Source organism: Zea mays, chromosome 3 (assembly GCF_902167145.1).
Source record: "Zea mays cultivar B73 chromosome 3, Zm-B73-REFERENCE-NAM-5.0, whole genome shotgun sequence".
Classification (NCBI taxonomy): Eukaryota; Viridiplantae; Streptophyta; class Magnoliopsida; order Poales; family Poaceae; genus Zea; species Zea mays.
In genome coordinates this window covers 130,503,313-130,646,210 of record NC_050098.1, presented here as the reverse complement: position 1 = coordinate 130,646,210, position 142,898 = coordinate 130,503,313, and the positions used below count along the sequence as shown (strand labels likewise).

The following is a 142,898-nucleotide window of genomic DNA, read 5'->3' as shown; positions in this document are numbered from 1 at the left end:
CCCGCATGCTCCATGACGACGGTGGCTCTCAGCCCCCTTACGGAAGCAAGGAGACGTCAGCAAGGACTCGACAGCCCCGACAGCTGTCCTTCTGCCAGGCTCCAGTGCTCCTCCGACGGCCACGACATCTCATGAACAGGGTGCCAAAACCTCTCCGGCTGCCACGACGGCATGTACTTAGGGCGCTAGCTCCTCTCTGCTAGACACGTTAGCACACTGCTACACCTCCCATTGTACACCTGGGCCCTCGCCTTACGCCTATAAAAGAAAGGGCCAGGGCACTCGTACGAAGGGTTGGCCGGGCGGAGGAGGACGGGACGACGCGTGCACGCCTCTCGCTCCCTCCCGCGCGGACGCTTGTAACCCCCTACTGCAAGCGCACCCGACCTGGGCGCGGGACAAACACGAAGGCCGCGGGTTTCCCCTTTTACGCATGTCTCCCTCTGGCTTTCCCCCCTTTGCGCTCCGTCTCGCGCTGACCCATCTAGGCTGGGGCACGCGGCGACAATTTACTCGTCGGTCCAGGGACCCCCCGGGGTCGAAACGCCGACAGTTGGCGCGCCAGGTAGGGGCCTGCTGCGTGTTGACGAACAGCTTCCCATCAAGCTCCAGATGGGTAGTCTCCAGCAACCTTTCTAGCCCGGAACGGTGCTCCGTTTCGGGAGTCTTGAGTTCATGTCCCTTGACGGCGGCTACGACATGATACTCCTTCCCCCGCCGCGCGATAGCGACAATGGCGGCCGACAACCCGCCCACCAGCGGCGGAATCGATGACGTCTTCCCCACGTGGCGGAAGAACAACATTCGGGTTTGTCCCGTCGCCTCCCCCACCGACGGAGGAGGAGGCGGGGCAACCAAGGCCAAGCAGGAGGCGGCACCTCGTCGGCTGTCGAGCGAGTCGACGGCACCGGCGCCCCAACGGGGGACACGTCGGGCATCGACCTCGCGTCTGAGACGAAGACGAGCGTCGTTTCCCCGCAACACGCCAACTCCAAGCAGATGGACGACGCCAGCACGCTCGCAAAGGACTTACTGGGCGTCACCCTCGTACCTGAGACGACGGTGCAGTCTGCCCCTGACGTGACTTTGTCACCGCCCGTCGACCAAGAGGTACCGACCGATTCCCATCTCGTGCCTTTTGGATTCAGCCTCGACCCACCAAGCGACTTCGCTTCGGTGGACGCTTTCATAGAGGCGAGTCCAAACCCTCTGGGGTACGGTATGCGGTCACCCTGGGACCGGCTGACAGCCGTCTCGACCAACGGGCCCTCGGGTTCCGAGGAAGATGACGAGCCCGACTTTTGTTGGGATTTCTCTGGACTTGACAACCCCAGTGCCATGCGGGACTTCATGACCGCATGCGACTACTGCCTTTCCGATTGTTCCGACGGTAGCCACAGCTTCGGCGACGAGGACTGCGGCCCAAGTCGTGAATGTTTCCACGTCGATCTAGGGGGTCCCGGCGAAGGCAACCATCTTGGTATACCGGAAAACGGTGATCCCCCTAGGCCTGCGCCTCGCGTTGACATCCTTCGGGAGCTAGTTGTGGTCCCAGTCCCTGCGGGGGGTCAGGACTCATAGCTCGAGCAAATCCGCGAGATGCAGGCCAGGCTCGACGAGGGAGCAGGAACACTTGAGCCGTTCCGCCGGGACATCGGGCGGGAATGGGCAGGCCAAGTTCCAGCCGGAGAAGCGCGTCCTCTACCCCAGGGCATCCAGCACCACATCGCCGATGACGTCAGGGCAAGGCCGCCACCGGCTTCTAGTGGGGTCGGCCAGAACCTGGCAGCAGCAGCGATACTTCTCCGCGCGATGTCGGAGCCATCAACCACCGAAGGGCGGCGTATCTAGGGAGAGCTCAAGAATCTCTTGGAGGATGCTGCGGTCCGACGGGCCGAAAGCTCTGCCTCCCGAAGGCAGGGGTACCCCTCGGAGCATCACGCCGCGACTTCCCGATTCATGCGGGAAGCCTCGGTCCACACCGGGCGCACGCGCAACACAGCGCCTGCGGCCCCGGGTCGCCTCGGCAACGAGCACCATCACCGCAACCGTCGAGCCCACCTCGACGAGAAGGTGCGCCGAGGCTACCACCCCAGGCGTGGGGGACGCTACGACAGCGGGGAGGATCGGAGTCCCTCGCCCAAACCACCCGGTTCGCAGGCTTTCAGCCGGGCCATACGACGGGCGCCGACCCGGTTCCGAACCCCGACTACTATCACAAAGTACTCGGGGGAGACGAGGCCGGAACTGTGGCTCACGGACTACCGGCTGGCCTGCCACCTGGGTGGAACGGACGATGACAACCTCATCATCCGCAACCTCCCCCTGTTCCTCTCCGACACCGCTCGAGCCTGGCTGGAGCACCTGCCTCTGGGGCAGATCTCCAACTGGGACGACCTGGTCCAAGCCTTCGCCGGCAACTTCCAGGGCACGTACGTGCGCCCTGGGAACTCCTAGGATCTCCGAAGCTGCCGCCAGCAGCCGGGAGAGTCTCTCCGGGACTACATCCGGCGATTCTCGAAGAAGCGTACCGAGCTGCCCAACGTCACCAACTCGGATGTCATCGGCGCGCTCCTCGCCGGCACCACCTGCTGCGACCTGGTGAGCAAGCTGGGTCGCAAGACCCCCACCAGGGCGAGCGAGCTGATGGACATTGCCACCAAGTTTGCCTCTGGCCAGGAGGCGGTTGAGGCCATCTTCCGGAAGGACAAGCAGCCCCAGGGCCGCCCGCCGGAAGATGTCCCCGAGGCGTCTACTTAGCGCGGCGCTAAGAAGAAAGGCAAGAAGAAGTCGCAAGCGAAACGCGACGCCGCCGACGCGGACCTTGTCGCCGCCGCTGAGTACAAGAACCCTCGAAAACCTCCCGGAGGTGCCAACCTCTTCGTCAAAATGCTCAAGGAGCCGTGCCCCTATCATCAGGGACCCGTCAAGCACACCCTTGAGGAGTGCGCCATGCTTCGGCGCCACTTTCACAAGGCCGGGCCACCTGCAGAAGGTGGTAGGGCCCACAACAACGACAAGAGGGAGGATCACAAGGCAGAGGAGTTCCCCGAGGTCCACGACTGCTTCATGATCTACGGTGGGCAAGTGGCGAACGCCTCGGCTCGGCACTGCAAGCAAGAGCGTTGGGAGGTCTGCTCGGTAAAGGTGGTGGCGCCAGTCTACCTAGACTGGTCCAACAAGCCCATCACCTTCGACCAGGGAGACCACCCCGACCGCGTGCCGAGCCCGGGGAAATACCCGCTCGTTGTCGACCCCGTCATCGGCAACGTCAGGCTCACCAAGGTCCTCATGGACGGAGGCAGCAGCCTCAACATCATCTACGCCAAGACCCTCGGGCTCCTGTGGATCGATCTGTCCTCGGTCCGGGCAGGCGCGACGCCTTTTCATGGGATCACTCCCGGGAAGCGCGTCCAGCCCCTCGGACAAATCGATCTGCCCGTCTGCTTCGAGACTCCCTCCAACTTCAGAAGGGAAACCCTCACGTTCGAGGTGGTTGGGTTCCGAGGAACCTACCACGCAGTGATGGGGAGGTCATGCTACGCCAAGTTCATGGCCGTCCCCAACTACACCTACCTCAAGCTCAAGATGTCGGGCCCCGACGGGGTCATCACCGTCGGCCCCACGTACCGACACGCGTACGAATGCGACATGGAGTACGCCGAGGCCCTCGCCGAATCCGAGGCCCTCATCGCCGACCTGGAGAGCCTCTCCAAGGAGGCGTCAGACATGAAGCGCCACGCCGGCAACTTCGAGCCAGCGGAGATGGTTAAGTCCGTCCCTCTCGACCCCAGCAACGACGCCTCCAAGCAGATCCGGATCGGCTCCGAGCTCGACCCCAAATAGGAAGCAGTGCTCGTCGACTTTCTCCGCGCAAACGCCGACGTTTTCGCGTGGAGTCCCTCGGACATGCCCGGCATACCGATGGATGTCACCGAGCACTCGTTGGATATCCGAGCTGGAGCCCGACCCGTGAAGCAGCCTCTGCGCCAATTCGACGAAGAAAAGCGCAGAGTCATAGGCGAGGAGATCCACAAGCTAATGGCGGCAGGGTTCATCAAAGAGATATTCCATCCCGAATGGCTTGCCAACCCTGTGCTTGTGAGAAAGAAAGGAGGGAAATTGCGGATGTGTGTAGACTACACTGGTCTAAACAAAGCATGTCCAAAAGTTCCCTACCCTCTGCCTCACATCGATCAAATCGTGGATTCCACTGCTGGGTGTGAAACCCTGTCATTCCTCGATGCCTACTTAGGGTATCATCAAATCAGGATGAAAGAGTCCGACCAGCTCGTGACTTCTTTCATCACACCTTTTGGCATGTATTGCTATGTTACTATGCCATTTGGTCTGAGGAATGCGTGTGCAACGTACCAAAGGTGCATGAACCACGTGTTCGGCGAACACATTGGTCGAACGGTCGAGGCTTACGTCGATGACATCGTAGTCAAGACGAGGAAAGCCTCCGACCTCCTTTCCGACCTTGAAGTGACATTCCGGTGTCTCAAGGCGAAAGGCGTAAAACTCAATCCTGAGAAGTGTGTCTTCGGGTTCCCCCGAGGCATGCTCTTGGAATTCATCGTTTCCGAACGAGGCATTGAGGCCAACCCGGAGAAAATCGCGGCCATCACCAACATGGGGCCCATCAAGGACTTGAAAGGCATATAGAGGGTCATGGGATGCCTTGCGGCGCTGAGCCGCTTCATCTCGCGCCTCGGTGAAAGAGGCCTACCTCTGTACCACCTCTTAAGGAAGGTCGAGTGCTTCACTTGGACCCCTGAGGCCGAGGAAGCCCTCGGGAACCTGAAGGCGCTCCTCACGAACGCGCCCATCTTGGTGCCCCCCGCTGCCGGAGAAGCCCTCTTGATCTACGTCGCCGCTACCACTCAGGTGGTCAGCGCCGCGATCGTGGTTGAGAGACGAGAAGAGGGGCATGCATTGCCCGTCCAGAGGCCAGTCTACTTCATCAGTGAGGTACTGTCCGAGACCAAGATCCGCTACCCACAAATTTAGAAGCTGCTGTACACGGTGATCCTGACGCGGCGGAAGTTGCGACACTACTTCGAGTCTCATCCGGTGACTGTGGTGTCATCCTTCCCCCTGGGGAGATCATCCAATGCCAAGAGGCCTCGGGTAGAATTGCAAAGTGGGCAGTGGAAATCATGGGCGAGACAATCTCGTTCGCCCCTCGGAAGGCCATCAAGTCTCAAGTCTTGGCGGACTTTGTGGCTGAATGGGTCGATACCCAGCTCCCGATAGCTCTGATCCAACCGGAACTCTGGACCATGTTTTTCAACGGGTCGCTGATGAAGACAGGGGCAGGCGCGGGCTTGCTCTTCATCTCGCCCCTCGGGAAGCTCCTACGCTACGTGCTATGCCTCCACTTTCCGGCGTCCAACAATGTGGCCGAGTACGAGGCTCTGGTCAACGGGTTGCACATCGCCATCGAGCTAGGGGTCCGACGCCTCAACGCTTGTGGTGACTCACAGCTCGTCATTGACCAAGTCATGAAGAACTCCCACTACCGCGACCCGAAGATGGAAGCCTACTGTGATGAGGTTCGGCGCCTGGAGGACAAGTTCTACGGGCTCGAGCTCAACCACATCGCCCGACGATACAATGAGACTGCGGACGAGCTGGCTAAGATAGCCTCGGGGCGGACAACGGTTCCCCCAGACGTCTTCTCCCGAGACCTGCATCAACCCTCCATCAAGACCGACGACGCGCCCGAGCCCGAGAAGGCCTCGGCCCAGCCCGAGGCACCCTCGGCCCCCGAGGGTGAGGCACTGCGCGTCGAGGAGGAGCGGAGCGGGGTCACGCCTAATCGAAACTGGCAGACCCCGTACCTGCAATATCTCCACCGAGGAGAGCTATCCCTCGACCGAGCCGAAGCTCGGCGGTTGGCGCGGCGCGCCAAGTCGTTCGTCTTGCTGGGGACAGGAAGGAGCTCTACCACCGCAGCCCCTCAGGCATCCTCCAGCGATGCATATCCATCACCGGAGGCTAGGAGCTCTTACAAGAAATACACTCGGGGGCTTGCGGTCATCACGCAGCGCCCCGAGCCCTTGTTGGAAACGCCTTCCGACAAGGTTTCTACTGGCTGACCGCGGTGGCCGACGCCACTAGAATTGTCCGCACCTGCCAGGGGTGTCAATTCTACGCAAGGCAGACCCACCTACCCGCTCAGGCTCTGCAGACCATACCCATCACCTGGCCATTTGTTGTGTGAGGTCTGGACCTCGTCGGCCCCTTGCAGAAGGCACCCGGGGGCTACACGCACCTGCTGGTCGCCATCGACAAATTCTCCAAGTGGATCGAGGTCTGGCCCCTAAACAACATCAGATCCGAACAAGCGGTGGCGTTCTTCACCAACATCATCCATCACTTTGGGGTCCCGAACTCCATCATCACCGACAACGGCACCCAGTTCACCGGCAGAAAGTTCCTGGACTTCTGCGAGGATCACCACATCCGGGTGGACTGGGCCGCCGTGGCTCACCCCATGACGAATGGGCAAGTAGAGCGTGCCAACGGCATGATCCTGCAAGGACTCAAGCCACGGATCTACAACGACCTCAACAAGTTCGGCAAGCGATGGATGAAGGAGCTCCCCTCGGTGGTCTGGAGCCTGAGACAACACCGAGCCGAGCCACGGGCTTCACACCGTTCTTTCTAGTCTATGGGGCCGAGGCCATCTTGCCCACAGACTTAGAATACGGTTCCCCGAGGACGAGGGCCTACGACGACCAAAGCAATCGAGCTAACCGAGAAGACTCATTGGACCAGCTGGAAGAGGCTCGGGACATGGCCTTACTACACTCGGCGCGGTATCAGCAGTCCCTGCGACGCTACCACGCCCGAGGGGTTCGGTCCCGAGACCTCCAGATGGGCGACTTGGTGCTTCGGCTGCGACAAGACGCCCGAGGGCGGCACAAGCTCACGCCTCCCTGGGAAGGACCGTTCGTCATCGTCAAGGTTCTGAAGCCCGAGACGTACAAGCTGGCCAACAGTCAAGGCGAGGTCTACAGCAATGCTTGGAACATCCGACAGCTATGTCGCCTCTACCCTTAAGATGTTTTCAAGTCATTCATATACCTTGCTTACATACAAAGTCTAACCATCAAGGAAGGGTCAGCCTTGCCTCGGCAAAGCCCGACCCTCCCTCGGGGGCTAGAAGGGGGGAACCACCTCCGCGTCAAAATTTTCCTCGGAAAAGATCTTTTCTGCTAGAATGTCTTTCGTGCTTTTCGACTACTTCGAAAGTGGGATCCTGAAAACGACGGAGTACACGTAAGCAGCCAAGGCTGACCGAGCCGAGGGACTCCTACGCCTCCGGGATACGGATACCTCACTCATCACCTTCTACGATAAGTAACTCACACTCGGATAAGTGATTCCGCGGACCGAACAAGTCTTCACGCTCGAAAACTCTTCTGCCAAAACGATTTTTCGGGCCTTCTCGACTATATCGATAGCAGAATCCTACGGACGAGTAAGAGTACACGTAAGCGGCAAGGCCGACCGAGCCGAGGGACTCCTACGCCTCCGGGATACGGATACCTCACTCATCACCTTCCGTGAAAAGTAACTCTCGCTCGGACAAACAATTCTGTTACCGACACATAAGTCTTGATATCTGAAACAAGAGGAAAAGAAAGCAGCTTTACAACACAAACGACAGTATGTTTGGGCCTCGGCGGCCGCAGTAAACATACACACACTACAAGATAAACCGATCCTGCAGGCTCGGACCTTGACGGAGGGGGAGCAGTAGCACCCTCGGCGTCAACTACACCTTCGGCGAAGTCCGACCGAGCCTCGGACGGCAACACGGTTGGAGGATCTCTGCCCCGAAGGACGACATCAGCACCGCGCCCGGGCCATCGCCGCCAGGGTCTTCTCCAGGAATCCGGCCCGAGCAGACAGCTCGGCCGGCCACCCTGAAGCCTCAGCCAGCTGTCCCCTGAGGACATCAGCCCGGCTCGTGGCCTCGGCAACTCAACTCCGGCGTCGGTCCCACCAGTGGACGTCCCGGCCAGGCTCCGGCCGACGAAGTCTTCTTTTCGAGCCAACTCTGCCTCTATCCATGCTGACACCGCTGCCTCCAGCTTCGGCTCATCGAAGAGCGGCCAAGGGTTCCTTTAACTAAGCAAGAGAAGCCTCGGGCGGCAAGGTCGACCGAGCCGAGGGACTCCTACGCCTCCGGGATACGGATACCTCACTCGTCACCTTCGCACGAGGCAACTCACACTTGGTTAAGCGGTTCAGTTAGCCGACAGGCGAGTCCTAGTGCTCAGAAGGGGGAAAAACACGGCTCCGTGCCGAGAATACATACATGTCCAGGCCCCGACAGCCACAATGAACAAGACACCGACACTCAAGGTTCCATTACAAACGGAACTCCGGTTCCGTCCCCGCGGGTATGAACAACCTCCTCACCGAAGGGCCTGCGGGGCGACAAGCTCCGGGCGACTCGCCAGTGACCTCTGCAGCAGCAGCCATGGTCCCAGGATGGACGCAGCCACTAGAAGGCTCTCGTTCGCGTCCCCACTCAAGGGACGCGAACCGGATATTAAAGCCAAAGAGTCGGGGGTCGGTCCGTAGGCGGCGCTGACGGCCTCGACGGTGGGGAAGCTTTCTCCAGCTACCACCACGTCAGCACCGACGGCGGCGTCCGCCTGTCCACCAACGCTGCACCAGCGAGCGCGGGCCGCTCCAAAGCGCACCGGCAGGTCCTCGCTCCCGTCCTCGCCACGAAAGCGAGGACAGAGGACGGAATGTTGCATCCTAGCTGGGCAGCAACAGTTCGCCTTCCCCGACATGGCTGGAGGATGCCTCCTCCGCAGAGCTGGAGGATGGTTTCCACCACCAGAAGCTGGAAGAAGAGGTGCCTGCCGACCCGTGCGGGAGGTAGAGCCCCGGCTCACCTCACTCTCCGCCCCAGCAAGGATGATGAAGATCCTTGAAGCTGAGGGGGGGGGCAGAGATCGCAGCCCGGCTTGCTTCTCCCCACCTAGGAGCTGGTGGTCACCGTCTTGGGTGACCACCGGTGAGGGGATGCGGCCGGGCTGCCTGATGAAAATCCTTGAAGCCGAATGATGGCTAAAAGGTACCAACCTCCACGAAGTTGCGTTCCTTCAAGGACAAGGCGGAAGGACTGCGAGTGTTCCCCATCCGGGGGCTCGGAAGGTGGAAAGACGCGACGCATGAGGGGAGCGCAAAGACATGGTTGCCTTTCAAGGGGGTCACCCTCCTTTTAAAGGCAACTCTCCCCACTTGCGTCCTCAGCCATCACGGGCTGAGACTTCTCCAACACGCTCCAAGGTCCTCCCCCTATGACACGGGGGTTGGGTCCCACGCGACATGCAAGCTGGCCCATTGCAGAAGAAGCCAAACCGCCGCACGCGGTGCGCGCAACCGCCCAGCGGTTACGAGCATTCCTCCACTTTCGCCCAGACCAGCGGGTGAAAGGGCGGACCGCCATGCAGGCGGCATGCAACCGCACCAAGGGGGCGCACCTTTTCGACTTCGACGCGTCCAGCATGGAGGCCCAGGCCCACACGTCATGTAACCGTCGCGCCGGTTGCTACGTGCAAGAAACTGCACCGCCACTCGTGCCACTACTGTGCCTCCTCGACTGCGGAACCAGTACCGCGACTCGAGGCAACCCTGCGCATGACCCAACAGTGCCAACCAGGCACATCGGTCACGGGTCAGTCAGCCGCGGGAGAAGGCGCGACGGTCGATATGGCCAGAAATGGGCCAGCAGTAATGGCAGTGGCAGGCGGGCGGAAGCAGCGGTCAAGTCGTCAGCCAAGCTCACGTCCCCTCCTGGGACAGCGAGAGAGCCCTCTCCCACGGCGTGAAGACGGTGTGCCCGTGTTTCGTTCCTCGAACGGCTCGCGCACGCGCAACGGCTGCCCCGCGAACCACTCGTCCCGTCGCATTAACTCTGCGGCAGGACAGGCGGCACCTTTGGCAAGCGAAGCAGGCGACGCTTCGCTTCCACCATAATGACCGCGTCAAAAAAGGTGTGCCACGTCATTCGATTTCGTACCCTTTTCCTTTTCCTCTTTCTCTCTCTTACAACAGGGACCGGGAAAGGGGATACCCTGAAAGGGATCCTTCTCCGCGAAGGAAACGGGCCCCGAGCCCCCCTACTGATAAGAGGTTCGAAGGCTGGCCCCTCAGAGGTGTTCAACAGCCGCCTCAGAGCGCTCGGGCTCCGCGCCCACTACTGGTCAGAGGTTCGAAGGCCGGCCCCTCGGAAGGGTTCAACGGCCGCCTCAGGCCACTCGGGCTCCGCGCCCATTACTGATCAGGGGTTCGTAGGCTGGCCCCCGAAGGGTTCGACAGCCGCCTCAGACGCAGAGCGAGGGATGACCCTGGGTACGTTCGATACATAACCAAGGTCGGGCTACGCTCCCGAGGTACCCTAGGACATTTCCGATTCCTACGTGAACGATCTTGTAACGGAATCCCACCTGAGGGAGGCATTGAGCCCTCGGACCCGTCAAAAGGGGACCGGGTCCGACAAATCACCCGCAGGTACTTTTGGAGCGCGCCTCCGGGCCACTAGCCGACCCCTAATAAATGGGGCACGGGCGTCCACTCGGATTACCCGTTAGCAGCTCGCTGGAGACACCATGTTCGGCGCCCTCCAAGGGCAACATGGCGCTTCCCCCCCCCCCCCTCCTCCTTGCGGAAAGGCGACGCAGGGACGTATGTAAAAAAAGTCGAGTCTGTCCTTGACCGTCCTCTCGCTCTGTGCGGAGGCTCGGGGGCTGCTCTCGCAAACCCGGCTCTGGCCAAACCGTTGACAGCGTCAACATACCAGCCCGAGAACTTGGGACCCGACCGTGCACCCGGGCTACGGCCAGCTCGCATGAGGGAACAACCAGACCGGCAGAAGCATCACGAAACGCATTAAGACCTCGAAGGAGTCAAACCACTCCTCCGAGGCCTCGGGGGCTACACCCGGCGGGTGCGCTCGCGCGCACCCACCGGAACAAAACGCAACCAAGAAAGGCCGGTCCCCTTGCAAAAAAGTGCGACAAAAGCCTCCAAGCGAGTATTAACACTCCCTTCGAGGCTCGGGGGCTACTGTCGGGGACCATAATTAGGGGTACCCCCAAGACTCCTAATCTCAGCTGGTAACCCCCATCAGCACAAAGCTGCAAAGGCCTGATGGGTGCGATTAAGTCAAGGCTCGGTCCACTCAAGGGACACGATCTCGCCTCGCCCGAGCCCAGCCTCGGGCAAGGGCAGCCGACCCCGGAGGATTTACGTCTCGCCCGAGGGCCCCCTCAAGCAACGGACACACCTTCGGCTCGCCCGAGGCCCAGTCTTCGCCAAGAAGCAACCTTGGCCAAATCTCCATGATGACCGACCGTATCGCAGGAGCATTTAATGCAAGGATGGCCTGACACCTTATCCTGACGCGTGCCCTTCAGTCGATAGAGCCGAAGTGACCGCAGTCACTTCGCCGCTCCACTGACCGGCCTGACAAGGGGATAGCGCCGCCTGCACCGCTCCGACTGTTATGCCACTCGACAGTGTGAGGCTGACAGCAGCCAAGTCCGGCCTCGGGCGCCATAGGAAGCTCTGCCTCGCCCGACCCCAGGGCTTGGACTCGGCCTCAGCCCCGAAAGACGACGAACTCCACCTCGCCCGACCCCAGGGCTCGGACTCGGCCTCGGCCCCGGAAGACGACGAACTCCGCCTCGCCCGACCCCAGGGCTCGGACTCGGCCTCGGCCCCGGAAGACGACGAACTCCGCCTCGCCCGACCCCAGGGCTCGGACTCGGCCTCGGACCCGGAAGACGACGAACTCCGCCTCGCCCGACCCCAGGGCTCGGACTCAGCCCTGGCCTCAGCCGACGGTCTCCGCCTCGCCCGACCCAGGGGCTTGGACTCGACCTCGGCCTCGGAAGACAGACTCAACCTCGACCTCGGAGGAGCCTCCGCCTCGCCCAACCCAGGGCTCGGACCGACCACGTCACAGGAGGGGCCATCATTACCCTACCCCTAGCTAGCTCAGGCTACGTGGAACAAGACCGGCGTCCCATCTGGCTCGCCTCGGTAAACAAATAATGATGGCGCCCCGCGTGCTCCATGACGACGGCGGCTCTCAGCCCCCTTACGGAAGCAAGGAGACGTCAGCAAGGACTCGACAGCCCCGACAACTGTCCTTCCGCCAGGCTCCAGCGCTCCTCCGACGGCCACGACATTTCATGAACAGGGTGCCAAAACCTCTCCGGCTGCCACGACGGCATGTACTTAGGGCGCTAGCTCCTCTCTGCTAGACACGTTAGCACACTGCTACACCTCCCATTGTACACCTGGGCCCTCTCCTTATGCCTATAAAAGGAAGGGCCAGGGCACTCGTACGGAGGGTTGGCCGGGCGGAGGAGGACGGGACGGCGCGTGCACGCCTCTCGCTCCCTCCCGCGCGGACGCTTGTAACCCCCTACTGCAAGCGCACCCGACCTGGGCGCGGGACAAACACGAAGGCCACGGGTTTCCCCTTTTACGCCTGTCTCCCTCTGGCTTTTCCCCCCTTCGCGCTCCGTCTCGCACCGACCCATCTGGGTTGGGGCACGCGGCGACAATTTACTCGTCGGTCCAGGGACCCCCCGGGGTCGAAACGCCAACATTAACGATAAGGGAATTTTAAACTGCATCAAGAGTAGCTATTTAGAAAACAAAGATTACAATCCATATGAATGAGATACAAATTTACCATTTTGGATTATCTTAGTATAGCTTACTCAAGGGAAACTTATTCTCTATGACACAAGATATATATAATGTGCTCCCACTACATATGTGCATCAAGTATTTGAATGACTTGCCAAATGCACTTTCAATTCAGTTAAGAGACTCATGAGGAGTACATTACATATATTGGTCAAGGCATGACAAATTTGCAATGAATTAACTTATGCCTAAGAATACTTACCAACATATAGAATGTACCATTTGTTATATCAATTGAAAGATCTTACTATACGAGATGGTGTCATCTAAGTATTCTTCTTTTCTTCATTTGTGGAGACTTCCTTCTTTAGCTTGTTATCTCTTTACCTTTTAAAACTAGTCGAAAAAGCACTTAAAAAAGAGATATTAGTGGTACAAGGAAGTATTTAATGAATGATGATATTTATATATGAATGGCAGACAAATCATCATTTATGAGGCATAAAGGCATAAATTAAATTCCTTTTAAGTTAATGCACATGGAGGAGTGAATTAACAATATGCACCAATTTACAAATGTAAGCCAAAGGAATTTAACCTTCATATTGTCATTACTTTCCATAGAATAGATTATTACCAATTGAAAGAATGTCACTTGAAAGGAACTATTATTGGTCACATACCAAATGAAACAACTAGTTCCATACCTTTGCCTTGAGCATTCCTAATCTTTATTTTAGGTGAAGATTAACCTTTAATGCTTGTGATTTTACCAAATGAAAGAGCACAATCTCTACTTATGAATTTTCATGAAATAGCTTAAAAGAGAAGGGTGCACTTTGAGTCTCATCTCCGAGATTGCATTAGAAACAAAAGCAATAATTTCCTATTTAGGAGCCTTTAGTATATGAATGACAATAAGCTTACTAAAATAAGGAAACCTCATGATATGAACTGAGTTACCCTTACAAGCATCATGCATAACACTGATTTAAACAAGGTGAAAATAGCATAATTATTTAATTAAGTTTACATGGCAAGTTTAATTCATAGCATGGTGAGTGATTAATGTAGAAGACTCAAAACCAATTTAAACAAGAAGGAATACATCACATTGTATTGGATTGATCTTCTTTGAATGTTAAATGACACGTTCCATGTGAGAAACACATTCTCATGTTGTGAGACTACATAAACACTTAGATAAAAACATTAGTCTCACAACTCTAGTCATATAGAGAATTCCCCTTTTGATAAGTGCTTTAAGAATTTGAATTTCTTACTTAGCACTCTATTCATTTAAGAACATGGGATAATCCTCTTTATGTCTAGGTCATGGCAATAATACGATAATTCATTTGAAATATGCCACGAATTAATTATCATCAATTAAAGTATGTAGATTGCCACAATATAAAAATATGAACTTGCAATCTACCATATAATTAGATCTTTTCCAAAGCAAGGTAAAATATTTTAAGTTCATTCTCAAGTGCTTCATTTTTCCTTTGTGGCTACAAAAGACACAAAGGAATATACTAATTAAAAGCAATGTGCACTTAAGAATTAATTATTACCATCCTTTGGATATCACTTGGTTGTAGGCCTTTTGCTTGATTCCCACAAAAATTAATCCTTATTCCCTACAACACAAGTTCTTGCTAGAGATGAATATGAAGTTAGTGATATAACAACTCAATTCATCTTTGGGCCAATCTTAAAAGAATAGTCAATGTAAGATTGATAGCTTGAGATAAGAATTGAGTTAAACCGCTCAAGCACCCCAAAGCTTCATATAATCTCTAGGTACCTGCAAAAAATATTAAGTACATTTTGGTACCCATCTCATGATGGGTCCATCAAGGTTAGCCAATAAGGACTTAGGCACCCAAATAGCCTTGGTCCTAGAATGTGGTGAACTCATCACCTTTCTAGCACAAGAGTCAAATTTGGGTCTCCTAAGCATATTTGAATGTATTGCCAAGTTAGGCTTAGGAGTTTTACCCTTTGGACAAACCTTGAATAGATGACCCTTTTCACGGAAATTGTAACAAATGCGGTGCTTGTCCTTGCAATGCATTTGCCTTTTGCTTTCATCCTTTTTGATGGTCATCTTTCTTGATTGTGCAAGGTTTTGATTCTTCATGTGGGGGCATGAATCAATTTCATGACCCTTCTCCTTGCATCCATAGCACCTTCTATCGCTTCTCTTTGATCTTTCTTTGTTGAAGCACATAGGTACATTGTTAGAGCAAATAATATGAGCATTAATTTTCTTACCATGAATTTTGCTCATGCCCTTCTTGGAAAGCTTGGTATTCTTTTGAAGGGGTTTTGTGCATGCTACGGTTGTCCCCTTCTCAAGCTTTTTCACCATATTATCACAGTTATCTTGAGAAGGTTGAGCATGACACTTTCCCTTCAAAAGAGTTAAGCTCCTTCTTAGCCTTCCAACTTCTTCCTTGAGCTCTTTATTTTCTTGTGTGATAAAAATATCACTAATTCCTGAAATTTCTAGCTCAATGGAAGATTGGCTTTCTTGAGAGCAATATTTGTTAGCACATGATAATATAGTTTCTACTTGAGTACATGTACATATGTGAGGTTGATATGATTTCAAATTAGTTAACACAACCTCATGAGCCATTTCTAACATGATATGTCAATCCATAAATTTATTATGAGAGCACACAAGCATATCATGTTTTTCTTGCAAAGCTAGATTTTCAATATTTAGCCTTTCTATCGTGTTCTTGAACATAGCATTTTTATTTTCTAATTGAGCAACATATGATGAATGATTAACAGCTTTAATTTGCTCAATTGAAATGTCTTCATACCTTTGGACCAAATCATCATGAGAGCACTTTAGCTTCTCATGCTCTTTGGTCAACTTCTCTAAGTCTTCGATTTTTCTGATGAGGAAGTCTTCTTGCTTATGAAGCATTTCTTTTTGCTCTTCCGCTCTTTTCATGAGTTTGAGCAAGCTCATTCGATGTTTCTTGCTTAGCTGAGCGAAGAATTGTTGAAGATCATCCTCATCTTCACTATCACTTTCTTGATCCTCCTCATCCTCACTTTTGCTTTCACTGTCACTCCCATTAGCAATAAAGCACATATGAGAAGTGGATTTGAAAGACGAACCTTGTGAAGAGGCGGATTCGTCGTTTGGTCTCCATCGATCATTTTCTTCTTCAATTTTGTTCTTCGCCTCATCTTCCTTCATTTTGAGGAACATCCTTTCGGCGATTCTCATGGCAAGATCTATTGCCCTAGGATCAACATCTGCAACAAAAGATGAAGTCGAGGCAACCTCAACTTTTTCAATCTTAGAAGCACTTTCGTTTCTTAGTCCCCCCGACATGATCTTTCCTCACGCGGTTAAGCGTTAGAACGAGGATTAGGCTCTGATACCAATTGAAAGTTGCCTAGAGGGGGGTGAATAGGCAAGTGGAAACTTTTTCAACAAAAACTAGAAACGAACTGGGTAAAACCGGTTCAACCGGTGTCAAAACCGGTTCAACCGGTTTGCACGAGCTCAACTAAAGAATGAGATATAAAACTGAATTGATCTCGAAATCCACCCAGTTAACTTTGGAAATGAGATGTTCTAGTTGATTCACAGGGTTCAAAGTAGTAGATCTGAGAAGGGCACTTCTCAAAATCCACACACCAAAAAGATATAAACAAATCTTCCACGAAATGGTGAGAGAACGAAGAACACAAACACACAATGAGCAAGAACACAAGAGACACAAGATTTATCCCAAGGTTCGGTCACACCACCAAGGTGCCCTACTTCCTCGTTGAGGCGCCCACAAAGAGTTGGGTCTCTTTCAACCCTAATCCTCCCTTTGCCGACCACAAAGGTCAAGCCCACACAATAATCTCTGCTCAAACGAGCGGGTAATACAAACTTTCTTGTGGTCTTCCACAAGATTTGGAGACTCACAAGAGACACCTAGTCGTCTAGGAGCTAGAAGCTCCAAGAGTAATGAATCCACAAAGAACTCGATGTAGTACCAAAGCTCGAATCAAGAAGAGCAAGAGAGATTTGGAGATGAAGCACAAAAACTGCAGCTCTCAAACTCACTCAAAGATTTCTCTCCAAATATTTGAAATGGGAGAGGCAAGAGGTGTGTGTGAGAGAGTGGGAGGTGTTTCTCAGGTTAGGAATGGAGTCCAAGTCGTGCTCTCCTGTGGGGGAGAGAGGTACGAGTGAGTATATATAGGTGGGGCTCCAAAACTAGCCGTTTTTGACTTTTCTGCCCAAAAACCGGTTGAACCGGTCCCAAAACCGGTTGAACCGGTTTTCCAAAAAGCTGCGCACAGCTTTTTGGCTGACACAGCAGACTGGCAGAAAAAAGTGAACAGTGCAAAAACCGGTTGAACCTGTTTTAAAACCGGTTGAACCTATTTCCACCAGACAAAAACCGGTTGAGTGTCCAGCTGAACCAGTATTTTCAAAAAGGTGAACAGTGCAAAAACCGGTTGAACCTGTTTTAAAACCGATTGAACCTGTATTTTCCAAAAAGTAATTTTGGCCAATATAGACTTAAAAAGGTTGTACTACATACTTTCACTAAGGATTAACAAGGGTAAAATGGAAGTTTTAGATCAAGGATTTTAAGCTTTAGTACCAACACCAACCTTCTTTATGGATCCCCCTTGATAGTACGACGATTCCTATACTCAAGTCAAATAAAATATAATTAAGTAAACTCCTTGAGTCATTGGTGTCTCAAGTGTGATTTCTCCATGATGTTGCTTCATAAGGATCACAGACATCTTTGTCTCACCTTTTAAAGCAAACACAAATCGAGCCTGTGACTTGTGCCATTTCACCATATATGAGTTCAAATCATGGCTTCAAGTCACCTTACTGATGCATCAACATGTTGTAACTCTTCATAGCTGATTAGTTCATCGACTTAGTGCAAGTACTCTCTTCTTCACCTTAGCCATGGTACCTCGGTCTACAAGCCGTCGCTTGGCCTTCACCTTCGCTTAGTTCCTTGAAGCCCTTTCCTTGCTATCTTCACCCTATCAAGCCATTCTTGAGTCACGTTCTATTGAGCATCCATTGAGAGAATCATTTCTTCAATATTATGAACCTTGCCTGAATGTCATCTAGATATAACTGCTAAGATCAATCAAGCTCTAGTTTGATTCTCATATATTCATATATGGACTAAAAGTAATATGGTCAAGCCAATTCACGATTCCTCATATCTTATTCACTTTGGCTTGACCAATCCTCTTAATCACTTCAACCTCTATTATGATCATATTTATGCATAGTGATTTCTCAGGACTTGTCCATATATTCAAACCAATATAGAGACCATATTATATCCATTTGCATTGTCTCACTGGTTATTTGACCTTGTGTTGAACCTTGTTCACTGATCATTATACACTATTCAAGTATGTTCATCATACTGAATTTCTTGTTCAACACTTAGCAAACTTGTTAGACCTTTAAATGTGTTGTTATCCAAATCACCAAAACTCACAAAAGGGATGAATGCACTTTCACTATTCTTGATCTATCTATTGGTAGAAGCAAGCTTCATCGGCATAGTGCCGATTCAAGAATTTGAAGGCAAGTAAAGGGTGGTTTTCTACCTCAACAGGTGTCTCCTCAATGCCAAACTATGTACATAGAGTTGGAGAGACTGTGCTTACTGAAAGGGAAATACGCCCTTGGGCCATTTCTAGTTGTTTTGTTGATTAGATGCTCAACACATTACTATGGACTAACAACTCCACATATGAGCATAAGCACATGTATTTGAAAGGCAAATTGAGAGACATAGGAAAAGTGCATTTTGGTGTATATTGCAAATCCTATTGCATTGAAGGAACAAAGGTATGATTCTAGCACTTAGTAAATTATTTTAGTTGTTAACAATGTTCATTTAAGTGTTAGGAAATTTATCAAGTCAAACCAATTTGGAGAAATTATGTTTGGCTAAGTTTAGCCAAACTTGAGCCAATCTGGGGAGCACCAGACAGTGTCCGGTGCCCAGACTATCAACCGACGAACAAGCTGATCTTAGGAATCGGCCAGGGCGCCATGGCTATAAATCACCGGACTGTCCGGTGTGCACCAGATTTTCTGGTGTGCCAGCCGCGCGCCTGCCCAACGGTCAGCCGCATAATCTGCGCGAGCCACGTCCGCCTAGCTAACAGTCAACAGGTTGCACCGGATTGTCCGGTGTGCCAAGTGACCAACGGCTGGTAACAGTTGGCTCAGTTGATTAAGGAAAGGAATCGGTGACTGTGCAATGTCTGGTGTGCAACGGATTGTCCGGTTCACCCGTGGACATAAGGCAACCAGGGCCTTCCAAATGAAGATCAAACGACTCTTTGGTCCCTTGGGGCTTTAAAAGGACCCCTAGGCACATGGAGCTGAAAAAACAAGCACTCTTTGAGCACACTACAAGACCACACTATTGTTTTGCTAGAGAGATATTTGAGTGCATTCTTGAGCTGTAACTCAATCGTTGTGTTTTGTGTGCTCTCTCTTTTCACTTGTGTGTGTGTTGTTGCTGCATTGTACTCTTGTGTGTGTTTCTACTCCCATCCTTACTCAGATTTTGTTTATAATCAATTGTGTAAGCCGTGAGAGACTCCAATTTATGGAGATTCCTCACAATGGGATTTTGATATAAGGAAGATATCTGTGGCACTGAAGTTTGATCTTTGGATCACTTGAGAGGGGTTGAGTGCAACCCTTGACCAAAGAAGGTCACCACAACGTGGAGTAGGCATTGGCCAAACCACGGTAAAAATTGTTATGTCACTTGTCTATAATACTTATTGTGATTACTATCTTCTTGAGTTATCTACTCTGTCGGCGTTTCGAGACCGGGGGGTCCCTGGACCGACGAGTGAAATGTCGCTGCGTGCCCCAGCCCAGATGGGTCGGCGCGAGATGGAGCGCGAAGGGGGGAGGAGACAGGCGTGAGAGGTGGAAATCCCGCGGCCTTCGTGTTTGTCCCGCGCCCAGGTCGGGTGCGCTTGCAGTAGGCGGTTACAAGCGTCCACGCGGGAGGGAGCGAGCGGCCTCACGCGAGCGCCTGTACCGTCCTCTTCCCCGCGTGGCCAACCTTCTATAAGAGGGCCCTGGTCCTTCCTTTTATAGGTGTAAGGAGAGGATCCAGGTGTACAATGGGGGGTGTAGCAAAGTGCAAACGTGTCTAGCGGAGGGGAGCTAGCGCCCTAAGTACATGCCATCGTGGCAGCCGGAGAGGTTTTGGCACCCGGTTCGTGTGGTGTCGTGGCCGTCGGAGGAGCGCTAGAGCCTGGCGGAAGGACAGCTATCGGAGCTGTCGAGTCCTTGCTGACGTCCTCTTGCTTCCGTAAAGGGGCTGAGAGCCGTCGTCGTCATAGAGCGTGCGGGACGCCATCATTGCATGTCTGGCGGAGCGAGCCAGATGGGACGCCGGTCTTGTTTCCCGTAGCCTGAGTCAGCTTGGGGTAGGGTAATGATGGCGCCCCCTGTTGACGTGGTCGGTCCGTGCCCTAGGTTGGGCGATGTGGAGGCTCCTCCGAGGTCGAGGTCGAGTCTGTCTTCCGAGGCCAAGGTCGAGTCCGAGCCCCTAGGTCGGGCGAGGCGGAGACCGTCGGCTGAGGCCAGGGCTGAGTCCGAGCCTTGGGGTCGGGAGGAACGGAGTTCGTCGTCTTCCGGGGTTGAGCCTGAGTCCGAGCCCTGGGTCGGGCGGAGCGGAGTTCGCCGTCTTCCGGGGCTGAGCCCGAGTCCAAGCCCTGGGTCGGGCGGAGCGGAGTTCGCCGTCTTCTGGGGCTGAGCCCGAGTCCGAGCCCTGGGTCGGGCGGAGCGGAGTTTGCCATCTTCCGGGGCTGAGCCCGAGTCCGAGCCCTGGGTCGGGCGGAGTGGAGTTCACCGTCTTCCAGGGCTGAGCCCGAGTCCGAGCCCTGGGTCGGGCGGAGCGGAGTTCGCCGTCTTCCGGGGCTGAGCCCGAGTCCGAGCCCTGGGTCGGGCGAAGCAGAGTTTCCTACGGTGCCTGAGGCCGGGCCTGGCTACATGTTAGCCTCACTCTGTCGAGTGGCACAGCAGTCGGAGCGGCGCAGGCGGCGCTGTCCTTCTGTCAGGTCGGTCAGTGGAGCGGTGAAGTGACTGCGGTCACTTCGGCTCTGTCGACTGGAGGACGTGCGTTAGGATAAAGGTGTCAGGCCACCTTTGCATTAAATGCCCTTGCGATTTGGTCGGTTGGCGTGGCGATTTGGCCAGGGTTGCTTCTTGGTGAAGACTGGGCCTCGGGCAAGCCGGAAGTATGTTCGTCGCTGGAGGGGGGCCTCGGGCGAGACATTGATCCTTCGGGGTCGGTTGCCCTTGCCCGAGGCTGGGCTCGGGCAAGGCGTGATCGAGTCCCTCGAATGGACCGATCTCTGACTTAGTCGCACCCATCAGGCCTTTGCAGCTTTGTGCTGATGGGGGTTACCAGCTGAGAATTAGGAGTCTTGAGGGTACCCCTATTTATGGTCCCCGACAGTAGCCCCCGAGCCTCGAAGGGAGTGTTAACACTCGCTTGGAGGCTTTTGTCGCACTTTTTTGCAAGGGGACCAGCCTTTCTTGGTTGCGTTTTGTTCCGGTGGGTGCGCGCGAGCGCACCCGCCGGGTGTAGCCCCCGAGGCCTCGGAGGAGTGGTTTGACTCCTCCGAGGTCTTAATGCCTCGCGCAATGCTTCGGCTGGTCTGGTCGTTCCCTCATGCGAGCTGGTCGTAGCCCGGGTGCACGGTCGGGTCCCAAGTTCTCGGGCTGGTATGTTGACGCTGTCAACGGTTTGGCCGGAGCCGGGTTTGCGAGAGCAGCCCCCGAGCATCTGCACAGGGCGAGAGGACGGTCAAGGACAGACTCGACTTTTTTACATACGCCCCTGTGTCGCCTTTCTGCAAGGAGGAGGGGGAAAGCGCCATGTTGCCCTCGGAGGGCGCCGAACATGGTGTCTCCGGTGAGCTGCTGGCGGGTAATCCGAGTGGGCGCCCGTGCCCCATTTGTTAGGGGTCGGCTAGAGGCCCGGAGGCGCGCTCAAAAGTACCTGCGGGTGATCTGCCGGACCCGGTCCCCTGTCGACGGGGTCCGAGGGCTCGATGCCTCCCTCTGATGGGATTCCGTTACAAGATCCTTCCCGCTGGTCTCGGAAATGTCCTAGGGTACCTTGGGAGCGTAGCCCGAGCCTTGGTTATGTATCGAACGTACCCAGGGTCATCCCTCGCTCTATGTCTGAGGCGGATGTGAACCCTTCGAGGGCCAGCCTACGAACCCCTGATCAGTAGTGGGCGCAGAGCCCGAGTGGCCTGAGGCGGCCGTTGAACCCTTCCGAGGGGCCGGCCTTCAAACCTCTGACCAGTAGTGGGTGTGGAGCCCACGCGCTCTGAGGCGGCTGTTAAACCCCTCCGAGGGGCCAGCCTTTGAACCTCTGATCAGTAGGGAGGCTCGGAGCCTGTTTCCTTCACAGAGAAGGATCCTTTTCGGGGTATCCCCCTTTCCCGGTCCCTGTTGTAAGAGAGAGAAAGAGGAAAAGGAAAAGGATACGAAATCGAATGACGTGGTGTACCTTTTTTGACGCAGTCATTATGGCGAAGGCGAAGCGTCGCTCGCTTCCCCTGCCAGAGGCGCCGCCTGTCCCGCCGCGGAGTTAATGCGACGGGGCGAGTGGTTCGCGGGGCGGCCATTGCGCGTGCGCGAGCCGTTCGAGGAACGGAACACGGGCGCGCCTTCTTCACGCCGTGAGAGAGGTTTCTCTCGCTGTCCCTGGATGGGACGTAAGCTTGGCTGACGACGTGACCGCTGCTCCTGCCCGCCTGCCACCGCCATTACTGCCGGCCCATTTTTGGCCGTATTGACCGTCGCGCCAAGCTGGCACTGTTGGGTCGTACGCAGGGTCACCTCGAGTCGTGGTACTGGTTCCGCGGTTGAGGAGGCGTGGTAGTGGTGCAAGTGGCGGTGCAGTTGCTTGCACGTAGCGACCGGTGCGCTGGTTGCATGACGCGTGGGTGCGGGCCCCCATGCTGGGTGCGTTGGAAGTCGGAGGGGCGCGCCCACTTGGCGCGGTTGCATGCCGCCTGCATGGCTGCCCGCCCTTTCGCCTGCTGGACTGGGCGAAAGTGGAGGAATGCTCGTAACCACTGGGCGGTTACATGCACCGCGCGCGACGGTTTGGTTTATTCTGCTCTGGGCCAGCTTGCATGACGCGTGGGACCCAGTCCCCGCGTCGTAGGGGGAGGGCCTTGGAGCGTGTTGGAGAAGACTCAGCCCACGACGGCTGGGGACGCAAGTAGGGAGAGTCGCCTTTAAAAGGTGGGTGACCCCCTTGAAAGGCGACCATGTCTTCGCGCTCCCTTATGCATCGTGTCTTTTATTCATTGTGGCTGTCGGGGCCTGAACATGTATGTATTTTTGGCGCGGAGCCGTGTTTTTTCCTCATTTTCGAGCACTAAGACTCGCCTGTTGGTTGTCTGAACCGCTTCACCAAGCGTGAGTTGCCCCGTGCAAAGGTGACGAGTGAGGTATCTGTATCCCGGAGACGTAGGAGTCCCTTGGCTCGGTCGGCCTTGCTGTCCGAGGCTTCTCTTGCTTAGTTAAAGGAACCCCTCGGCCGCTCTTCGATGAGCCGAAGCCAGGGGTAGCGGTGTCAGCACGGACAGAGGCAGAGTTGGCTCGAAAAGAAGACTTGGTCGGCCGGAGCCTGGCCGGGTCATCCGTTAGCGAGACCGACGCCGGAGTTGATCTGCCGAGGCCTCGGGTCGGGCTGATGTCTTCGGGGGACAGCTGGCCGAGGCCTCGGGGTGACCAGCCGAGCCGCCTGCTCGAGCCGGATTCTTGGAGAAGACCCTGGCGGCGATGGCCCGGGCGTGATGATGACGTCGTCCTTCAGGGTGGAGATCCTCGGACCGCGTCGCCGTCCGAGGCTAGGTCGGACCTCGCCGAAGGTGTAGTCGACGCCGAGGGTGCTGCTGCTCCCTTCAACTATCAAGATCCGAGCCTGCAGGATCGGATTATCTTGTAGCGTGTGTTTTCTGCGGCCGCCGAGGCCCAAACACGCCATCGTCGTGTTGTAAAGCTGCGCTTCTTTTCCTCTTGTTTCGAGTATCTGGACTTTTTCGTCGGTAACAGAATAGTTTGTGCGAGCGAGAGTTGCTTTTCACAGAAGGTGATGAGTGAGGTATCCGTATCCCGGAGGCGTAGGAATCCCTCGACTCGGTCGGCCTTGCCGCTTACGCGCACTCTTGCCCGTCCATAGGGTTCTGTCACCGACGCAGTCGAGAAGGCCCGAAGAATCGCTTCGGCAGAGGAGCTTTCGAGCGTGAAGACTTGTTCGGTCCGCAGAATCACTTATCCGAACGCGAGTTACTTATCGCAGAAGGTGATGAGTGAGGTATCTGTATCCCGGAGGCGTAGGAGTCCCTCGACTCAGTCAGCCTTGGCTGCTTACGTGTACTCCGCCGTTTTCAGGATCCACTTTCGAAGCAGTCGAAAAGCACGAAAGACATTCCGGCAGAAAGGATCTTTTTTCGAGGAAAATTTCGACGCAGAGGGGGTTCCCCCCTTTTAGCCCCCGAGGGAGGGTCGGGCTTTGCCGAAGCAAGGCTGACCCTTCCTTGATGACTAAACTTTGCATGGGAACGAGGTATATGAACAACTTGAAAGCATCTTAAGGGTAGAAGCGACGTAGTTGTTGGATGTTCCAAGCGTTGCCGTAGACCTCGCCTTGACTGTTGGCCAGCTTGTACGTTCTGGGCTTCAGAACTTTGGCGATGACGAACGGCCCTTCCCAAAGAGGTGTGAGCTTGTGCCGCCCTCGGGCGTCCTGTCGCAGCCGAAGCACCAGGTCGCCCACCTGGAGGTCTCGGGACCGGACCCCTCGGGCGTGGTAGCGTCGCAGGGACTGCTGGTACCACGCCGAGTGTAGTAAGGCCATGTCCCGAGCCTCTTCCAGCTGGTCCAGCGAGTCTTCTCGACTAGCTTGGTTGCTTTGGTCGGCGTAGGCCCTCGTCCTCGGGGAACTGTATTCTAAGTCTGTGGGCAAGATGGCCTCGGCCCCATAGACTAGAAAGAACGGCGTGAAGCCCGTGGCTCGGCTCGGCGTTGTCCTCAGACTCCAGACCACCGAGGGGAGTTCCTTCATCCATCGCTTGCCGAACTTGTTGAGGTCGTTGTAGATCCGAGGCTTGAGTCCTTGTAGAATCATGCCGTTGGCACGCTCTACTTGCCCATTCGTCATGGGGTGAGCCACGGCGGCCCAGTCCACCCAGATGTGGTGATCCTCGTAGAAGTCCAGGAACTTTCTGCCGATGAACTGGGTGTCGTTGTCGGTGATGATGGAGTTCGGGACCCCAAAACGATGGATGATGTTGGTGAAGAACGTCACCGCCTGTTCGGACCTGATGCTGTTTAGGGGTCGGACCTCGATCCACTTGGAGAATTTGTCGATGGCGACCAACAGGTGTGTGTAGCCCCCGGGTGCCTTCCGCAAGGGGCCGACGAGGTCCAGACCCCACACAGCAAAAGGCCAGGTGATGGGTATCGTCTGCAGGGCCTGAGCAGGCAGGTGGGTCTGCCTTGCGTAGAACTGACACCCTTCGCAGGTGCGGACAATTCTAGTGGCGTCGGTCACCGCTGTCGGCCAGTAGAAACCTTGTCGGAAGGCGTTTCCAACAAGGTCTCGAGGTGCTGCGTGATGGCCGCAAGCCCCCGAGTGTATCTCTTGTAGGAGCTCCTGACCTTCGGCGATGGAAATGCATCGCTGGAGGATGCCTGAGGGGCTGCGGTGGTAGAGCTCCTTCCCATCTCCCAGCAAGACGAATGACTTGGCGCGCCGCGCCAACCGCGAGCTTCGGCTCGGTCGAGGGGTAGCTCTCCTCGGTGGAGATATTGCAGGTACGGGGTCTGCCAGTTTTGATTAGGCGCGACCCCGCTTCGCTCCTCCTCGACGCGCAGTGCCTCACCCTCGGGGGCCGAGGGTACCTCGGGCTGAGCTGAGGGTGCCTCGGGTTGAGCCGAGGGTGCCTCGGGCTGAGCCGAGGGTACCTCAGACTGTGTTGAGGCCTTCTCGGGCTCGGGCGTTCGTCGGTCTTGACGGAGGGTTGATGCAGGTCTCGGGAGAAGACGTCCGGGGGAACCGTTGTTCGCCCCGAGGCTATTTTAGCCAGCTCGTCCGCAGTCTCGTTGTAGCGTCGGGCGATGTGGTTGAGCTCGAGCCCGTAGAACTTGTCTTCCAGGCGCCGAACCTCATCGCAGTAGGCTTCCATCTTCGGGTCGCGGCAGTGGGAGTTCTTCATGACTTGGTCGATGACGAGTTGCGAGTCACCGCGAGCGTCGAGGCGTCGGACCCCTAGCTCGATGGCGATGCGCAACCCATTGACCAGAGCCTCGTACTCGGCCACATTGTTGGACGCCAGGAAGTGGAGGCGTAGCACGTAGCGTAGATGCTTTCCGAGGGGCGAGATGAAGAGCAGGCCTGCGCCTGCTCCTGTCTTCATCAGCGACCCGTCGAAGAACATGGTCCAGAGTTCTGGTTGGATCGGAACTATTGGGAGCTGGGTGTCGACCCATTCAGCCACGAAATCCGCTAAGACCTGGGACTTGATGGCCTTCCGAGGGGCGAACAAGATCATTTCGCCCATAATTTCCACCGCCCACTTTGCGATTCTACCCGAGGCCTCTCGGCACTGGATGATCTCCCCCAGGGGGAAGGATGATACCACGGTTACCGGATGAGACTCGAAGTAGTGTCGCAACTTCCGCCGCGTCAGGATCACCGTGTACAGCAGCTTCTGAATTTGTGGGTAGCGGATCTTGGTTTCGGACAGTACCTCACTGATGAAGTAGACTGGCCTCTGGACGGGCAATGCATGCCCCTCTTCTCGTCTCTCAACCGCGATCGCGGCGCTAACCACCTGAGTGGTCGCGGCGACGTAGATCAACAGGGCTTCTCCGGCAGCGGGAGGCACCAAGATGGGCGCGTTGGTGAGGAGCGCCTTCAGGTTCCCGAGGGCTTCCTCGGCCTCAGGGGTCCAAGTGAAACACTCGGCCTTCCTTAAGAGGTGGTACAGAGGCAGGCCTCTTTCGTCGAGGCGTGAGATGAAGCGGCTCAGAGCCGCAAGACATCCCATGACTCTCTGTACGCCTTTCAAGTCCTTGATGGGCCCCATGCTGGTGATGGCCGCGATCTTCTCTGGGTTGGCCTCGATGCCCCGCTCGGAGACGATGAACCCCAAGAGCATGCCTCGGGGAACCCCGAAGACACACTTCTCGGGATTAAGCTTCACGCCTTTCGCCTTGAGACATCGGAATGTCACTTCAAGGTCGAAAAGGAGGTCGGAGGTTTTCCTCGTCTTGACTACGATGTCATCGACGTAGGCCTCGACCATCCGGCCAATGTGTTCGCCGAACACATGGTTCATGCACCGCTGGTATGTCGCACCCACATTCCTCAAGCCGAACGGCATGGTGACATAGCAGTACATGCCGAAGGGTGTGATGAAAGAGGTTGCGAGCTGGTCGGACTCTTTTATCCTGATTTGGTGATACCCTGAGTAGGCATCGAGGAAAGACAGGGTTTCGCACCCAGCAGTGGAATCCACGATTTGATCGGTGCGAGGCAGAGGGTAGGGAACCTTTGGACATGCTTTGTTTAGACCGGTGTAGTCTACACACATCCGCCATTTCCCTCCTTTGTTTCTCACAAGCACAGGGTTGGCAAGCCATTCGGGATGGAATACCTCTTTGATGAACCCTGCCGCCATTAGCTTGTGGATCTCCTCGCCTATGGCTCTGCGCTTTTCTTCGTTGAATCGGCGCAGAGGCTGCTTGACGGGTTGGGCTCCGGCTCGGATATCCAGCGAGTGCTCGGCGACCTCCCTCGATATGTCGGGCATGTCCGAGGGACTCCACGCGAAAACGTCGACGTTCGCGCGGAGAAAGTCGATGAGCACTTCTTCCTATTTGGGATCGAGCTCGGAGCCAATCTAGATCTGCTTGGAAGCGTCGCTGTTGGGGTCGAGGGGGACGGATTTAACCGTCTCCGCTGGCTCGAAGTTGCCGGCGTGGCGCTTCACGTCTGGCACCTCCTTAGAGAGGCTCTCCAGGTCGGCGATGAGGGCCTCAGATTCGGCGAGGGCCTCGGCGTACTCCACACACTCCACGTCGCATTCGAACGCGTGTCGATACGTGGGCCGACGGTGATGACCCCGTTGGGGCCCGACATCTTGAGCTTGAGGTAGGTGTAGTTGGGGACGGCCATGAACTTCGCGTAGCATGGCCTCCCCAGTACTGCGTGGTAGGTTCCTCGGAACCCGACCACCTCGAACGTGAGGGCCTCCCTTCGGAAGTTGGAGGGCGTCCCAAAGCAGACGGGAAGATTGAGTTGTCCGAGGGGCTGGACGCGCTTCCCGGGGATGATCCCGTGGAAAGGCGCAGCGCCTGCCCGGACCGAGGACAGGTCAACACGCAGGAGCCCGAGGGTCTCGGCGTAGATGATGTTGAGGCTGCTGCCTCCGTCCATGAGGACCTTGGTGAGCCTGACGTCGCCGATGATGGGGTCGACAACGAGCAGGTATTTCCCCGGGCTCGGCACGTGGTCGGGGTGATCGGCTTGGTCGAAGGTGATGGGCTTGTCGGACCAGTCTAGGTAGACTGGTGCCGCCACCTTCACCGAACAGACCTCCCGACGCTCTTGCTTGCGGTGCCGAGCCGAGGCGTTCGCTGCTTGCCCACCGTAGATCATGAAGCAGTCGCGGACCTCGGGGAACTCTCCTGCCTGTTGATCTTCCTTCTTGTCGTCGTCGCGAGCCCTGCCACCCTCCACGGGTGGCCCGGCCCTGTGGAAGTGGCGCCCAAGCATAGCGCACTCCTCAAGGGTGTGCTTGATGGGCCCCTGATGATAGGGGCATGGCTCCTTGAGCATCTTGTCGAAGAGGTTGGCACCTCCGGGGGGTTTCCGAGGGTTCTTGTACTCGGCGGCGGCGACAAGGTCCGCGTCGGCGGCGTCGCGTTTCGCTTGCGACTTCTTCTTGCCTTTCTTCTTGGCGCCGCGCTGAGTTGACGCCTCGGGGGCATCTTCCGGTGGGCGGCCCTGGGGCTGCTTGTCCTTCCGGAAGATAGCCTCAACCGCCTCCTGGCCAGAGGCGAACTTGGTGGCGATGTCCATCAGCTCGCTCGCCCTGGTGGGGGTCTTGCGACCTAGCTTGCTCACCAGGTCGCGGCAAGTGGTGCCGGCGAGGAACGTGCCGATGACATCTAAATCGGTGATGTTGGGCAGCTCGGTGCGCTGCTTCGAGAATCGCCGGATGTAGTCCCAGAGAGACTCTCCCGGCTGCTGTCGGCAGCTTCGTAGGTCCCAAGAGTTTCCAGGGCACACGTACGTGCCCTGTAAATTGTCGGCGACGGCTTGGACCAGGTCGTCCCAGTTGGAGATCTGCCCCGGAGGCAGGTGCTCCAACCAGGCGCGAGCGGTGTCGGAGAGGAACAGGGGGAGGTTGCGGATGATGAGGTTGTCATCGTCCATTCCACCCAGTTGGCAGGCCAGCCGGTAGTCTGCGAGCCACAGTTCCGGTCTCGTCTCCCCCGAGTACTTTGTGATAGTAGTCGGGGTTCGGAACCGGGTCGGGAACGGCGCCCGTCGTATGGCGCGGCTGAAAGCCTGCAGACTAGGTGGTTCGGGCGAGGGACTCCGATCCTCCCCGCTGTCGTAGCGTCCCCCACGCCTGGGGTGGTAGCCTCGGCGCACCCTCTCGTCGAGGTGGGCCCGACGGTCGCGGTGATGGTGCTCGTTGCCGAGGCGACCCGGGGCCGCAGGCGCTGTGTTGCGCGTGCGCCCGGTGTGGACCGAGGCTTCCCGCATGAATCGGGAAGTCGTGGCGCGGTGTTCCAGGGGTACCCCTGCCTTTGGGAGGCGGATCTTTCGGCCCGTCGGACCGCGGCGTCCTCCAGGAGATTCTTGAGCTCTCCCTGGATTCGCCGCCCCTCGGTGGTTGATGGCTCTGGCATCACGCGGAGGAGCATTGCCGCTGCAGCCAGGTTCTGGCCAACTCCACTGGAAGTGGGTGGTGGCCTCACCCTGACATCGCCGGCAATGCGGTGCTGGATACCCTGGGGTAGATGACGCACTTCTCCGGCCGGAGGTTGGCCCGCCCATTCCTGCCCGACGTCCCGGCGGATCGGCTCAAGTGTTCCTGTTCCCTCGTCGAGCCTGGCCTGCACCCCGCGGATTTGCTCGAGCTGTGGGTCATGACCCCCCCGCCGGAACGGGGACCACAGCTAGCTCCCGTAGGATGTCAACGCGAGGCACAGGCCTAGGGAGATCACCATTCTCCGGCATACCAAGATGGTTGCCTTCGGAGGGACCCTCTAGATCGACGTGGAAACATTCACGACTTGGGCCGCAGTCCTCGTCGCCGAGGCTGCGGCTACCGTCAGAACAGTCGGAAAGGCAGTAGTCGCATGCGGTTATGAAGTCCCGCATGGCACTGGGGTTACCAAGTCCGGAGAAGTCCCAACAGAAGTCGGGCTCATCATCTTCCTCGGACTCTGTAACGCCCCGAATTTTGCAGTTGAATTTTTTCTTTTCTTTACTCGCCAAATTCGGGCGTTACCTTTTCTTTTTCTTTTTGCCCTCGCTAGACCTTGACTTTTTCCAAAGCTAGCGGGATTCGGTTTGGAATTCCCGTGTAAAGAAAAACTCTAAAAAATACTTTATGTTGTTTGATGCACCATGCCGAGCTATGCATTCTTTGATTGTTTGAAAGTGCAAATGCATTCATCTAGGAAGATCGGATTTCGAAAACAGGGAAATAATCTTTTCTTTTTCTTTCTCTTTCTTTCTCTCTCCCTCTTCCCCTTTCCCTCTCTCCCGCGCCATGGGCTCCTTGGCCGGCCCAGCCGCCCCTTGGCCGGCCCAAGCCCCCTGCGCGCCCCCCCTCTTGGGCCTTGGCAGGCCCAGCCGCCCCCCCCCCCCCACCTCCCCTTTTTTTTCCCCAATTCCCTCTCCCTCTCTCTCTCCCTCTCATTTTTCCCTCTCTCTCCCTAAGCCGCCGCCCCTACCCCTCTGCCCTAACCGCCGTCGCCCCCTGCTCGGCCGCCGCCCTCGCCGTCGGCCGCCCATCGCCGGTGAGCCCCCCCCTTTCCCTCTCCTCCCTCCCTCTCCCCTCTCCCCTCCTCCCTCCCCTTGGCAGCCCAGCCGCCCGGCCACCCCTGGCCACGCCCCTGGCCGCCCCCAGCCCAGCCGCCGGCCGCGCCCTGGCCCCAGCCGCGCCTGGCCAGCCTCGGCCGCGCCCTGGCCGCGCCCAGCCGCGCCCCCGGCCCGCCCTGGTCGCGCCCTCGGCCGCCCCTGGCCCCTGGCCGCCCGCCAGCCGCCCCCTGCCCGCTGGTTCGGCCGCGCCCCTGGCCGGCCCAGCCGCTCGCCCAGCCGGCCGGTTCAACCGCCCTAGGGCCGGTTCAACCGCCCCCCCCCTGTTTTTTTTATTTTTTTATTTTATTTTATTTACTTTCTGTGATCATAATTACCTTATTTTGGGTAGACTAATCATGGTTCATGCTATGGAATTGAGAAGTTTAATTTAGAATTTCGTTGCGCTAGTTGATTCATTTAGTTAATTGTTTATCCCGTGCAATGTTAATCAACTTAAAATGATTAGGTTCCCACTAGTGCATATAACAGAATTCTTTTGTTAGGAACCTATTGAAACTAGAGTGCATAATTTAACTAATCATTAGTGCATAAACTTTAACCCCCTGCGAGACCCTTTTCCCGTTTCTTTCTAACCATAACAAATGCAATGTCAAATGTCATACTTGATGCATATTCGCTTTATTTGTTCCCTTGTATGGTGTACTGTTCTTTTGTATTAAATATGTGGATGGATGTATGTATGTTTGCGCTCGCATAGAGAACGATCCGGTCGAAGAGCCCGAGGAATTCGCAGGAGAAGCCCCTGAGCAGCAGTCGGTTGGTGGAGGCAAGTGTCCCTTGACCTATCTCTGTCCTATTCACTCTTTAATTCACCTCCCGCTTTACACATTTATGCCTAAGGATTGACTAGCTTTTGTTATCCATGTCCTTGTTTACCTATTCGGGTTGGATTATTACTGTTTAGCTCTATGCTATTGCTCAACTATAATCAATGAACATGATGAGATTATCTATGATACGCTGTTTTCCCTTCTCTTATTATGATGTATGCTTGTGGTCATCAAGGGGGCTCGAGCGGTTTCTCGAGTGCCTCTCCGTAAGGACCTGTTCTATGGATGACCGCCCGGGAAAACAGTGCAACCATGAGGATGGAATGGGGTGCCCTTAGCTGAATAATTAGAGGATCCGGGGTGTAGTTCACTTAGCCGTCGTGCCGTCAATGGGGCTCGGTGTATGCGGCTCGCTCTGCCAAGTTTGGGTTCGCCCCTTGGGGAGGAGTGCGGTGCATTTAGGAAACCTAACGGGTGGCTACAGTCCCGGGGAATCTTTGTAAAGGCTACGTAGTGATGCCCTGCTGGGTCACCTTGGTAGTGATCAATGGAGAGTCATGATCTCCGGGCAGAAAGGGAATCACGGCTTGTGGGTAAAGTGCACAACCTCTGCAGAGTGTTATGAAACTGATATATCAGCCGTGCTCGCGGTTATGAGCGGCCAAGGGAGCTCCAGAGATTAGTGATACTTGATCAGAGATACTTTGGTACAGGTGACAATGAGATTGATGGTTCTGATTACGATTATGGTATTGGTAAGTGGTATTCTTTCCGTTTGGAAAGGATACATTGGGCTAATAACTTGGGTTAATGTTAAAACCTGGCTTTCTACTAGTAAGTAATAACCTGACCAACTAAAAGCAACTGCTTGACTTATCCCCACATAAAGCTAGTCCACTACAGCCAAACAGGATACTTGCTGAGTATGTTGATGTGTACTCACCCTTGCTCTACACACCAAACCCCCCCCCCCCAGGTTGTCAGCATTGCAACCACTGCTCAGGCGAAGATGAAGCTGTGGAAGGAGACTTGCAGGAGTTCCAAGACTACGACGAGTTCTAGGTGTGGGTTAGCGGCAACCCCCAGTCGGCTGCCTGTGAAGGCCGCGGTTATCTACGTTTCTTTTCCGCACTTTGATTTATTGTAAGACCTATATGGACGTCTCAGACGTATGATGTAATCGACTATTCCCCTTATTAATACTATTTTGAGCACTGTGTGATGATGTCCATATTATGTAACTGCTGTGTACGTGAATAACTGATCCTGGCACGTACATGGTTCGCATTCGGTTTGCCTTCTAAAACCGGGTGTGACATAAGTGGTATCAAAGCCGTGCTGACTGTAGGACCGCTGACCTAGAGTAGAATGGTCGTTCTAAGGATTATAGACCTCTGTCCCTACCTTGACTTTGATATCTCTTCAAAAGTTGGTCATACCGACCAAGCCTATGTTCTACTATATATTATACCTTGCTGAAAATCATGTTTTATTCTAATCCTTCATTTACTTATGATTCATTATTTGCTGGTCATATTAATTCTGTTCTCACTCTTTTGCTTGCGATGTCTTTTGTAGATGGCTCGACTTAGACACACTGCACGAAAGTCCGTCATCCCCTTCTTACCCTCCCGCCTTGCTGAGCGTCCGCTTCGCCGTCCCGTGGCCGGACAGTCCAGCCACTTGGAGAGACTACACCACCGCCTGCGTGAGGAGCAGGAACGTCGACGACAGGAGCAGCAGAGCTCTTCCTTCTCGCTCCACCAGGAGATAGAGTCTGTGAGGAGCTGCTCTCCTGTGCTTCCTCTGGAGGCGCCCCCTGCACCACCACTGGGCGCCCCAGCTTCTGGAGTAGCTGCTGGAGGAGACCCAGACGACGGAGATGGCGACGACAGCTCGAGCCACGACACCGACTTCTCTGCTAACCCTGAGCCGGAAGGATGGGTTGCTCGACCCATCACTCGCGACGCTGCTCGCGGGTGTCACTTCCATGATGCGCTCGACACCCTGCTACGTCGGGCATTTAACCGGCATACTTGGTCCATCGAGTATCGCTGTGTGGTCTACCAGCACAGTCGCGGGGTCTACCCGGACCGCTGGGAGGCAACCTGCTTGGTGCGCTGCCCGGAGAACAGTCTCCAGGGTGCAGAGGCCTGTTCAGAGCGCTATTCTATCTCTGAACGGGACTCAGCTGAGGCAGCCATGCAAGATGCTGCACGGCGTGCGCTTTCGCACTACTGCTCGGTTTTCGGTGGGGCAGCTGACGGTCTTGACCTGAAGTATTACCCCCGCCGTCCATCTGGCAGCACAGGAGGCGTGATTGTCTCACCTGTCGGTGAGGGCAATCCTAGGTTGAGCAGCACAGTCAACCTAGCCGCCGTGCTAAACACGGAGCTGGACCATGCATTAGACGAGCTGAGTAGGGCTCGTGCTGAGATCGCCCTGCTGCGGGCTGAGCGCGCGGAACGTCGTCATCTGGATGGTGGTTCCCCCGCTCCCGTCGGGACTCAGCACCCGTACCGCTCACCTCAGCGTGGACACCAGCCTTATGGCAATCCCGACTGCAAGACCAAGATAAATCTAGAACCATAGATCGCTAGAGTTGGATCTTGTAATTAATACGAAATATATGCATAGAAGCTTCAGTCTTAGCATTAGTCTCAGTCTTAGTTAGTTTTAGTTAGACAGGGTAGTTTGCTATATCCTGTGCATTTATGTTTGTCATGATGAACTATGTTTGGTTTGGATCTTTGTAATGATTGTCACCAGAGTGTGGGTATCCCCTGCATTTTGGTTTACCTATTATGTTAATGGAGTTAGTTATATAGTTGGGAAACCCCTTTTATTCCACTTTCCTTTCTATCTGAGAAGCTGTGTGGTCTGTGTTGGAGATCAGTGAAGATGCTCACCTGCTCAGTGCTGTTGAAGAATTCTATACTCTTTTCTTATGCTGCAAGATTTGCCAGATCAGTTCTGTTGTGTGGTTGCATTCTGCAGATGTCAGAGAACAGGCGCAGAGGAGGAAGGCGTGCTCAGCAGGAGCAAGCCGGTCAACAAGATGAGGCGCCCCAGCAGCAGCAGCTGCCACCCCCGCCCCCGATGTCGATCGAGCAGATGTTTCTGATGCAGACTCAGGCAGTTCAAGCCATCAGTCAGACTTTGGCCGCCATTCAGCAGCAGCAGCAGCAGCAAGCACCACCCCAGCCTCAGATGCCTCAGATGCCCAGAGACAAGCGTGCTGAATTCATGAGAGGTCATCCCCCAACGTTCGCTCACTCTTCTGACCCCATGGATGCTGAAGATTGGCTACGCACTGTGGAGCGGGAGTTGCATACCGCTCAGTGTGATGACAGGGAGAAAGTCTTGTATGGTCCCCGTCTGTTGAGAGGAGCAGCCCAATCATGGTGGGAGTCTTACCTCGCCACCCATGCCAACCCCGACACCATCACCTGGGAAGAATTCAGAGGTAGCTTTCGTCAGTACCACGTGCCTGCAGGTCTGATGACAGTAAAGAAGGAGGAGTTCCTTGCCCTCAAGCAAGGGCCATTGTCTGTCAGTGAGTACCGGGACAAGTTTCTGCAATTGTCTCGCTATGCTCCTGAAGATGTCAACACCGACGCCAAACGGCAGTACCGTTTCCTGAGAGGCTTGGTTGACCCTCTTCAGTATCAGCTGATGAATCACACCTTCCCGACATTTCAGCACCTGATTGACAGAGCAATCATGACAGAAAGGAAGCGTCAGGAGATGGAAGATCGTAAGCGCAAGATCAGTGGACCCCAGCCTGGAAGAAGCAATCGTCCTCGTTTCTCAGGCAATCAACCTCAGCAGTTCAGGCAGAACCAGCGTTCACCTCAGCAGCATCAGCAGTTTCAAAGGCAGTACCCTCAGAATCAGTACCAGAACCGTCAGAGCAATCAGTCAGGAGGTCAGTTTCAGAGGCAGAATCAGCAGGCACCTCGTCTTCCTGCCCCAGCAAATCAGCAGAACAGTCAGGCAGCATCAGCTCAGGTTGGAAACAGAGCATGTTTCCACTGTGGAGAGCAAGGTCATTGGGTGATGCAATGTCCGAAGAAGGCAGCCCAACAGCAGTCAGGCCCCAATGCCCCAGCAAAGCAGAATGTGTCTCAGCCTGGAGCAGGCAACCGCTCTCAGCCGCGCTATAATCATGGAAGATTGAACCACTTGGAAGCTGAAGCAGTTCAGGAGACCCCCGGCATGATAGTAGGTATGTTCCCAGTCGACTCCCATATTGCAGAAGTGTTATTTGATACTGGAGCAACGCATTCTTTCGTTACTGCATCATGGGTAGAAGCACATAATCTTCCAATTACTACCATGTCAACCCCCATTCAAATCGACTCAGCCGGTGGTAGAATTCGAGCCGATAGCATTTGTTTGAATATAAGTGTGAAAATAAGGGGGATAGCGTTTCCCGCCAACCTTATAGTAATGGGTACTCAGGGAATAGATGTCATCCTAGGGATGAATTGGCTAGATAAGTATCAGGCAGTTATCAGTTGTGATAAAAGGACGATCAAGTTGGTGTCCCCACTAGGAGAGGAAGTGGTGACCGAGTTAGTCCCGCCTGAGCCAAAGAAAGGAAATTGTTATCGGATAGCTGTTGATAGCAGTGGAGCAGGCCCAATTGAGAGTATCAAGGTTGTGTCTGAGTTCCCGGATGTGTTTCCAAAGGACTTACCGGGTATGCCACCAGAGCGGAAAGTTGAGTTTGCTATAGAGCTTCTTCCTGGAACCGCCCCTATCTTTAAGAGAGCTTACAGAATATCTGGACTAGAGTTGGATGAACTTAAGAAGCAGATTGATGAGCTGTCAGAGAAAGGTTACATTCGGCCAAGCACCTCGCCTTGGGCCGCCCCTGTCCTATTTGTGGAGAAGAAAGATGGCACCAAGAGGATGTGTATCGATTATCGAGCTTTGAATGAGGTCACGATCAAGAACAAGTATCCTTTGCCCAGAATAGAAGATCTGTTCGACCAGTTGAGAGGAGCCAGTGTGTTCTCCAAGATTGATCTGAGGTCAGGTTATCATCAGCTCAGGATCCGACCTTCCGACATTCCGAAGACGGCATTCATTACCAAGTATGGTTTGTATGAGTTCACAGTGATGTCTTTTGGTTTGACCAATGCGCCAGCGTTCTTCATGAACTTGATGAACAGTGTATTCATGGATTACCTTGATAAGTTTGTGGTGGTATTCATTGATGACATTCTGGTTTATTCTCAAAGCGAAGAAGAGCACGCAGATCATTTGAGGATGGTATTGCAGAGATTGCGAGAGCACCAGTTGTATGCAAAGTTGAGCAAGTGTGAGTTCTGGATCAGTGAAGTCCTGTTCTTGGGTCACATAATCAACAAGGAAGGATTGGTTGTGGATCCGAAGAAAGTGGCAGACATTCTGAACTGGAAAGCGCCAACAGATGCTAGAGGAATCAAGAGCTTTATTGGAATGGCTGGATATTATCGGCGATTCATTGAAGGGTTTTCGAAGATTGCGAAACCAATGACAGCGTTGCTAGGCAACAAAGTTGAGTTCAAGTGGACCCAGAAATGCCAAGAGGCCTTTGAAGCGCTGAAAGAGAAGTTGACTACAGCGCCTGTCCTAGTCTTGCCTGATGTGCACAAGCCCTTCTCGGTGTATTGCGATGCTTGTTACACAGGTTTGGGATGTGTGTTGATGCAAGAGGGAAGAGTTGTGGCTTACTCGTCCCGACAGCTGAAGGTTCATGAGAAGAACTACCCAATCCATGATCTAGAATTGGCAGCAGTGGTTCATGCACTGAAGTCATGGAGGCACTATCTGTATGGACAGAAATGCGATGTTTACACAGATCATAAGAGTCTGAAGTACATATTCACTCAGTCAGAGTTGAATATGAGGCAACGAAGATGGTTAGAGTTGATCAAAGACTATGAGTTGGAGATTCATTACCATCCAGGCAAAGCAAACGTAGTGGCAGATGCTTTGAGCAGAAAGAGTCAAGTCAATCTGATGGTTGCTCGTCCGATGCCTTATGAGTTGGCCAAGGAGTTTGACAGGTTGAGTCTCGGATTTCTGAATAATTCGCGAGGAGTCACAGTCGAGTTGGAACCTACCTTGGAGCGCGAAATCAAAGAAGCGCAGAAGAATGATGAGAAAATCAGTGAGATCCGGCGATTGATTCTAGATGGCAGAGGCAAAGATTTTCGAGAAGATGCTGAAGGCGTGATATGGTTCAAAGACCGCTTATGTGTTCCCAATGTCCAGTCTATTCGAGAGTTGATCCTCAAGGAAGCTCATGAGACAGCCTATTCGATTCACTCTGGCAGTGAGAAGATGTATCAGGATCTGAAGAAGAAATTCTGGTGGTACGGAATGAAGAGGGAAATCGCAGAGCATGTGGCTATGTGCGATAGTTGCCGAAGAATTAAGGCAGAGCACCAGAGACCTGCCGGATTGTTGCAATCGTTGCAGATCCCTCAGTGGAAATGGGATGAAATTGGTATGGATTTCATAGTCGGATTGCCTCGCACTCGAGCCGGCTACGATTCCATTTGGGTAGTGGTGGACCGCTTGACCAAGTCAGCCCACTTCATACCTGTCAAGATCAACTATAGCAGTGCAGTATTGGCAGAATTGTATATGTCTCGGATCGTTTGTCTTCATGGTGTGCCAAAGAAGATAGTGTCAGACAGAGGAACGCAGTTCACCTCTCATTTCTGGCAGCAGTTGCATGAAGCCTTGGGCACGCATCTGAATTTCAGTTCAGCTTATCATCCGCAGACAGATGGCCAGACCGAAAGGACCAACCAAATTCTTGAAGATATGTTGAGAGCCTGTGTGTTGCAAGATCAGTCCGGATGGGACAAGAGATTGCCTTATGCAGAGTTTTCCTATAACAACAGTTACCAGGCCAGTTTGAAGATGTCACCGTTTCAGGCGCTTTATGGAAGGAGTTGTAGAACTCCGTTGCAATGGGATCAGCCTGGAGAGAAGCAAGTGTTTGGGCCAGACATTCTGCTTGAAGCCGAAGAGAACATCAAGATGGTCCGAGAGAATCTGAAGATAGCGCAATCGAGGCAGCGAAGCTATGCAGACACAAGAAGAAGAGAGCTGAGTTTTGAAGTCGGAGACTTTGTCTATCTGAAAGTGTCACCGATCAGAGGAGTCAGAAGATTCGGAGTGAAAGGCAAGCTAGCACCCCGCTACATTGGTCCGTACCAGATCCTCTCAAAGCGTGGAGAAGTGGCTTATCAGCTCAGCCTGCCAGAGAATTTGTCTGCTGTGCATGATGTCTTTCATGTGTCTCAGTTGAAGAAGTGCTTGCGTGTGCCAGAAGAGCAGTTGCCAGTGGAAGGTCTTGAGGTCCAGGAGGACTTGACCTATGTTGAGAAGCCAGCTCAGATCCTTGAGATTGCAGACAGAGTCACCCGAAGGAAGACCATCAGAATGTGCAAAGTCAGATGGAATCACCACTCTGAGGAAGAAGCAACCTGGGAGCGTGAAGATGATCTAGTGGCCAAGTACCCAGAGCTCTTTGCTAGCCAGCCCTGAATCTCGAGGGCGAGATTCTTTTAAGGGGGATAGGTTTGTAACGCCCCGAATTTTGCAGTTGAATTTTTTCTTTTCTTTACTCGCCAAATTCGGGCGTTACCTTTTCTTTTTCTTTTTGCCCTCGCTAGACCTTGACTTTTTCCAAAGCTAGCGGGATTCGGTTTGGAATTCCCGTGTAAAGAAAAACTCTAAAAAATACTTTATGTTGTTTGATGCACCATGCCGAGCTATGCATTCTTTGATTGTTTGAAAGTGCAAATGCATTCATCTAGGAAGATCGGATTTCGAAAACAGGGAAATAATCTTTTCTTTTTCTTTCTCTTTCTTTCTCTCTCCCTCTTCCCCTTTCCCTCTCTCCCGCGCCATGGGCTCCTTGGCCGGCCCAGCCGCCCCTTGGCCGGCCCAAGCCCCCTGCGCGCCCCCCCTCTTGGGCCTTGGCAGGCCCAGCCGCCCCCCCCCCCCCCACCTCCCCTTTTTTTTCCCCAATTCCCTCTCCCTCTCTCTCTCCCTCTCATTTTTCCCTCTCTCTCCCTAAGCCGCCGCCCCTACCCCTCTGCCCTAACCGCCGTCGCCCCCTGCTCGGCCGCCGCCCTCGCCGTCGGCCGCCCATCGCCGGTGAGCCCCCCCCTTTCCCTCTCCTCCCTCCCTCTCCCCTCTCCCCTCCTCCCTCCCCTTGGCAGCCCAGCCGCCCGGCCACCCCTGGCCACGCCCCTGGCCGCCCCCAGCCCAGCCGCCGGCCGCGCCCTGGCCCCAGCCGCGCCTGGCCAGCCTCGGCCGCGCCCTGGCCGGCCCCGGCCGCGCCCAGCCGCGCCCCCGGCCCGCCCTGGCCGCGCCCTCGGCCGCCCCTGGCCCCTGGCCGCCCGCCAGCCGCCCCCTGCCCGCTGGTTCGGCCGCGCCCCTGGCCGGCCCAGCCGCTCGCCCAGCCGGCCGGTTCAACCGCCCTAGGGCCGGTTCAACCGCCCCCCCCTGTTTTTTTTATTTTTTTATTTTATTTTATTTACTTTCTGTGATCATAATTACCTTATTTTGGGTATACTAATCATGGTTCATGCTATGGAATTGAGAAGTTTAATTTAGAATTTCGTTGCGCTAGTTGATTCATTTAGTTAATTGTTTATCCCGTGCAATGTTAATCAACTTAAAATGATTAGGTTCCCACTAGTGCATATAACAGAATTCTTTTGTTAGGAACCTATTGAAACTAGAGTGCATAATTTAACTAATCATTAGTGCATAAACTTTAACCCCCTGCGAGACCCTTTTCCCGTTTCTTTCTAACCATAACAAATGCAATGTCAAATGTCATACTTGATGCATATTCGCTTTATTTGTTCCCTTGTATGGTGTACTGTTCTTTTGTATTAAATATGTGGATGGATGTATGTATGTTTGCGCTCGCATAGAGAACGATCCGGTCGAAGAGCCCGAGGAATTCGCAGGAGAAGCCCCTGAGCAGCAGTCGGTTGGTGGAGGCAAGTGTCCCTTGACCTATCTCTGTCCTATTCACTCTTTAATTCACCTCCCGCTTTACACATTTATGCCTAAGGATTGACTAGCTTTTGTTATCCATGTCCTTGTTTACCTATTCGGGTTGGATTATTACTGTTTAGCTCTATGCTATTGCTCAACTATAATCAATGAACATGATGAGATTATCTATGATACGCTGTTTTCCCTTCTCTTATTATGATGTATGCTTGTGTTCATCAAGGGGGCTCGAGCGGTTTCTCGAGTGCCTCTCCGTAAGGACCTGTTCTATGGATGACCGCCCGGGAAAACAGTGCAACCATGAGGGTGGAATGGGGTGCCCTTAGCTGAATAATTAGAGGATCCGGGGTGTAGTTCACTTAGCCGTCGTGCCGTCAATGGGGCTCGGTGTATGCGGCTCGCTCTGCCAAGTTTGGGTTCGCCCCTTGGGGAGGAGTGCGGTGCATTTAGGAAACCTAACGGGTGGCTACAGTCCCGGGGAATCTTTGTAAAGGCTACGTAGTGATGCCCTGCTGGGTCACCTTGGTAGTGATCAATGGAGAGTCATGATCTCCGGGCAGAAAGGGAATCACGGCTTGTGGGTAAAGTGCACAACCTCTGCAGAGTGTTATGAAACTGATATATCAGCCGTGCTCGCGGTTATGAGCGGCCAAGGGAGCTCCAGAGATTAGTGATACTTGATCAGAGATACTTTGGTACAGGTGACAATGAGATTGATGGTTCTGATTACGATTATGGTATTGGTAAGTGGTATTCTTTCCATTTGGAAAGGATACATTGGGCTAATAACTTGGGTTAATGTTAAAACCTGGCTTTCTACTAGTAAGTAATAACCTGACCAACTAAAAGCAACTGCTTGACTTATCCCCACATAAAGCTAGTCCACTACAGCCAAACAGGATACTTGCTGAGTATGTTGATGTGTACTCACCCTTGCTCTACACACCAAACCCCCCCCCCCCCCAGGTTGTCAGCATTGCAACCACTGCTCAGGTGAAGATGAAGCTGTGGAAGGAGACTTCCAGGAGTTCCAAGACTACGACGAGTTCTAGGTGTGGGTTAGCGGCAACCCCCAGTCGGCTGCCTGTGAAGGCCGTGGTTATCTACGTTTCTTTTCCGCACTTTGATTTATTGTAAGACCTATATGGACGTCTCAGACGTATGATGTAATCGACTATTCCCCTTATTAATACTATTTTGAGCACTGTGTGATGATGTCCATATTATGTAACTGCTGTGTACGTGAATAACTGATCCTGGCACGTACATGGTTCGCATTCGGTTTGCCTTCTAAAACCGGGTGTGACAGACTCCGAGGGCCCGTAGGTCGAGACGTCCGTCAGCTGGTCCCAGGGTGACCGCATACGATACCCCAGAGGGTTTGGACTCGCCTCTACGAGAGCGCTCGCCAAAGCGAAGCCGCTTGGCGGGTCGAGGCTGAATCCAAAAGGCGTGAGATGGGAATCAGTGGGTACCTCTTGGTCGACGGGCGGTGACGTAGTCACGTCAGGGACTGACTGCGCCGTCGTCTCAGGTACGAGGGTGACGCCCAGCAAGCCTTTCGCGAGCGTGCTGGCATCGTCCATTTTCTCGGGATTGGCGTGTTGCGGGGGAGACGGCGCTCGTCTTCGTCTCAGACGCGAGGTCGATGCTCGACGTGCCCCCCGTTGGGGCGCCGGCGCCGTCGACTCGCTCGACAGCCGACGAGGTGCCGCCTCCTGCTTGGCCTTGGTCGCCCCGCCTCCTCCTCCGTCGGCGGGGGAGGGGACAGGGTGAGCTCGAAAGTTGTTCTTCCACCATGCGGGGAAGACGTCGTCGATTCCGCCGCCGGCAGGTGGGCTGTCGGCCGCCATTGTCGCTGTCGCACGGCGGGGGAGGGAGTATCATGTCGTAGCTGCCGTCGAGGGACATGAACTCAAGACTCCCGAAATGGAGCACCGTCCCGGGCTAGAAAGGTTGCTGGAGACTGCCCATCTGGAGCTTGACGGGAAGCTGTTCATCAACACACAGCAGGCCCCTACCTGGCGCGCCAACTGTCGGCGTTTCGAGACCGGGGGGTCCCTGGACCGACGAGTGAAATGTCGCCGCGTGCCCCAGCCCAGATGAGTCGGCGCGAGACGGAGCGCGAAGGGGGGAGGAGACGGGCGTGAGAGGTGGAAATCCCGCGGCCTTCGTGTTTGTCCCGCGCCCAGGTCGGGTGCGCTTGCAGTAGGGGGTTACAAGCGTCCACGCGGGAGGGAGCGAGCGGCCTCACGCGAGCGCCTGTCCCGTCCTCTTCCCCGCGCGGCCAACCTTCTGTAAGAGGGCCCTGGTCCTTCCTTTTATAGGAGTAAGGAGAGGATCCAGGTGTACAATGAGGGGTGTAGCAGAGTGCTAACGTGTCTAGCGGAGGGGAGCTAGCGCCCTAAGTACATGCCATCGTGGCAGCCGGAGAGGTTTTGGCACCCGGTTCGTGTGGTGTCGTGGCCATCGGAGGAGCGCTGGATCCTGGCGGAAGGACAGCTGTCGGAGCTGTCGAGTCCTTGCTGACGTCCTCTTGCTTCCGTAAGGGGGCTGAGAGCCGCCGTCGTCATAGAGCGTGCGGGACGCCATCATTGCATGTCTGGCGGAGCGAGCCAGATGGGACGCCGGTCTTGTTTCCCGTAGCCTAAGTCAGCTTGGCGTAGGGTAATGATGGCGCCCCCTGTTGACGTGGTCGGTCCGTGCCCTAGGTTGCGCGATGTGGAGGCTCCTCCGAGGTCGAGGTCGAGTATGTCTTCCGAGGCCGAGGTCGAGTCCGAGCCTCTGGGTCGGGCGAGGCGGAGACCGTCGGCTGAGGCCAGGGCTGAGTCCGAGCCCTGGGGTCGGGCGGAACGGAGTTCGTCGTCTTCCGGGGTTGAGCCTGAGTCTGAGCCCTGGGTCGAGCGGAGCGGAGTTCGCCGTCTTCCGGGGCTGAGCCCGAGTCCGAGCCCTGGGTCGGGCGGAGCGGAGTTCGCCGTCTTCCGGGGCTGAGCCCGAGTCCGAGCCCTGGGTCGGGTGGAGCGGAGTTCGCCGTCTTCCAGGGCTGAGCCCGAGTCCGAGCCCTGGGTCGGGCGGAGCGGAGTTCGCCGTCTTCCGGGGCTGAGCCCGAGTCCGAGCCCTGGGTCGGGCGGAGCGGAGTTCGCCGTCTTCCGGGGCTGAGCCCGAGTCTGAGCCCTAGGTCGGGCGAAGCGGAGTTCGCCATCTTCCGGGGAGATTGAAAGGGAAATGTGCCCTTGGGCCATTTCTAAGTATTTTGGTGGTTTAGTGTCCAACACAAGTGTCTAAGTGTAAAATGGTGGACAAAGTACAAATCAAGGATAAAGGTATGTTTCTCAGACTTAGTACATTGTTTTAGAGACTAATGTATTGTGTCTAAGTGCTGGAAACAGGAAAAGACCAACTGGAAATGCCTTGGCTCGAGCAGCCAAGACTTTGCTCAGTCTGGAGCACCGGACTGTCCGGTGGTGCACTGGACAGTGTCCGGTGCGCCAGGCTGACTCGAGCAAAGTGGCTGCTCTCGGGACTTCGACGGCGGTGTACGGCTATAATTCACCGGAATGTCCGGTGGTGCACCGGACTGTCCGGTGGGCCGTTCACAGGCGAACTTATCGCTCTCGGGAATTCATCGTCGACGTACGGCTATAATTCACCGGACTGTCCGGTGTGCACCGGACTGTCCGGTGAGCCAACGGTCGGCAGGGCCAACGGTCGGCCGCGCGATCTGCGCGGGACACGTGGCCGGGCCAACGGCTAGTAGGAGGCACCGGACTGTCCGGTGTGCACCGGACATGTCCGGTGCGCCAACGGCTCTCAGGCTGCCAACGGTCGACTGTGCCATTTTTGGAAGGAAATCGGGCACCGGACAGTGTCCGGTGTGCACCGAACTGTCCGGTGCGCCAGTCAACAGAAGGCAATATCAGCCTTCCTAGATTGCTCTCAACGGCTCCTAGCTGCCTTGGGGCTATAAAAGGGACCCCTAGGCGCATGGAGGAGAATAACAAGCATCCCCTAAGCATTCCTAAGCACCAAGACATCGATTCCGCGCCTTTGATTCTTTGCAATAGCGATTAGAGCTCTAGTTGAGTGGTGAACTCATTGAGTTGTGTTGTGAGCTCTCGTTGCGACTTGTGTGCGTGGTGTTGCTGTGATTTCTTGTCTTGAGTGCGTTGCTAATCCCTCCCTTGCTCCGTGCTTCTTTGTGAACTTCAATTGTAAGGGCGAGAGACTCCAAGTTGTGGAGATTCCTCGCAAACGGGATTGAGTAAAGCAAGCAAAACACCGTGGTATTCAAGTGGGTCTTTGGACCGCTTGAGAGGGGTTGATTGCAACCCTCGTCCGTTGGGACGCCACAACGTGGAGTAGGCAAGCGTTGGTCTTGGCCGAACCATGGGATAACCATCGTGCCATCTCTGTGATTGATCTTTGTTGGTTATTGTGTTTTGTTGAGGATTCCTCTCTAGCCACTTGGCAATTATTGTGCTAACGATTAACCAAGTTTTTGTGGCTTAAGTTTTGAAGTGTTACAGGATCACCTATTCACCCCCCCCCCCTCTAGGTGCTCTCAGTTGAGCCTGAGTCTGAGCCCTGGGTCGAGCGGAGCGGAGTTCGCCGTCTTCCGGGGCTGAGCCCGAGTCTGAGCCCTGGGTCGGGCGGAGCGGAGTTCGCCGTCTTCCGGGGCTGAGCCCGAGTCCGAGCCCTGGGTCGGGCGGAGCGGAGTTCGCCGTCTTCCGGGGCTGAGCCCGAGTCCGAGCCCTGGGTCGGGCGGAGCGGAGTTCGCCGTCTTCCGGGGCTGAGCCCGAGTCCGAGCCCTGGGTCGGGCGGAGCGGAGTTCGCCATCTTCCGGGGCTGAGCCCAAGTCTGAGCCCTGGGTCGGGCGGAGCGGAGTTCGCCGTCTTCCGGGGCTGAGCCCGAGTCCGAGCCCTGGGTCGGGCAGAGCGGAGTTCGCCGTCTTCCGGGGCTGAGCCCGAGTCCGAGCCCTGGGTCGGGCGTAGCGGAGTTTCCTACGGTGCCTGAGGCCAAGCCTGGCTGCCTGTCAGCCTCACTCTGTCGAGTGGCACAGTAGTCGGAGCGGCGCAGGCGGCGCTGTCCTTCTATCAGGTCGGTCAGTGGAGCGGCGAAGTGACTGCGGTCACTTCGGCTCTATCGACTGGAGGACGTGCGTCAGGATAAAGGTGTCAGGCCACCTTTGCATTAAATGCCCCTGCGATTTGGTCGGTTGGCGTGGCGATTTGGCCAGGGTTGCTTCTTGGCGAAGACTGGGCCTCGGGCGAGCCGGAAGTATGTTCGTCGCTGGAGGGGGGCCTCGGGCGAGACGTAGATCCTCCGGGGTCGGCTGCCCTTGCCCGAGGCTGGGCTCGGGCGAGGCGTGATCGAGTCCCTCGAATGGACCGATCTCTGACTTAGTTGCACCCATCAGGCCTTTGCAGCTTTGTGCTGATGGGGGTTACTAGCTGAGAATTAGGAGTCTTGAGGGTACCCCTAATTATGGTCCCCGAGCAATATTGCTCCTAACTTTAATTCTCATCTTAAAGGAGCAATCAATAGAAGAGTTCTCTCTCTCTCTTCATCCTAACTTGGTTTTAGTTATCACTAACAACTTGTATAAACCAAGTTTGTGTTGTTTAGAGTTGATTTTTATAGGATCACCTATTCACCCATCTAGGTGTTCTCACTTATGCCTATATGTTAAATGCACCAAGCTTCAACATTACTTGATTAACACAAAAGCCAAAATTATAAGCATGGATGATGTCATGAAACATATGTGCACTCAGTCCCTATTATGAAAGGATGCCTGGGCAAATGGATGTATGCCCTGTTAGAATTCGATCTGTGGTATCAATCAACAAATATCGTGGAGGGACATGCCCTCATAGATCTCATCACTAAAAGAGCACCTCCACTAACATTGACAGTTGTCATCAAAACATGGGTACTCTTCTTTTATGGATCAATTTTTGATGTAAGTTGTGGTGTCGGGGTGCGGGTACTCTCACCTTGGGGGCAATATTCAATTTTTCACTACGGTTAGAAGTAAGATGCACCAACAATCATGTAGAGTATGAAGCCATTCAAAAAGAGATGTGGTTGATTTTATAAGCTAGAATTGAGCCTATATAAATAGTCAAAGACTCAAAAGTGGTGATCAATCAGCTCACAGGGGATTTCAATTGTACCAGTGATGCTTTGTAGCCTGTACCCATATTTCAACAACTACCGAGAGTTGATGACAAGGTTACACTTCATCACACTAATGTCGGTGCCTTGGGAATAGAATTTAGATGCCAAAAAATGGCCTAGATGGCATCTAATTACATGTCTGCCAACTAGGATGATGAAGTGGAGATTCTACAGATTGATGCAGTCGACTAGAAAGCCGATATCTTCAACTACTTGAAGGATCCGACCCGGGGTGCACATAAGCAGATAAGGTACAAAGCCTTAAGGTATGTACTCATTGGATATGAAATATATTATTATACCCTTGAAGGACTACTATTGAAATGTTTCGAACCCATCCAAGATTTTGAGCTGATGCATGATGTGCATGAAGGCATGTGTGAAACACACTAGTCACCTCACCAGATAAAGTGGTTAATCAGGAGGTCTGGCTACTATTGGTCGATGCACTTGTAAGATTGTTTCATGTGCTACAAGGCTTGCCAAAAGTGTCAAAAATTAGGGCCATTCAACTTTCTCCATCCATTGCTTTGAATCCCATCATTAAGCCATGGCTATTCAGAGATCCGGGATGCCATATCTTGTCTTAGTAGGCGCGGACTTTACGACGTTTGACTTGGGTTTCCATCATGCTTCTCTTCCTTGGTTAGGAGTTGGGTGGTTATTCTATCTCACAGACTTGCTTGGTAGGGACCTGATTGGTCGCTCCGCTCTGCGGACTTGCCCGACAGGGACTTGGTCGGTTGCCCCGCCTCGCAGGCTTGCTCGGCAGGGAATGCTCGATCACTCTGCTTCGCGAACTTGCTCGGCAGAGGCTTGGTCGGTCGCTCTGCCTCGCAGTCCTGCTCGGTGGGGCTTGGTCGTTCATTCCGCCTCGCGAACTTGCTCGGCAGGGATCTGGTCCGTCGTTCCGCCTCACACTCCTTAGCAGGGATCTGATCTGACTTGCTTGGTAGAGACCTGATCATCGCTCTGCTCCACGAACTTGCTCGGCAGGAAGCGGGTGGGTCATCTTGTCTTGCGAACTTGCTCAGCGGGAAAACTTTAATCGGCAAGAAGGTTTTATGGATTTTACTTTAGGTACCCCATTTCTAGATACCCTACAATTATAAGGTAAGTTCTTCAAATACGTAAATTATAATAGCGTATCTCCAAACTTAAAAATTGCAATAGCATCCAAATAGACGTGCTACCTTATTTTACCTCAATGACGAAACTACCCCTGCCTCTTCTCCTTCTTCAGCCTCCAGCCGGCGCCGCCTCCCCGCTCCGCTCCCTCCTGCCACCTGCGCGCAGCCTCACGGCGATGTCAGCGGCCACGTCGACGGCGCCGTCGATCGGAGAGTATCCTTCCCCGGTGTCCCCTCCCTACCCGGCCACCTCCAAGGACCTGGAGCTCCGGCGCGCCATGACCGCCTCCGCGCGCTCCGCGGCCTTCGCGTCTGCGGACGTCGTGTTCGAGGACGAGTGGCTCGCCGTCGTCGACAAACCCGCCGGCGTCTACTGCGACGCCCTCCTCACCTCCTTCCCTTGCTCTGCCGTCTCAGGTAAATAAGATGGAACTTAAAAGGAATAGGTGGCGCTGAGCTCATTGCTTGTGATTTCGTATGTCGATCATCCAGTGTCAGTAATATCGATGATTTGGATGAAGAAATTGGCGTATTTAGGTAGTATGATGATATCTTTGTGTAATACAACATGTTGTCTAATGTTACTTTACTGATGGCAACATGGTTATTAAGACGACGGAACGGAACGCTCATGGGTGGAGTTTTAACTTTTAAACGGTTTAAACAAAGTTTAAACGTAATTTTAAACAACATAGGGAAATTTCAATATATCATAATTTCAGACAATTATATAAAGTCAAATACCAAACAACCAACATAAGTTCACATAATAATATTGTGCAAAATGACATGTCCACAACCACATTACCACAATAACACAAGTTCAACTAATAGCAAGTCGACAACCGCAAACAAAGTGGAATGAGATGTCTAATAGTCCACAATCACAAACATAGCACAAAAGCAACTAAAGTAGAATGCAATGTCCACAACCACAGGCACACAAATGTTACTCAAGCACTCAATAACCATCATCCAAATCATCTAAACCAACATCATCCTTGTCTTGCTCATCACCACGGCTACCACTGTTGTTTGTTTCTTCTTCATCATCCATGTCAAGGTCGTCAAGCACAAAATTGTCATCGTCTTCATTCTCATCACCCACATCAAGACCATCTTCATCATCCTCAAGAATTGGCACTTGAGTACCATGAGCTCTCCTAGGAAAGTAGCGGTCTTGAAGTTGTGTAGATTCCTAATTGGGTTGGGCCAAATTTTACAAGCAGGCAACTTAAACGCTCGAAACGTGGCGTTTAACTATATATCGCGTTTAAACATCAAAACGTGACGTTTAAATACGAGGAAGTGTAAAATGTTTCAACGTTTCGCTGTTCTATCAGCGTTTTATAGTTTAAACGACGTTTAAACGTCGTTTTAATAACCATGGATGGCAATGCCATTGCTCAATACTTGGTTTAGTTTAGGACATACAGGCTATGTAATTAATGTAAAGGATGAGTAAAAAATGTGCATTGGAGGCTATTTAGGAGCATTACAGTGTGGAATGCATTTTGACAAATTGTGCAATATTGTGTTTCATCACACTACCACAGGCATAAGGCAATCTGTATTCAAGTGTTGATTCTCATTCTATTTCCAAATGATCCAAGCTCATATAATGTTGTCTGTAATGGACTAGTTTAACAATTCCTACTAGCAAGTGAGTGTCCAGCACTGAAAGTATGATATGCTATGATGACAATCAGCATTTTAAATGCGTCGCCTAGGCGTCCAGACGCCCAAAAAATCTGAGGTGCGTAGGCGTTCAGGCGGCGGTCCAACGCCTTGTCTCACCTTACCACTTTAAGAACCATGGTGACAAAAAAAAGAAATTTGTTTCATGCACTCTTTGGAAGTTTTTTAATTGAATACAATATCCACTATTTGGTATTTGTTTCATGCATTGTCTCCCAAAGCATATGGAATTAGTTATGTCTGGCTAGTAGTTAGTACCTTTAGTCTTTAGGACTATAGTTGCTACTTGCTACTTGTGGACTGGCTGAGGTGAGGAAACAGCACTTGTGATCTGTCTGTCTTTTGTCAGAAAGTAAAAGTTTGATTCTTAAGTAATCCACTACATAATAATATCAGAGTGTTTTATTTTAATATTTTTAACATCTAGATTTCATTATTTGAAGCCACAATCGAATTGTTTTTTTTTCTTTACATTAGTATTGTTCTTGATTTACTATTTCTAAGTTCTTCTTTTACAAAAGAGATGATACACTATTCGTTCTCACTACAGGCAAACATTTCTTGCGACTTGCAGAGAATCCAGCAACTAAACCTAACCTTCACCTTGCAAACAGGCTGGACCGTGATACTAGTGGGCTCATGGTTATCACCAAATGCAACAAAGTTGCTGGGAAGCTAGTGAAGGCATTCACTGACCATAAAGTCAAGAAAACATATCTAGCTCTCTGCATAGGTTTCCCACCGGCATGGGAAAAGATCAAGATATGTTCTGGCCATGGGCGATCGAAACACGGCGCTTGGCGTGTATATGCTATGTCTGATGTTGGCCGTTCACTCCCAGGCGGCTCTGTCGTACGGGACATGAGCACGCGGTTTGAAGTTCTAGGCGTCAACGGTAAAGGGCAGTTCAGAGAACCCTACAGCTTGGACACCGACGATATCGAGCCAATTACTGTGCAAGAAAAGGCGACTGACCAGACTTGTGGCGGTGATGCGAACAGCAGTGTCATCTTGGTTAGAGCCTATCCCCAGAGCGGACGGACACACCAGATTCGTCTACACTGCCAGTATCTTGGTCTCCCTATCAGAGGTGATGTGAAGTACGGCGGGGTGATCGAGTGGGACGGCGTAGAGTGTGAGGGCCATGCACTGCATGCGGAGAGCTTGTCATTTGTACACCCCATCACTGGATTGCCCATCACTCTCCGGTCACCTCTCCCTCCATGGGCAAAAGATTGCATATCAGCAATGGAATAAAGTTCCCTTGGCCTCAATGTGATGCACGATGCTCCATTTGGCACTGAAATGTCCACCAAGGATGTAACTCTGAGATCTCAAAAGGCATCATCTCTTGAAGACCTTTTCTGGGAGTAGCGTTGGGAAATAGCACTATCAAATATACTGAGTCCACTGTTACAGGCAGTTCTACTTGAGACTGTAATTTTAGCACGTGTACCGTAGAGATATTGAGTTGTTTGTTGTAGTTTTGTTTCAAATTGTGAGTACCCAAACGCAGGCACACACAACACATGTTGAACCATGGATATTTATTTATTTATTTATTTGGTCGTTCAACAAGGCATCTGGAAAGCCCCTTAAACACCAGAAAATTTTGAGATCCACATGTAAGCTGTTCTTGAAAGGGAGACAGCAGAATGGGATTTCTCAGTATTCCAGGTGCAGTTCTGCACCTGAGCTAGTTCTTGGTCTGGATGGCCATTCGAGTGACAACTGAAAATCAATTAAGCACGTGGCTGTTCAAGAATTTGTACTTGCATAACCATGAGCTGCAGAAATTGGTAAAAAAAAACAGAAATATATAGAGAGAACTTGCATAACCGTGTGTCATGTGAAGTGAGGACAGTTTCTCCACCTCACCTGATGGTGAATTTGTTTGAGTGGATGAAACCTTTAGGTGCAGAGGGAATCATTCGAACATGGAAAAAGTTTTCCTCATCTCATCCTTTCTTTGATGCAAATGAATGAAGCACAGGCCACAGGGAAGTTTACCCTGCCGGCAAGTTATTGAAATGTCTGAACGCACTGGGAACATAGTAGTACAATCCAATCCAATCCAATCCAATCAGTTGACATGCTCATATGGGGGGGAGCAGCAGGTCTGTCGGATGAAAATCTTGCAAAAAAAATCATGTCGTCCTGGCTGTTGCGCCAGAGGAACCGTCCATTATTCTCTCCAACGGTTGCCGCAGCTCGGGTTGCAGCAGACGAAGAAGAGCGTCATCCCTTCCTCCCCTCTCGCAGTGGCCTGCAGTACCATGCAACAGTGAGCTCAAGTTTCTGGCCCATGGTCTACGAAGAAGAAGACGATGCTATTGCTAGCTCTCAAGTATGCGTGTTCAGTTGTCATGGACTCCGTTTCCAAAGGAGGCGAGGAGGTGACAGGTGACCGACCTGGAAGAAGACGGCCTCGCCGTGGCCGCAGGAGGAGCAACGCACGGACTTGGTGCGGGGCAGCGTGGGGTCGCCGGCCACGTCCTGGAGCACCTGGGTGAACTCCCCGGCGCTGTGGTGCACCACGTTCCGGTACACGCAGTTGTTGTCCGCGACCTCCTGCGGAGAGCGTTTGGAGACCGCGTCAGATTCTAGAAAACAAGAGAGCTCTGTGCTTCGGAGAGATCCGAATGGATCCCGACAGACACGAGATGCTGAACGGGCGGAGGAAGGAAGGACACCTGGTGGTCGCAGTTCCGGCAGGCGTAGAGGAGCACCTTCTGCTCCCGGTCCTCCTTGGGGTACAGGATGTTGTTGCTGCCATGGCCAAGAAACAGAAACGATGCCGCCGTCAGTATACAGCAGGGCAGAGCACAGCATAGCAGCTTGAGTGAGCAAGGAAGCGAGCGAGCGAGCGAGCAGGCAGCGTCGTCGTTATACCATTCACGGCAAAACTTCATGGTACTCATGGCTGCTAGCTGACGAGCGGGAGAGCCTGTTTGTCTGCCGCGTTGACCCCGGTGCTACCTGCCTGTCGTCTGGCTGCTTCGTCGAGATCTTGTTCTTGGTGGTGGTGGAGCTGAGCTAAGCTGAATCGTATTCCTCTTTGCAGCAAGTGGTTGATTGGGAGTGGAGATTTGGTGAGCCCAAGGAGGCACCGCACCACTGGCTGGAGTATTTTAAAATATCGTTTTATTTGAATTGGTGATGCGCAGAGTTGTGGGGCGTCTGGGCGGGTGGGGACACGAAACACAGACACTACCCGGGTCTCACTCTCACCGGGAAAGATAGTTTTATGGGGAATCGCAATAATCTGTCCGGCCAACCAATCAACACCATCTTACTCCCGCGGTCCCACCCTCTCAAAAGAATCAAAAATATAAAGATCAAAAATATATTTAATTCTCTATAACAACACTGGTACTAACACTGGTACTAATGAATCGACGTATGTATCTCTAGAAAGCACTTTATATCATGAGACAAGACTAAAAAATAGTTATGCCTTATCTTATTAATCAAATATTTACACTTAAAGCTACTAATAAGGATTTACTCTCAAGCCATTGTCAACTACTCGCTGGGAGAGTCGTGTTGATAGTGTGAAGGCTATAAGGTTTCAGATTCAAAAAATAAGGGAGGCTTTATTGCAAGTGGCTGAAAGTGATGATGATGATACATTAACAAGTAGTGAATCTAAATCCTTGACAGACAGTGAACTCGGTAACTTCGAATTTATAGTGGCAATAGTCATTTGGTATGACATATTATCTAAAGTTAATTTTGTCAGCAAGCAGCTACAAGCAAAGGAGATGGTTATTGGTGTTGCCATTCAGAAGGTACAATAGCTTATTTTCTTTTTGAGTGAGTATAGAGAAACAAACTTTTCAAGAGCAATATAATTTGCCAAAGAAAATGTATTTAAGATAGATATTGATCCAAATTTCCACACAAAACGTAAAATCGAAAGAAAGAGGCAATTCGATGAGAGCCTTGATGATGCATCTATTGCTTTGCAATCTGCACAAGTCATTTAGCGTTAATTATTTCATTGTTTTTGTTGATCAAGCTATATATTCATATAAGGATGGTGTGAAATGATATATATCGAAGTTTTATAATAAAGTAGAAGAATCATTGTGTTATATTATATTTTAAAATTTTATAATCTCTATTATAAATAGTACCAATAATTTTAGCCAGGTCACGCCTTGGACTACAACTCTTCAGCCCCGATGCACATCCATCCCTAGTCTCAAACAAATATTTAAAAATTTGTTTAGAAGCAAGATAATTTAAGAGACTAAAATCATCTTTGTGTTCAAGATAGAATAGAAAGAGAATTTTAGCCCCTTAGATGGATATGGATGTCCCACGGATGTCGTTGAACGTGTCTGTCACTAACAAATCGTGTTTGTTATCTATGACAGTGTTTGTTTCACCTTTTTCCGAGCTTATAGTAGCTAGAAGATGCTGCGGACTGACAAACATACAACTTTTCAGCATGTTTTTTTGAGAATCGCTTTGGTGAAAACTATCCAAAATCAACATAAACATAGAATTGATTGAGTCATCGTGATAGGAGGAATATGTCACTTTCTAAATCATGAACCTTATAAACCCCTTCATTTTTTTCGTAAATAACTCATACAATACTTAAATTCTTTCCACGGCTAGATTCTCGAAAAAAAGTTAGAAAAAAGCTAAACTAAATAGAGCCTACGTTTATGTCAAACAAAAAAAATGCTAAGAGAGACCGGCCAGAGATAGGGATGAATCAGAGTTATTGAACCATTATAAGACCATGTTCTGTAGTTTATCCAACATAGTTTTTGTATTGTTCTGTACTGTATATCTAGGGGTGGATATCGAGCCAGCTCGGCTCGGCTCGACCGAGCTCGAGCTGGCTCGGCTCGACTCGTTAAACAACCGAGCCAGAGAACCAGCTCGGCTCGTTTGCAAGTTCGAGCGGGCTCGTTTAGCTCGCGAGCCAAAAAAATTAGTATACATGTATATATATAACAATATAATCAATTGCTATTTAATTTCATACTAATTTAACACTAGAAAAGACTAACAATAATCATAATTTTATATATCACATCATTTAAACCCTAAATTAATATAGTTATCACTTATTAATTCATCAAATACAAGTATAGGCTTTGTTTTACAGATAAATGCTAGCTAATTCGAGCTAACGAGCTGGCTCGAACTCGTGTCGAGCTGGCTCGTTAACGAATCGAGCTGAGATGTTAGCTCAGCTCGTGATAAAATTAAAACGAGCCGAGTCGAGCGAGCTCACGAGCCACGAGTATTTTGTTCAGCCCTATGTATACCGCAATGTTCGTATAATTTAAATATGAGTATGAGTAAGTTGCTAGAAATAGTCTAAAAGTCTAGACCATAGGACAAGGGCTTGTTTGTTTTTAGTTTTTTTGTGACGAGCTAGGAGAATCTAGTTATGAAGATAATTTAAGTATTATATGGATTACGTATAGAGAAAATAAAGGAGTTTACATGATTTAGATCTAGAAAGTGATGTATTTCTACTGTCCTGGTGACTCAAACTCAAACGATTCTCTGACCCTGATTTTAAACAGTTTTCGTCAAAGTCATTCTTAAAAAATCAAGCGACGGTCGACGATCGCTTTTGACGGCCAAAAACTGTAAACAAGCCACCACAGTCCAGCAGCACCGGTTTCATTCTGGAAGCAGAATCGGAGGTGGATTCCCTGAAGCCACCGCTGGAAAAAAAAACACTCCTTTTTATGTATCTCTTTCCCAGCGCATACTCGCCGGCCGCCGCGTTGGACTCTAGAGCCGCGTCCAGCACTCCAACCTGTCAATCGCCATGGTTCCGTTGTTACTCGCACGACTATTCCAACTCCGTTCTAGAAGTGTCTCTCTCTCGTCCCTGCCTTGACTTGCCTCCTCCGGAAAGGAAGACGAACCCATTTCTTGCAGTGCCACAGGAAGGAGCAAGACGATCCATATTTGGAGAGGCCATTTGGCATCCAGAGCATCCAGATAAACTTGAAAGAGCAAGAAAAACGAGGCCTCGTTTCTTGCAGTGCCTGTGCGTGCGGCGGCAGCGCATGCGCATTCTCTCCCCTCCCCGTTCTCCTCTCCCCGGGCAACCCGGCCGCGCCGCCCCCCTTTCTTCCACCCTCGTTGGTAGAGTACCGATATAGTTCCCCCATCGGCCAGGAATCCTCGCATCGCATCACGACACCCGGTTCCTCTCCCTCCCTTCCCTTCCTCTGCTTCCGGGGAGGAGGAGAGGAAAGAGACAGACGAAGGGCGCACCGGGAAGGAGGACCTGGAGGAGGAGGCACACAACACAATCCTTCCTCTTGCACGCGGAGTCCTCAAGCGGGCCTCCTCCTCGGCCTTGGCTCAAATTCCGGGTGCCATAACACGACCTCCGCCGGCGGCCACCGGCAGCCATGTCGCCCTTCTACCTCGCTCGCGGTGCTTCCAAGGTCCGTCCCGTCCGTGCTTGTATTTCATCCGTGTTCTCGATCGGGCCTCTGTTAAGAGGCAGAGACCTCGCCTGATTCTGGTTGAAAAGGCTTGGCTTGGATTTTGAGGATCGGGTCTATTTGGCGTGCAGCTAGTGAGAAGGATTACCTCGGAGACATCGGTCGAGCTCAAGATTCTATCTGATAAATGGCGGCTTCTCCTCGCTGGCCTCATTTTCCAGGTAAATATACCGCGGCTGTGAGATTACTCCCTCTCCCACTCCCATGGGGTGTGATTCTGGTTGAAAAGGCTTGACTTGGATTCATTCATTCTTAATGTTTTTTCAGAGAGATTTTCTTGTGTACTAATACTAAATTGATAGATGATCAGCTCGGCATTTGCAGTTTTCCTACTTACAGTTCCGCGTAATAATTATTCTGTATTTATTTTCTTAATGATATAAAATAGTACATACATGGTTTGGCCGCTCATGGGGTTCATTATCTGCACCGGCCGGGCCCTACCCTTCAAGATCTTGGCTTCATGATTCTTCCGGTATGTCTACAGAGTGATTGAGAACCAATGCACAACATCTAACACTATTGAATTAAATAATGCTAATGTTTTCTTATTTGCATCTTTTATCTGAATTTGATGTAGGAGCTTGGGAAAGAAAGGGGTTACATCAGTGAGACATTGTTTACATTCGTCTTCCTCACCTTCGTTTTGGTACTCATCTCTTTTTGTTGTCTTATTTTGCCTCGGTGTAGATGGACATGATTGTACATTGGAAGTTGGCTATTTGTCTTAAATAAACCAACGAATAACTTTGCGATGTATATCTGATGCATAACTATGTCAATGTTTTATTCACAATGTACTCTTTATTCACATTTGCATTCTCCAATGGCTACCAAATTTTCTTGTTCTATTCCTGAAACGGATCTATTTTGTTCAAACCTACAAGTCTGACCAACTCAAAAAAAGATTGATGGACGTAACCTTAGTAACCAGGTTCCCGGATCGATTGGATCGAGGAACGGGAACGTGGTACGCGGTACGCTACTAAAACTAGGATTTAACACTACTGGAACGAGATTGTTCCCATGTTCCCGGAACGGAACGAACGTTCCCGGAACGAGGAACGTGGCCAAGTTCCCCGTTCCCGGTTACTAAGGACGTAACCCTGCTTTTATACAGCCAAATCTGTCTTACAAATGAAGTAACTTAACTCAATTGTGACAACATGGTTTTTCAATTTGCAGTTGTTTTTCCCTGAAATGGACCAATCTTTTTTCTAGCTGCAAGTTTTGCATTGCCCAGTTGTAACAGTGTCAATTTTGCTTTGCAGTGGACATTTCATCCTTTCATCCTTCAGACTAAACGCTTCTACACTGTTCTGATATGGCGCAGGGTACTTGCCTTCTTATGTGTGAGTGTTTCTTTATTGCAAGTTCCTTCTATTTGATTTCCTAATCAGATGATAGCTTAGTTTCTATTCTATAACTTACTAGGAATATATGTTTTTTGTTTCTTCAGGCTTCTCAGTTTCTTCGAATAATAACATTCTATGCAACACAGCTTCCAGGACCTAATTATCATTGTCGCGAGGTGCATATTTTGTTATAAGTTGATTATTATGTGCTATGTCATTATGACTCGGGAATACTTTTATTAATCTCATAATACACAGGGCTCGCCTCTGGCTAGATTACCACCTCCCCAGAATGCAGCTGAGGTCTTTCTGATTAATTGTAAGTGGTGATTCCCTATGCGTCAATATATTGTGCATCTCTTTCTGTATGTCCAAATATCCTGAGCTTTGTTCTGTCATTTGACTACAGTCCCAACAGGAGTGATTTATGGATGTGGTGACTTGATATTTTCATCCCACATGATTTTCACCCTAGTTTTCGTCATAACATACCAGAAATATGGAAGCATAAGGTGAGTAATTGTTGTCCAATTATTTTCTTCTTGTTTATGTTGGCTCATTTGTGAAAGATATGTTGAATGATGTTTAAGTCCTTTTTTTTTTGCCAATTCATGTCAGGTTTTGTAAGATGCTTGCTTGGTGCATAGCTGTTGCTCAGAGTCTTCTTATTATATGTTCTCGCAAGCATTACAGTGTTGACGTCGTTGTTGCATGGTAAGTGCATATTTATTGAACTGGGTGTTTATGCCATGTTTCTTTTTCCCTTTGTTGATGTATCTTTCTTACACAGGTATACTGTGAATTTGGTCGTTTTCTTTGTGGATAAGAAGCTTACAGGTGAGAAAGAATCTACGCCAATGTCGAGAGTAATCATTTCCTATGTGGTTCCATACATCACTAACGCTTGAATTTCATCCTGTAGAACTTCCTGATCGATCAGTGGGATCCACATCAGTACTTCCTGTGAGTGCAAGGGATAAAGATACCAAGTTGAAAGAAGAAAATACCAGATTGCTGAATGGTAACTCTATGGATTCAGCTGATCGGGTATGGAATTATCATGACGAGATGGCTATAATTTTGTTGAACTATCTTGCTTATTACCTGAACTTAGCAATATTGTTATGTTGCGATGCAGAGGCCACGGACACAAATGAATGGAAAGCAAATTGAGAATGAAAGCCATGTTGATAGTGAAACTGTGAAAACATGATCAACTATCAAGGAGGGGATTTTGTTAGCTAAGAGACGTTTCAGACGACTAAAGAAATATGGGATGCCATCCGCTTTGGTGCCTACTGCCTAGCTCCTTGACGACTTCATGAAATATAGCTACGAAGGAAATAGTTTTACATCTCGCTGTTCTAGGCAGCAGAAGTTTTGTTTGCAAAACTGTACATCTTCCTCGGCTCTCTCATTTGTAACCCTTTTTCTTTCTGGTTTCTTTCATTTATTTACCAGCTTGGAATTCAGATTATTTATACTAGTTGTGTATAGTTAGCACAGGTTCTTTGCATGTGAACAGTAATCATATGGACAATATAAGATTGTTCTTGTTATAAGCACCACTTTTTATTATTCAACTTTTTATTCAAGTGAAACAGCCGTAGTGTAAAAGGATGAAAGTGGTGACACGTTGTATCTCTTTGGTGGTGACACGTTATATCTCTTTGGTGGTGACACGTTACCCGCATTGTTTTGTTCTATATGCATTCACTCGAAAGGAAGAGAAAAAGGCTGAAAGCTGCTAGAACCTTAATGGTTTTGATGATTAATAACGATATAAGACTATAATAATGAACATGTGTTTTATAGACAGTTTAAGTTATGTCACAATGATGGCATGTGTTTTATAGACAATTCAAGTTATGTCACAATGATGGTGATTGTTTGGGCAATCAATAGTTTTTATGCTTCTAAGTAAGGAATTCATTTTGGTTTTCAAAGGATACATGACAAGATTAAGGATGGACTAGTTCTTAGTATTGATTGGAGTTAAGAGACACTCAGAAGAGTTTAGTATTATGTTTCTTTTGATCGTACTATAAAGGAGAGTATGGACTATTAGCCTAACTTAGGTGAGTCTAATATGTTAAGTGTGGTGCACATTTGTTAAAACTAGCATATAGGGGAGGCTGGGGTGGAAATGGGAGGGGTTGGCGGTGCCAATGGCATGAGTGAGGAGGAGGGGTAGGATGAGGGGGAGGCTGGTGGCTATGGGGTCGCAGGGAGGGATGAGAGACGATCTAAATAATATTGTCTATTGAATTTGAGCGAGTAAGGTAGAGGGGGTTATCCAACGATCTGAATCGTTGGTTTTGATGGTGTGTTAAGTTTAGATACAATTTGTTCGGTGGATTTAATGTAGGTTACGGGTGTGGGAGTGATTTGGTTGGATGGGTTTTACAAAGTTTATAGTGGTGGATGAGAGCACCTAGAGGGGGTGAATAGGTGATCCTGTAAAATTCAAACACTAATAGCCACAAAACTTAGTTAAGAGTGTTAGTGCGGCTAAATAACTTGAAGCGAGTTCTTGTGACTACAAATAATCACAGAGAGATCAACACAAGACACGATTTTTATCCCGTGGTTCAGCCAAGTAACACTTGCCTACTTCCACGTTGTGGCATCCCAATGGACGAGGGTTGCACTCAACCCCTTTCAAGTGATCCGATGATCAACTTGAATACCACAGTTTTTTCTTTAGATGATTATTCCCGTTTGCGAGGAATCTCCACAAGCTTGGAGTCTCTCGCCCTTACAACAAAGATCACAATGAAAGCACGGAGTAAGGTTGGGATGAGCAACACACACAAGACACAAATCGTAGCACACCCACGCACACAAGAGAAGACTTGAGCTCAAATGACAACACAGGGAGTCCTTGACTCGAATAGAGCTCAAATCTCTAACACAATGAAACGAATGCGCGGGAACAGAGTCTGGATGCCTTAGGATGCTTGGTGAATGCTTGGGTTACTCCTCCATGCGCCTAGGGGTCCCTTTTATAGCCCTAAGACAGTTAGGAGCCATTGAAGATCAACATGGAAGGTTATCCTTTCCTTCTGTCGAGTGGTGCATCGGACAGCCCAGTGTGCCACTGGACAGCTACTGTAGCATGTCCGGTGCCGATCTCCTTCCTTTTCTGGCACATACGACCGTTGCAGCTCCAGACCAGTTGGCGCACCGGACACTGTCCGGTGCACACCAGACAGTCCGATGCCCGCTGCCGACCGTTGGAGCTGCCACGCATCGCCCGCGGATTGCGCGGCCGACCGTTGGCTCACCGGACAGTCCGATGAATTATAGCCATATCGTCTTTTCCGTTTCCCGAGAGCGACGAGTTCGCCGCGGACGAACCACCGGACAGTCCGATGAATTATAGTCGTACGCCGCCGTCGAGTCCCAAGAGCAGCCTTTTCACGCGGACCAGCCTGGCGCACCGGACACTGTCCGGTGCACCACCGGACAGTCCGGTGTGCCAGGCCAAGCTAGACTTCGGCTGCACCCAGCCAAGTCTCTTTCAATTCTTTTCTTTTCTTCTTTTCTCTGTTTCTAACACTTAGACAAATATATTAGTATACAAAAACCAACTACTAAGTCTAGAAACATACCTTGTTATATGATTTGCACTTTTTGCTTGTTTGGCACATAATCAACTCACTTACTATGTGTTGGACACTTAATCACCAAAACATTATAGAAATGGCCCAAGGGCACATTTCCCTTTCAATCTCCCCCTTTTTGGTGATTTATGCCAACACATCAAAAAGCAACAAAAATAGGTGAAACATCGATGCGAATGAGGACCAAATTGTTTTTGACTATAATTTGGCATATTTGGATCATTCTTTGTCACCACTTGGTTTGTTTTTGCAAATCAAATTCATTTTCCTATCTCTAAGTAAAACTCACTTGTTTGGGCATAAAGAGAGATAATCCAAGAGTAAAATTGATCAAGTGCCAAAAACTCCCCCTTTTCCCATAATCATAAATTCTCCCCCACAAGAGACCAAATTTTGCAATAAGAGTATTTTGGACAAATCAAAAGTTCTAACTCTATTGTTTTCAAAATTCACAAATGGTAGCTGATACATTTGCTTTGGCCTTAATTTCTTCCCCTTTGGCATTAAGCACCAAAACGGGATCATTCTTGGCCCTTTAACCCCATTGCCTCACCAGAAATGTCAATTAAGAGCAAAAGGCAATAAGAGCATAAGTATGAACTTGGAGGTGAGTACACTAATACCGGAGTGCAGTGGAAGTCTTTGCATGGTCCAAGTTCACCTTTCCCTTTCAATGCACCTTTGAGACTAAATCAAGTATACTCAAGCACAAAGGTTAGTCTCAAAGGGTCAAGTTGTAGCATATCTCCCCCGAAATATGTGCATCATTCACACATGGACTTGTGAGGTCAGGGGATCCCTTGCACAACTTGAGCACCATAAATAAGCAACAAATCACATAAATACATGAAGTAACATGATCAAAGGCATAGAACACATGTATGCTATAGATCAATCCAAGTTACGTGAATCTAAGACATTTAGCTCACTCTGCAACCTGCAAAAGTTTTCTCATCTAACGGCTTGGTAAAGATATCGGCTAGCTGGTTCTCGGTGCTAATGTGGTACACCTCGATATCTCCCTTTTGCTGGTGGTCTCTCAGAAAGTGATGCCGGATGTCTATGTGCTTAGTGCGGTTGTGTTCAACAGGATTATCCGCCATGCGGATTGCACTCTCATTGTCACATAGGAGTGGGACTTTGCTCATATTGTAGCCAAACTCCCGGAGGGTTTGCCTCATCCAAAGTAGTTGCGCGCAACACTGTCCTGCGACAACATACTCGGCCTCAGCGGTGGATAGGGCAACGAAGGTTTGTTTCTTTGAACTCCAAGACACCAGGGACCTTCCTAGGAATTGGAACGTCCCTGAGGTACTCTTCCTATCAACCTTGCATCCAGCATAATCGAAGTCTGAATATTCAATCAAGTCAAAGGTAGACCCCTTTGGATACCAAATCCCGAAGCAAGGCGTAGCAACTAAATACCTAAGAATTCGCTTAACGGCCACAAGGTGACATTCCTTGGGGTCGGATTGAAATCTAGCACACATGCACACACTAAGCATAATGTCCGGTCTACTAGCACATAAATAAAGCAAGGAACCTATCATAGACCAGTATACCTTTTGATCAACGGACTTACCTCCTTTGTTGAGGTCGACATGCCCATCGGTTCCCATCGGTGTTTTCACGGGTTTGGCGTCCTTCATCCCAAACCTCTTGAGAAGATTTTGAGTGTACTTCGTTTGGGAGAGGAAAGTGTCATCCTTGAGTTGCTTCACTTGGAACCCAAGGAAGTAGGTCAACTCGCCCATCATCGACATCTCGAACTTTTGTGTCATCACCCTGCTAAACTCCTCACAAGACTTTTGATTAGTAGAACCAAATATTATGTCATCAACATAAATTTGGCACACAAAAAGATCACCCTCACAAGTCTTAGTGAAAAGAGTGGGATCGGCTTTCCCAACCTTGAAAGCATTAGCAATTAAAAATCTCTAAGGCATTCATACCATGCTCTTGGGGCTTGCTTAAGTCCATAGAGCGTCTTAGAGAGTTTGAACACATGGTCGGGGTACCTGTCATCCTCAAAGCCAGGGGGTTGTTCCACGTATACCTCCTCCTTGATTGGCCCGTTGAGGAAAGCGCTCTTCACATCCATTTGAAACAACCTGAAAGAGTGGTGAGCGGCATAGGCTAATAATATTTGAATAGACTTGAGCCTAGCCAAAGGAGCAAAAGTCTCCTCGAAATCCAAACCTGCGACTTGGGCATAACCTTTTGCCACAAGTCGAGCCTTGTTTCTTGTCACCACCCCGTGCTCGTCTTGCTTGTTGCGGAACACCCACTTGGTTCCCACAACATTTTGCTTTGGACGTGGCACCAGACTCCAAACTTCATTCCTCTTGAAGTTGTTGAGCTCTTCCTGCATGGCCAACACCCAGTCTGGATCCTGTAAGGCCTCTTCTACCCTGAAAGGCTCAATAGAAGAGACAAACGAGTAATTCTCACAAAAATTAGCTAAACATGAGCGAGTTGTTACTCCCTTGCTTATGTCACCTAGAATCTGATCGACGGGGTGATTTCTTTGAATCGTCGCTCGGACTTGAGTTGGAGGGGCCAGTGGTGCTTCTTCCTCCATAACTTGTTCTTCTTGTGCTCCCCCTTGATCACGTGCCTCTTCTTGAGGAACTTGTCCATCATCTTGAGTTGGGGGATGCACCATTGTAGAGGAAGATGGTTGATCTTGCTCTTGTTGTTCCTATGGTCGCACATCACCTATCGCCATTGTGCGCATTGCGGCCGTCGGAACATCGTCTTCATCTATGTCATCAAGATCAACTTGCTCTCTTGGAGAGACATTAGTCTCATCAAATACAACGTCGCTAGAGACTTCAACCAAACCCGATGATTTGTTGAAGACCCTATACGCCTTTGTATTTGAGTCATACCCTAGTAAAAACCCTTCTACAGCTTTGGGAGCAAATTTAGAATGTCTACCTTTCTTCACCAAAATGTAGCATTTGCTCCCAAATACACGAAAGTAAGAGACATTTGGTTTGTTACCGGTAAGGAGTTCATAGGAGGTCTTCTTGAGTAGGCGATGCAGATATAGCCGGTTTATGGCGTGGCAGGCTGTGTTCACAACTTCCGACCAAAACCGCTCGGGCGTCTTGAACTCGCCAAGCATCATCCTCGCCATGTCGATAAGCGTCCTGTTCTTCCTTTCTACCACACCGTTTTGCTGTGGTGTGTAGGGAGCGGAGAACTTGTGCTTGATGCCTTCCTCCTCAAGATACTCTTCCACTTGTAGATTCTTGAACTCGGACCCGTTGTCGCTCCTTATCTTTTTCACCTTGAGCTCAAATTCGTTTTGAGCCCTTCTTAGAAAGCACTTTAGGGTCCCTTGGGTTTCTGATTTATCCTACAAAAAGAACACCCAAGTGAAGCGGGAAAAATCATCAACAATAACAAGACCATACTTACTTCCCCCGATGCTAAGGTAGGCAACGGGTCCAAAAAGATCCATGTGAAGAAGCTCCAGTGGTCTTGATGTTGTCATCACATTCTTGCTGTGATGAGTGCTTCCCACCTGTTTCCCTGCCTGACAAGCTGCACAAGGTCTATCTTTCTCGAAGCAAACATTGGTTAGTCCTAACACATGTTCTCCCTTTAGAAGTTTATGAAGGTTCTTCATCCCAACATGTGCTAGACGGCGATGCCACAACCAACCCATACTAGTCTTAGCTATTAAGCATGCATCTAGATCGGCCTCCTCTTTCGAAAAATCAACTAAGTAGAGTTTGTCGTCTAATACACCCTTAAAATCTAATGAACCATCACTCCTCCTAAAGACAGATACATCTATATTGGTAAATAGACAATTATAACCCATGTTACATAATTGACTCACAGACAATAAGTTATAACGAGCGATTCAACTAAGAACACATTGGAGATGGAATGCTCGGATGTAATGGCTATCTTCCCCAATCCTTTAACCTTGCCTTGGTTCCCATCTCCAAAGATGATCGAATCCTGGGAATCCTTGTTCTTGACGTAGGAGGTGAACATCTTCTTCTCCCCCGTCATGTGGTTTGTGCATCCGCTGTCGATAATCCAGCTTGAGCCCCTGGATGCATAAACCTGCAAGGCAATTTACACTTGGGTTTTAGGTACCCAACTCTTGTTGGGTCCTACAAGGTTAGTCACAATAGCCTTTGGAACCCAAATACAAGTCTTGTCTCCCTTGCATTTGGATCCCAACTTTCTAGCAACTACTTTTTCATTCTTACATAAAAGTGCAAATGAAGTATTGCAAGCATGGTAAATGGTAGAAGGTCCATTGCACATTTTTCTAGGAGTATGAGACACAACATGATTTCTCCTAGGCCTACTTCTACCATGAACAAAGGTAGAACTAGAGGCAATCATAGCATGAGAGTTATAAGTAGCATGATCATAACTCCTATTGTAATGAGTGCGGCTAGCAATCTTCCTATCATAAATAAAGGCATGATTCCTTTGAGGACTACTAACCATAGGGGCCTTCCCTTTCTCCTTGTTGAGAATGGGAGCCTTTTGGCTTGTCAAGTTCTTGGTTTCCTTTTGAAAACTGAAAGAGAAATAGGCTTACACCTTTTCCTATATGAATTTTGGTGGTTGAATTGCCCAACACAAATAATTGGACTAACTAGTTTGCTCTAGATTATAAGTTTTACAGGTGCCAAAGGTTCACAACAAACCAATAAAAAGATCAACAAAGGGTTCAAAGAAAGAGAGCAAAAGACAACCCAAAGGCAGCCCTAGTCTGGCGCACCGGACTATCGGGTGTGCCACCGGACAGTGTCCGGTGCACCAGGGAACCCAACTCCAAACTTGCCAACTTCGGGAATTCTGGGAGCCACTCCGCTATAATTCACCGGACTGTCCAGTGTAGCACCGTACTGTCCGGTGTGCCAGCAGAGTAACGACTATCCAGCGCCAACGGTCGTTTGCAGAGGAACAGTAAAACGCTACAGTGCACGACTGCGCGCGCAGAAGTCAGAGCAGGCGCAGAAGGCGCACCGGACAGTGAATAGTGACTATCCGGTGCACCACCGGACTGTCCGGTGGCCCAGTTGTCAGAAGCTCCAACGGTTGGAACCCAACGGCCTGGTGACATGGCTGGCGCACCGGACAGTGTCTGGTGGCGCACCGGACTGTCTGGTGTGCCATACGACAGAAGCCTTCACCAACGGTCAACTTGGTGGTTGGGGCTATAAATACCCCCAACCACCACACTTCAATGCATCCAAGTGTTCAGCCATCAAACCTCATACAAGAGCTCTAGACTTCATTCAAAGACACAATCAAAGAGATCAAATCCTCTCCCAAGTCCAGAATCACTCCAAAGAAATTAGTGACTAGAGAGAGAGACATTTGTGTTCATTTGAGCTCTTGCGCTTGGATTGCTTTTCTTCTTCCTTCTTTCTTGTTTCCAACTCAATTGTAATCAAGGCAAGAGACACCAATTGTGTGGTGGTCCTTGTGGGGACTTAGTGTCCTGATTGATTGAGAAGAGAAGCTCACTCGGTCTAAGTGACCGTTTGAGAGAGGGAAAGGGTTGAAAGAGACTCGGTCTTTGTGACCACCTCAACGGGGAGTAGGTTTGCAAGAACCGAACCTCGGTAAAACAAATCACCGTGTCATCCACTCTTATTCGCTTCTGATTTGTTTTCGCCCTCTCTTTCGGTCTAACGCTAACCCCGACTTGTAGTTGTGCTTAAAATTTGTTAATTTCATATTTGCCTATTCACCCCCCTCTAGGCGACTTTCAATTGGTATCAGATCCCGGTACTTCATTAGAGCCTAACCACTCGAAGTGATGTCGGGAGCATCCACCATAAGGGAGATCGGGACCGGCCACAAGTCCGCAAGCTCGGGGAGAACACACTCACGAGAGTCCACCCACAAGCACAAGGAGGAATCCTCTTCCTCCATCAAGTCCCAACGGAAGGGTGACAAGAAGAAGAAGATGAAGAAGGTGGTCTACTACGAGACCGACTCTTCATCACCCTCCACCTCCGGCTCGGAATCGGCATCCGCCACTTCTATGCGCCATGAGCGCAAGAAGTATAGTAAGATGCCCCTTCGCTATCCTCGTATTTCAAAACACACTCTATTACTTTCTGTCCCATTAGGCAAACCACCTATGTTTGATGGTGAAGATTATTCTATGTGGAGTGATAAAATGAGGCATCACCTAACCTCACTCCACAAAAGCATATGTGATATTGTTGAGTATGGAGCACAGGTACCAAAGGAAGGGGACAAGGATTATGATTCGGAGGAGGTTGAACAAATCCAACACTTCAACTCCCAAGCCACTACTATACTCCTCGCCTCTCTAAGTCGAGAGGAGTATAATAAGGTGCAAGGGTTGAAGAGTGCCAAAGAGATTTGGGACGTGCTCAAGACCGCACACGAAGGAGATGAGGTGACCAAGATCACCAAGCGGGAAACGATCGAGGGGGAGCTCGGTCGATTCATGCTTCACCAAGGGGAGGAGCCACAAGCGATGTACAACCGGCTCAAGACTTTGGTGAACCAAGTGTGCAACCTCGGGAGAACCAAATGGGATGACCATGAAATGGTCAAGGTTATTCTAAGATCACTTGTATTTCTTAATCCTACTCAAGTTCAATTAATTCGCGGTGATCCTAGATATAAACTAATGTCTCCCGAGGAAGTGATAGGAAAATTTGTGAGCTTTGAATTGATGATCAAAGGCTCTAAGAAAATCATCGAGCAAGGCGCCACCTCAACACCCGAGGTGAAACCCGTCACATTCAAGGCGATGGAAGAAGAAAAGAAGGATTCTACACCAAGTAGGATTCCCATCGACGCCTCCAAGCTCGACAATGAGGAAATGGCGCTCATCATCAAGAGCTTCCACCAAATCCTCAAGCAAAGGAGGGGGAAGGATTACAAACCCCGCTCCAAGAAGGTTTGCTACAAATGTGGTAAGCCCGGTCATTTTATCACTAAATGTCCTTTGTCTAGTGATAGTGACAGGGGCGACGACAAGAAGGGAAAAAGAAGAGAAAACAAGAGGTACTACAAGAAGAAGGGCGGCGATGCCCATGTTTGCCGGGAGTGGGACTCCGACGAGAGCTCCACCGACTCCTCCTCCGACGAGAACGCCGCAAACATCACCGTCACCAAAGGCCTTCTCTTCCCCAATGTCGGCCACAAGTGTCTCATGGCAAAGGACGACAAGAAGAAGAAGGTAAAATCAAGATCCTCCACTGAGTATGCAACCTCTAGTGATGAGGATAATTCTAGTGATGATGAGGATAACTTGCTCACTCTTTTTGCCAACCTAAACATGCAACAAAAGAAGAAATTAAATGAATTAATTAGTGCTATTCATGATAAGGATGAACTCTTAGATAGCCAAGAGGACTTTCTAATTAAAGAAAACAAGAAGCATGTTAAGGTTAAAAATGCTTATGCTCTAGAGGTAGAAAATGTGAAAATTTGACTAGTGAGCTAAGTACTTGCCATGATGTTATTTCCAACCTTAGAGATGAAAATGCTAAATTAATAGCAAAGGTTGAGAAGTTAGATATTTGTGATGATTAAATTGTTAGTCTTAGAAATGATAATGCTAGTTTGATTACTAAGATTGACAATTTGAATGCATCACTCTCTAGCCTTAAAATTGAGAATGAAAAATTAATTGCTAAGGCTAAAGACTTAAATGTTTGCAATATTTCTATTACCAATCTTAGAGATCAAAATGCTATTTTACATGCTAAGATTGTTGAATTAAATAATTGCAAACCCTCTACATCTACCGTTGAGCATGTTTAAATTTGTACTAGATGTAGAGACATTAATGTTGATGCTATTTATGATCACCTAGCTTTAATTAAACAACAAAATGATCACATAGCTCAACTTAGTGCTAAAATTAATGAGCATGACTTAGAAAATGAAAAAATTAAATTTGCCAGAAGCATGCTCTATAATGGGAGACGCTCTGGCATTAAGGATGACATTGGGTTCCAAAAGGGGGACAATGTCAAGCTTAATGCCCCTCTTAAAAGATTGTCCAATTTTGTCAAGGGCAAGACTCCCATGCCTCAGGATAACGAAGGTTATATTTTGTACCCCGCTGGTTATCCTAAGGATAAGATTAGGAGAATTCATGCAAAGAAGACTCATTCTACTCACCATGCTTTTATTTATAAGAATGAGCCTTCTAGCTCTAGGCATTCTACACATGTTAAAATGCCTAAAAGGAAAACTCCTATTGCATCAAATGAATCTAATATTTCATTTAAGACTTTTGATGCATCCTATGTGCTCACTAACAAATCAGACAAAGTAGTTGCCAAATATGTTGGGGGCAAACACTGTTAGAAATATGCCCTAGAGATAATCATAGAGATGAGCATATTTCTTTGTATCCATGATATATATATTGCTTAATTGAATATCCATGGAAGGCACCTTGTATTGATTAGCAATTATGTGAATTGTTTGTGAGATTCTTTACTTATATGGTTATTCTAAATAATGTCCCTAGTCAGAGTCGATGACTAGCACATGTATTAGTTGATGACTACATTTCACAAGTCATGAACATAGAGATGTTAAACTAATAATGTGGGCGCATGTATGACATGAGGCTGGACCGACCCAACGTGAGATATTGTAATATAGTTCTCTTCTTGCAACATGAATACTGTATCCTTAGACCTGAGATTGTCGCATGTTCTCAAGATGTGAATTGACTTACTTAGGGACTATCAAACGCTATCTCGTAACTGGGTAGTTATAAAGGTAGTTTTGGGTTTGTCAGGAAGCATGCTGTGAGGCATGGTCAGTCAAGATGGAATTTGTCCCTCTCTTTGTGAGAGAGATATCTCTGGGCCCCTCGAGTGATTGGATCAAGAAATGCATGGCCGTGCTAGGGTTAAGAGTTAACCATTGAAAGGATTCCAATTCACAGTATCGAGAAAGAGAGGTCAGCTTAGAGCCAGACCAAATATCGTGAGACAAAGGGAACAGCATGTACGTAATGTCGCAATGGTTCGTCTGATATGATCTTTACGTACACATAGGAGTTGACATGTCTTGCTAGAGGCCGCTGTCAATTATTGGGCCAAGTAAGAGTACTCGGGCTATGTCTATTTGTACGTGAACCTATAGGGTCACACACTTAAGGGGAAGGAAGCCTAATTCGGATTAGATCCGAAATTAGACTGGGCTTTAGGGTTAATGATGGGCCTCGGCGTCAGAAGCCCACCATAACGCCTATATAATGAGGGGCGGGGGCGCGGTTAAGGGATAACCTAATTCGCCACCTGCAAACCAGCAGCCGCCGCTCGCCTCTCGCCCTCGCCAAGCCGCCGTCGCGAACCTAGCAGTTCGGTACGCGGCGCTTCCTCCCTGTACGTGTGGATACCTCGGAGGTGCTGCATCTGGAGCACTTGGACGAACCGTGCGAGGACGTGAAGGACGCCGGCAACTGCACGGCACTGCTCGACGCGTTCGTCTACATCGAGACGTCTTCCGCTGCTCTGCGTGTCTAGTGGTAATTCCATGACCTATAATCGCAGTAGTTCTTGGTATTATGGGGATGAAAATTTTGTTTTGCGCTAGCGTAGCCTCCCCGTAATCCTACAAACACAAGGGGTCAAAGACTTGTGTTTGGGTACCCAAGGTGCTTGTTTCTAATGTCAAAGGACCCAAGACCGTTTGTGTACCTAAGAACAAGGCCTAAATTTGTTTTGTAGGTTTATGCATCAGGGGGCTCAAGTTGGATCATCGATAGCGGGTGCACAAACCACATGACAGGGGAGAAGAAGATGTTCTCCTCCTACGAGAAAAACCATGATCCCCAAAGAGCTATCACATTCGGGGATGGAAATCAAGGTTTGGTCAAAGGACTTGGTAAAATTGCTATATCTCCTGACCACTCTATTTCCAATGTTTTTCTTGTAGATTCTTTAGATTACAATTTGCTTTCTGTTTCTCAATTATGCAAAATGGGCTACAACTGTCTCTTTACGGATATAGGTGTTATTGTCTTTAGAAGAAGTGATGATTCAGTAGCATTTAAGGGAGTGTTAGAGGGTCAGTTATACTTGGTAGAGTTTGATAGAGTTGAACTCAACACTAGCTTAATTGCTAAGACTAACATGGGTTGGCTCTGGCACCGCCGACTAGCCCATGTTGGGATGAAGAATCTTCATAAGCTTCTAAAGGGAGAGCACATTTTGGGACTAACCAATGTTCATTTTGAGAAAGACAGAGTTTGTAGCGCATGTCAAGCAGGGAAGCAAATTGGAGCCCATCATCCACACGAGAACATCATGACGACCGACAGGCCGCTTGAACTACTCCACATGGACCTATTCGGCTCGATAGCTTACATAAGCATCGGCGGGAGTAAGTATTGTCTTGTTATTGTGGATGATTATTCTCGCTTCACTTGGGTGTTCTTTTTGTAGGAAAAATCACAAACCCAAGAAACATTAAAGGGATTCTTGAGACGGGCTCAAAACGAGTTCGGCTTAAGGGTCAAAAAGATTAGAAGCGACAACGAGACAAAATTCAAGAACTCTCAAATTGAAGGCTTCCTTGAGGATGAGGGCATAAAGCATGAGTTCTCTTCTCCCTACACGCCTGTCACACCCGAATTTCAGGGGCACCAAGACCCGGGCACGAACATAATCACCAGGTGTGCTAGGACCAAGTCTCACACATATGATGAATCATGGCACAGGATCGAATGTCACATATTTACTACATAACAGGAGTTCTATACAAAATAAATAAATAATTACATTATAAGGAGACAACGGTCCAGCAACCCAAAGTTGACTGGGAGACGACGACCTAGACCTCTCACGAACACAGCACATCATCCTCCAAGCGCCTCATCCTGTGGTACCTGCTCTTGACCTGTGGGGGGTGTGAGACAGCAAGAGTGAGCACACATACGTTCATCGCTCAACAAGTTGTGGGGAATAATGTGCATGAACTCGCCAAAGGTGGGAGCTCACGTGAAGTGTAAGGCTTACCAAAGAGGATGGTTAGAGCTGAGCATTGCTTTTAAAGTTGGTCAAAATTTTATTAGCAGTTACTAAGTATAAGTAAATACCAACCCAATTAAGTAGTAGAACAAAGTAACAACATCACCTGCAATGCAATGCATATGACAAATTGAATTTAAGTTCCATAATTAATCATGTGAGTGTCCGAGCCGCTCATGACCGTGAGCACGGCTAGTATACCAGTTTTACACTCTGCAGAGGTTGCGCATCTTTACCCACAAGTCGTGTTACCCATTTGCCACGGAGTTGATCAGACTCCATACACCTCTACCGAGGAAGCGAGGCAGGGTACCACTACGAGGCCTTTACAAAGTTCCACTAGCTTCAGACTACCCGCTACAGTTTATAGGAAGATCCAGTGCAGGGTTCTTGCCTGACCGCCATCGCAGCAAAATCAACCAAGGACCTCCCTACACTGACCACTCCCCTACTGCCCTTGCCCCTTTCGGGTAAGGTAGCCCTCCACTAGCTTTCCTAGTTAATCAGCCAAGGGCGTCCCATAAACCCTTGTGGTAGCACTGTTTTCCCGGGTGGTTCTCCATGTTCCAATTAACATAATGATCTTATCATGAACAGTAAATAACAACTGATAACAAAGATATAATCATGAATAAAAGGTATCTCCATACCCAAAACCACATATAGCACTAGCAAGTACTACCCAGAAAGTTCAGTGGTAAACAAGGTATAAAGATAGACAAACTAGGGTATCCTATTGGGACCCATCAAAATTGACCTATGCAGATCATTATGATTAATTAGAACATGAGTGGGTAAAAAGAAGTGATCAAGGGCACAACTTGCCTGGCACTTGAGATTCCAGTTACCAGGGTGATTCTTCATATCCTCGCGACCTCACTGCTAGTCGTAGCAATACAGACAAACATGGTATATACAAAATTAACATCACACCAAACATAGGAATAGATTGCTTAATAACAATCTACGTGTCGCTACGAGATCGTGGGATCGAGAGCTACTAAGATCGGAGTTACGATTAAGGAGTTATGATTTTATAGAAGATATATGTGATTAAAATATTAAACTATATTATAAATTGATTAGTATAAATCATATGAGATAATATATTATAAATCATTAACTCACTTTGATCTAAGTTATAAATGGACCATAGATTATATTCTAATGATACGGAGATTAACAAGACTAACCAACATAAGTTAAACAGAGATCTAATTATAAAAGAATGGGGCATGGTATAATAAATGCTATTATTTCGTAGTAAATATTTATACGAGACTAACGCAACTGGAACGGATCAAATCGGAGTTATAACGGAGGAGTTATGAATTTCTAAAGGTTCTATATATTTGATATGAGATTGATTAGGAGATCAATTTTATTACTGTTTTCATGTAAAAACAGAGGCAATAGGTTGTAAACAACATTATTACAAAATTATAGAAATTGGAATAGATCATTTTGGACTTGATATGACTTTTCTAGGAAATAAACAAGTTTCTATAATTATTTTTGTATTCAAAACCATTTTCTTAATCCATTTCTATAGTTTTCCCTATTCACTGGACTGCGCACCAAATACCAGAAATTGCAGGGGCTGGCGTGCAAGAAATCCTAAGACTCAGCCTAACCACGAGTTGTACTGCGGGTTTAATATGAAGAACCCCGAGGGCTCTTATGCATAATAGGCGGCCGAAGGGGTATCGCGATATCTAGACCGTTGGATCGACTACCTACGGATCAGATTAGATATCCATAACTGTGAACCGGTACGCAACTCAAGCCGTTGGATCAAAGATCTATGATCTGGATTTTATTACGGTGCGATCAGATCTAGTTCATCTGATATCTAATCAACGGCTCGGATTTAACCTATCGAATGGGTACACCACATCTAATCCAGATCGCCCAAAATCGATCGGACGACTCCTACGATTCTTCCTCCCCCGATGACCATCAGGCAGCAGCGGCGGCGCCCACGCGCTTCACGGTGGCGCACACCGGCAAGGACTCACATGCCAACGCCCGGTGACCAAAATCCATCTCTGAGTATTCCGAAACGTAGTTGAGGAAACAAATTTACGCGAGGTGCACTTTACCGGGGCCCGAGGCGACGGAGGAGCCTGCGCGAGGTGTGACTGCGGCGAAGCTCCTGTGTTGGTGAAGAAGTCGCCCCGAGTGATGGCGAAACTCCCACGCCACACGCCAGGATCAAAACGACGACGTGCGAGAGCTCTTGATGTGGCTACACCCGCCTATCCTCCATTATTCGGTGGCCACGACCGGAGCAGAGGAGGCGAGGTTCCAGTTGCCATCAGCCGCGGCGGAGTTCCTCTCCGACGCGCGTGAAGGATGAACCGCAGCCGAAGGTGTCTCGAGCCCAGCGGATGCGGCGATCTTCTCCCGCCACGCCCGATGGGGGCCCAAGCTAGCAGCGAACGCACGGGGGACACTGTGGTGGCCTTTCTCCCTTGGTTTCTCTCTCCCCATGGCTGATCGGTGGCGCGTGAGCACGACCGTGGCGGAGGCCATGGCCAGCGGCTCCCAACACGGCCCCAAGGCGGATTCACAACGGTGAGGTGGCACCGGCGAGCAAATCCCAAGTTTGACGGCAACCTTGGCCGGCTGAAGATGGAGCCAGGCCAAGCCGCGACTGGTGTTTAAATAGGGGCAGGCAGCGAGGATCTCGGCTGGGGAGTTTGGAGATCGGATCACGGACGCCGGTGGCCAAACCTGCGCGATCTCCGTGCGGACACTGATCCTGGACTCGTTCTTTCCGTGGGGGATGAAGCGCCTGACCACGTGGGTCCCGCGTTTCAGGGTCGGCAAGTGGGCGAGGGCGACGCACCCGCACGGGGATCTCGCCAGGGTTCAGCGGAGCTCGGAAATCCCAGGCATCGAGCGGGTTAGGGAGGAGATGAGCCTGACGAGGGGTGGCCCACCAGTCATTGAACGCAAGCATGGCACAAGAGGCTGGCGAGTGGGACCCACACGTCACTAGCACAAAGGAAAAAGAACAGGGGAGGGAATAGAGTGGGCTGGCGGGAGTGGGGAAATAGGAGATGAATGGGCCGACCAAGGGAGAAAACGACCCATGCACAGGTTTTCTTTTTCTTTTCTATTTAAGAGCTCTCATTTCAAACTCACTTCAAATTCAAAACCCCTATTTCGAATTTTATATTCTCCAAATATCAGAATTAATACTTTAATGTGAATATATCCACTATTGTTTCTAATATCATTTTTTATCATTTTTCCTTGTCATTTATTTATTGGAGGAATAAAAAAATGGCTTAGTTGAAATTTTCCCTCCCATTTCCTATTCCTAAAGCACTATAATAGCTATATTTGTTTATTTATTTTATCATAATTATATTTTTTCTACTAATTTTGGGTCTTACAACGCCACAACAAAATGGTGTAGTGGAGAGGAAGAATAGAACTCTACTTGACATGGCGAGGACCATGCTTGATGAGTACAAGACTTCAGACCGGTTTTGGGCGGAAGCAATCAACACCGCTTGCTACGCCATCAACCGCCTCTACCTTCACCGAATCCTCAAGAAGACATCGTATGAACTCCTAACCGGTAAAAAGCCCAATGTTTCATATTTTAGAGTCTTTGGTAGCAAATGCTTTATTCTTGTTAAAAGAGGTAGAAAATCTAAATTTGCTCCTAAGGCTGTAGAAGGCTTTTTTACTTGGTTATGACTCAAACACAAGGGCATATAGAGTATTTAACAAGTCCACTGGACTAGTTGAAGTTTCTTGTGACATTGTGTTTGATGAGACTAACGGCTCTCAAGTAGAGCAAGTTGATCTTGATGAGCTAGATGATGAAGAGGCTCTGTGCGTCGCGCTAAGGAACATGTCCATTGGGGATGTGTGTCCTAAGGAATCCGAAGAGCCTCCACAAGCACAAGATCAACCATCTTCCTCCATGCAAGCATCTCCACCAACTCAAGATAAGGATCAAGCTCAAGAGGATGAAAATGAAGATCAAGAAGATGAGCCACCTCAAGAGGAGGACAATTATCAAGGGGGAAATGCCAATGATCAAGACAAGGAAGATAATGAGGGTCTAAGGCCGCCTCACCCAAGAGTCCACCAAGCAATACAACGAGATCACCCCGTGAACTCCATCCTCGGCGATATTCATAAGGGGGTAACCACTCGCTCTCGTGTTGCTTATTTTTGTGAACATTACTCCTTTGTGTCTTCTATTGAGCCATACAGGGTGGAAGACGCATTAAGGGATTCGGATTGGGTGTTGGCGATGCAAGAGGAGCTCAACAACTTCACAAGGAATGAGGTATGTCATTTAGTTCCACGTCCAAATCAAAATGTTGTAGGAACCAAGTGGGTTTTCTGCAACAAGCAAGATGAGCATGGTGTGGTGACAAGGAACAAAGCACGACTTGTGGCCAAAGGATATTCACAAGTCGAAGTTTTGGATTTTGGTGAAACCTATGCACCCGTAGGTAGGCTTGAGTCAATTCGCATATTACTTGCCTATGCTACTTACCATGGTTTTAAGCTTTACCAAATGGACGTGAAAAGTGCCTTCCTCAATGGACCAATCAAGAAGGAGGTCTATGTTGAGCAACCTCCTGGCTTTGAAGATAGTGAGTATCCTAACCATGTCTATAAACTCTCTAAGGCGCTTTATAGGCTCAAGCAAGCCCCAAGAGCATGGTATGAATGCCTAAGAGATTTTCTTATAGCTAATGGCTTTAAAGTCGGGAAAGCCGATCCTACTCTATTCACTAAAACTATTGCAAATGATTTGATTGTATGCCAAATTTATGTTGATGATATCATATTTGGATCTACTAACAAATCTACTTGTGAAGAATTTAGTAGGATCATGATTCAAATATTCGAGATGTCAATGATGGGGGAGTTGAAGTATTTTCTGGGCTTTCAAGTCAAGCAACTCCAAGAGGGCACCTTCATTAGCCAAACGAAGTACATTCAAGACATTCTTGCAAAGTTTGGGATGAAGGATGCCAAGCCCATCAAGACACCCATGGGGACCAATGGGCATCTCGACCTCGACACGGGAGGTAAATCCGTAGATCAAAAGGTATATCGGTCGATGATAGGTTCTTTACTCTATTTATGTGCTTCACGACCGGATATTATGCTTTATGTATGCATGTGTGCAAGATTCCAAGCCGATCCTAAGGAAGTTCACCTTAGGGCCGTTAAACGAATCTTGAGATATTTAGTTTATACTCCTAAGTTTGGCCTTTGGTACCCCAGGGGATCCACTTTTGATTTAATTGGTTATTCAGATGCTGATTGGGCAGGGTGTAAGATTGATAGAAAGAGCACATCAGGGACTTGCCAGTTCTTGGAAAGATCTCTGGAGTCTTGGGCTTCTAAGAAGCAAAATTTTGTAGCTCTTTCTACCGCCGAAGCCGAGTATATTGCAGCAGGCCATTGTTGCGCACAATTGCTTTGGATGAGGCAAACCCTCAGGGACTATGGTTACAAATTAACTAAAGTTCCTCTCCTATGTGATAATGAGAGTGCAATCCGCATGGCGGATAATCCCGTTGAGCATAGCCGCACTAAACACATAGCCATTCGGTATCACTTTTTGAGGGATCACCAACAACGGGGGGATATCGAGATTGCTTATATTAACACCAAAAAACAATTAGCCGATATCTTTACCAAGCCGCTAGATGAGAAAACATTTACCAAACTTAGGCATGAGCTAAATATTCTTGATTCTAGGAATTTTGATTGATATTTTGCACACATAGCTCATTTATATACTTTTGATCATATCTCTTTCATGTGCTATGACTAATGCGTTTTCAAGTGAATATTATGCTAAGTCATAGATTGAAAGGGAAATGGAGTCCTCAGCGAAGACAAAAGGCTTCCACTCCACTCCATCGAATTATTCATCCTTCGCCGTCGCTCCACAACGCTCTCTAATTTGGTATAATCTTCACTTCTATATTATTTACCAAAGGGGGAGAAAGTATGAAAAAAGGGCTTATATTTCACTCACAAGTATCCGTTTTGGCGATTCATGCCAAAGGGGGAGAAAGTATTAGCCCAAAGCAAAAGGACCGCACCACCACCAATTTCAAAAATGTAGTCTTTCAAATTTGGGTTAAGAAAAGATTTTTCAATTGGTATCTTATTTTTGATATAATTTCAAATTGGTATACCCTCTTCAAAATTAATATCTAAAAACCCTCTTGAACAATAAGAGGAGGATTTCATTAAGGGGGAGTTTTGTTTAGTTAAAGGAAAAGCATTTGAAACAGGGGGGGAAAAATTCAAATCTTGAAAATGCTTCTCAAAATCTTACTCATATTTTTGACTATTCGCAAAAGATTTTGAAAAAGAATTTCCAAAAGAGTTTGCAAAAACAAAACGTGTGGTGCAAGCGTGGTCCAAAATTTTAAATAAGAAGAAAGCCATCCATGCATATCTAGTAGAAATAATTATTGGTTTCATTCCAAGCAACCTTTGCACTTACCTTATGCAAACTAGTTCAATTCTGCACTTTTATATTTGCTTTGGTGTGTGTTGGCATCAATCACCAAAAAGGGGGAGATTGAAAGGGAAATAGGTTTACACCTTTTTCTATATGAATTTTGGTGGTTGAATTGCCCAACACAAATAATTGGACTAACTAGTTTGCTCTAGATTATAAGTTTTACAGGTGCCAAAGGTTCACAACAAACCAATAAAAAGATCAACAAAGGGTTCAAAGAAAGAGAGCAAAAGACAACCCAAAGGCAGCCCTGGTCTGGCGCACCAGACTGTCCGGTATGCCACCGGACAGTGTCCGGTACATCACCGAACAGTGTCTGGTGCACCAGGGAACACAACTCCAAACTTGCCAACTTCGGGAATTCTAGGAGCCACTCCGCTATAATTCACCGGAATGTCCGATGTGCCAACGGAGTAACGGCTATCCAGCGCCAACGGTCGTCTGCAGAGGAACAGTAAAACGCTACAGTGCGCGACTGCGCGCGCAGAAGTCAGAGCAGGTGCAGTATGCGCACCGGACAGTGAATAGTGACTGTCCAGTGCACCACCGGACTGTCCGGTGGCCCAGTTGTCAGAAGCTCTAACGGTCTGAACCCAACGGTCTGGTGACGTGGCTGGCGCACCGGATAGTGTCCGGTGGCGCACCGGACTGTCCGGTGCGCCATACGACAGAAGCCTTCACCAACGGTCAACTTGGTGGTTGGGGCTATAAATACCCCTCAACCACCACACTTCAATGCATCCAAGTGTTCAGCCATCAAACCTCATACAAGAGCTCTAGACTTCATTCAAAGACACAATCAAAGAGATCAAATCCTCTCCCAAGTCCGGAATCACTCCAAAGAAATTAGTGACTAGAGAGAGACATTTGTGTTCATTTGAGCTCTTGCGCTTGGATTGCTTTTCTTCTTCCTTCTTTCTTGTTTCCAACTCAATTGTAATCAAGGCAAGAGATACCAATTGTGTGGTGGTCCTTGTGGGTACTTAGTGTCCCGATTGATTGAGAAAAGAAGCTCACTCGGTCTAAGTGACCGTTTGAGAGAGGGAAAGGGTTGAAAGAGACCCGGTCTTTGTGACCACCTCAACGGGGAGTAGGTTTGCAAGAACCAAACCTCGGTAAAACAAATCACCGTGTCATCCACTCTTATTCGCTTCTGATTTGTTTTCGCCCTCTCTTTCAGACTCATTTATGTTTCTAACACTAACCCCGACTTGTAGTTGTGCTTAAAATTTGTTAATTTCAGATTTGCCTATTCACCCCCCTCTAGGCGACTTTCAAAAATCAAGTCCATCCTTAATGGAGGGGTGTCTACCAATAGTAGGCATCCCTAGCAAATTTTAATTTATCAAAATCAATTTTGCAAGTCTTAAGTTGAGCATTAAGACTTGCCACCTCATCATTTAATTTCGTAATAGAAGCAATATGTTCATTACAGGCATGAACATTAAAATCCTTACATCTATTACAAATAACAACATGCTCTACACATGAACTAGATTTATTAACTTCCTCTAGCTTGGCATTTAAATCATCATTTAAACTCTTTAAACTAGAAATATATTCATGGCAAGCAGACAACTCAGAGGATATCATTTCATTTCTTTTAAGTTCTAGAGCAAGAGAGTTTTGAACACTAATAACTTTGTCATGCTCTTCATACAAAATATCTTCTTGCTTCTCTAGCAATCTATCCTTTTCATTTAGAGCATCAATTAATTCATTAATTTTCTCTACTTTCGCTCTATCTAAACCTTTGAATAAACTAGAGTAATCTACTTCATCATCGGAAGATTCCTCATCACTAGAAGTAGAGTACTTAGGATAATCTCGAACACTTACCTTCTTCTCCTTGGCCATGAGGCAGGTATGGCGTTCGTTGGGGAAGAGGGAGGATTTGTTGAAGGCCAAAGCAGTGAAATCCTTCGTCGCCAGAGTCGGAAGAGGAGCAGTCTGAGTTCCATTCCTTTCCAAGGTGTGCCTCGCCCTTTGCCTTCCTTTAGTTCTTCTTCTTCTCCTTCTTCCCGTTCTTTTCTTGTCCCTCGTCACTATCATTATCGGGACAATTTACAATAAAGTGACTAGTCTTACCGCATTTGAAGCAGGAGCACTTTCCCCTTGTTTTGTTCCTGTTAGGGTACTCCTTACGTCCTTTGAGTGCGGTCTTGAAGCGCTTGATGATAAGCGACATCTCATCTTCATTGAGTCCGGCAGCCTCCACTTGAGCTACCTTGCTTGGTAGCGCCTCCTTGCTGCTTGTTGCTTTGAGAGCAACGGGCTACGACTCGTATATAGGTAGTGGATCGTTCAAGGCCTCATCCACGTACCTTGCCTCCTTAACCATCATGCGCCTACTCACGAATTTTCTGAGTATCTCCTCGGGCGTCATCTTGGTGTACCTGGGGTTTTCTCGAATAAGATTGACAAGATGGGGATCAATTACTATGAATGACCTTAGCATGAGTCGGACGACGTCGTGGTCCGTCCATCTTGTGCTTCCATAGCTTCTAATCTTGTTGACCAGGGTCTTGAGCTTGTTGTAAGTTTGTGTTGGCTCTTCTCCCCTGAGGCCCTGATCATGGCGAATCTTCCTAGCTCTCCTTCCACCAACTCCATTTTGGTGATCACTGTAGCGTCATTTCCCTCATGTGAGATCTTGAGGGTGTCCCAGATTTGCTTGGCGTTGTCCAAGCCGCTAACCTTGTTGTATTCATCCCTGCACAAAGATGCTAGCAAAATAGTGGTAGCTTGTGCATTCTTATGAATTTGTTCATTTATCATCACGGGGTTATCAGTACTATCGAAATGCATTCCATTTTACACAATTTCCCAAATGCTAGGATGGAGAGAAAATAGATGACTACGCATTTTATGACTCCAAAATGAGTAATCCTCTCCATCAAAGTGTGGGGGTTTTCCTAGAGGAATAGAGAGTAAATGTGCATTCGAATTGTATGGCATGCGACAATAGTCGAAAGAGTACTTTTGATTAACCGTTCTCTTTTTCGACGAGTCATCGTCATCGTCTCTTGGTGAAGAAGAGGAGGCGTCACTGTCGTAGTAAATGATCTTCTTGATGCGCCTCTTCTTCTTCCCGTCCCTCTTCTTATGACTCGATCCTGAGTCAGTGGGCTTGTCGTCCCTTGGCTCGTTAAAGAGGGACTCCTTCTCCTTGTCGTTGACCACCATCCCCTTTCCCTTAGGATCCATCTCTTCGGGCGATTAGTCCCTTAGATGAAGAGTACAACTTTGATACCAATTGAGAGCACCTAGAGGGGGGGTGAATAGGTGATCCTGTAAAATTCAAACACTAATAGCCACAAAACTTAGTTAAGAGTGTTAGTGCGGCTAAATAACTTGAAGCGAGTTCTTGTGACTACAAATAATCACAGAGAGATCAACACAAGACACGCGATTTTTATCCCGTGGTTTGGCCAAGTAACACTTGCCTACTTCCACGTTGTGGCGTGCCAATGGACGAGGGTTGCACTCAACCCCTTTCAAGTGATCTGATGATCAACTTGAATAACACGGTTTTTTCTTTAGATGATTATTCCCGTTTGTGAGGAATCTCCACAAGCTTGGAGTCTCTCGCCCTTACAACAAAGATCACAATGAAAGCATGGAGTAAGGTTGGGATGAGCAACACACACAAGACACAAATCGCAGCACACCCACACACACAAGAGAAGACTTGAGCTCAAATGACAACACAGGGAGTCCTTGACTCGAATAGAGCTCAAATCTCTAACACAATGAAACGAATGCACGGGAACAGAGTCTGGATGCCTTAGGATGCTTAGTAAATGCTTGGGTTACTCCTCCATGCGCCTAGGGGTCCCTTTATAGCCCCAAGGCAGCTAGGAGTCGTTGAAGATCAACATGGAAGGCTATCCTTGCCTTCTGTCGAGTGGCGCATCGGACAACTACTATAGCCTGTCCGGTGCCGATCTCCTTCCTTTTCTGGCACAGACGACCGTTGCAGCTCCGGGCCAGTTGGCGCACCGGACAAGCTGCCGACCGTTGGAGCTGCCACGCGTCGCCCGCGGATTGCGCAGCCGACCGTTGGCGCAGACGACCGTTGGCTCACCGGACAGTCCGGTGAATTATAGCCACGTCGCCTTTTTCGTTTCCCGAGAGTGACGAGTTCGCCGTGGACAACTCACCGGACAGTCCGGTGAATTATAGTCATACGCCGCCGTTGAGTCCTGAGAGCAGCCTTTTCACGCGGACCAGCCTGGCGCACCGGACACTGTCCGGTGCACCATCGGACAGTCCGGTGTGCCAGGCCGAGCTGGACTTCGGCTGCACTCAGCCAAGTCTCTTTCAATTCTTTTCTTTTCTTTTCTTCTTTTCTCTGTTTCTAACACTTAGACAAATATATTAGTATACAAAAACCAACTACTAAGTCTAGAAACATACCTTGTTATATGATTTGCAGTTTTTGCTTGTTTGGCACATAATCAACTCACTTACTATGTGTTGGACACTTAATCACCAAAACATTATAGAAATGGCCATTTCCCTTTCAGTGGATTAGATAAAGGTATATATTAGCACTAGGTAGCTCAAAGGTAGCCTAAAAGTCATTTGGAACAAACCTCATCCATAAAGTTTTGAATTGGAAGTGATTTGAAGGTGGTTGAAGGTGCCAAACCTTAAGAAACAAGATCGTTAGACCATCGAGCATGGTCTGACACCTGCCAAAGAAGACCTAATCATCGGAACCCAAGAAATAGGGCTATTGTACTATAGTGTTTTAGTGTCAGGGTGTCCATAAACATATCAGAGAGGTCTATATGTATTGGACTAGACCAATGGGTCTCATCGAACTAGACGATGCAACTGTACCAACTAATGTTCTTCCTATATGGCGTCAAATATTGTGAACAGGATGAACGTGAGACTATTGAGTCTTGGTCCAACGCCTTCCAAAATGTGATCAGAGATGTTTTATGAGCATCAATCTGATCAGACGAGGAGGCATCATGACATATTCTCTTGTAGGATTGCCTGACACAGTGAGGTCACTATGACCATTGAGTCTTGTTGTACCGAGGGCTATGGTCTGACACTCAGGCATTAGATGGTTTGATGCCTCTGTATTTATCCTAGAGTTACTATATCTGCTTTTTGGATGGTTGGGGTGCATAAATGCAACACCAACTCGTCTATTCTAGCTCTCTTGTCCATGTGTTTAGCTGAAGAACCCATTTGGAGGGAAAGCAGGGTCCTTTGCCTACTAAGGTGATTGAAATTTGGTATCACCAGATTAGTGCATTGTTAATGCATTAAGAGAAGCAAGTGTTCATTTACCATTCTCACTAGCCTTGGTTAGATCAAGTGAGAGTTTGTGCTTGTTACTTCTGGTGATCGGCATCACCTAGACAGTTTGGTGGTGATCAGGAGTTCCGTGTTCGCTAGATGGAGATTGTGGGTGGCCCAAATTAAGGTGTAAATGGTTGTGGGTGATTCATCATGCTAGTGGCAAAACATCAAATCGTGGAGAGCATTTGGTCCTTGTGTGGATCAAGGGAAAGCGACACCCTTGTGTAGGTGCTCCAATGGAAACTACTTGGGTGTCGACTCTCTGATACCTTGGCAAAACATCATCATCTTTCTAGCCCTTTTACTTTGATAATTTACATTTGAGCATTTCAATTTTTGCCTTTATATTATTAGAATTCCTATGCTAAAATAGGGTTGGAACCTATGGTGCAAAACTTTTCATAATATAGAAACTCTATTAGGCGCAACGAGTGAAGTGGGCTATCTCATAGGATCTAATTGTTGAAAGAAATTAGATTGGCCCAATTCACCTATCTCTTAGACATCTTGATCCTTTCTATGAACATATATTGTGTCTAGAGAGAGGTGAATATGCCTATAAAATAACGGTCTAAAAATTATTAGCAATGGGAGCATCACTATCACTGCGAACCTCTTAGCGACACTGTTGCGTGCATTGACCTATACAAGGTCACTATTCAAAAATTGTCTAATGAAAATTAGATCAAGTAAATTTGTAAGCTTAATGGGGTAGAGTAGAGCCTAATACACTAGTTTAGTATAGTCATATAAGCATAAATTAATAGATTGGGACCAAACACTAATATAACTTCATAAGAAAGTAAAACATAATATAAAGCAAGAATGTAATAAACACAAGAATGTATCACATGGTTCAGCTAATGATTCATGCAATAAACACAAGAATGCAATAAACATAATTTTAAGAAGGGTTTTTTTTATAAATCATCATCAAAATATGAGAGGTTAAGAGCCTGTTTGGTTCGTGACTAACTGCACCACACTTTGACTAAGGTTAGTCGTTCGAATCGAAGAACTAACCTTAGACAGAAAGTTAGGTAAAATGTGGCAAGTTAGGCAGCGAACCAAACAGACCTTAAACATCCCGGTCATCAGATTTGATCTCTGATGATTAAGTCAATTATTTATCAGGACTAATGGTTCTATTGAGAAACAACCTAATTTGATGTTTAGTAAAAAATTAGTTATCGGGACTAAGGGCATACTCGTTTTGGATTATAATTTGTCCAGATTATATAATCTAGCTTAAATAATCTAAATAGAAATCAGGTTATATAATCTGGAAGTCAGATTATCACAATTCCATGATTTACTCAAGACATGTTTATTTGAGATTATTTTGGCAAAATACCCACTATCCATGGTAACTTGAAGACAAATTATCCACCATTACAACTTCTTATAAAAAAACATTTCATCTATTTTTACTTGCTCCCATCACGCAACATATAACTAAAATCAATGATAAAAAATTTCAATAAGTTGGTTTGTCCTAAATCGTTTGATCTAGATTATTTAATATCATATATAATCTAGATTATATAATTTATAAGCTGAACCAAACTGCTAATAACAGCCTTCACGGGTTACAAGTTGCATGCATTAATCGCTAAATCTGATTATCCTAGATTAAGCCAAGTAAAGAAGCAACTTTGTGCAATCACCTATCTCAAGATCACTAGCTAGCGATCTACTCAGCCGATTCTTCCCTCCAAACCACTATATATCGTATCGAATCACAAACACGGGATGTCTGGATGAATGAACAGCACGTATGTATGGAGTCACAAGAGCTGCCGGTGCTACGGGAAAAAAAACGTCCAGCATCGCATTCGCAAGATTCAGCAGCGGCATTGCCATTTGTGATTTGCCGCCACCTGAATGCTCAACCTTTTCAGAGTTCAAATTCAAACTTCAAAAGGGTAAACTTTTGCCGGAGCGGAGAGCGCGCGGAGATGGTCACGGCACGGCGGCGTTCCACGTCTCGCATAGGGCGCAGACAACGGGGATGGGTACTTCCCAGCCGCCGGCGACGAGGCCAGACGAGGCAAGGCAAGGGCCGACGTGTGGAGGGGCAGGGGCAATCTCGTCATTTACCCTAACAAGTACAAGTACAACACGGGGGCACGTGACTATCTCGTGTTCTTACCTTCTCTCCTCTCTTCTCACCAGCGGAGAGAAAGCAAACCCTAGTCCCCGTCGTCGCCGCCGGCAACCCTTCGGATCTGCGGCGAGCGCCACAGCGGTTAGAGCGAATCCACCCAGGGGGAGTTGAAGCCCCTTTGTCTGGGAATTTCGCGGGGAAGCAAGCGGTTGGTGGTGAAGGAGGCTATGGGGTCGTCGTCGAAGGTGGTGCGGCCGGAGGAGGTGCTGGAGTCGCTGAAGAACGACGGCAGCATCGACGCGCTCCGCATGAAGATCATCGCCCAGCTCAAGGCCAACGTGCGTGCACGCCTCCCTTCCTCCCCCGATTCCCCTCCTATTCCTCTGAGTTGAGAGTGCATTTTATCTAAGAAACTACTTCCAGCTCCTCCTTACTATTACTATTATGTTAGAAATTGTTTGTTGTAAGATAAGAGATATGTTAGGGCTTCTTCAGTTTCCTCTCAATCTATATGGATTCTAGGGGATTAGGTGGGATTAAATCCATAGCAAGTTAAAATCCTTCATATTTTTTTCAATCTCTTCCAATTCATAAGACAGGCGAGCAATGCCTTATTGTTTTTGCACGAGAATTTGGGTATTTAGTTGTCCTTTGGTGTCACGTGCTGTTTCCTCATTCGTTCTGTTCTACTTTTCCCTATATCTATGTGATGTATCGGGAATTGGTTTGCACAAGAATGTAGATATTTACTTGTCCTTTGGCGTCACTTGGCACATGTTGTTTCATCAGTGGTGTAATTCTGTTTTCCCCTCCTTTGAGCATTATGTTCTGGGAAATCTTATTTATTAGCATAAAGTTTCATGCGTGCATATAGCAGGGTATTCTTGTTGATGTTGAATAAAAATCATTTCTGCATTGTCTTATGCTCCATGTGCCCTTCTTTATGCTCTTGGCATCACTCTATGCAAGGCTCACCTGACCAATAGAGTATTGAGAAGTGGGGACTTGGCGATGAAATTTTTTTACTTTGATTTCAGGAAGATATGAAGAAAAACACTATGATGATGGTGGAGCAAAGCAAGGTACTGAATACTCCTGGAGCTGAGAAAAAGACGAAGAGGGAGTTGTTTGATGCACTTCGACAGGAACTGGAGTAAGCTCTTGTCTTTCTGTTTGAATCTATGCTCACTAACAGTACATTGCCTGGTTGGTATTTGGCCTTAACCACAAGTTGCTTATCTGGATCTTACAAAATGTTTATTGCAGATTTTACTAAAAAGTTTAAAAAAACGTGTAGCCTTAGCCTCCTACACAAATCTCAGGTCTAGGATTAGTTATCTTCCTACCATATCGTTGTCCATTGCTGGTTGTTCAAAAAGTACTAGAGTGATATAGTTCCCATGATTTTATTTGTTCTTCCATTGTTCTGGTGTATTATTTGTATTGTGGGAAATTCATCCCCCCGTGTTTTGCAGTTTTCAACTCCATTCCCAGTTTTTTGCCTGAACCAGTACGGAGATTCCATCAAAACTATGATGCAATGCTAACTGTTTGTATGCAATGCAGGACCCCAGTCCTTGAGAAAGCCTCCAAGGCAGTTTGGGAGCTGATTCTAGACAATGGTGGATTAGGGAAAGAGATAACTGAAACGGTTGAGAAAGTCTTCTGCCGGCTCAGTGGAATCGACATGATGCCACCTCCGCCTTCGGGCGCTGGTGCTCATCGAGAGAAAGATGACATGTCCTTCGATGAAAAATTTGTGAAGAGCAAGGAGGTGGATGCCTTTGAACCATCCTCATCAAGGAAGAGACCTTTCAGCGACGTCAACCGAAAAGGTGCAGGTGCTTTACCTAATGGCAGTGCTACAGACCAGCATGATGAGTCCGAGGATAGTGATCAGAAGATATGATGCTCTGCTCTCTGCTCTAATTTTTAGCTCAGGCTGAAGTAGCTTTGCTGCTTGAATGATAACAAGTCGAATTGTGATCCCTGCATATTCTATGGCTGTATGGTATATTGGCAAGTTAGACTTTTTCTGTTTATACAAGTTCTGTGAGCAACTGCTATAGGATATTTGAGTTTTCAAATCTGCTGCTGTCTATTTTCTTCTTAATATAGGATAAATTTGTTGACTATTACTCGACAGTTTTGTGGTATGTTTAACTTGTAATCATTCTAGAGTGTTGTAACCATCAAGAGTTATAAGTTAGATGCTTCTTAATCTTGCAGTATTCTATTCTTTTTCTCGAGGGAGTTCATTAGCAATTTTCTAATGGTTGCTTGGTCAAAGTTGGCTGGTAATCATTTATTCTTCTTGTTTAGTTTTTGTTCACCAAAGCACTCGTTTAGCGTAAACATGAATGGACTGAAGACATCCCACCGAAATTTCCAGAAAGATTTTACAATGTTCATCTAATCTACGATGACTTCAAACAAAAACACCAGTTATTAAAAAAACATCAATAGCAACGAAAGATCTTTGTACCCACTAAAAAGTCCCTCCGTTTTTTTGAAAAAAATAATCTTCAATGTCCTTGGTAGCCAAAAGAATACACATCTCTTATATCAGCTGCAATAAAGGAAACACAGTAGGGTACATCTACATTAGTGTCACACAAGGAGATTGCTACTCATAATAAGTCAGAGAAGAATGGTTCTACTAGTACAGCTGTGCCTGTGATAGCATTACATCATCGACATCATGAAGGGCTTGTTCGTTTTGGAGTGGATTGAGGGGGATTGGAGGGGATTAAATCCCCTCCTATACAAAATTTTGTATAGGAGGGGATTTAATCCCCTCCAATCCCCCTCAATCCACTCCAAAACGAACAAGCCCGAACTGGGCTAAAACTTTTAGATCCTGTTAGGCTTCAGTCGACGGTGTTCATCCCTCCCGTCACAAATCATGAAGCCACAAACTCATGATGAAATTTGTTTGGTGATCGGTGCCGGCTTCAGCATCAGGCATCGATGAAGTGGATGTCAAAGGTGCTCGGATGGATCTGCCACACATTCAGGGAAGCGTATTCCTCCAAGCACTCCTTCAATTGAGCCTCGCTGTATCCCTGTGATCCAGACATACATTTCCAGCACCAACCAAATTTCCAGCAATCAGACCATCGTTGTACCAGTATGTGTTTGTAAAAGTAGAAGCTGTACCTTTCTGGAGATCAAGTTAAGAGCATGAGCATATCTCACGTCCATGCTGCTCGTCCTCGCGGCCTCGTCTCTCAGGATGGAATATATGTCAGATATCGCATCGAGGCCAGACCGCTGGCGGTCGTCCGAGTACAACGAGTACTTGGACATCTGCATCAGCCGCAGTGCTTCGTCGACGTCGCTCTGGGCCACGGTTTCTGAGAACCTAAGCCTTGCCAAGGCCTGAGACAGGCGAGCAGCAGCAGCATTGTTTAAAGAGAGGTATTTTCGTATGGTATTGTGAAGGGAAAATAGCCATAGCCAAGTTTTACTTACGATAGAGATACGGAGTATGCTCAGAAGCGTCCTGATGGTTGTGTAGGAGGTTGGCGCGTTCGACTTCGCCTCCTCTTGGCGGATGCTGGAATATGCAGTCGCAATGTATTCCTCGAGCTCTCTAGGAACGGAAGGAATCACTCTTCTAGCTGCAGATATGTATGCCCTGTGAACAGGTAAAGATTGTTAGACCAAGTATTACATAATTGAGAGATACTACACGGCGATTTTACTCGGATTTCAGGTTTTATAGTTCCTGGAGCTTCCAACTAAAATATGAGCAATTCAACTATGAAATTGAAATTAAGTGAAACAAGAGCATTGTCACTATGAGTTGAGGAACAGTGTCCTTGCCTGAGCACAGATGGCTCGAGTGGTGTGAACCCCAGCGCCGGCGATTCAAGGTTTTGATGAACATGAACAATGTGCCTCGCCATTTCGAGATCGGTTTCCATGTCCGCGCGATCCAGGATCAACCAAAGCAGGTCGAAACGGGACAGGAGTGCCGGAGGTAGATTTATATTTTCTGCTGGAGTCCTCCTCATGTCGTACCTTCCCCTGAATGGTTAGAGGTAATTACCATTGTCAACTGATGAAATTTTCTTTTCATCCCTTAGAAAGAATGATTTATGCATATGAAAATTTACCATGCTGGATTTGCAGCAGCCAGAATTGCAGTTCTCGCATTGAGAGAGGTGGTGATGCCAGCCTTGGCAATGCTAACTGTTTGCTGCTCCATTACCTCATGGATTGCTGTCCGGTCTGACTCTTCCATCTTGTCAAACTCATCTATAGCACAAATGCCCATATCTGCCAGTACCTGGAACCCAAGAGTTCGTGCTATGAGAGATTGAGTGCCTATGATTTGGACGAGATGAAACCTTTATGGGGGGGGGGGGGGGGGTGCTACCACAGTTTGTAGTGCTACCATAACAGCTAAAGCGAGAGCTCCAAACAAATGAAGTTGAAGGTTTACCAGTAATATAAGTACGGAATCTCTACTGTTGAAAGCTTTGAAAGAAAAAAACTACATATTTTCTCAATAGCTGTATCCAAACACTGGAGTAAACTTTATATATATGCTTGTGGAAAGCACAAACAGCTATACACTTACAGTTCAGTAGAAAAGAGAAATACAGTAAAAGGTGCCATCATAAGGAGGTGTTGGTCTTACCAGTGCTCCACCCTCGAGGACAAACTCATTTGTTACTGGATCCTTTTGGACGGCAGCGGTAAGACCAACACCACTGCTCCCACGTCCAGTGGTGTACACTCCTCTTGGTGCAACATTGATAATATGCTTCAGAAGTTGACTCTTTGCAACACCAGGATCTCCCATCATGCATATATGCAGGTCGCCTCTGATCTGTACATTTACATTCCAGTCAATATTGAGATGTGAACTGTTGGAGAGAACAAAACCTCGGATGGAAATGACATTATGCTGAGTCCTAGCAGAATACATACCTTCATGCCATCTGCGAGCTTCCTATGGGGTGCACCAACAAGTAGTAACAGCAGTGCTTTTTTGACGTCTTCATGGCCAAATATTTCAGGTGCCAAGGACCTTGCCAACTTACTGTAGATATCACCGTCCTCAGCCAATCTGTCAATTTGTTCTTGTTCATCACCTTTGAGATCATACCTGCGACAGTTTTGCAATCTCTATCAGACAGCTGCAGAAGATAAATGGATTGCTCGGCATGAAACCTAGACGACTTACTCCTCATATTTTTTCTTGAAATGTGTGACAGACATTGCTTCCAAGTAAGTATCAGCAACTAATCCTGCACGCATTGCTCTAAACCCATAGTAAGGCATAGGGAGAAAAATTCCTGACATCTCAACCACATCTCCAGGTGCAACCTGCTCATGATAGCATTTAGTACTTGGTTATATTACATAATATCTTTAGTGAGTTCTTAATTCTCAAGAGAGCATTTAGCTAGTGAATTGAATAAACCAAAAACATAAATCTAAAAGCAGCTTGCTTCTGAAGCTAAGTGTAGAGCACATTGATAGAAATAGCGATAACAGAAGAGTAAAGGCTATTGTTGCGCAAAGCAACCCAAAAAAACTGCTCAAGTTTCAGTAAAGCTACTATTTTGTTTTACCTTTCTAGTCAGCTCTCCTCTTAGATGAACAGTCAGAGAACGAGGAATGTGGCCCTTGGGTACATGCTCTGCTAACTCTTGAAGCTTCACCTGCAAGACAATGTAGTTGTTATATGGAAGTGGAATCCAAAATATGATGAAATTTTGGCTGCTATGGAAAAAGATAGCCCTGCTTGACCAGATTGTCAAGAAAGGTTAATACCTCCTGAAATTTCAAAAACTTCGATGCACGCAATTGAAGGATTAGATTCCCCTTTGCTTTGTTCAGCTTGCATCGTTGAGATGGACATTCAATGAGGGGCATAAACACTCTAGCAGTCACTTCCTGCCAAATTCAAAACAAAAAGTTTCATTCAAAATAGAACTTAGACCAGATACAAAATTCTAGGTATGTAGCTGACTATAGACAGAAGTGTCTTTCAGTAAGATCATTTATCATACGGTGTCAAATATAGAAACCAAATCACTAAGGAAGCCTAAAATGAGATCAAGTACCTGGTATATCTCAAAGCCACATTCTTCACATGTATAAACAGCAACCTGCATCAAGGGCTTCACATCCGAGCAGCGAGTAACAATCCCAGATATTTTCACAAGCTGCCCAATGTTGGATGCCTTTACTTGTCTAATGGTGAGTGGAGTTGCCTTTGAGAATGTCTTGATGTAAACCTCACTACAGTACCAAAACAAAATCATTTTTTAGACAAACATCAACAGAGCTCGATAAATGGATATACAGGGAAATTATTGAACTGCAGATCCAGTTGGAGGTACAGAATTCGGTAGCTCCAAGAACAATTGTAGGTCCATTTTGTTTAACCAGATTATCGAAACCAGGTCACCATTCACCAAGGCAAATTTAGGACAAGGCCACTTACAAGAACCGTTTGATATCTGGTGGCATTCTCTGCAGCGGGTCCGTGCCGTCCGCGCCGCCGTCCACCCCCTCGTCCACACGCTGCGTCATCAGGATGTCCCGGTCCTCGTCGACGGTGTACGCCTCAGTGGGCTCCGGCATGATCTCGTCCATGGCCTCCGCGAAGATGCCGACGTAGCGCCGCGTGTTCTCAGTGACACGCTGCAGGAACTCCTCATCGACGTCCTTGTGCTGCGCACCCGAAAACAACATTTTGCAGCCAAAATCACACCTTGCGTCCGCAAAATTGGCAAACAGAAGGGAACTGAATGGTGTGGAGGTGAGGAGCTGGTACATGAAACAGGTCGTCCAGCTCGATCTGGACCGCGCGTATCTTCCTGTTGGCGACATCTTGCTGTGACCAGAGGGAGAAATCAGCGTGATACTGCAGATCTGGAAGGGGCAACCCTAGAACACGGGGAAGAGAAGAGATCGTGGGTAGGTACCAGGATGTTCAGGTACTTGGGGTCGCCGTGAGGGCCGACGAAGTTGGACAGGAAGTCCTTGGCGAGCGCTGCAGAGACAAACCAAACGCCATGAACCAACGCACCGCCAGGGAACGTTCAGGAACCATCGAGGAGCAAACGAAGGAACGGTTCGAGGTGGTACCGGAGGATGTTGCAACAGCAACGCGTACCTTTGTCTGCAGTGAAGTCGGGGTTCTTCATCCCGGCGGCGGCGGCGGCGGAGGCGTCGAGTGAGTGGGAGGCAGAGAAGGCCGGGGTGCGGGAGGGAGGCGGCACCGTGTTGGGCTGGGGGATGGCGGGAAGAAGGGAATAAGATGAAGGTTTTGGCGGGAAGGGAGAGGGCTGCGTGGCGGGAAGTGCGGGCTGGCCCGGACTTCGAGTGGGCCGAGATGTCGTGGACCTATGAGAAGCACGATTGGGCCTTAATCCCCACACCACCCAAAATTCATACTTTCTTCTATCTATTAAAAAGATAATAGGGCTTCAATATTTACCGGAATTTTGGTCACAGTCTTCTCACACAAACCAGTGGGTTGAACAGCTGCTAATAAAAGTATGAATTCTGGGTCGTTCGTGTTAAGTAACCCTAGTTAGGGTTATGTGGGCAAATACCGACTTTGCCCCTGAAGGGTCTCATATCTCTATATAAGGAACATGTACACCCTTTCATAATACAGAGATCAGAAAGAGGCCAGAGGCCCAACCCTATATCCAGTGTCTCGTGTTTCCTCTGTCGTGCTTATGGGAAGGGAGACGGGTTCTCTACATCTTCTTGCGCCTCTACTGCTGACGGGAGGGAAGGGAGCGGATCTGGTGATCCGTGGTAACGTAGTTCTCAACACGTTATCAGCACGCTCTACCTCAACGTTGCTGCGAGATCAGATCTGCATCAACCCTTCGTCACGCCGGCAGGTCCTTGGCCTAGCCGAACTGTCCTACGCGACAGTCTTCGATTCTCCCTCTACGCAATCGAGCGGTATGTTTTCTTGATCCGTTGGTGTGATCTGTGCGCCACCAACTTGTTGTCTCCGTCATGGTGCTGCGTCTGTGCCGGAAGCACTCGCATCGGAGCCTTGCTGGAGCTGGTCTACTCCAATGTCATGCCTCTGCCTACGGTGAGACTACGCCAGCGCTTGGGCATGTGCCACGCTGGAAGCGTCCACGCCGCACCGGAGCTGTGCCGACGCCAGAAGCCACGCCTGTGCCTACAGTGGGGCCGCGTCGCGCAAGCAGCAAGGGTAATACGAGACCCAACACCGCGACATGAATCATGATGGTCGGTTGTGGCGGTGGTGCGAGAGCCCGCTAGAACAGGAGGACCCGTTCCCAACCTAATTATTCCCGAAGATCTGGACGGTTTCCCGGCAGGCCCATCCATCCGTAACGTCCGCACTTCAAACTTCAATGCGGGATTGACTACCGAGCCGGCCGTTGAGGCAACGAAACAGAAAAACCGTGTGACGTTGGGCATCGTGCATGCATGGACGGTCAACAGAAAAAAGGGAGCGGCCGTGGGTCTTGCTCATGCACAGGAAGCAAAGACTCTTCTTTGGCCTTTCTTGGTTTTATTTTCGAAATGGTCGTTAATCTCAATTTAATTATTTATATAAATAAAATTCTTGGTGAATTTATATAAACTTGTATGCATGCTCTATATTATTTATTCTATATATTTTCTATTGTAAATAAAAAAGAATAAAGCATGTTTTATGTTACAATTTCTACTTTAATTAATTATTTCCTGCAGTAAATAATTAGTAGAGAAATACATGTTTAAATATGGAAAATGCTGATGTGTTATGCTCATGCAATATTTTTGGTGTTTATTTTTCTGCTTTTATTTATTATAGCAGAAAATTATTAAAATGCATGTAAAGTCTATATAAGGCATACTCAAATCGCTCTAAATATTTATATTATGTTGAGCTTTTGGAATTTGGACTTACGTCGAGCGATTAAATTGTATAGTGGGTACACAGATGTGCCGATCAGGTTACATTATTAATTGGCTGAGTTAAGACATTGGCTATTGGCTGCGCCCTGGCAACATGACGCAATATTTGTGTCATACGAACTTGGCTGCGTCATGTGATTGCTATGTCGCGCTCTCTATTAATCGGATCGCTCCTGTTGAGTCAGACCGCCATCGCTGAGTCGCGTATTTTTCGCATACCCTGTAGGCATTGTCTGTCATCCGTGATCATCGAGCCACAATTGCGCCTGTTGTGCACGTTGTGCGGACTTATTGTGTACCCCAATTACTGAGCCATAATTGTGCCTGTTGCGCTTATTACGAAGGCTTGTTGTGTTGTCGTAGCCCTGATGGCCGCACACGCGTTGACACCAGACGCTAGAGCTTGTACTCGCGTGGATTGTGGTGGGTTGTTCAAAACCCCTGAAGTCACATTATACGCAACCTTCTTAAACAATTTTATTTGGCTGTATATTTTATTTGACTGTGTTGTGTGGCATTATATATTTATATATCGCCAAGTGGCCGTAACGACTATATCAAGATCAATAGTGCTTGAAAATCTGGGAAATTAAATTGAAATACAATGAAACACAGATAAATTAATTTTTTGCTCTCTCCTCATGCATAAAGTTTTACCCGAAGTAACCCGAAGATATATAATATAATGCATGAAAGCCTTTTTGGCATAGAAGACATCACAAATTGGGATTCTATTAGTAAGCAAAAGGCCTTACCAAATAATTTAAGACTATAAATCTCAGCCATATATTGCTCAACCAGATGTTAGCACATTGCTCTCTTTGTCGCTAAATGACATGAAGCAAACTATGAGATAAAAGGACATGTAATCGCCAGCAACACGAAGTTGCGAGTATACCGAGAGGTTATTCTGAGAAAATTTTCACTATGTTGGTGTGAAAACCATAGTGTGTTCCTGTCGAACCACTTTACTCGTTCTATCTAGGACCTCTGTACTTGTGTTGCATACATCTCTCAGAATTGTAAATACTTATAGTCGCTGAATTGACTAGGTATAGTCCTTTGATTGGTATGATATACTTTTAAGCTAAATGGTAAAGGTCGGTCCTGAATGGACACATACCTGGGGTTTATGTAGCCGAACTACACTGAATTCCACCCTTTGGCATGCTTACTATTATCTACCTCCGATCTACCAGAAGTGAGAAGAGTAGACAAATAATTATGAAATCCCACATCACCAAAGAGCTTGCAGCTAAATTAGACATTAACATGTCATTGGTCCTTGGCACCGGAAGATCCATAATTCTTGACCACTAAGCTATTAGTGATGGTAATTTGTGATAGAAATATGAAGATATTATGGAGACCAGAGGTATTCTCCCTAGTCTTGATGACTCCTTTGTATGAGAGCAGTATTATCTGTTGTTGAAGACTAGTCCCAGACGGATATTGGTATTTCCTTCGCTCTTGCCAAGCAGTTATCTCCATTTGCTTTGTCGAAAGCTTACGAATCAGATGATTTTTCCCAGATAAAAGGAATTATTGGCCTTGTCTGTTCTATTCCAAAGCTTCTCTTTTTGCTGAACAATGAAGAGATCAAAATAATGCTATATAGAACAATTTGGTATATAATATGAGGAGAAATGTTTGCCTTGCTGGCATCACCACAAATAATTAATTATTGTTATAAGTTCTCTCTCAAAATTATTATACCTAAAAATGTTGCATAAATCGATACCCAATTTCATAGCGGTATGAGTAATTGGGTAAACAATGGGCAATAATAAAATGAGCTGGACTATACATCTCTGCATATAAAAGTCTCTGCTTGGCAGCATTGGCCTGATGTCGTGCACTTTACTACCAATATAAACACACATTTTCCTATGTGCCTCAAAGCACAATGCAACCAGTGAATGTCTTTGTGAGCGTTAGACCCTGATGGTCATTTTACTTGTTGATCTGAAGTCAACTAATGGCTCCAAATGACGAATGGTATTCATGAGCCCCTGAAGAAGCCTTATGGATAAAATAGTGTTGTGCATGTTAGTCTAAATCTTAATGATTGACTGTGCATTTGGTAATAATAACAATAAGTTTGCAGAATTGTAACCATGAAGCAACTTGTTGTTGCGTGTCTCGCTAGATATTGAGACTAACCCTTCATGTGAAGGACAAATATGTAGTATTCATGCCACTACATTAATCTAAGTCCAAAGCTCACTGCATAAAACCCCTATCTGTAATGTGCGTAAGATTTCCCAAATAAATCACCACAATAGCATACATTGGCCACAACTGGATGATCGTGGTTGGGGATTTTATCTGTTTGCTTTTAGAACATCTCGGCATTAGGGGGAGGAATGCCCATATAGTGTAATACCTCAATATTCTATTAAACGCACAAAAGCCAAACTGAACCTGTCATTCGGTGTGTACTCCTGTGTATATGGAGTTTGCCAGAAATCGTTGAGGAGTAACCATATTGGTTTGAATGCTTCTACTTGATGTAGATGTGGATATACCCGGGATTAATATCATATCCACATTTGACTTATTGGTATTTGATCTATTCTCGGGGACGCCTGCGAATATGATCCATCAACCTTAGTCAAAGCATATGTTCTGGTTGTAGATTCACGTGGTCTGTGATAACCCTCCTCCGATTAATTCATCCTGATGGTGATTTGCTTCACGAAGAGGTTCATCTTGATGATGAAATTCCTAGCAATGCGCGCAATATCATTGTGCTAGGAATATGGAACAATGAATCTTTCGTTTTGGGAAATAACGAAGATCATTATTAAATGTGGGAGACAAATATGTCGACACCTATATTGCCTCCCTAGATTGCAAAATGGATCCAAAACAAAGTCCTAGGCATGAGTGCTTTAAGCTCTCTTATCGGGTCATTGATAAATGCAATCGAGGCTGAACCAATAATCGCAAAGTGAAAGTCACGAGCTTGAAGTTCAGACATTATGGGCACTATTGAAATAATGTGTGGTGAATGCGATGGTTCAAGTGGTCTTGTGAGAGATCCATCCCACATATGTGTTGAATAAACACTGTTCCGCTATGTAATATATCTGGCAAATGGCATGAATTAAAATATGCAGTTAATAGGATTCTGAAGATCCATCATGAGATCCTAGGAGGACTCATAATCTTGAATTATAAATATGCAACATATAAATCTCATACCGAATAATGCATTCCTAATGAATGACCACTCTCCTATGTAGGGAGAATATCTCCTAGTTGAGATTATAGTTCTCAGATGGAACCTTTCCAGAAGAAATAAAGTCTGTGTTAAACACCAAAGTTTGATAATCCCTATAAAGGGATAAAGACCCATACAGACCCGAAAAGGAATAAGATGTGGTACCAAAGGACTTGAAGTTTACCGAATAAGCACATGTGCATTCCATGAGTTTTACTCATGGTAATTTCCACTAGATGTGGAATTACGGTATCCTCTAAAGCCCTAATGGCAGAAACCTATAAGGTTTAGGTGTTACTGGCAAAATATCCCCATTGTGCCAGAATGACAGACTATAACGATGTATCTGATCGATGAAAAATCCCTGATGGATTACGATCTTAGATGGACTTTTGTTACACCATCATAGATGTTGCAATGGATGAACACCTCGAGCGATGTGTCATATTTAGAATATGTACTATTGCAACTATATTATTCCCTAAGTCCTATTGAAGGACATGTTATTTGCTTTGCACAACTATGTATAAATTGTGGTGTAAAGATAGAAAATGATAGCACCCCAACCTCATCGATTCTCGTTATTCCAGATGAACAATGAGACGTATATCTTGAAGAATATGCTTGAGTTATGAGGGATAACGACTTTGACAGATGTCATCGTCAGGGGGAGCACAATCGTGAGACAATAAATGTCATATTCTATGCCCTGAAGGCATGAGCTTGATGATCAATATGTGAACCTTTATGGAACTTTCTATCAAATATATAGATCCAGTCGATCGAACACCATCAGTCAAAGTGGCTTATTTATATTGATACGTGCACTTACCTCGTATATCCTAGAAGTGAGTAGAGGTAAAGTTCCTGAAATAGTCCTTGCAAGGATATGCAATCCGTTTGCTAAATCTTCATGTGCATATACTTCCAGAAGAAGATGTTTTGCTTTATTGATACAATTTTGCAAGGATCAGGGGGAGCACATTTCTGAAGTTAGCCCTTGTAGAAGATTCGATAGAATCTAGATCCTAGAGGATCGAAATCTGTCCCGATGTCAGCTGTTGTACTCTTTTTCCCTTGGTGAGTTTTCTTGAAGTTTCTCACATGAGGTTTTTAACGAGGCAACAAAGTGCAAATGCAATTTACGTCACCATGTACTCTTTCTCCGTATTTTTCCCATTGGTTTTTTGGGAGTTTTAAAGAGGCATGTGTTGGTCGCGGTATTCGCCCAAGGGGGAGTGTTAAGTAACCCTAGTTAGGGTTATGTGGGCAAATACCGACTTTGCCCCTGAAGGGTCTCATATCTCTATATAAGGAACATGTACACCCCTTCATAATACAGAGATCAGAAAGAGGCCAGAGGCCCAACCCTATATCCAGTGTCTCGTGTTTCCTCTGTCGTGCTTATGGGAAGGGAGACGGGTTCTCTACATCTTCTTGCGCCTCTACTGCTGACGGGAGGGAAGGGAGCGGATCTGGTGATCCGTGGTAACGTAGTTCTCAACAGTTCGATCTTCTTCCGTCACGGCATATCGGTCTGTGTCTTGACGGTTGCTGCACCTGTGCCGTTCTGCCGCCCACCTGCACCCGGATCCTTGAAATGCAATTCACTCTAGTGATCATTATTTATTTGAAATTTAATTTATTTTAGAAATTATAAGGCACGTATTAATTAAGCTAACATGACTCTATACAGAGATTAAGTTAATATAATTCTGTATATAAAACTTTTGTGCGATATTATGATACTTATATGTCGCATTTTTACTACAGTAAAATAAATTGGAGAGTGTGCTAGCTATAAGTTGCCGAGTAGACATGCAACATAGGGATCTATAGAATTAATTTATATTTCTCATGCTATGAATTTGAAATAGATTTTTATATATCTCTATCCCTATCTCTACTACTAATTAAGAATGTAATGTGGGCGCCTGGCGCGGCCATGCCCCCGCCTCCGCCTCCCGCGCGCGATGCCCCCATGGCCCCACACCGACGCAGAGCTCGCCCACCGCGCACCCCCGCGTCGCCGTGATGGCCGCTATATCCCCGCCATCGCACGCGCCAACGCCCCTCCTTGTCGCCTCCACGACCCAGCCGTGTCCCCGTTCGCCACCTCCCCATTCTCTTGGATCGGTAGCCACTGCCTCTCCACTATCCCAGCCGGCCACCTCGACGAGACCTCGCCTCTCCCCAGCCGACGGTGACGGAGACGGGCCCGCACAACGGTCACTCTCTCCGTCCCCGTCCTTTCTTAGTTCACCTTCTTCGGGGCTGTCAGATCTCTGTGGCGGCTAGGGATGGGCAATTGCTGTGTGACAACCGCGACGACGACATGATGCTCGCCAAGGCAACATCGCTGCCGCGCACGCCCCCTGCCTGCGATGCCCACCACCGTCGCGCACACCCCCTCCCCCCGTAATAGGATTTGGGAGCAGGGCCACCAATGCAGACGTCCCTCGTCATGGTGCAGCCGCGGCCTACGCTCGGCGTGCCCGACCTCCTCCGCACGCTGACCTGTTGTCCTTCTCCATGGAGGGCAAACTACTGCCGTGGATCGAGTGCCTCGAGTCGCTTGGCCTGCCGACGCAACCCTATCCTCCCTCCCACGCCATCCCCCCGCTGCGCCCTTCTTGTCTTCTCGGGCTCAGACAACCTCCAGTTGTAGCGGCAGTGATGGGGCAAAGAAGCTCTGGGACGTCCTGGACTCTTGCAAGAAGAAGCTCCTGCTCCATCACCTTCAGTAAGTAGATCAGCAGTTTGCAGCCACTGTACCCGTATCCCCTTCATAATCCCCAAACTCTGACTGTGGATTCTCCCTCACCAGCCACCTGTAATCCATCTCTTCATATGAATGGGCTAATATTCAATCCATCTAAAGATGAACCCTCTGAAACTAGTGAAATGATAGACATTATATTTCCATGAAACGTTGGAGCAATAGTTGTGCCTATGCCTGTCATAGCATTATCATGGCCACCATCCTTAATGTTATTTCCAGGTGTAGGAACCATATAAAGTGCCCAAAGGGCTCCTATGATTTCATCTTCAGTTATTTTGCAACTATTCATTCGAGGCCTACAACGATTTGCAAATACCAAAATAAGGGCACTTAAAAACCAAATAAAGCATTTAACAACACTTAATCAAATTCAATGGGATCTTGGAGCAGCAAGGCCACCACTGCAAGAAATTGAACGAAGTGGATGAACTTACAACCAACTCTGCATACTACACCGCCATTTTTGGGAAGTATATCTCGATTCATCCCATAGAGTAGAAGTTGCCAATTCTCACACTTGTCGTAGCACACCCACTGTTCATTTATTAAAATGGGTTCTGGAGAAGGAAGGGATGCAGATGCAAATGGCAAAACATCTTATTTCTCATCAAACATGGCAGATATATTGACGTCACCATCATTTCCAACATCTGACTTGTTAGCAATCTCCCAAGATGAGATGGTCTTTTTTTCTCATGCCTCACACTCTTATCTATTTGATATGAATTATCCAGATAAATTCTATGGTGTGAGGCATAATGCTCATCTGCACCATAATTTTTTCTGTCAATGTTGCCATTCATTTGTTTTTACCTTGAACTTGACCTTCCCAGATAGGGCGGCTTACGAAGAGGAGACTTTCTTCTTCCCTTTCATCATGCCTAAAGAATCAACATTTCCTACTATGACAACCATGAAATATGCACTAAACAAGCCTCCATTTTCCTTGCTTTTGTACTGAGATTGTTCATCTTCCATATGACAGGTATGAAATCTGGTGGATTGAGTTGACCTTTTCTTTTCTTGATGTATGTAGTTCATGACAATTTTACACATTTTGTCATTACAGGTGGTGGTAGTTCATAAGGCAACAAAAAATGGTCTAGCATTGTAGCAGCATTTAGAGTTGTGTAGCGATTACAGGGCAGGACTTTCAACCTTGAGATGTCGATCCCTAAATACACGCAAACACCAAGATTTAAGGTGGCTGGCACTATGGAGGGCACATATATCATATTTGTGTGACATTTATTATAGAATAATTTCGCATTTGTTTGCATATGGGCATGTTTACTGTGCTCCTCTTTTGGGTTCCTTTGAGTAAATTAGAGCTCATGCTTTAGGGATGAATTCACTTTATTTATACTTTTCCTCAATGTTCTCTTATCTTTTTGTTGTTGTTTATGTTGCATGAACACATATTACAATGAGAACCATCAGTCTTTATATTTCACATGATAACACGTTTTTTATTGCCTCACCCTCCAAATACAAGTTGTAGTATCATAATAACACGTTTGATACAACTCCGTTCTCCACTTTATTATTATAGAAAATCATGTGCCAACAATTGACAATCTTATGCTTTTTATTTTTAAAATTGTGGGCAAAATGCCTGCTTGCTCCATGTAACAAATATATCTTTCATGGCTCTCATATTAATAATCTCAAAATTTAAATGTTGGCAAGATCTACAACTAAAATAGTGTTCTCCCAAGAAACATTTGTTCGTTCATCACATTGTAGCTAAATCAGGTGTGCTTGCTTCACTGATATCTCAAAAGAGGCATCGTCCCTTTTTGAAATGAATGATGACGCATACCTGTTGTTGGCTATCTCACACATGAGCTGTCGCGTTACAAAAACACGGTCACTCTTGCAAGCTCCTGTGTTCATTGCAGGGGATCAGTTTCTAAGGATTTTCCTAAAACTATAATTTGCCTTCTATTTTACAAAACAAAACATGTAGCTTGCCTTCTATTTTTTTACTCCACAAATCTCTACTACTATTATCAATAAACTAACCATGGTTAGGATCAATAATCTAATTTGTCTCAGATGCTTACCAAAAAAAAGAAGAATCGATTCAACAGTGAACTAACCATGGTTGTTCTTTTTTCCTACTTTTCGTGCTCGCACAGTTCGACTACTGTCGGGGACCATAATTAGGGGTACCCCCAAGACTCCTAATCTCAGCTGGTAACCCCCACCAGTACAAAGCTGCAAAGGCCTGATGGGCGCGATTAAGGTCAAGACTCAGTCCACTCAAGGGACACGATCTCGCCTCATCCGAGCCCAGCCTCGGGCAAAGGCAGCCGACCCCGGAGGATTCACGTCTCGCCCGAGGGCCCCCTCAAGCGACGGACACACCTTCGTCTCGCCCAAGGCCCAGTCTTCGCGGAGAAGCAACCTTGGCCAGATCGCCATGCCAACCGACCGTATCGCAGGAGCATTTAATGCAAGGATCGACTGACACCTTATCCTGATGTGCGCTCCTCAGTCGACAGAGCCGAAGTGACTGCAGTCACTTCGTCGCTCCACTGACCGACCTGACAGGAAAACAGCGCCGCCTGCCCCGCTTCGACTGCTGTGCCACTCGACAGAGTGAGGCTGACAGCAGCCAAGTCCAGCCTCGGGCGCCATAGGAAGCTCCGCCTCACCCGACCCAGGGCTCGAACTCAGCCTCGACCCCGAAAGACGGACTCCGCCTCGCCCGACCCAGGGCTCGGACTCAGCCTCGACCCTGGAAGACGGTCTCCGCCTCGCCCGACCCAGGGCTCGGACTCAGCCTCGACCTCGGAAGACGGACTCCGCCTCGCCCGATCCCAGGGCTCGGATTCAGCCTCGGCCTCAGAAGACGGTCTCCACCTCGCCCGACCCAGGGCTCGGACTCAGCCTCGACATCGGGAGATGAACTCTGCCTCGCCCGACCCCAGGGCCCAGACTCGACCTCGACCTCAGAGGAGCCTCCGCCTTGCCCGACCTCGGGCTCAGACCCGCCACGTCACAGGGAAGACCATCATTACCCTACCCCTAGCTAGCTCAGGCTACGGGGAACAAGACCGGCGTCCCATCTGGCTCGCCCCGGTAAATAAGTAATGATGGCACCCCGCGTGCTCCATGACGACGACGGCTCTCAGCCCCTTACAGAAGCAAGGAGACGTCAGCAAGGATCCGACAGCCCCGACAGCTGTACTTCCACAAGGCTCAAGCACTCCTCCGACGACCACGACATCACATGAACAGGGCGCCAAAACCTCTCCGGCTGCCACGACGGCATGTACTTAGGGCTCTAGCTCCTCTCTGCTAGACACGTTAGCACACTGCTACACCCCCCATTGTATACCTGGGCCCTCTCCTTACGCCTATAAAAGGAAGGTCCAGGGCTCTCATACAAGAAGGTTGGTCGCGCGGGAGAACGGGCCGACGCACAAGGCTCTCTCTCTCCCCACGCGGACGCTTGTAACCCCCTACTGCAAGCGCACCCGACCTGGGCGCAGGACAACACGAAGGCCGCGGGTTTCCCCTTTGCCGTTTCTCCCCCCCTTTGTGCTCCGTCTCGCGCCGACCCATCTGGGCTGGGACATGCGGCGACAATTTACTCGTCGGTCCAGGGACCCCCCCGGGGTCGAAACGCCGACAGTTGGCGCGCCAGGTAGGGGCCTGCTGCGTGTTGACGAACAGCTTCCCGTCAAGCTCCAGATGGGTAGTCTCCAGCAACCTCTTCAACCCGGGACGATGCTTCGTTTCGGGAGTCTGGAGTTCATGACCCTCGACGGCAACTACGACATGATACTCCTTCCTCCGCCGCGCGACAACGACAATGGCGGCCGTCAGCCCGCCCGCCGGCGGCGGAATCGACGACGTCTTCCCCTCGTGGCGGAAGAGCAACATCCGGGTATGTCCCGTCACCTTCCCCGCCGACGGAAGAGGAGGCGGGGCAGACATGGCCAAGCAGGAGACGACACCTCGTCGGCTGTCGAGCGAGTCGACGGCATCGGCGCCCCAGCGGGGGACACGTCGGACGTCGACCTCGCGTCTGAGACGAAGACGAGCGCTGTTTCCCCGCAACACGCCAACTCCAAGCAGACGGACGACGCCAGCACGCTCGCGAAGGACATGCTGGGCGTTAGCCTCGTACCTGAGACAACGGTGCAGTCCGTCCCTGACACGACTTCGTCACCACCCGTCGATCAAGAGGTATCGTCCGTTTCCCGTTCCATGCCTTTTAAATCCAGCTGCGACCCACCAAGCGACCCCGCTTCGGTGGACGCCTTCGTAAAGGCGTGTCCAAACCCTCCGGGGTATCATGTGCGGTCACCCTGGGACCGGCTAATGGCCATCTCGACCTACGGGCCTCTAGGTTCCGAGGAAGATGACGAGCCCGACTCTGGTTGGGATTTCTCCGGGCTCGATAACCCCAGTGCCATGCGGGACTTCATGACCGCATGTGACTACTGCCTCTCTGATTGCTCCGATAGCAGCCACAGCCTCAGCGACGAGGACTGTGGCCCAAGTCACGAATGCTTCCACGTCGATCTAGGGGGTCTCGACGAAGGCCACCATCTTGGTATGCCGGAGGACGGTGATCCCCCTAGGCCTGCGCCTCGCGTTGACATCCTTCGGGAGCTAGCTGTGGTCCCAGTCCCTACGGGGGGTCAGGACGCACAGCTCGAGCAAATCCGCGAGGTACAGGACAGGCTCGACGAGGAAGCAGGACAACTTGTGCAGCTTCGGCAAAATATCGGGCAGGAGTGGGCAGGCCGAGCACCGGCTGGAGAAGCGCGTCACCTGGCCCAGGACGTCCAGCACCGCATCATCGACGATGCCAGGGCAAGGCTGCCTTCGGCTCCCAGTGGGGTCGGCCAGAACCTGGCTGCAGCAGCGATACTACTCCGAGCGATGCCGAAACCATCCACCACCGAGGGGCGGCGTATCCAGGGAGAGCTCAAGAATCTCCTGGAAGATGTCGCGGTCCGACGGGCCGAAAGCTCTGCCTCTCGAAGGCAGGGGTACCCCCCGGAGCATCGCGCCGTGACTTCCCGGTTCATGCGGGAAGCCTCGGTCCACACCGGGCGAACACGGAACTCGGTGCCTGTGGCCCCGGGTCGCCTCGGCAACGAGCACCACCGCTGCGACCGTCGAGCCCACCTCGACGAGAAGGTGCGCCGAGGCTACCACCCCAGGCGTGGGGGACGCTACGACAGCGGGGAGGATCAGAGCCCCTCGCCCAAACCACCCGGTCCGCAAGCTTTCAGCCGGGCCATACGACGGGCGCCGTTCCCGACCCGGTTCCGAACCCCGACTACTATCACCAAGTACTCGGGGGAGTCGAAGCCAGAACTGTGGCTCGCGGACTACCGGGTGGCCTGCCAGCTGGGTGGAACAGACGATGACAACCTCATCATCCGCAACCTTCCCCTATTCCTCTCCGACGCCGCCCGAGCCTGGCTGGAGCATCTGCCTCCTGCGCAGATCTCCAACTGGGACGACCTGGTCAAAGCCTTCGCCGACAACTTCCAGGGCACATACGTGCGCCCTGGGAACTCCTGGGATCTCCAAAGCTGCCGCCAGCAGCCGGGAGAATCCCTCCGGGACTACATCCGGCGATTTTCGAAGCAGCGCACCGAGCTACCCAACATCACCGACTCGGATGTCATCGGCGCGTTCCTCGCCGGCACCACTTGCCATGACCTGGTGAGCAAGCTGGGTCGCAAGACTCCCACCAGGGCGAGCGAGCTGATGGACATCGCCACCAAGTTCGCCTCTTGTCAGGAGGCGGTCGAGGCCATCTTCCGGAAGGACAAGCAGCCTCAGGGGCGCCAGTCGAAAGACGTCCCCGAGGCATCCGCTCAGCGCGGCGCGAGGAAGAAGGGCAAGAAGAAGTCACAAGCGAAACGCGACGCCGCCGACGCGGACCTTGTCGCCGACGCCGAGCACAGGAACCCTCGGAAGCCTCCCGGAGGCGCCAACCTGTTCGACAAAATGCTCAAGGAGCCGTGCCCCTATCATCAGGGTCCCGTCAAGCACACCCTTGAGGAGTGCGTCATGCTTCGGCGCTACTTCCACAAGGCTGGGTGAAAGGGAATTAGGCTTACACCTAGTTCCTAAATAATTTTGGTGGTTGAATTGCCCAACACAAATAATTGGACTAACTAGTTTGCCCAAGTGTGTAGATTATACAGGTGTAAAAGGTTTATCCTCAGCCAATAAAAAGACCAAGTTTTGGATTCAATAAAGAAGCAAAGGGGCAACCGAAGGCACTCCTGGTCTGGCGCACCGGACTGTCCGGTGTGCCACCGGACAGTGAACAGTACCTGTCCGGTGCACCAGGGGACTAAGACTCAAACTCGCCACCTTCGGGAATTTCCAGGGCGACTCGGCTATAATTCACCGGACTGTCCGGTGTACACCGGACAGTGTCCGGTGCGCCAAGGGAGGTCGGCCTCAGGAACTCGCCAGCTTCGGGAAACGCCAACGGCTAGTCCGCTAAAAATCACCGGACTGTCCGGTGTGCACCGGACTGTCCGGTGCGCCTCCGGAGCAACGGTCTTCTCCGCGCCAACGGCTCTCTGCCGCGCATTTAATGCGCGCTCTGCGCGCGCAGGGGTCAGAAACGCCCATGCTGGCACACCGGACAGCAAACAGTACCTGTCCGGTGTGCACCGGACACCCAGGCGGGCCCACAAGTCAGAAGCTCCAACGGTCAGAATCCAACGGCAGTGATGACGTGGCAGGGGGCACCGGACTGTCCGGTGTGCACCGGACTGTCCGGTGCGCCATCGAGCAGACAGCCTCCCAACGGCCACATTTGGTGGTTGGGGCTATAAATACCCCAACCACCCCACCATTCATTGCATCCAAGTTTTCCACTTCTCAACTACTACAAGAGCTCTAGCATTCAATTCTAGACACACTAAAGAGATCAAATCCTCTCCAATTCCACACAAAGCCCTAGTGACTAGTGAGAGTGATTTGCCGTGTTCATTTGAGCTCTTGCGCTTGGATTGCTTCTTTTCTTTCTCACTTGTTCTTGAGATCACAACTCCATTGTAATCAAGGCAAGAGGCACCAATTGTGTGGTGACCCTTGCGGGGAAGTTTCGTTCCCGGCTTTGATTTGAGAAGAGAAGCTCACTCGGTCCGTGGGACCGTTTGAGAGAGGGAAGGGTTGAAAGAGACCCGGCCTTTGTGGCCTCCTCAACGGGGAGTAGGTTTGCAAGAACCGAACCTCGGTAAAACAAATCTCCGTGTCTCACTTGCTTATTCGCTTGGGATTTGTTTTGCGCCCTCTCTCTCGGACTCGTTTATATTTCTAACGCTAACCCGGCTTGTAGTTGTGTTTATATTTGTAAATTTCAGTTTCACCCTATTCACCCCCCTCTAGGCGACTATCAATTGGTATCAAAGCCCGGTGCTTCATTAGAGCCTAACCGCTCGAAGTGATGTCGGGAGATCACGCCAAGAAGGAGATGGAGACCGGCGAAAAGCCCACTACAAGCCACGGGAGCACTTCATCGGAAGAGTCCCGCACCAAGAGGAAGGAGAAGAAGAAGGACTCCTCCAAACGGAAGGAGAAAAAGTCTTCCTCTTCTCACCACAAAGAGAAGAAGGAAAAATCTTCTTCCCACAAGCCGCATCGGAGAAGCGACAAGCACAAGAGGATGAGGAAAGTGGTCTACTACGAGACCGACACTTCATCAACATCGACCTCCGACTCCGATGCGCCCTCCGTCACTTCTAAGCGCCAAGAGCGCAAGAAGTATAGTAAGATCCCCCTACACTACCCTCGCATTTCCAAACATACACCTTTACTTTCCGTCCCATTAGGCAAACCACCAACTTTTGATGGTGAAGATTACGCTAGGTGGAGCGATTTAATGCGATTTCATCTAACCTCGCTCCACAAAAGTATATGGGATGTTGTTGAGTTTGGTGCACAGGTACCGTCGGTAGGGGATGAGAACTATGATGAGGATGAGGTGGCCCAAATCGAGCACTTCAACTCTCAAGCAACAACAATACTCCTCGCCTCTCTAAGTAGAGAGGAGTATAATAAAGTACAAGGGTTGAAAAGCGCCAAGGAGATTTGGGATGTGCTCAAAACCGCACACGAGGGAGACGAGCTCACCAAGATCACCAAGCGGGAAACGATCGAGGGGGAGCTCGGTCGGTTCCGGCTTCGCAAAGGGGAGGAGCCACAACACATGTACAACCGGCTCAAGACCTTGGTGAATCAAGTGCGCAACCTCGGGAGTGTAAAATGGGATGACCACGAGATGGTTAAGGTTATTCTAAGATCTCTTATTTTCCTTAACCCTACTCAAGTTCAATTAATCCGTGGTAATCCTAGATATACTAAAATGACCCCCGAGGAAGTTATCGGGAATTTTGTAAGTTTTGAGTGCATGATCGAAGGCTCGAGAAAGATCAACGAGCTTGACGAACCCACCACATCCGAAGCTCAACCCGTCGCATTCAAGGCGACGGAAGAAAAGAAGGAGGAGGCTACACCAAGTCGACAACCAATAGACGCCTCCAAGCTCGACAATGAGGAAATGGCGCTCGTCATCAAGAGCTTCCGCCAAATCCTCAAGCAAAGGAGGGGGAAGGATTACAAGTCCCGCTCCAAGAAAGTTTGCTACAAGTGTGGTAAGCCCGGTCATTTTATTGCTAAATGTCCTATATCTAGTGACAGTGACCGAGGCGACGACAAGAAGGGGAGAAGAAAGGAGAAGAAGAGGTATTACAAGAAGAAGGGCGGCGATGCCCATGTTTGTCGCGAGTGGGACTCCGACGAGAGCTCAAGCGACTCCTCCGACGACGAGGACGCCGCCAACATCGCCATCACCAAGGGACTTCTCTTCCCCAACGTCGGCCACAAGTGCCTCATGGCAAAGGACGGCAAAAAGAAAAAGGTTAAATCTAACTCCTCCACTAAATATGAATCTTCTAGTGATGATAATGCTAGTAATGAGGAGGATAGTTTGCGTTCCCTTTTTGCCAACCTTAACATAGCTCAAAAGGAAAAATTAAATGAATTAGTCAGTGCTATTCATGAAAAGGATGATCTTTTGGATTCTCAAGAGGATTGTCTAATTAAAGAAAACAAGAAACATGTTAAGGTTAAAAAGGCTTATGCTCTTGAGATAGAGAAATGTGAAAAATTATCTAGTGAGCTAAGCACTTGCCGTGAGATGATTGACAACCTTAGACATGAAAATGCTAGTTTAAATGCTAAGGTTGATTCACATGTTTGTAATGTTTCAATTCCCAATTCTAGAGATAATAATGATGATTTGCTTGCTAGGATTGAAGAATTGAACATTTCTCTTACTAGCCTTAGAATTGAGAATGAAAAATTGCTTGCTAAGGCTAAGGATTTTGATGTTTGCAATACTACCATTTCCGACCTTAGAACTAAGAATGATATCTTGCATGCTAAGGTTGTAGAATTAAAATCTTGCAAACCCTCTACATCTATTGTTGAGCATGTATCTATTTGTACTAGATGTAGAGATGTTGATGTTAATGCTATTCATGATCATATGGCTTTAATTAAACAACAAAATGATCATATAGCAAAACTAGATGCTAAAATTGCCGAGCACAACTTAGAAAATGAGAAATTTAAATTTGCTCGTAGCATGCTTTATAATGGGAGACGCCCGGGCATCAAGGATGGCATTGGCTTCCAAAGGGGAGACAATGTCAAAATTAGTGACCCTCCTAAAAGATTGTCTAATTTTGTTAAGGGCAAGGCTCCCATGCCTCAGGATAACGAGGGTTACATTTTATACCCTGCCGGTTATCCTGAGAGCAAAATTAGGAGAATTCATTCTAGGAAGTCTCACTCTGGCCCTAATCATGCATTTTTGTATAAGGGTGAGACATCTAGCTCTAGGCAACCAACCCGTGCTAAGTTGCCTAAAAGGAAAACTCCTAGTGCATCAAATGAGCATGACATTTCATTTAAAACTTTTGATGCATCTTATGTTTTGACTAACAAATCCGTCAAAGTAGTTGCCAAGTTTGTTGGGGGCAAACACAAGGGCTCCAAGACTTGTGTTTGGGTACCCAAAGTTCTTGTTTCTAATGCCAAAGGACCCAAAACTGTTTGGGTACCTAAAGTCAAGAACTAAAATTGTTTTGTAGGTTTATGCATCCGGGGGCTCAAGTTGGATACTCGACAGCGGGTGCACAAACCACATGACCGGGGAGAAAAGGATGTTCTCCTCATATGAGAAAAACCAAGATTCCCAACGAGCTATCACATTCGGGGATGGAAATCAAGGTTTGGTCAAAGGTTTGGGTAAAATTGCTATATCACCTGACCATACTATTTCCAATGTTTTTCTTGTTGATTCTTTAGATTACAACTTGCTTTTTGTTTCTCAATTATGTCAAATGGGCTACAACTGTCTTTTTACTGATATTGGTGTCACTGTCTTTAGAAGAAGTGATGATTCAATAGCATTTAAAGGTGTGTTAGAGGGTCAGCTATACTTAGTAGATTTTGATAGAGCTGAGCTCGACACATGCTTGATTGCTAAGACTAACATGGGTTGGCTCTGGCACCGTCGACTAGCCCATGTTGGGATGAAGAATCTTCATAAGCTTCTAAAGGGAGAGCACATTTTAGGATTAACAAATGTTCATTTTGAGAAAGACAGGATTTGTAGCGCATGCCAGGCGGGGAAGCAAGTTGGAGTCCATCATCCACACAAGAACATCATGACGACCGACAGGCCGCTTGAGCTACTCCACATGGATCTATTCGGCCCGATTGCTTACATAAGCATCGGCGGGAGTAAGTATTGTCTTGTAATAGTGGATGATTATTCTCGCTTCACTTGGGTATTCTTTTTACAGGAAAAATCTCAAACCCAAGAGACTTTAAAGGGATTCTTGAGACGGGCTCAAAATGAGTTCGGCTTAAGGATCAAGAAAATAAGAAGCGACAATGGGACGGAGTTCAAGAACTCTCAAATTGAAGGCTTCCTTGAGGAGGAGGGCATCAAGCATGAGTTCTCTTCTCCCTACACACCTCAACAAAATGGTGTAGTGGAGAGGAAGAATCGAACTCTTTTGGACATGGCAAGAACCATGCTTGATGAGTACAAGACACCGGACCGGTTTTGGGCCGAAGCGGTCAACACCGCCTGCTACGCCATCAATCGGTTATATCTTCACCGAATCCTCAAGAAGACATCCTATGAACTCCTAACCGGTAAAAAGCCCAACATTTCATACTTTAGAGTTTTTGGTAGCAAATGCTTTATTCTTGTTAAAAGAGGTAGAAAATCTAAATTTGCTCCTAAAACTGTAGAAGGCTTTTTACTTGGTTATGACTCAAACACAAGGGCATATAGGGTCTTTAACAAGTCCACTGGACTAGTTGAAGTCTCATGTGACGTTGTGTTTGATGAAACTAACGGCTCTCAAGTAGAGCAAGTTGATCTTGATGAAATAGGTAATGAAGAGGCTCCGTGCATCGCGCTAAGGAACATGTCCATTGGGGATGTGTGTCCTAGGGAATCCGAAAAGCCTCCAAGTGCACAAGATCAACCGTCCTCCTCCATGCAAGCATCTCCACCAACTCAAAATGAGGATGAAGCTCAAGTTGATGAAGGGCAAAATCAAGAAGATGAGCCACCTCAAGATGATGGCAATGATCAAGGGGGAGATGCAATTGATCAAGAAAAGGAGGATGAGGAAGAACCAAGGCCGCCACACCCAAGAGTCCACCAAGCAATCCAACGAGATCACCCCGTCGACACCATCCTCGGCGATATTCATAAGGGGGTAACCACTAGATCTCGTGTTGCTCATTTTTGTGAACATTACTCTTTTGTTTCCTCTATTGAGCCACACAGGGTAGAGGAAGCACTTCAAGATTCGGATTGGGTGGTGGCGATGCAAGAGGAGCTCAACAACTTCACTAGAAATGAGGTATGGCATTTAGTTCCACGTCCTAACCAAAATGTTGTAGGAACCAAATGGGTCTTCCGCAACAAGCAAGATGAGCATGGTGTGGTGACAAGGAACAAAGCTCGACTTGTGGCCAAAGGATACTCCCAAGTCGAAGGCTTGGATTTCGGTGAAACCTATGCACCCGTAGCTAGGCTTGAGTCAATTCGCATATTATTAGCCTATGCTACTTACCATGGCTTTAAGCTTTATCAAATGGACGTGAAAAGTGCCTTCCTCAATGGACCAATCAAGGAAGAGGTCTATGTTGAGGAACCTCCCGGCTTTGAAGACAGTGAGTATCCTAACCATGTTTATAGGCTCTCTAAGGCGCTTTATGGGCTCAAGCAAGCCCCAAGAGCATGGTATGAATGCCTAAGAGATTTCCTTATTGCTAATGGCTTCAAAGTCGGCAAAGCCGATCCTACACTCTTTACTAAAACTCTTGAAAATGACTTGTTTGTATGCCAAATTTATGTTGATGATATTATATTTGGGTCTACTAACGAGTCTACATGTGAAGAGTTTAGTAGGATCATGACACAGAAATTCGAGATGTCGATGATGGGGGAGTTGAAGTATTTTCTAGGATTCCAAGTCAAGCAACTCCAAGAGGGCACCTTCATTAGCCAAACGAAGTACACTCAAGACATTCTAACCAAGTTTGGGATGAAGGATGCCAAACCCATCAAGACACCCATGGGAACTAATGGGCATCTCGACCTCGACACGGGAGGTAAGTCCGTGGATCAAAAGGTATACCGGTCGATGATTGGTTCATTGCTTTATTTATGTGCATCTCGACCGGACATTATGCTTTCCGTTTGCATGTGTGCAAGATTCCAATCCGACCCTAAGGAATCCCACCTTACGGCCGTAAAACGAATCTTGAGATATTTGGCTTACACACCTAAGTTTGGGCTTTGGTACCCTCGGGGATCCACGTTTGATTTGATTGGTTATTCGGATGCCGATTGGGCGGGGTGTAAAATCAATAGGAAGAGCACATCGGGGACTTGCCAGTTCTTGGGAAGATCCTTGGTGTCTTGGGCTTCAAAGAAGCAAAATTCGGTCGCTCTTTCCACCGCCGAAGCCGAGTACATTGCCGCAGGTCATTGTTGCGCGCAATTGCTTTGGATGAGGCAAACCCTGCGGGACTACGGTTACAAATTAACCAAAGTCCCTTTGCTATGTGATAATGAGAGTGCAATCAAAATGGCCGACAATCCCGTCGAGCATAGCCGCACTAAGCACATAGCCATTCGGTATCATTTTCTTAGGGATCACCAACAAAAGGGGGATATCGAGATTTCTTACATTAACACTAAAGATCAATTAGCCGATATCTTTACCAAGCCTCTTGATGAACAAACTTTTACCAAACTTAGGCATGAGCTCAATATTCTTGATTCTAGAAATTTCTTTTGCTAGCTTGCACACATAGCTCATTCGAACACCTTTGATCATATCTCTTTTATATGCTATGACTAATGTGTTTTCAAGTCTATTTCAAACCAAGTCATAGGTATATTGAAAGGGAATTGGAGTCTTCGGCGAAGACAAAGGCTTCCACTCCGTAACTCATCCTTCGCCATCGCTCCAAGAAAAGGACCTTGTCTTTGGGGGAGAGAGTAAAAGCCCAAAGCAAAAGGACCGGACTTCGTCTTTGGTATAATCTTAACTCATTTACTTATGACCAAAGAGGAAGATAGTACTTCGATGGGCTCTAATGATTCCGTTTTTGGCGATTCATGCCAAAGGGGGAGAAAGTATGAGCCCAAAGCAAAAGGACCGCACCACCACCATATTCAAAAACTTAGTGCTTTCAAAAAGTATTTATCAATTGGTATCCTATTGTGTTCAAAAGGGGGAAAAGTAGTATTTCAAAAATGGTATATCAAAACCCTCTTGAACACTAAGAGGAGGATCTCTTTTAGGGGGAGTTTTGTTTAGTCAAAGGAAAAGCATTTGAAACAGGGGGAGAAAATTTCAAATCTTGAAAATGCTTTGCAAACTCTTATTCATTTACCTTTGACTATTTGCAAAAGATCTTTGAAATGAATTTACAAAAATTTTGCAAAAACAAAACATGTGGTGCAAGCATGGTCCAAAATACTAAATAAAAAAAGAAACATTCCATGCATATCTTGTAAGTAGTTATATTGGCTCAATTCCAAGCAACCTTTACACTTACATTATGCAAACTAGTTCAATTATGCACATCTCTGTTTGCTTTGGTTTGTGTTGGCATCAATCACCAAAAAGGGGGAGATTGAAAGGGAATTAGGCTTACACCTAGTTCCTAAATAATTTTGGTGGTTGAATTGCCCAACACAAATAATTGGACTAACTAGTTTGCCCAAGTGTGTAGATTATACAGGTGTAAAAGGTTTATCCTCAGCCAATAAAAAGACCAAGTTTTGGATTCAATAAAGGAGCAAAGGGGCAACCGAAGGCACTCCTGGTCTGGCGCACCGGACTGTCCGGTGTGCCACCGGACAGTGAACAGTACCTGTCCGGTGCACCAGGGGACTAAGACTCAAACTCGCCACCTTCGGGAATTTCCAGGGCGACTCGGCTATAATTCACCGGACTGTCCGGTGTACACCGGACAGTGTCCGGTGCGCCAAGGGAGGTCGGCCTCAGGAACTCGCCAGCTTCGGGAAACGCCAACGGCTAGTCCGCTAAAAATCACCGGACTGTCCGGTGTGCACCGAACTGTCCGGTGCGCCTCCGGAGCAACGGTCTTCTCCGCGCCAACGGCTCTCTGCCGCGCATTTAATGCGCGCTCTGCGCGCGCAGGGGTCAGAAACGCCCATGCTGGCACACCGGACAGCAAACAGTACCTGTCCGGTGTGCACCGGACACCCAGGCGGGCCCACAAGTCAGAAGCTCCAACGGTCAGAATCCAACGGCAGTGATGACGTGGCAGGGGGCACCGGACTGTCCGGTGTGCACCGGACTGTCCGGTGCGCCATCGAGCAGACAGCCTCCCAACGGCCACATTTGGTGGTTGGGGCTATAAATACCCCAACCACCCCACCATTCATTGCATCCAAGTTTTCCACTTCTCAACTACTACAAGAGCTCTAGCATTCAATTCTAGACACACTAAAGAGATCAAATCCTCTCCAATTCCACACAAAGCCCTAGTGACTAGTGAGAGTGATTTGCCGTGTTCATTTGAGCTCTTGCGCTTGGATTGCTTCTTTTCTTTCTCACTTGTTCTTGAGATCACAACTCCATTGTAATCAAGGCAAGAGGCACCAATTGTGTGGTGACCCTTGCGGGGAAGTTTTGTTCCCGGCTTTGATTTGAGAAGAGAAGCTCACTCGGTCCGTGGGACCGTTTGAGAGAGGGAAGGGTTGAAAGAGACCCGGCCTTTGTGGCCTCCTCAACGGGGAGTAGGTTTGCAAGAACCGAACCTCGGTAAAACAAATCTCCGTGTCTCACTTGCTTATTCGCTTGGGATTTGTTTTGCGCCCTCTCTCTCGGACTCGTTTATATTTCTAACGCTAACCCGGCTTGTAGTTGTGTTTATATTTGTAAATTTCAGTTTCGCCCTATTCACCCCCCCTCTAGGCGACTATCACTGGGCCACCGGCGGAAGGTGGCTGAGCCCACAACAACGACAAGAAGGAGGATCACAAGGCAGAGGAGTTCCCCGTGGTCCTTGACTGCTTCATGATCTACGGTGGGCATGTGGCGAACGCCTCGGCTCGGCACCGCAAGCAAGAGCGCCGGGAGGTCCGCTCGGTAAAGGTGGCGGCGCCAGTCTACCTAGACTGGTCCGACAAGGCCATCACCTTCGACCAGGGCGACCACCCCGACCGCGTGCCGAGCCCAGGGAAGTACCCACTCGTTGTCGACCCCATCATCGGCAACATCAGGCTTACCAAGGTCCTCATGGACGGAGGCAGCAGCCTCAACATCATCTACGCCGAGACCCTCGGGCTGCTGCGAATCGATCTGTCCTCGATCCGGGCCGGCGCGACACCTTTTCACGGGATCATCCCCGGGAAACGCGTCCAACCCCTCGGGCAACTCGATCTGCCCGTCTGCTTCGGGACTCCCTCCAACTTACGGAAGGAAACCCTCACGTTCGAGGTGGTCGGGTTCCGAGGAACCTACCACGCAGTGCTGGGGAGGCCATGCTACGCCAAGTTCATGGTCGTCCCCAACTACACCTACCTCAAACTCAAGATGTCGGGCCCCAACGGGGTCATCACCGTCGGCTCCACGTATCGACACGCGTACGAATGCGACGTGGAGTGCGTGGAGTACGCCGAGGCCCTCGCCGAATCCGAGGCCCTCATCGCCGACCTGGAGAGCCTCTCCAAGGAGGCGCCAGATGTGAAACGCCACACCGGCAACTTCGAGCCAGCTGAGACGGTCAAGTCCGTCCCTCTCGACCCCAGCAACGACGCCTCCAAGCAGATACGAATCGGCTCCGAGCTCGACCCCAAATAGGAAGCAGTGCTCGTCGAATTTCTCCGTGCGAACGCCGAAGTTTTTGCGTGGAGTCCCTCGTACATGCCTGGCATACCGAGGGATGTCGCCGAGCACTCGCTGGATATCCGAGCTGGAGCCCGACCCGTGAAGCAGCCTCTGCGCCGATTCAACGAAGAAAAGCGCAGAGCCATAGGCGAGGAGATCCACAAGCTGATGGCTGCAGGGTTCATCAAAGAGGTATTCCATCCCGAATGGCTTGCCAACCCTGTGCTTGTGAGAAAGAAAGGAGGGAAATGGCGGATGTGTGTAGACTACACTGGTCTAAACAAAGCATGTCTGAAGGTTCCCTACCCTCTGCCTCGCATCGATCAAATCGTGGATTCCACTGCTGGGTGCGAAACCTTGTCTTTCCTCGATGCCTACTCAGGGTATCACCAAATCAGGATGAAAGAGTCCGACCAGCTCGCGACTTCTTTCATCACACCCTTTGGCATGTACTGCTACGTTACTATGCCATTCGGTTTGTGGAATGCGGGTGCGACATACCAAAGGTGCATGAACCACGTGTTCGGAGAACACATTGGTCGAACGGTCGAGGCTTACGTCGATGACATCGTAGTCAAGACGAGGAAAGCCTCCGACCTCCTTTCTAACCTTGAAACGATATTCCGGTGTCTCAAGGCGAAAGGCGTAAAACTCAATCCCGAGAAGTGTGTCTTCGGAGTCCCCCGAGGCATGCTCCTGGGGTTCATCGTCTCCGAGCGGGGCATCGAAGCCAACCCGGAGAAAATCGCGGCCATCACCAACATGGGGCCCATCAAGGACTTGAAAGGAGTACAGAGGGTCATGGGATGTCTTGCGGCCCTGATCCTTTTCATCTCGCGCCTCGGCGAAAGAGGCCTACCTCTGTACCGCCTTTTGAGGAAGACCGAGCGCTTCACTTGGACCCCCGAGGCCGAGGAAGCCCTCGGGAACCTAAAGGCGCTCCTTACCAGCGCGCCCATCTTGGTGCCCCCCGCTGCCAGAGAAGCCCTCTTGATCTACGTCGCCGCTACCACTCAGGTGGTCAGCGCCACGATCGTGGTCGAGAGACGAGAAGAGGGGCATGCATTGCCCGTCCAGAGGCGGGTCTACTTCATCAGTGAAGTATTGTCCGAGACCAAAATCCGCTACCCGCAAATCCAGAAGCTACTGTACGCGGTAATTCTGACGCGGCGAAAGTTGCGACACTACTTCGAGTCTCATCCGGTGACTGTGGTGTCATCCTTTCCCCTAGGGGAGATCATCTAGTGCCGAGAGGCCTCAGGTAGGATTGCAAAGTGGGCGGTGGAGATCATGGGCGAGACAATCTCGTTCGCCCCTCGGAAGGCCATCAAGTCCCAAGTCTTGGCGGACTTTGTGGCTGAATGGGTCGACACCCAGCTTCCAGCAGCTCCGATCCAACCGGAACTCTGGACCATGTTTTTCGACGGGCCGTTGATGAAAACAGGAGCGGGCGCGGACCTGCTCTTCATCTCACCCCTCGGGAAGCACCTCCGCTACGTGCTGCGCCTCCATTTCTCGGCGTCCAACAATGTGGCCGAGTACGAGGCTTTGGTTAACGGGTTGAGCATCGCCATCGAGCTAGGGGTCCGACGCCTCGACACTCGTGGCGACTCGCAGCTTGTCATTGACCAAGTCATGAAGAACTCCCATTGTCGCGACCCGAAGATGGAAGCCTACTGCGATGAGGTTCGACGCCTGGAGAACAAGTTCTTCGGGCTCGAGCTCAACCACATCGCCCGACGATACAATGAGACTGTAGACGAGCTGGCTAAGATAGCCTTGGGGCGGACAATGGTTCCCCCGGACGTCTTTTCCCGAGACCTACATCAACCCTCAGTCAAGACCGATGACACGCCCGAGCCCGAGGCACCCTCGGCTCAGCCCGAGGCACCCTCGGCCCCCGACGGTGAGGCACTGCACGTCGAGGAATAGCGGAATGGGGTCCCGCCTAATCGAAACTGGCAGACCCCATACCTACAATATTTCCACCGAGGAGAGCTACCCCTCGACCGAGCCGAAGCCCGGCGACTGGCGAGGCGCGCCAAGTCGTTCGTCTTGCTGGGGGACGGGAAGGAGCTCTACCACCGCAGCCCCTCAGGCATCCTCCAGCGATGCATATCCATCGCCGAAGGTCAGGAGTTATTACAAGAAATACACTCGGGGGCTTGCGGTCACCACGCAGCACCTCGAGCCCTCGTTGGGAATGCCTTCCGACAGGGTTTCTACTGACCAATCGCGGTGGCCAACGCCACTAGGATTGTACGCACCTGCCAAGGGTGTCAATTCTACGCGAAGCAGACCCACCTGCCCGCTTAGGCTCTGCAGACAATACCCATCACCTGGCCGTTTGCTGTGTGGGGTCTGGACCTCGTCGGTCCCTTGCAGAAGGCACCCGGGGGCTACATGCACCTGCTGGTCGCCATCGACAAATTCTCCAAGTGGATCGAGGTCCGACCCCTAAACAACATCAGGTCCGAACAAGCGGTGGCGTTCTTCACCAACATCATCCATCGCTTTGGGGTCCCGAACTCCATCATCACCGACAACGGCACCCAGTTCACCGGCAGAAAGTTCCTGGACTTCTGCGAGGATCACCACATCCGGGTGGACTGGGCCGCCGTAGCTCACCCCATGACGAATGGGCAAGTAGAGCGTGCCAACGGCATGATTCTGCAAGGACTCAAGCCACAGATCTACAACGACCTCAACAAGTTCGGCAGGCGATGGATGAAGGAACTCCCCTCGGTGGTCTGGAGTCTGAGGACAACGCCGAGCCGAGCCACGGGCTTCACGCCGTTCTTTCTAGTCTATGGGGCCGAGTCCATCTTGCCCATAGACCTAGAATACGGTTCCCCGAGGACGAGGGCGTACGACGACCAAATCAATCGAACCAACCGAGAAGACTCACTGGACCAGCTGGAAGAGGCTCGGGACATGGCCTTACTACACTCGGCGCGGTATCAGCAGTCCCTGCGATGCTACCACGCCCGAGGGGTTCGGTCCTGAGACCTCCAGGTGGGCGACTTGGCGCTTCGGCTGCGACAAGACACCCGAGGGCGCCACAAGCTCACGCCTCCCTGGGAAGGGCCATTCATCATCGCCAAGATTTTGGAGCCCGGAACATACAAGCTGGCCAACAGTCAAGGCGAGGTCTACAGCAACGCTTGGAACATCCGACAGCTACGTCGCTTCTACCCTTAAGATGTTTTTCAAGTTGTTCATATATCTCGCTTACATACAAAGTCTAACCATCAAGGAAGGGTCAGCCTTGCCTCGGCAAAGCCCGACCCTCCCTCGGGGGCTAGAAGGGGCGAACCCCCTCTGTGTCAAAATTTTCCTCGGAAAAAGTCTTTCTGCTAGAACATCTTTCGTGCTTTTCGACTGCTTCGAAAGTGGGATCCTGAAAACGACGGAGTACACGTAAGCAGGCAAGGCCGACCGAGCCAAGGGACTCCTACGCCTCCGGGATACGGATACCTCACTCATCACCTTCTGCGATAAGTAACTCGCGCTCGGATAAGCGATTCCGCTGACCGAACAAGTCTTAATGCTCGAAAACTGTTCTGCCGAAACAATTTTTCGTGCCTTCTCGACTATATCGATAACAGAATCCTACGGACGAGTAAGAGCACACGTAAGCGGCAAGGCCGACCGAGCCGAGGGACTCCTACGCCTCCGGGATACGGATACCTCACTCATCACCTTCCGTGAAAAGTAACTCTCGCTCAGACAAACAATTCTGTTACCGACAAATAAGTCTAGATACTCGAAACAAGGGGAAAAAATGCAGCTTTACAACACGACGACGATATGTTTGGGCCTCGGCGGCCGCAAAAAACATATGCACACTACAAGATAAACTGTTCCTGTAGGGTCAGACATCAGTGGGGGAGCAGCAGCACCCTCAGCGTCGACTCCACCTTCGATGGAATCCGACCCGGCCTCGGACGGCAACACGGTCGGAGGATCTCCACCTCGAAGGAACCTGTTGGCCCCACGCCTGGGCCATCGCCGCTAGGGTCTCCGCCGGGAACCCGGCCTGAGCAGACGGCTCGACCGGCCGCTCCGTAGCCTCAGCCAGCTATCCCCCGAAGACATCAGCCCGACTCGTGGCCTCGGCAACTCGACTCCGGCGTCGGCCCCGCTAGTGGACGGCCCGGCCAGGCTCCGACCGACGAAGCTTCTTTTCGAGCCAACTCTGCCTCTGTCCGTGCTGGCACCGCTGCCTCCGGCTCCAGCTCATCGTAGAGCAGCCAAAGGTTCCTTTAACTAAGCAAGAGAAGCCTTGGGCGGCAAGGCCGACCGAGCCAAGGGACTCCTACGCCTCCGGGATACAGATACCTCACTCGTCACCTTCGCACGAGGCAACTCACACTTGGTTAAGCGGTTCAGCTAGCCGACAGGCGAGTCCTAGTGCTCGAAATGAGGACAAAACATGGCTTCACGCCAAAAATACATAAATGTTCAGGCCCCGAAAGCCGCAATGAACAAACGCCGACACTTAAGGTGCCATTACAAACGGAATTCCGGTTCCGCCCCCGCGGGTACGAACAACCTCCACATCGGAGAGCCTGCGGGGCGACAAACTCCTTTCGACTCCAACGCATCCAGCGTGGAGGCCCAGGCCCACACATCATGTAACCGGCGCGCCGGTTACTACGTGCGGGAAACTGCACCGCCACTTGCGCCAGTACCGCGCCATCTCGACTGCGGAACTGGTGCCGCGACTCGAGGCAACCCTGCGCATGGCCCAACAGTGCCAACCGAGCACATCGGTCACGGGTCAGTCAGCCGCGGAGAAGGCGCGACGGTCGATATGGCCAAAAGTGGGCCCGCAGTAATGGCGACGGCAGGCGGGCGAAAGCAGCGGTCACATCGTCTGCAGGCTTACGTCCCCTCCTGGGACAGCGATAGAGCCCTCTCCCACGGAGTGAAGACGACGTGCCCGTGTTCCGTTCCTCGAACGGCTCGCGCACGCACAACGGCTGCTCCGCGAACCACTCGTCTCGTCGCATTAACTCTGCGGCAGGACAGGCAGCACCTTTGGCAGGCGAAGCAGGCGACGCTTCACCTCTGCCATAATGACCGCATCAAAAAAGGTGCGCCACATCGTTCGATTTTGTATCGTTTTTCCTCTTCCTCTTTCTCTCTCTTGCTACAAGGACCGAGAAAGGGGATACTCCGAAAGGGATCCTTCTCCGCAAAGGAAGCGGGCCCCGAGCCCCCTACTGATCAGAGGTTCGAAGGCTGGCCCCTCGGAAGGGTTCGACAGCCGCCTCAGAGCACTCGGGCTCCGAGCCCTCCTACTGATCAGAGGTTCGAAGGCTGGCCCCTCGGAAGGGTTCTGAAAGTCGCCTAGAGGGGGTGAATAGGGCGAATCTGAAATTTACAAACTTAATCACAACTACAAGCCGGGTTAGCGTTAGAAATATAATCGAGTCCGAGAGAGAGGGTGCAAAACAAATCGCAAGCGAATAAAGAGTGTGACACGAGGATTTGTTTTACCGAGGTTCGGTTCTCGCAAACCTACTCCCCGTTGAGGCGGTCACAAAGACCGGGTCTCTTTCAACCCTTTTCCTCTCTCAAACGGTCCCTCAGACCGAGTGAGCTTCTCTTCTCAAATCAATTGGGAACCAAACTTCCCGCAAGGACCACCACACAATTGGTGTCTCTTGCCTTGCTTACAATTGAGATGATCGCAAGAAAGAATGAAAGAAAGAAGCAATCCAAGCGCAAGAGCTCAAAAGAACACAACAAATCTCTCTCACTTATCACTAAAGCTTTGTGTGGAATTGGGAGAGGATTTGATCACTTGGGTGTGTCTAGAATTGAATGCTAGAGATCTTGTAAATAGTTGGAAGGTGGAAAACTTGGATGACTTGAATGTGGGGTGGTTGGGGGTATTTATAGCCCCAACCACCAAACTAGCCGTTTGGTGGAGGCTGCTGTCGTATGGCGCAGCACTGGACAGTCCGGTGTGCCAGCCACGTCACCAGGCCGTTGGGTTCCGATCGTTGGAGTTCTGACTTGTGGGCCCGCCTGGCTGTCCGGTGGCGCACCGGACAAGTCCTGTAGACTGTCCGGTGTGCCACCCGCGCGTGCATTGCTCCTCTGCGCGCGCAGGCGCGCATTTAATGCGTTGCAGTCGACCGTTGCGCGCGAAGTAGCTGTTGCTCCGCTGGCTCACCGGACAGTCCGGTGTGCACCGGACATGTCCGGTGAATTATAGCGGAGCGGAAATCCGAAGCTAACGAGTTTAGAGTCACTCTCTCCTGGGGCACCGGACACTGTCCGGTGGTACACCGGATAGTCCGGTGAATTATAGCGGAGCGCCTCTGCGTTTTCCCGAAGGTGAGGAGTTCAGCCTCGAGTGCCCTGGTGCACCGGACACTGTCCGGTGCGCCAGACCAGGGCACACTTCGGTTGTCCCTTGCTCTCTTTGATTGAACCCATTCTTGGTCTTTTTATTGACTTATTATGAACCTTTGGCACCTGTATAACTTATAGACTGGAGCAAACTAGTTAGTCCAATTATTTGTGTTGGGCAATTCAACCACCAAAATCAATTAGGAAATAGGTGTAAGCCTAATTCCCTTTCAATCCCCCCCTTTTTGGTGATTGATGCCAACACAAACCAAAGCAAGTATAGAAGTACATAATTGAACTAGTTTGAATAATGTAAGTGCAAAGGTTACTTAGAGTTGAGCCAATATAAATACTTATAGGATATGCATGGATTGTTTCTTTATTTTTAACATTTTGGACCACGCTTGCACCACTTGTTTTGTTTTTGCAAATTCTTTTGTAAATCCTTTTCAAAGTCCTTTTGCAATATAGTCAAAGGTAAATGAATAAGATTTTGAGAAGCATTTTTAAGAATTGAAATTTTCTCCCCCTGTTTCAAATGCTTTTCCTTTGACTAAAACAAAACTCCCCCTTAATGAAATCCTCCTCTTAGTGTTCAAGAGGGGTTTTGAAGTTAATTTTGAAGAGGGTATACCAATTTGAAATATATCACAAATAAGATACCAATTTGAAAATACTTCTTTAAGACCAAATTGAAAGACTAAAATTTTGAAATTGGTGGTGGTGCGGTCCTTTTGCTTTGGGCTCATGCTCTCTCCCCCTTTGGCATAAATCGCCAAAAACGGAATCATTAGAGCCCTTACCTAACTACTTTCTCCCCTTTGGCAAAATAAAACATGAGTGAAGATTATACCAAAGCCGGAGAGATGCACGGAGCGACGGCGAAGGATTAGTTATGGAGTGGAGTGGAAGCCTTTGTCTTCGCCGAAGACTCCAATTCCCTTTCAATATACCTATGACTTGGTTTGAAATTCACTTGAAAACACATTAGTCATAGCACATGAAAGAGACATGATCAAATGTATATGAATGAACTATGTGTTCAAATCAACAAAAGAAGTTCCTAGAATCAAGAATATTTAGCTCATGCCTAAGTTTGTTAAAAGTTTGTTCATCTAGTGGCTTGGTAAAGATATCAGCTAAATGATCTTTAGTGTTAATATATGCAATCTCGATATCTCCCTTTTGTTGGTGATCCCTTAGAAAATGATACTGAATGGCTATGTGTTTAGTGCGGCTATGCTCAATGGGATTATCCGCCATGCGGATTGCACTCTCATTATCACATAGAAGAGGAACTTTGGTTAATTTGTAACCGTAGTCCCTAAGGGTTTGCCTCATCCAAAGCAATTGCGCGCAACAATAGCCTGCAGCAATGTACTCGGCTTCGGCGGTAGAAAGAGCTACGAAATTTTGCTTCTTTGAAGCCCAAGACACCAAGGATCTTCCCAAGAACTGGCAAGTCCCCGATGTGCTCTTTCTATTAATTTTACACCCCGCCCAATCGGCATCCGAATAACCTATTAAATCAAAAGTGGATCCCCTAGGATACCAAAGCCCAAACTTAGGAGTATAAACTAAATATCTCAAGATTCGTTTTACGGCCGTAAGGTGAGCTTCCTTAGGGTCGGCTTGGAATCTTGCACACATGCATACGGAAAGCATAATATCTGGTCAAGATGCACATAAATAGAGTAAAGAGTCTATCATCGACCGGTATACCTTTTGATCGATGGATTTACCTCCCGTGTCGAGGTCGAGATGCCCATTGGTTCCCATGGGTGTCTTGATGGGTTTGACATCCTTCATCCCAAACTTGCTTAGAATATCTTGAGTATACTTCGTTTGGCTAATGAAGGTGCCTTCTTGGAGTTGCTTCACTTGAAATCCTAAGAAGTACTTCAACTCTCCCATCATAGACATCTCGAATTTTTGTGTCATGATCCTACTAAATTTCTCACAAGTAGATTCGTTAGTAGACCCAAATATAATATCATCAACATAAATTTGGCATACAAACAAATCATTGTCAAGAGTTTTAGTAAATAAAGTAGGATCGGCCTTTCCGACTTTGAAGCCATTAGTGATAAGAAAATCTCTAAGGCATTCATACCATGCTCTTGGGGCTTGCTTGAGCCCATAAAGCGCCTTAGAGAGTTTATAAACATAGTTAGGATACTCACTATCTTCAAAGCCGGGAGGTTGCTCAACATAGACCTCTTCCTTGATTGGTCCATTGAGGAAGGCACTCTTCACGTCCATTAGATAAAGCTTGAAGCCATGGTAAGTAGCATAGGCTAATAATATACAAATTGACTCAAGCCTAGCTACGAGTGCATAGGTTTCACCGAAATCCAAACCTTCGACTTGGGAGTATCCCTTGGCCACAAGTCGGGCTTTGTTCCTTGTCACCACACCATGCTCATCTTGCTTGTTGCGGAAAACCCACTTGGTTCCTACAACATTTTGATTAGGACGTGGAACCAAATGCCATACCTCGTTCCTAGTGAAGTTGTTGAGCTCCTCTTGCATCGCCACCACCCAATCCGAATCTTGTAGTGCTTCCTCTACCCTGTGTGGCTCAATAGAGGAAACAAAAGAGTAATGCTCACAAAAATGTGCAACACGAGATCTAGTGGTTACCCCCTTATGGATGTCGTCGAGGATGGTGTCGACGGGGTGATCTCGTTGGATTGCTTGGTGGACCCTTGGGTGTGGCGGTCTTGCTTCTTCATCCTCCTTGTCTTGATTATTTGCATCTCCCCCTTGATCATTGTCGTCATCTTGAGGTGGCTCATTTTGTTGATTTTCTCCTTCATCAGCTTGAGCCTCATCCTCATTTTGAGTTGGTGGAGATGCTTGCGTGGAGAAGGATGGTTGATCTTGTGCATTTGGAGGCTCTTCGGATTCCTTAGGACACACATCCCAATGAACATGTTCCTTAGCGCGATGCATGGAGCCTCTTCATCACCTATCTCATCAAGATCAACTTGCTCTACCTGAGAGCCGTTAGTCTCATCAAACACAACGTCACAAGAAACTTCAACTAGTCCAGAGGACTTGTTAAAGACTCTATATGCCCTTGTGTTTGAATCATATCCTAGTAAAAAGCCTTCTACAGTCTTAGGAGCAAATTTAGATTTTCTACCTCTTTTAACAAGAATAAAACATTTGCTACCAAAGACTCTAAAATATGAAATATTGGGCTTTTTACCGGTTAGGAGTTCGTATGATGTCTTCTTGAGGATTCTGTGTAGATACAACCGGTTGATGGCGTAGCAGGCGGTGTTGACCGCCTCGACCCAAAACCGATCCGAAGTCTTGTATTCATCAAGCATGGTTCTTGCCATGTCTAATAGTGTTCTATTCTTCCTCTCCACTACACCATTTTGTTGTGGGGTGTAGGGAGAAGAAAACTCATGCTTGATTCCCTCCTCCTCAAGGAAGCCTTCAATTTGAGAGTTCTTGAACTCCGTCCCGTTGTCGCTTCTAATCTTTTTGATCCTTAAGCCGAACTCATTTTGAGCCCGTCTCAAGAATCCCTTTAAGGTCTCTTGGGTATGAGATTTTTCCTGCAAAAAGAATATCCAAGTGAAGCGAGAATAATCATCCACAATAACTAGACAGTACTTACTCCCGCCGATGCTTATGTAAGCTATCGGGCCGAATAGGTCCATGTGTAGGAGCTCCAGTGGCCTGTCAGTCGTCATGATGTTCTTATGTGGATGATGAGCACCAACTTGCTTCCCTGCTTGGCATGCGCTACAAATCATGTCTTTCTCAAAATGAACATTTGTTAATCCTAAAATGTGCTCTCCCTTTAGAAGCTTATGAAGATTCTTCATCCCAACATGGGCTAGTCGGCGGTGCCATAGCCAACCCATGTTAGTCTTAGCAATTAAGCAAGTGTCGAGTTCAGCTCTATCAAAGTCTACCAAGTATAGCTGACCCTCTAACACTCCCTTAAATGCTATTGAATCATCACTTCTTCTAAAGACAGTGACACCTACATTAGTAAAAAGACAGTTGTAGCCCATTTGACATAATTGCGAAACGGAAAGCAAATTGTAATCTAAGCAATCTACAAGAAAAACATTGGAAATTGAATGGTCAGGAGATATAGCAATTTTACCAAATCCTTTGACCAAACCTTGGTTTCCATCCCCGAATGTGATAGCTCGTTGGGGATCTTGGTTTTTCTCATAGGAGGAGAACATCTTCTTCTCCCCTGTCATGTGGTTTGTGCACCCGCTATCGATAATCCAACTTGACCCACGGATGCATAAACCTACAAAACAAGTTTAGTTCTTGACTTTAGGTACCCAAATGGTTTTGGGTCCTTTGGCATTAGACACAAGAACTTTGGGTACCCAAACACAAGTTTTTAACCCCTTGTGCTTGCCCCCAACAAATTTGGCAACTACCTTGCCGGATTTGTTAGTTAAAACATAGGAGGCATCAAAAGTCTTAAATGAAATGTTAGAATCATTTGATCCCTTAGGAGTTTTCTTCTTAGGCAACTTAGCACGGGTTGGTTTCCTAGAACTAGATGTCTCACCCTTATACATAAAAGCATGGTTAGGGCCAGAGTGAGATTTCCTAGAATGAATTCTCCTAATTTTGCTCTCAGGATAACCGGCAGGGTACAAAATGTAACCCTCGTTATCCTAAGGCATGGAAGCCTTGCCCTTAACAAAGTTAGACAATTTCTTAGGAGGGGCATTAAGTTTGATATTGCCTCCCTGTTGGAAGCCAATGCCATCCTTAATGCCAGGGCGTCTCCCACTATAGAGCATGCTTCTAGCAAATTTAAACTTTTCATTTTGTAAGTTATGCTCGGCAATTTTAGCATCTAATTTTGCTATATGATCATTTTGTTGTTTAATTAAAGCCATGTGATCATGAATAGCATCAATGTTAATATCTCTACATCTAGTACAAATGGAAGTATGCTCAACGGTAGATGTAGAGGGTTTGCAAGATTTTGATTCTACAACCTTAGCATGCAATATATCATTTTTACTTCTAAGGTCGGAAATGGAAGCATTGCAAACATCTAATTCTTTAGCCTTAGCAAGCAATTTTTCATTTTCATTTCTAAGGCTAGCAAGGGAAATGTTCAATTCTTCAACCTTAGCAAGTAAATCAACATTATCATTTCTAAGATTTGGAATTGAAACATCACAAACATTTGAATCAACCTTAGCTAATAAATTAGCATTCTCATTTCTAAGGTTGTCAATAGTTTCATGACAAGTGCTTAGCTCACTAGATAGTTTTTCACATTTTTCTACTTCTAGAGCGTAAGCATTTTTAACCTTAACATGCTTCTTATTTTCTTTAATAAGGAAGTCCTCTTGGGTGTCCAAGAGATCATCCTTTTCATGAATGGCACTAATCAATTCATTTAATTTTTCCTTTTGTTGCATGTTTAGGTTGGCAAAAAGAATGCGTAAGTTATCCTCCTCATTGCTAGCATTATCCTCATCACTAGAGGTTTCATATTTAGTGGAGGATCTAGATTTTACCTTCTTCCTTTTGCCGTCCTTTGCCATGAGGCACTTGTGGCCGACGTTGGGGAAGAGAAGTCCCTTGGTGACGGCGATGTTTGCGGCGTCCTCGTCGAAGGAGGAGTCGGTGTAGCTCTCGTCGGAGTCCCACTCCCGGCAAACATGGGCATCGCTGCCCTTCTTCTTGTAGTACCTCTTCTTCTCCTTTCTTCTCCCCTTCTTGTCGTCGCCCCTGTCACTGTCACTAGAAATAGGACATTTTGCAATAAAGTGACCGAGCTTACCACACTTGTAGCAAACTTTCTTGGAGTGGGGTTTGTAATCCTTCCCCCTCCTTTGCTTGAGGATTTGGCGGAAGCTCTTGATGATGAGCGTCATTTCCTCGTTGTCGAGCTTGGAGGCGTCGATGGGTGTTCTACTCGATGTAGACTCCTCCTTCTTCTCCTCCGTCGCCTTAAGTGCGACCGGTTGTGCTTCGGACGTGGAGGGGCCGTCAAGCTCGTTGATCTTCTTTGAGCCTTTGATCATCAATTCAAAGCTCACAAAATTCCCGATTACATCCTCGGGAGTCATTAGTGTATATCTAGGATTCCCACAAATTAATTGAACTTGAGTAGGGTTAAGGAAAACAAGTGATCTTAGAATAACCTTAACCATTTCATGGTCATCCCATTTTTTGCTCCCGAGGTTGCGCACTTGGTTCACCAAAGTCTTGAGCCGGTTGTACATGTCTTGTGGCTCCTCCCCTTGGCGAAGTCGGAAGCGACCGAGCTCCCCCTCGATCGTTTCCCGCTTGGTGATTTTGGTCACCTCATCTCCTTCGTGCGCGGTCTTTAGCGTGTCCCAAATCTTCTTAGCACCTTTCAACCCTTGCACCTTATTATACTCCTCTCGACTTAGAGAGGCGAGGAGTATAGTTGAGGCTTGGGAGTTGAAGTGTTGGATTTGGGCCACTTCGTCCTCATCATAATCATCATCCACCTAGCATAATCTTCACCATCAAACTCAACAACATCCCATATACTTTTGTGGAGTGAGGTTAGATGAAATCGCATCAAATCACTCCACCTAGCATAATCTTCACCATCAAACGTTGGTGGTTTGCCTAATGGGACGGAAAGTAAAGGTGTATGTTTAGGAATGCGAGGGTAGCGTAGGGGAATCTTACTAAACTTCTTGCGCTCATGGCACTTAGAAGTAATGGATGGCGCGTCGGAGCCGGAGGTGGAAGGTGATAAAGTATCGGTCTCATAGTAGACCACCTTCCTCATCTTTTTCTTGTCGCCACTCCGATGCGACTTGTGGGAAGAGGATTTCTTCTCCTTCCCCTTTCCCTTGTTGCGGGACTCTTCCGATGAAGCTTTCCCGTGGCTTGTAGTGGGCTTGTCGCCGGTCTCCATCTCCTTCTTGGCGTGATCTCTCGACATCACTTCGAGCGGTTAGGCTCTAATGAAGCATCGGGCTCTGATACCAATTGAAAGTCGCCTAGAGGGGGGGTGAATAGGGCGAATCTGAAATTTACAAACTTAATCACAACTACAAGTCGGGTTAGCGTTAGAAATATAATCGAGTCCGAAAGAGAGGGTGCAAAACAAATCGCAAGCGAATAAAGAGTGTGACATGAGGATTTGTTTTACCGAGGTTCGGTTCTCGCAAACCTACTCCCCGTTGAGGTGGTCACAAAGACCGGGTCTCTTTCAACCCTTTCCCTCTCTCAAACGGTCCCTCGGACCGAGTGAGCTTCTCTTCTCAAATCAATTGGGAACCAAACTTCCTGCAAGGACCACCACACAATTGGTGTCTCTTGCCTTGCTTACAATTGAGATGATCGCAAGAAAGAATGAAAGAAAGAAGCAATCCGAGCGCAAGAGCTCAAAAGAACACAACAAATCTCTCTCACTTATCACTAAAGCTTTGTGTGGAATTGGGAGAGGATTTGATCACTTGGGTGTGTCTAGAATTGAATGCTAGAGCTCTTGTAAATAGTTGGAAGGTGGAAAATTTGGATGACTTGAATGTGGGGTGGTTGGGGGTATTTATAGCCCCAACCACCAAACTAGCCGTTTGGTGGAGGCTGCTGTCGCATGGCGCACCAGACAGTCCGGTGCGCCACCGGACAGTGTCCGGTGCGCCAGCCACGTCACCAGGCCGTTGGGTTCTGACCGTTGGAGTTCTGACTTGTGGGCCCGCCTGGCTGTCTGGTGGCGCACCAGACAAGTCCTGTAGACTGTCCGGTGTGCCACCCGCGCGTGCACTGCTCCTCTGCGCGCGCAGGCGCGCATTTAATGCGTTGCAGTCGACCGTTGCGCGCGAAGTAGTCGTTGCTCCGCTGGCTCACCGGACAGTCCGGTGTGCACCGGACAGTCCGGTGTGCACCGGACATGTCCGGTGAATTATAGCGGAGCGGAAATCCGAAGCTGGCGAGTTCAGAGTCGCTCTCCCCTGGGGCACCGGACACTGTCCGGTGGTACACCAGACAATACGGTGAATTATAGCGGAGCGCCTCTGCGTTTTCCCGAAGGTGAGGAGTTCAGCCTCGAGTGCCCTGGTGCACCGGACACTGTCCGGTGGCACACCGGACAGTCCGGTGCGCCAGACCAGGGCACACTTCGGTTGTCCCTTGCTCTCTTTGATTGAACCCATTCTTGGTCTTTTTATTGACTTATTGTGAACCTTTGGCACCTGTATAACTTATAGACTGGAGCAAACTAGTTAGTCCAATTATTTGTGTTGGGCAATTCAACCACCAAAATCAATTAGGAAATAGGTGTAAGCCTAATTCCCTTTCAGGTTCGACAGCCGCCTCAGAGCATTCGGGCTCCGCGCCCACTACTGATCAGAGGTTCGAAGGCTGGCCCCTCGGAGGGGTTCGACAACCGCCTCAAGCCACTCGGGCTCCGCGCCCACTACTGATCAGGGGTTCGTAGGCTGGACCCCGAAGGGTTCGACAGCCGCCTCAGAGCACGCAGAGCGAGGGATGACTCTAGGTACGTCCGATACATGGCCGAGGCTCGGGCTACGCTCCCGAGGTACCCTAGGACATTTCCGAGACCAGCTGGAGCGATTCTGTAACGGAATCCCATCAGAGGGAGGCATCGAGCCCTCGGACCCTATCGAACGGGACCGAGTCCGGCAAATCACCTGTAGGTACTTTTGGAGCGCGCCTCTGGGCCACTAGCCGACCCTTATCGAACGGGGCACGGGCGTCCACTCGGATCACCCGCTAGCAACTCACTGGAGACACCAAGTTCGGCGCCCTCCGAGGGCAACATGGCGCTTTCCCCCCTCCTCCTTGCGGAAAGGCGACGCAGGGGCGTATGAAAAAAGCCGAGTCTGTCCTTGACCGTCCTCTCGCTCTGTGCGGAGGCTCGAGGGATGCTCTCGCAAACCCGACTCCGGCCAAACCGTTGACAGCGTCAACATACCAGCCCGAGAACTTGGAACCTGACTATGCACCCGGGCTACGGCCAGTTCGCATGAGGGAACAACCAGACCGGCCAAAGCATCACGAAACGCGCTAAGACCTCGAAGGAGTCAAACAACTCCTCCGAGGCCTCGGGGGCTACACCCGGCGGGTGCGCTCGCGCGCACCCACCGGAACGAAACGCAACCGAGAAAGGCTGGTCCCCTTGCAAAAAAGTGCGACAAAAGCCTCCAAGCGAGTATCAACACTCCCTTCGAGGCTCGGGGGCTATTGTCGGGGACCATAATTAGGGGTACCCCCAAGACTCCTAATCTCAGCTGGTAACCCCCATCAGCACAAAGCTGCAAAGGCCTGATGGGCGCGATTAAGGTCAAGGCTCAGTCCACTCAAGGGACACGATCTCGCCTCGTCCGAGCCCAGCCTCGGGCAAAGGCAGCTGACCCAGGAGGATTCACGTCTCGCCCGAGGGCCCCCTCAAGCGACGGACACACCTTCGGCTCGCCCGAGGCCCAGTCTTCGCAGAGAAGCAACCTTGGCCAGATCGCCACGCCAACCGACCGTATCGCAGGAGCATTTAATGCAAGGATCAACTGACACCTTATCCTGACGCGCGCTCCTCAGTCGACAGAGCCGAAGTGACCGCAGTCACTTCGCCGCTCCACTGACCGACTTGACAGGACAACAGCGCCGCCTGCCCCGCTCCGACTGCTGTGCCACTCGACAGAGTGAGGCTGACAGCAGCCAAGTCTAGCCTCGGGCGCCATAGGAAGCTCCGCCTCACCCGACCCAGGGCTCGGACTCAGCCTCGACCCCGAAAGACGGACTCCGCCTCGCTCGACCCAGGGCTCGGACTCAGCCTCGACCCCAAAAGACGGACTCCGCCTCGCCCGACCCAGGGCTCGGACTCAGCCTCGACCCCGGAAGACGGTCTCCGCCTCGCCCGACCCAGGGCTCGGACTCAGCCTCGACCCCGGAAGATGGACTCCGCCTCGCCCGACCCCAGGGCTCGGACTCAGCCTCGGCCTCGGAAGACGGTCTCTGCCTCGCCCGACCCAGGGTTCGGACTCAACCTCGACATCGGGAGACGAACTCCGCCTCGCTCGACCCTAGGGCCCAGACTCGACCTCGACCTCGGAGGAGCCTCCGCCTCGCCCAACCTCGGGCTCGGACCCGCCACGTCATAGGGAAGGCCATCATTACCCTACCCCTAGCGAGCTCAGGCTACGGGGAACAAGACCGGCGTCCCATCTGGCTCGCCCCGGTAAACAAGTAATGATGTCACCTCGCGTGCTCCATGACGACGGCGGCTCTCAGCCCCTTACGGAAGCAAGGAGACGTCAGCAAGGATCCGACAGCCCCGACAGCTGTACTTCCACAAGGCTCAAGCACTCCTCTAACGGCCACGACATCACATGAATAGGGCGCCAAAACCTCTCCGGTTGCCACGACGGCATGTACTTAGGGCTCTAGCTCCTCTCTGCTAGACACGTTAGCACACTGCTACACCCCCATTGTACACCTGGGCCCTCTCCTTACGCCTATAAAAGGAAGGTCCAGGGCTCTCATACGAGAAGGTTGGCCGCGCGGGAGAACGGGCCGACGCACAAGGCTCTCTCTCTCTCTCCCACGTGGACGCTTGTAACCCCCCTACTGCAAGCGCACCCGACCTGGGCGCAGGACAACACGAAGGCCGCGAGTTTCCCCTTTGTCATTTCTCCCCCCCTTTGTGCTCCATCTCGCGCCGACCCATCTGGGCTGGGACACGCGGCGACAATTTACTCGTCGGTCCAGGGACCCCCCGGGGTCGAAACACCGACAACTACCTTATCCCACCGATGGGGATGGACAAGTGCAGCGCGAATGGACAAGTGTAGCGCGAACAGCGTGGACAGCGGCAACGTACACAAGGCGGGCATGGTGATGAATGGGTTGCCCATCAGTGTGTACGCATCTGAGACATTGGGGTGTGCGGCGGCCATGTCCACAGACGGTTGATGAGCAAGATGCTCGGACGCATTGGGGATTCACTGCTGATCAGGTTCGGCACATACACATGCGGCTCGTGCGCCGTGTCATGCACGCTCAAGTGGGACGTGGCCACTGTCATGGAGTACAAGGGTATACCCCTGCAGCAGGTCGTCGACTACTATGTCAGGGGCACGATGTAGAATATCCGAAGACAACTATTATCAATAATTAGCCAATATAAACTATTTACAAACCTTTACTAATGTTTACAAAATAGCATATCCCTATATCATTGTTTTTGAGGAAAAATGGCGTATTAGTATTGACACATCGCGTATCCATAGGAAGTCTCGTAATTGATTAATAACATATGTTGACCACATGTGTAGCTATTAGACAATATATGGGTTTGATATATGAACATGTATGGTGTTTAGTTCCTTCTTCTACTTTGTTCTAATAGATGAATAAAAAATGAATGGGTCTTTCCTCCTTTTCCTCCTGTCGGGAGAGCACATCTCATGAAGTGATCCAAAATTAATTACTACTAACCCTTTTATCAGCGGTGTTCGTGTACCATTGCAATGCACGGGCAACTAACTAGTATATATATATACATACAATGTGAAGTTATAGAATGTTAAATTCTAAACCAAATAGTCTTGTTTATCAGGTAGATTCTAGTTCCTCTAAAATAAAAAAATCAAAACGGCAGCTAACCTTTGCCATCAAATAGGCAAAGGAGCCATAGACTAGGCTTGTTTGGACAGCAACTTCCTAGACAGCTACCATATGATCCTAGTCCTAGGTATAGAAAATCCAACGTCTAGCGTTACTATCAGGACCAGACAAGTTCTTGTCGCCACCATCCAAACAGAACCCAATTTATATTGGGATGATAGATGGGCCTAACATCCTGGTTTTTTAAGTTGTCATGCGGTTTTGACACTACAAAATTCAAGGTATGTTTCTTTGAGTTACAGTTTAGGGTTTTTGGAGTCAAAAGGTGGGTTTACAGTAGCTTTTGGCTTCTGACTTTTCTTTTATTGTTGCTTTTGTACTATATTTTTATCTTCTTGTCTTTTAGACAAAAAAGTTGCTCAAAACATGTTTTTCACCATTTAGGTTTCAAAATATAGATTTCTAGTTTTTTAAAAGGCAACTCAATAACTAGAGTATTTGTTTTAACTTCTATCTTTTGGTTTACAGAAGTTTGATAAAAGCTCGGATGATACAATTTTTTTAAAATATATATATAATATCACAAAGTTGTTTTGTGATTTTATGAGACAATGACATAAAACTATGGTTTAGAAAAAATAATGTCATGAGTTGAGTTTCTAAAACTCCAAAAGACTATACTTTGTTGTATCCAAACATCTATTAGCTTTGGGAAACCAAAGTATTTGTTAAACCATAGTATTTCTCCCATACAAAAAATATTTTCCATCCAAACATACCCTTGATGTCACAAAACTACGATATGTGGAATTAACTCAAAAGCTCATGTGCCCCTTTGATGATTTTGAAGATACCTCTTTCTCTCATTCATTCACTCGTTCAGTATACATTTTGGTGTCAGCTATTTATACTGTTATTTAACTCACTCAACATTCTCATCCTTCTCATTTTATATTAAGTCATTCCAATTATATTTTAAGACAATCGGTAACATTCAAGTATTTCTTAATCACGTGTGATCTGATTTAAGGCACTTTCATGATTATTTAATACATTCCCTTTTTTCTCTTAGTCATTCAATACATGTTTTGTTTAATTAAATCATTCCGTTACAGTCTAAGTCATTCTATATCATTCAATTATTTGTGTAGCTTATTTAAGGTATTTCATATTATTTGCAGATGTTACAAGACTTTATTACATATATTTTAATTCATTCAATAGTTTATTCTCCTCGAGACTTATAATATATTTTAAGTCGTTTTTTCGATTAGATTAACATAATTATTTTATCATGATTGGAGTCGCTTAATTAACGGGTGAGGCGTGCTATGGAGCGTGGGGGCACATGGTGGGTTGTTGGGGCGTGCGATTTGATCAGGGTGCGGTGGGTAGCGCGCCGATTGGAGTGTTGGGCAAGTAGGGGTGGCACACAATTGGTGGTCAGAGTGTGTGAGCTGATCAGGTTATGGGTGGTTAGCACGTCGGGGACCAATTTAGTTGCACTACCGGAATCCGAGGCTTTGCCGAGTGTTGTATTCTTTGCCGAGTGCCTTTTGTCGGGCACTCGGCAAATAAGGCTTTGCCGAGTGCCGCACTCGGTAAAGTTAGGCTCTCGGCAAAGAGCCCCTTTACCGAGTGTTGGACACTCGGCACAGGACGGCACTCGGCAAAGACAAGTTTGTCGAGTGTCTAACACTCGGCAAAGGGGGCTCTCGGCAAAAGGCCGTCAGCGGCCGTCCCAAAGCTGACGGCCGTCAGTCTTTGCCGAGAGCCAACGGTTGGCACTCGGCAAAGAGTCTTCTTTGCCGAGTGCCACATAGTAGGCACTCGGCAAAGGCAGCTTTGCCGAGTGTCATCTCTAGACACTCGGCAAAGTGTATTTTTATTTTTTTTTATTTTGTCTCCCAAACTTTTTGTGGTATGTTCCTATACTATGTAGACCTACATGTATCATTTGTGGACAATTATAACAAAGTTTCAATCGTTAGTAGATTTAGTTCGTTTATTTGAATTTCTTCGGAAAATTCAAATTTGAACTGCAGGTCACTCGAAACTTGGAAAACCGTGCATGAAAAAATGATATTCATGGTACTTAGCATAAGTTACGACCAATTTCAGAAGCGTACCGGAAACTTCGAGCAACATGCTCACTAAACATGACCGTGAACTTGGCATCCACATGTTTAAAAATTGTAAAAAACACAAACAAAGTCAGAAAATCATGAAACTTGTCCACGTGTCATGATATCATATGTATTGGCTGTGATAAAAATTTTAGAATGTTTGGAGAAAGTTGTGAGACACTATGTGTAGAAACCTAAGAGCACTACACATGAAATCATAGAGTTTCAATGTGGATCTCTTAGGTTTCTACAAATAGTGTCTCACAACTTTCTCCAAATATTCTAAAATTTTTATCACAGCCTATACATATGATATCATGACACGTGGACAAGTTTCATGATTTTCTGACTTTGTTTGTGTTTTATACAATTTTTAAACATGTGGATGCCAAGTTCACGGCCATGTTTAGTGAGCATGTTGCTCGAATTTTCCGGTACGCTTCTGAAATCGGTCGTAACTTATGCTAAGTACCATGAATATCATTTTTTCATGCACGGTTATCCAAGTTTCGAGTGACCTGCAGTTCAAATTTGAATTTTCCGAAGAAATTCAAATAAACGAACTTAATCTACTAGCTATTGCAAACACTGTTAAAATTGTCCCAAAATGATACATGTAGGTCTACATAGTTTAGGAACATACCACAAAAAGTTTGGTGCCCAAAACAAAAAAACATACAAATGTACTTTGCCGAGTGCCCCTGGGTGGCACTCGGCAAAGAAGTGTAAATTAATCTTTGCCGAGTGCCCCTGGGTGACACTCGGCAAAGAAGGCGCCTTTGCCGAGTGCCGCCGATCTGGCACTCGGCAAACCATATTTTAAAAATAAAAAAAATCTTTGCCGAGTGCCGCATCGCGGGCACTCGGCAAAGAACATGAACTTAACCAAACCGACGACTTCTCCTTCTTCTCTCTCTCACTCACGCTCACTCGCTCACGCCGCCGCCCGCGCTCGCCGCCGACCCCGCGCCCGCCCTCTCCGCAATCCACGCGCGCGCCCCCGGCCCTGCGCCCGCGCGCCGCCCGCGCGCCCGCGCGCTTGCTGCGCCGCCGCCGCCGCCGTAACACGCCCGCCACCACGCGCCCGGCAAGCCGCCATCGGCCGCGCCCAAGCCGCCGCCCGCCCCACGCGCCCGGAACGCCGCTGCCATTGCCCGCGCCCTCCACCATCGGTATTATTGTCATATGTTATTTAATTTATTAAATTTATGTGTGTTTATTGTCATATTATGTGTTGTATTAAATTTATACTACATGTTTATTTAATTTATTGTGTGTATACTACGTGTTTATATTATGTTTTTATAATGAATTATGTGTGATTATTGAATTTAGTGAGTTTATACTATGTGTATCAATTAGATATATTTGTGGATGTCAGCCATCGTGCTGCTAGTTTTATTTACAGGTTTTTGTAAACATCCCCGTAGAGGGGAGGTGCTGCCGAATTTTTGTTGATAGGCTTGAGTTATTTTTTGCATATGTCTTACATGTTATATTAAACTATAGTCAGTTATATATGTTATAGGATGGAGGACCGTGAGTGGATGTACACGGGCCGTAGAGGAAGGAACGATGTCACCACAGAATGGATTAGAAAGACCGATGATTTCGTGGAACGGGCATATGGCGAAGCTGCTAAAGGAGCGAGTCTAGTCCCATGCCCGTGCAGCAAATGTGATAACCGGAAAAGAAAACCAAAGAAGGCCATGGTAGAACATATTTGGAAGAATGGATTTACGCCGGGCTATACTCGGTGGATATTTCATGGTGAAGCGCATCGTACGAGAGAGGAGGTGTTGAGACAACGTGTCGAGGATTATGACGCGGATGCGGGGGTAGCGGATATGTTGAACGACTATCAGGAGGCACAGTACACAGGAGGATGTATGGATGACGAGCCAGAGCCAACTGCAAAGGCGTTCTACGACATGTTCGACACGACACAGAAGCCCCTTCACGGCAAGACAAAGGTTTCTCAACTGGATGCCATTAGGCGTGTAATGGCGTTCAAGTCGCAGTACAGCATGAGTAGAGACGCATTCGATGGATTGTTGACGGTTATTGGGAGTCTGCTTCCGGATGATCACGTTCTGCCAAAGAGCATGTACGAGGCACAGAAACTACTTCGTGCACTCAAGATGACGTATGAGCAGATTCATGCTTGTCCGAAGGGCTGCGTGCTATTTAGGAAAGAATACGCGGAGGCAAAGTACTGTCCCAAGTGTAATTCGTCTAGGTTTATGGAGGTAGACTCTGGTGATGGACAGAAGAGGCAGCTCGACATCCTCTTGACAATCCTACGACACCTTCCATCGTTCATACCGAGGATCCAGCGTCTTTACATGACAGAGGAATCCGCGAAACAGATGACATGGCACAAAAATGGAAAACGATACAATCCTGACAAGATGGTGCACACATCAGATGGTGAAGCATGGCAACACTTTGATGACATTCACCGTGAGAAAGCCGAAGAGGCTCGTAATGTACGTGTTGCGTTGGCCACAGATGGGTTCAATCCCTATGGAATGAGCGCTGCCCCGTACACATGTTGGTCCGTGTTTGTTATCCCAATCAATCTCCCCCCTGGTGTGTGCTTTCAAAGGCAGAATATATTCGTGTCGTTGATAATTCCCGGACACCCGGGGAACAAAATGGGCGTGTACATGGAGCCTTTGATCGATGAATTGGTACGTGCCTGGGAGGAAGGGGTATGGACGTATGACCGAGCTACGAAGACAAACTTCAGAATGCATGTTTGTTACCAGTACTCCATGCATGACTTACCGGCGTATGGGCTATTCTGTGCCTGGTGTGTTCACGGTAAGTTCCCATGCCCAGTTTGCAAGGAAGCTCTCAGGTTCATTTGGTTGAAAAAGGGTGGCAAATATTCGTCCTTCGATAAACATCGACAATTTCTTCCTGCTGACCATCCATTCCGCCTAGACATCAAGAACTTTACGAAAGGTGTCGTAGTGACAGACCGCCCACCTGCAACGATGACTGGTGCCGAAATTCGTCAACAGATAGATGGGCTCGTGGCCAATACAGAAGGTGGTTTTGTGGGATATGGTGAGCAGCATATGTGGACACATAAGTCTGGCTTGACTCGGCTCCTGAGAGCACCTAGAGGGGGGGGTGAATAGGTGATCCTGTAAAACTTGAACTTAATGCCACAAAAACTTGGTTAAGCGTTAGCACATTATTGCCAAGTGGCTAGAGAAGAGTCTTAGCGAAACACAATAACCACAAGAGAATCAACACAGGTAGACACAGTGGTTTATCCCGTTGTTCGGCCAAGTACAACACTTGCCTACTTCCACGTTGTGGCGTCCCAACAGACAAGGGTTGCAATCAACCCCTCTCAAGCGGTCCAAAGACCCACTTGAATACCACAGTGTTTGCTTTTCTTTTCTATATCCCGTTCGCGAGGAATCTCCACAACTTGGAGTCTCTCGCCCTTACAAAGATGTTCACAAAGAAGCACGAAGTAAGGGAGGGATTAGCAACTCACACAAGACACAAAGATCACAGCAAATACGCACACACAAGACCCAGACTTAAGCTCAAAAGACTAGCACACTAGAACGGAGCTCAAATCACTAGAATGTCGATCAAGTGCGCAAGAATGGAGTGTGAGTGATCAAGAGTGCTCAAGGAATGCTTGGTGTACTCCTCCATGCGCCTAGGGGTCCCTTTTATAGCCCCAAGGCAGCTAGGAGCTGTTGAGAGCAATCCGGGAAGGCAATTCTTGCCTTCTGTCGCCTGGCGCACCGGACAGTCCGGTGCACCACCGGACACTGTCCGGTGCGGATTTCCTTCCTTATTTGGCGAAGCCGACTGTTGGTAGCCTTGGAGCCGTTGGCGCACCGGACACTGTCCGGTGCACACCGGACAGTCCGATGCCCCCTCCCGACCGTTGGCTCGGCCACGTGTCTCGCGCGGATCGCGCAGCCGACCGTTGGCCCGGCCGACCGTTGGCTTACCGGACAGTCCGGTGCACACCGGACAGTCCGGTGAATTATAGCCGTACGCCGTTAATTCCTTCCCGAGAGCAGCAAGTTCTCCTGAGCCAGCCTGGCGCACCAGACACTGTCCGGTGCACCACCGGACAGTCCGGTGCACCCAGACAGAGCTGGCTTTGGCTGAAACAAAGCTATCTCTCTCCAATTCGATTTCTCCTGTTTCCAGCACTTAGACATAATACATTAGTCACTCAAACAATGTACTAAGTCTGAGAAACATACCTTTATACTTGATTTGTACTTTGTCCACCATTTGACACTTAGGCACTTGTGTTGAACACTAAATCACCAAAACACTTAGAAATGGCCCAAGGGCACATTTCCCTTTCAATCTTCCCCTTTTTGGTGATTAATGCCAACATAACATAAAGCAAGTAGAACAAGTACAAAATCAATTCAAATAAGAACTCAAATTTGTTTTGAATCAAATTTGGCATATATGGATCATTCTTTGCCACCACTTGGTTTGTTTTTGCAAATCAAACTCATTTTCCTATCTCTAAGTCAAACACACATGTTGAAACATAAAGAGAGATATTTCACGAGAAATTGATCAAGGATTCAAAAACTCCCCCTTTTTCCCATAATTAGACCTTTTCCCCACAAGAGACCAACTTTTGACAATAAGAGCAATTAAGAGTATTTTGACAAACAAAAACTCTAACTCTATTATTTTCAAAATTCACAAGTGGTAGCTGATCCATTTATTGCTTGCTTTGGCCTTATTTTCTCCCCCTTTGGCATCAAGCACCAAAACAGGATCAATTTTGGCCCTTTAACCCCATTGCCGCACCAAAAATCTTCAACTAAGAGTAAAAGACAATAAGAGTACTAAGATGAACTTGGAAGAAGTTACTCGTTCATCAGAGTGCAGTGGAAGTCTTGCATGGTCCAAGTTCACTTTTTCCCTTTCAATCCTCCTTTGAGACTAAATTAAGCAAACTCAAGCACACAGTTAGTCTCAAAGGGTCAAGTTGTAGCACATCTCCCCCTAAATTTGTGCATCACTTGCAAATGGACTTGTAAGGTCCGGGGAGTGCATGTACAACTTGAGCACCATAAATAAACAACACAATGCAAAAGAAACATGATCAAAGGCATAAACACATGTATGCTATAAATCAATCCAAGTTCCGCGAATCTAAGACATTGAGCTCACTACGCAACTTGCAAAAGGTCTGCTCATCTAAAGG

At 48.9% G+C, this 142,898-nt stretch overlaps 5 protein-coding genes across 8 annotated transcripts; 3 read left to right on the top strand and 2 right to left on the bottom strand.

The window, feature by feature from the left end:
- Positions 1-48,120: 48,120 nt before the first annotated feature.
- LOC100272613 (uncharacterized) lies at positions 48,121-51,318 on the top strand. 3 transcript variants are annotated; one of them, NM_001147076.1, is made up of 2 exons: positions 48,121-48,456; positions 50,352-51,313. In NM_001147076.1, exon 2 carries the CDS (start codon positions 50,377-50,379, stop codon positions 50,992-50,994), a length of 618 nt encoding a protein of 205 aa, NP_001140548.1. In that variant the 5' UTR covers positions 48,121-48,456; positions 50,352-50,376; the 3' UTR covers positions 50,995-51,313. The 3 variants fall into 3 exon arrangements, with proteins under 3 accessions (NP_001140548.1, NP_001335726.1, NP_001335725.1); NM_001348797.1 differs by having other exon boundaries at positions 48,134-48,456; positions 50,312-51,313; NM_001348796.1 differs by having other exon boundaries at positions 48,159-48,456; positions 50,288-51,318.
- A 402-nt stretch (positions 51,319-51,720) lies between these two features.
- On the bottom strand, positions 51,721-52,810 carry LOC100284267 (DNA-directed RNA polymerase subunit). The gene is made up of 4 exons (NM_001157162.2): positions 52,630-52,810; positions 52,431-52,506; positions 52,150-52,308; positions 51,721-52,003 (listed from the first exon to the last, which is right to left on the bottom strand). Exons 1-4 carry the CDS (start codon positions 52,630-52,632, stop codon positions 51,885-51,887), a joined length of 357 nt encoding a protein of 118 aa, NP_001150634.2. The 5' UTR covers positions 52,633-52,810; the 3' UTR covers positions 51,721-51,884.
- A 2,828-nt stretch (positions 52,811-55,638) lies between these two features.
- LOC100273314 (Phosphatidylinositol:ceramide inositolphosphotransferase 1) lies at positions 55,639-59,149 on the top strand. The gene is made up of 12 exons (NM_001147755.1): positions 55,639-56,174; positions 56,306-56,395; positions 56,623-56,709; positions 56,815-56,883; positions 57,506-57,586; positions 57,694-57,765; positions 57,848-57,908; positions 57,999-58,101; positions 58,208-58,303; positions 58,380-58,426; positions 58,512-58,636; positions 58,728-59,149. The coding sequence occupies exons 1-12, from the start codon at positions 56,139-56,141 to the stop codon at positions 58,800-58,802; spliced, it is 942 nt and encodes a 313-aa protein (NP_001141227.1). The 5' UTR covers positions 55,639-56,138; the 3' UTR covers positions 58,803-59,149.
- Positions 59,150-86,274: 27,125 nt separating this feature from the next.
- Positions 86,275-88,340, top strand: LOC100192888 (uncharacterized). The gene is made up of 3 exons (NM_001138076.1): positions 86,275-86,541; positions 87,241-87,356; positions 87,770-88,340. Exons 1-3 carry the CDS (start codon positions 86,431-86,433, stop codon positions 88,110-88,112), a joined length of 570 nt encoding a protein of 189 aa, NP_001131548.1. The 5' UTR covers positions 86,275-86,430; the 3' UTR covers positions 88,113-88,340.
- Positions 88,341-88,727: 387 nt separating this feature from the next.
- Positions 88,728-93,460, bottom strand: LOC100273978 (uncharacterized). 2 transcript variants are annotated; one of them, XR_004856909.1, is made up of 16 exons: positions 93,345-93,460; positions 93,154-93,221; positions 93,003-93,062; positions 92,670-92,899; positions 92,287-92,464; positions 91,994-92,116; positions 91,792-91,881; positions 91,401-91,543; positions 91,145-91,322; positions 90,852-91,043; positions 90,325-90,497; positions 90,032-90,235; positions 89,678-89,843; positions 89,363-89,584; positions 89,062-89,268; positions 88,728-88,927 (listed from the first exon to the last, which is right to left on the bottom strand). XR_004856909.1 is itself a non-coding variant. In NM_001365694.1 (15 exons), the coding sequence occupies exons 1-15, from the start codon at positions 93,373-93,375 to the stop codon at positions 89,164-89,166; spliced, it is 2,163 nt and encodes a 720-aa protein (NP_001352623.1). In that variant the 5' UTR covers positions 93,376-93,445; the 3' UTR covers positions 89,062-89,163. The 2 variants fall into 2 exon arrangements, 1 of the variants encoding a protein (NP_001352623.1); NM_001365694.1 differs by lacking the exon at positions 88,728-88,927 and having other exon boundaries at positions 93,345-93,445.
- Between the last annotated feature and the right edge of the window lie 49,438 nt (positions 93,461-142,898).

Excerpts from the sequence above, each read along its gene's own strand:
- LOC100272613 (NM_001348796.1), top strand. The coding sequence starts at position 48,216 with ATGTCAGCGGCCACGTCGACGGCGCCGTCGATCGGAGAGTATCCTTCC. Across the intron at positions 48,457-50,287 it reads CCCTTGCTCTGCCGTCTCAG|GCAAACATTTCTTGCGACTT; the intron begins GTAAATAAGATG and ends TTCTCACTACAG.
- LOC100284267 (NM_001157162.2), bottom strand. Across the intron at positions 52,309-52,430 it reads GCCGGAACTGCGACCACCAG|GAGGTCGCGGACAACAACTG; the intron begins GTGTCCTTCCTT and ends CGCTCTCCGCAG. Across the intron at positions 52,004-52,149 it reads GCGAGGCCGTCTTCTTCCAG|GCCACTGCGAGAGGGGAGGA; the intron begins GTCGGTCACCTG and ends ATGGTACTGCAG.
- LOC100273314 (NM_001147755.1), top strand. The coding sequence starts at position 56,139 with ATGTCGCCCTTCTACCTCGCTCGCGGTGCTTCCAAG. Across the intron at positions 58,427-58,511 it reads TGTGGATAAGAAGCTTACAG|AACTTCCTGATCGATCAGTG; the intron begins GTGAGAAAGAAT and ends TTCATCCTGTAG. Across the intron at positions 58,637-58,727 it reads CTATGGATTCAGCTGATCGG|AGGCCACGGACACAAATGAA; the intron begins GTATGGAATTAT and ends GTTGCGATGCAG.
- LOC100192888 (NM_001138076.1), top strand. The coding sequence starts at position 86,431 with ATGGGGTCGTCGTCGAAGGTGGTGCGGCCGGAGGAGGTGCTGGAGTCG. Across the intron at positions 86,542-87,240 it reads TCGCCCAGCTCAAGGCCAAC|GAAGATATGAAGAAAAACAC; the intron begins GTGCGTGCACGC and ends CTTTGATTTCAG. Across the intron at positions 87,357-87,769 it reads GCACTTCGACAGGAACTGGA|GACCCCAGTCCTTGAGAAAG; the intron begins GTAAGCTCTTGT and ends TATGCAATGCAG.
- LOC100273978 (NM_001365694.1), bottom strand. The coding sequence starts at position 93,375 with ATGAAGAACCCCGACTTCACTGCAGACAAAG. Across the intron at positions 90,498-90,851 it reads TCCTCGAGGGTGGAGCACTG|GTACTGGCAGATATGGGCAT; the intron begins GTAAGACCAACA and ends CTTGGGTTCCAG. Across the intron at positions 89,585-89,677 it reads GCATACTCCGTATCTCTATC|GCCTTGGCAAGGCTTAGGTT; the intron begins GTAAGTAAAACT and ends CGCCTGTCTCAG.